This window comes from Excalfactoria chinensis, chromosome 8, assembly GCF_039878825.1.
Source record: "Excalfactoria chinensis isolate bCotChi1 chromosome 8, bCotChi1.hap2, whole genome shotgun sequence".
Taxonomy (NCBI): Eukaryota; Metazoa; Chordata; class Aves; order Galliformes; family Phasianidae; genus Excalfactoria; species Excalfactoria chinensis.
The window spans coordinates 107491-251669 of NC_092832.1; the positions used below are offsets into that span (position 1 = coordinate 107491).

Genomic DNA, 144179 nt, shown 5'->3' on the forward strand with positions numbered 1-144179 from the left:
GTAAGGAGGTTATCATTACCTGCAGTAAAGCCCATCTGTTCTGCAGGAAAGTTGATGTGGAATGACTGCTAATGAAAGTAGAGATTTTCTCTGTCGGGTTCTCAGTCCAGCCCACAAGGCAAAATGAAAATGTGCTAATAGTTCTTGCTGAGTTCTAATTGCAAAGCAAGTGACTGCCTGCTAGTCAGAGCAGGACGGTGCCTGCAGTCTGGGAAACCTCATGCAGAAGCACTGGCGCTTTTGCATCATGTACTCCCACCCTCGTCCCCTGCCTGAGACGGGCCATAGGGCACCCACAGCCTCTGGGCAGCCTGGCCAGGGCCTCACTGCCTCTGGGGGAGGAATTTCCTCTACCCTCTACCTCAGTTTCCACTCCTGGAGGTTAAAGCCATTCCCACTCGTATTATCGCTGTCTGCCAATACCAAGTGACATGCAAGGTCTGGTAATGACACGACAACAGCACACGGACAGCTGTGCTATTACTGTCAATTTATTGGTAGTGCGGAGCCTGGAAAACTCTGGTTGATGACAGCAGTGGTTCTGTGGATGTCAGATGGTGCCCCAAACCAACTCATTGGGGTGCTCCCACCTCCTGATGGATGGTGGAAGGGAGCGAGAGGGCAGAGGTGGTGCTGGGGAGGGCTGGGGGCTGCCGGGCCTGATCTGTTTCCCCCTGGCAGTGGTTTTCCAGATGTCTGATGCCCCTAAGCTGACACGGTGGGTTGGCCGCTCCTACCTCCTGAAGGATGTTGGTGGGGAAGGGGAGGGCCGTGGGGGAGCCTGAGGTGACTGAGGGTGACCAGGCCTGTCATGCTGGGGGGGCTGCTGCCATCCCCTGAATGATGGTGTAGGGAAGTGGTGTTGCTGGGGGGGCTGGGGGCTGCTGGGTCTGGTCTGTTTCCCCCTGGCAGTGGTTCTCCATATGTCTGATGATGCCCCTGAGCTGACACCTCGGGGGGCTGCTCCCACCTCCTAAAGGTAATGGTGGAGAGGAGAGGGAGGGCAGTGGGGGTGCCTGAGGGGGCCACTCCCGTCCCCTGAAGGACCATGGAGGGGAATGCGAGGGGGTGACGGTGCCTGGGGAGGTGGGGAGCTGCTGGGCTGGTTGTGCTTCCCCCAGGCAGTGGTTGTCGGTCTCTTGGACAGTTTCCCCACGTCTGCACTCTGCGTCCCCTGATGGATGGTGGGGGGGAGGAAGAGGGCAGAGGTGGTGCTGGGGGGGGCTGGGGGCTGCCGGGCCTCTCAGGCTTCCCCAAGGCAGCAGTTGTCCGGGTGCTGGGTGATGCTCCGGAGCTGACACCCTGAGGGGGCCACTCCCGCCCCCTGGAGGATGGCGGTGGGGGTGGGGGGTCGGCGTTGCTGCCCGGTGGGGCCGGGGGCTGCTGGGCCTGTCGCTCATCTGCCAGTTAGCCGTTGTTTCAGTGCTGGCTGATGAGCACAAGCCTCCAGCCCGGGTGGGTTCTTTCTGTCCCCCGAAGGATGGTGGTGGGGGACGGGGGGGCGGTGTTGATGCCTGTTGGGATCGGGGGCTGCTGGGCTTGTCAGAGATCCCCCGCTAGGAAGCTTGACCGTGAGCTGTAGGTGCTGGTATTGTCCTGGGCCCATTTTTTAGCTTCAGAGAGCTGCCTGCGAAGAGAGGAATGTGCTGAGGGCACAGGAGAGCCCCTGCTCTGCTTTCTCACAGCGCATGGCAAAGAGCCACCCTCAGCTCCCAGCCTGTCTCTGGCCCAGCAGTAAGAATGGGCTGAAGCCAATGACAGCATCTAACTGTGTCAATCACAGACCATGTGAGCCAACAACCAACTGGTCTCTTTACGCTGCTTTAACTAGAAACGCCTCCTGGCCCACAGCAGCCCTACAGTAAAGAGTTGGGCAGGATGGGGATGGGGGTAAACTACTCACTTTCTCTTCCAGCACCAGCAAATAAGAAGGCAGCACAGAATCGTCATCACCAATAGGGAACCCGAGGCAGCTCCAGCAAGTACCAGGTAGGACTTCCATTCAGCTTTAACTTGCTCGGCGTTTGCACGTCCTGCACCAGCCACACCTGGAGGAACAATGTGGTCATTGCTGTGTCTTGTGCCCTAATGGCAATCTCAAGGAGGTCTGACATTGCTACACAACTCTTTTCCATTTTGTTGGCCTCCTGGAACAAGTGCAAATCCTCAGGCTGCAATGCTTCCCTGATTCCAGGGGAAGCAAAGGGAGCTCCCAAAGGCACCACGCATCGAGGCGCTCTCAAGCCTCTATTTTGCCTCTCAGCTTTGGGTACGCTCTGGCTCTGCCACATTTGCTCCTTCTTCTCCATCATGCTCTAAGATGTCTTCTGCACTGACCTACCCTCGCCTTGTGAGGCTGGGTAGTGCTGCTGCAGGCAGGCACACCATGACTCTTTGGGACACGTCGTTGGACTAAACAAAACTCATTAGAGCAGAAGGAGAGCGTGTGCATCTGTTTAATCAGTTGCTGCTATGAGTGACGTGGACAAGAACCACTGTCGTGTTGTGCAGGGCGTGCTGCCCTGAGCTCTGCCCTCCCACTCAGACCCCACTCCTCGGGGGCAGAGTCAGGGCCCCTCAGCAGGCACCTGAACCTGTTTCTCCCCTTCTCCTTCCCTCCGGCATGGGCACAACTTGCATGCTCCTAGTTTTCAGGATGTTTCTCCTGCTTATGAACTCCTGGCAGATCGTTGCTTACCTGGATTCCTCATAAAATGATAGATCCCGTTGCGGTGGGCTTCCCCGGGCTCTGACAGCGCTGTGAAGAATGAGAGAAAGGCAAAGTCTCAGCACCGTGCAGGCACAGAGGAGGCAGAAGGACGAGGAGGCTCCCTCTATGCCACTGCGCCATCTGTGAGTCAGCGCATCTCTCTGGACCTCAGTTTGCAGGACCTGTCTCTCCCCTTCTCCTTCCCTCCGGCATGGGCACAACTTGCACACTCCTAGTTTCTCCTGCTTATGAACTCCTGGCAGATCGTTGCTTACCTGGATTCCTCATAAAACGATAGATCCCGTTGCGGTGGGCTTCCCCGGGCTCTGACAGCGCTGTGAAGAGTGAGAGAAAGGCAAAGTCTCAGCACCGTGCAGGCACAGAGGAGGCAGAAGGACGAGGAGGCTCCCTCTATGCCACTGCGCCATCTGTGAGTCAGCGCATCTCTCTGGACCTCAGTTTGCAGGACCTGTCTCTCCCCTTCTCCTTCCCTCCGGCATGGGCACAACTTGCACACTCCTAGTTTCTCCAGCTTATGAACTCCTGGCAGATCGTTGCTTACCTGGATTCCTCATAAAACGATAGATCCCGTTGCGGTGGGCTTCCCCGGGCTCTGACAGCGCTGTGAAGAATGAGAGAAAGGCAAAGTCTCAGCACGGTGCAGGCACAGAGGAGGCAGAAGGACGAGGAGGCTCCCTCTATGCCACTGCGCCATCTGTGAGTCAGCGCATCTCTCTGGGCCTCAGTTTGAAGGAGGGACCCCGCTCCGGGCTGCTGGTGTGCCTGGAGCCTCAAGGGAGGCACAGCAAGCTCTGGAATGCAGGGACTGTGTGAGGGAGGTACATTGAAGGCTCCTATTCCCTCTCATCTCTGCTGAATGTGGTTTTGGTGGCCTTGTTCCCAAAAGTACAAAGTTCCTAAGTCCCTGGGAACTGGGTGCAGTGGGAGGGGTGCTAGCAGCCTTTAAGCATGGCCACGGAGCTCTACCGGTGGCCCGTACCTGGAGTGCCAGCTGTGTGCGTGGCCTCTCTTTCTCCCAGAGGGACGGGCAGTGAGCGACGGCTGCCTTGCTGAAATGCATCCCTGTGAGCAGGCTCTCCATCAGTCCCTTTAGAAAGGAGGGCAGAGAGTAAGGCTGTAAGTAACTGCTTCTCATCAGGAAGATGGGATCTTCAGGAAGAAGGTGATGCCGCAAGCCAGCTCAGACACAGCTCTGATCCATCCTTTCCCACTGTGCACGCTGCAGTTGCTCCACGTATACATCTAGAAACTCAGCTTCCCAGGTCTTTCAGTGGAAAGACAGAAAAACACCCACCGTGTGCCGCCTTCTCCTTTGTGATTTTCTTTAGCATATGGGAAAGTCCCTGCGGGTATCTTCCTCTTCCCAACGCCTCTTTCTGTCTCTCAGGACCTGAACAGAAAGTATTGAGATCAATTGCAGACAAACAAGGTATTGAACTGAGTGGTCTTTTCAGCGAAGTCAATGGAGACAGCAGCCACTCCTGGGATGCCTGTGGGGCTCCAGCACAGGAGGCAGCCAAGTGTTTGGCACGGCCTTCCCCGGAGGCAGTTCAGCACCCAAAGAATGGGAACTTTCCAACACACACTGCAACATGCACTACTGCATCACTGAGGAGCAGATGGTGCCAGGGGGTCGTGCGAGGACAGGGCACGCACACACGGGTGTGCGTTCTCACTCACAGCTGCAAACATGCCTGGCTGACATGAGGGCTGTGAGCTGGCATCTCTCAAAGGAAGCAAAAACTCACGGCATACCCTTAGGAGTTGCTGGGGCTTCTGTCCTGGAGCTCAGCAGGGAAGCTGGATCCCATCCAATGCTACCCACACCTGTCAGCAAACACAGACAGAGCAGCTCCTGTCAGATGTGGCCGGATGGTTATTTAACCTGGAATGGCAGCACTGCTGCACAGCACTCTTCTTTCACTGCTGCACTGCAGCATCTGGCTCAGAGTTGCTGGGTGCCTGCAGAGGCACCGTGCCCGTCCAAAAAGGAACCGTGTGTGGAACTGTCTGGAGAAGAAAAGGAGGTGGAAGGAGAAGGGGAAGATCTAAAGGCCCTTTCCTGTGGGATTGCCCTGAGGCTTATGGACCAGATTACTCTGAGGCTTTGGCAAGGCACTGCTTATAGGCAAAGCTGTAATCAAGCAGCGATGAGAAACATTCCCACTGTGTGTTGTGATCTCTCTCTTCCTTAGGGACCTGCAGTGACTGGAAGGGGCTCGGGTGAAGATGTGGCACCCAGACCTGGACTGAAAGTTGCAGAGGGGCCAGGTGGGCAGTTGGCTGGCAGTCGGCTGGCACTCAGCAGCTTTGCAGATACTCTCTCTAGGCCACGTGAAACAATCCTCAGAGACAGCATGGAAGAACATTTGGGTTTTCTTACTAGAGCGATCTCCGATGGGCGGAGAGAAAGCCAACGGGACTGTGGGAGCACACAGCACCCAAGGAACAGTGCCTACCCAAGCGTCTCATGGAGAAGAATCCACCAGGCAGCCAAATCTGAACCCTTCCTGAACTTCCACAACCAAATATGAGCAAAGATGATGAGGTGAAGACTGGTGACTTACCTCTGGCATCCACCCCAGGCTCAGGGACAGGACTCCATTCTGGTAATCCACCAAGAGGGCCTGCAGGCACAAGTGTGATCAGACACAGGTGAGGAGAGCTTCCACTGCACATTGGGGCCTGGTTTTTCTGCGGTGACCTGCAAAGACTGGCAGCAGGTCGGGGAATTATATGGCCCAAACAGCAAAGGCAAAGGTTCTCTCCTCCAAAGGAGGAGGGCTGCCTTCCCACTGCAATGTGACAACTCTCCAAGTAAAGAACTACTCACAGCTGATCTGTGTATGGCCTTTAAGGAACGAAGAGACTTGAAAGACCTTTGGAGGTTCTTAAGTACCTGAACAAACTATTACAGCGCTCATTTTTCTGCCTTCAAGGAAACAGACACAACTTACCTCTGGGTTTCCCCTGAGGCACAAAGTCAGTATCCACCAAAACATCTGGATAAGGAACTCCAACATCATCACCTAAAATCAAGAACAGATGAGAGATGTTCCCACTGCATGTTGCGCCTCCTCCCTTAGTGACTGGGGACTGGTCAGGTAATGGGATGGGAGACTCAGGCCGTGATTGCCAAAGCTACAGAATGACCGTGGTGACCTGGAGCCTGGCACTCAGCAGCCTTTCAGATGCCCTCTCCAGGCCACTTGCAACACACCTCTGGGACCGCACGGAAGGGTATACAGCCCGTCAGGGCTTTCTTACTGGGAGCTTCCTGCTGGATCTCCCACTAAAGCACCAGAGGAAACGATGCCGGTTTCTTCCTCTGGGCTCCAGCTGGGTGTCTGTCACGGGGTTCTCTCTAGAGCTCGCTCCGTGACAGGGGAACAAATCCAGGGGGGCAGGAACAAAAGTACCTCCCTTCCCTAACAGCGCGGTGCGGCGCGGCGCGGCGCGGCCCGGCCACGTGCGCTCCGGGAGAGGGGAAGGGAAGGGAGACCGCGAATGGGTCTGGGAGGAAAAAAAATGAAGAAAGAAAGGATGATCTGAGAACGAACGGCAGTTTAATAAGCCCAGTAACACTAAACAACAACGAGCGAGTTTCAACAAGGAGAAAACCAAATCCCGATCTCACCGACGGGCTGCGGGAGGCAGAAAGTCCCGACCACGCTGTCTCCTGGCAGGGAGCCGGGCCAGAAACCCCGTCCCCTTCCCGACCTCCCCTCCGGTGCCGCTCCCCACATGCCCGTTTAAGGCAGTCCGCAGAAAAAAAAAAACTTGTCCCCTTAACTCCCATTATCCTACATGATGTTTTGATGTGGAATACCAACACCAACCAGATTACAAAACCATAATAGTGTCTCTGTTGGGAACTGGGATTTGCCTGTGGGGAGCACCAGCACTCTCCCATAGGAAATCTCCAGGGTGAAGGCTGGGCTCAGTCAGCCCTGGGGGGAGTGGTGCTTCCACAACCCACATCCTGCTCCTGGGGTGCTGCCTGGCCCCCTTCCCAACAAACCCCCGTGGAAAGGCAGCCCCGGGGCAGCGTGGCACGGGGCCACAGGGACAACAGCCTGGACCTCTGGCCTGTGGTGCCGCTTGGTCCTATCTCTGCCCACCCACCTGCTGCTGGAGCTCGCCACGGTGCAGCACAAGTCTCCTTGGAACCCATGACCATCAGAAGGAGGAGGAGAGCAAGGCAGGCAGGGGACACGGCCCCCCACACTCGTGCCATGCTGCCACCACCACCACTGTAGCCACAGCAAGTGCTGGGGCCAGCACGGAACACCTGGGGTACACACACTGAGCACTGTGACCTCATCGAGCACGGCAGGCGCTGTGACCTCACGTCCCCCCCAGGATGCAGATCTGTTCCGCTGCCAGGGCCAGGTTCCCCCTGGGCTTGTGTGCGCTGTCGTGGTGGGAGGGGATCGGCACTCATCTGGAGCAGCAGGAGGCCACAGCTGAGGTTTCCACATTGACAGCATGGAAACAGAATCGTGGAAAGGCTTGGGTGGGAAGGGATGCTGGAGACCCAGAGATGCTGTCAAAGGAAAAAGAAAATCACTGTAATGTTGCTTTTATTGCTTCATACAGGTCCAGAGATTTACTTTTGACTTTCAAGGGCACCAAAGAAGCTGTTTCTTCAGTGACGCTATATTTGTTATCGCAACCTCTAACCAAAATGGCAAATTGAGCTGTATCTGTAGCACCAACAGTTCCATCGATTGCCAGAGCATTCTGATGGGTTGATTGATAGATTTTCCTATTTCTTCAGTCTTCCTGGCTCTAGTTTGTTGTAACAGAGCAATTTTAGAAAAAGCCATTTGTTTTTTCACGACAAATGATATCTGCCATGCCGATTTTGGTCAAAATATATCATAAACTCAATTTCAGAGTGAGAGTGTGTCACAATTTCTGTTAGAATATGTCAATAACTCTATTTTGGAGTGTGAAAACATCATAGATTGGGCCAAAATAGGGACATAACCCAACTTCTGAGAGTGAGAACTTCACAACTCGTGTCAAAATATGCCATAAATCCGATTTTGGAGTGTGTAAAGGCCACAATTTGGGTCAAAATACTTCAGAAACCGAATTTTGGAGTTTGAGAAGGCCATCATTGGGTCAAGATTTGTCACTGATTCTATTTCAGAGACTGAGAACATCACAGTTTTGCTCAAAATAAGTCATTATCTCAATTTTGGAGCATGAGAATGTCACGATTTGGGTCAAAACGTGTCACAAACCCCATTACTGAGTGTGAGAAGGCCACAATTTGAGTCAAAATATATCATTAATCCTATTTCAGAGAATGAGAACGTCATGGTTACTTTTATTCTCCCAGGGTCTGCAGGCCTTTTTCCACTTGCACACTGCACTCGCTTGTCCAATGCATGACACAAAGCCCAAGTGAAACACCTGCTTGCAAAATAAGTCTTTGCCAAATCAAGATAAACAACCAAGGTTAGCTCTCTCTACAAAGCAAGATCTTTGTGACCACAGCCACAAACAGCAGCTCCATTAAAACTATCAGAATTCTTTCTTCCATTCCAGGATTGTTCTTCAGTCACAGGCCTTCAGGTCCCCGACAAAACTCCCTGAGAATGTCACTCCAACATTACTCCCTGATATCCCCCCCTCAGCAATAACCCAATGCCACCCCCACCCCGTCACTCTCAAACATCACCCCTGTGTCACCCCAGCATCATGCCGGCAACATCACCCCCCCGCAATACTCCCACATCATCCCCCAACATCACTTCCCAGCATCACCCCAACAACGTCACTCCTTGATGATAAACTCCAGCGATACCCCAACAGCGACACTTCCCGATGTGACCCCCCAGTGATACCACAACGTCAGCCAACAGCATCACCCCCAATAGCAGCATCCCTTGATGTGAAACCTGAGTGTGCTCTCAGCTCCACTCCTGTGTCAGGGTATGTTTGGGTCTGACTGACAGAATGTCTCGGGAGCAGACATAATCAAACTGTACTCAGAGCAGTACAGAGGGTTCTGAGTTGCTCAGTTTTCTGGGCTCCACCAGAAAAGGGGTGGCCAGAAGGGACAGGGAGGTGATTGTCCCTCTCTACTCTGCCCTTGGGAGGCTCCATGTGCCCATGGTCTGGAGCCCCCAGTACAAGAAAGACAGTACTGCTGGAGAGGATCCAGAGGAGGGCCAGGCTGAGGGAGCTGGGCTTGTTCAGCCTGGAGAAGAGAAGACTGCAGGGTGACCTCACTGCAGCCTTTCAGTACCTAAAGGGAGCCTATAAACAGGAGGGGAGTCAACTCTTGGAAAGGCAGATAACAGCAGCACAAGGGGAAATGGTTTGAAGGTGAAGGAGGGAAGATTGAGGTTGGATGTCTTTGAGAGTGGTGAGGTGCTGGAACAGCTGTCCAGAGGGGCTGTGGATGCCCCGTCCATCCCTGGAGGTGTTCAAGGCCAGGTTGGATGGGGCCCTGGGCAGCCTGGTGTTAAATGGGGAGGTCGGTGGCCCTGCCTGTGGCAGGGGGTTGGAGCTTCACGATCCTTGAGGTCCCTTCAAACCCGGGCCATTCTGTGTGATCTGTGTGAGTTCAATTCAGCATACACACCCTCACAAACACACACAGGCATCCATTGCAGATAATCCCAGTAAGCAAGAAGCAGAAACTCCCTAAGCAAGTGCACTCTTACTTATCAACTGCTGAGAGATGGCAAACAGCTGAAAAGGAGAGAGAAGGACCATGCTGGCATTGGATGCAATAGACATTGCTAGCAGGGCATCAAATGCTTCAAAGGGCCCTTCTCCTCTCTCCCCCGATGCTTTTCTCAGGGTCTGCAGGCTTTTTAGCACTCAAATGCTGAACACACATGGGCAGCACATGATGCCTGTAAGGACAGAAAGACAAGGTGGTCTTAATTATTACTTGGGATGTCTGAGTTCTCATCTCTACCACCTGCAGTGCAGAATAAGCAGCCAGTAACTGGTTTTCAGTCATACTGTACCTTTTTTTCTGCTCTGTGCCAAACTTAAGACCAGAACCCAATGGGTTCAAACAGAATTTTGGCACTGCCACAGACAGGAGCCAAAACCATCTTGAGTTGTATGCATCTAGTTCAGCTGGAAGGGTGGGATCAAATACACCCTGTACTGGGGCCTGTTGAACAGCTAGTTTTGCTTCCTGGAATGCCTCTTCTTCCATTCTTCCCCAGACCCATTTTTGGTCTGTCTTTGTGAGTGTGCCTCAGCAGCTGAGCTAGATGAGGTATAAAGGAATGTCAGCATCTCAATATACCCAACAATTCCTGCAGCTGCCATGGCACGGCAGGGACTGGGAATGCCTAAACCTTGCCTATTATTTCACTGACCAAATGACACCCAGTGAGAAGAGAGCAGCCCTGCTCTCGCTGCAATCACCTTTCAGATATTGGAAGAGAGCAATCAGGTCTCCCCTCAGCCTTCTTTTCCCCAGACTAAACAGCCCCAGTTCCTTCAGTTGCTCCTTGTAGGCCTCCAAGCCCTTCACAAGCCTCGTTGCCCTTCTCTGGACCTGCTCCAGTACCTCCATGTCCTTTCTGTACTGAGGTGCCCAAAACTGAACAGAGTACTCGAGGGGAGGCCTCACCAGTTCTGAGGGCAGGATGACTTCCCTAGTCCTGCTCACCACACCATTCCTGATACAAGCCAGGATGCCATTGGCCTTCTTGGCCACCTGGGCACACTGCTGGCTCATATTTGGCCGTATGTCCATCAGCACACCAAGGTCCTTTTCCATCAGGCAGCTTTCCAGCCACACCTCCCCAAGCCTGTAGAGTTGCCTGGGGTTGTTGTGACCAAAATGGAGGACCCGACACTCGGCCCTATTGAAACTCGTTCTGTCATTGACAGCCTTACCTTCATCCACTACACGGGTCACCTTGTCACAGAATGAAATCAGGTTTGTCGGACAGGATCTACCTTTCATAAACCCATGCTGACTGGGCCTGATCCCCTGGGTGACTTTTAAGTGGTCCATGATGGCTCCTGAGATTATCCATTCCATAACCTTCCCTGGCAGCGAGGTGAGACTGATAGGTCTGTAGCTGCCAGGATCATCTTTCCAGTCCTTTTTGAAGATGGCCATCACATTTGCCAGTCTCCAGTCCACCGGGACATCCCTGGTTAGCCAGGACTGCAGAAGAATAATGGAGAGTGGCTTGGCAACCACATCTACCAACTCCCTCAGCACTCCAGGGTGCAATCCATCCGGACCCGTGGGCCTGTGAGCATCCAGCTTTCGGAGCAGGTCCAAAACCATGAAACAAGCTTTTGAGAACTCTGGTCTTCTGGGGGAGGATGGGGTTCATCTCTCAGTGAAGGGGAAGACCATCTTCAGCAGCAAGCTTTCCAGTTCAGTCTAGAGAGTTTTAAACAAGAATCACCAGGGGAGGGAACCCATCCCACTCTGAGGCTGATGAGGCCCAGGGTCTGGAGCTGGAACGCAGGCCAGGAAGACAGCACCTCAAGTGCAGGATAAGGGAATTCCTACTGGTCAATCAGCCTCACTGGGAGCCCAACTCAGATGCCTGCACACTAACACGTAGAGCATGGGGAGCAAGCAAGAGAGTTACAGGTGTGCATGTGCCTACCGGGCTATGAGGTAGTGAGAGAGAGGTGGGATGGCTCTCAAGATTGGAATGTAGGAGTAGAGGCATATAAACTCTTAGGAAGGACAGGCATGGCAGAAGGGAATTGACCTCTACATCAACAACCAGCTGGAGTCCATGGAGCTTCACCTGATGATGGATGAGGAAATGACAGAGAGCGTTTGGGTTAGGGCTAAAGGGAAGGCAGGGGAAGGAGACATCACAGTGGGGGCTGGACCAGGAAGACTGAGTGGATGAGGCCTCTATAAACAGATAGGAACAGCTTCACGTTCACAAAATATGGTCCTCAAGGGGGACTTCAACCACCCTGGTATCTGTGGGAAGCAGGGCACCAACAATCAAAGGGGTTCTTGGAATATGTTAATGAGAACTCCCTCTTCCAAGTGGCACAGGAACCCACAAGGAAAGGTGCTATGCTGGATCTTGGCCTTACCAGCCAGGAGGGGCTTCTGGGTAATGTGAAGCTCAAGGGCAGTCTTGACTGCAGTGACCACAAAATGGTGGAGTTCAAAATCTTTAGGGCATCAAAGAGGGTGCAGAGCAGGCTTGCTATGCTGGACCTCAGGAGAGCACACTTTGACCTCTTCAGGGAGCTGCTTAGTAGGGTGACATGGCAGAAAGCATTGGAGGGAAGAGGGTCCTAAGAAAGCTGGTTACTATTCAAGGACCATCTCCTCCAAGCCCAGAAGCAGAGTAACCCAAGAAAGAGGAATGCAGGCAAGAATGCCAGGAGGCCTCTATGGATCAACAGGGAGCTCCTGGACTGACTTGGTCACAAAAATAAAGTCTGTAGGGAGCGGAAACGGGAATGGGTTACCTGGGAGGACTGCAAGGAAGTTGTCTGAGCAGCCAAGGATTGGATTAGGAAAGCTAAAACCCAGACAGAATTAAATGTAGCCAGGGACATAAAGGGGAACATGAAATTCTACAGGTGTATCAGTGATAAAAGGAAGGCCAGGGAAGACGTGGGGCCTCTCTGAAAGGAAACTGGAGACCTGGTCACGAGGCACACAGAGAAAGCTGAGGTGCTCAGCTTTGCCTTTCCAAAAACATAAAAAGTGCTGAGGTCCTCCTTTGCCTCACTCCTCACAGACAAGTGCTCCAGCCATACTGCCCCAGCTGCAGACAGCAACGGTAAGAACTTGGAGAAGGAACATCTGCCCGCTGTGAGTGAAGATTGGGTTCAAGACCCTCCAAAGAACCTGAAGGTGCACAAGTCCATCGTCCTCAAAAGATCCATCCCTGGGTGCCGAGGGAACCAGCGGACGAAGCTGTCAAGTCACTATCCACCATATTTGAAAGGTTGTGGCTGTCTGGTAAAGGTCCCTCTGATTGGAAAAGGGAAAACACATCCCCCATTTTCAAGAAGGGAAGAAAAGAAGATCAAGACCCACTTCCACCCACTTTTCTCCAGTTTGGAACATTTCCATTACTTATTAGGCCACAGTGAACCACTTTTTAAAAGCAGTGTGTGTGGAACCCAACGAAAATGTCCTTGCACACTGCAAGGCAAAAGATAAAGGTATTCTATTGTCACTCCAATACTTTTAGTGAGGCAAAATTGTTGAGGTAGAAGATGAAGTATTCTGTCATGTCCCAGTGCAAAGTTATTGAGGAAAAACAAGGCTGTTCACCCACTGAAACTGAAATGGAAAATTTCAGAACTATCACTTATGGATTCCTTTGGCTAAACCAATATATTGGTACTTAAATGAATGTACTAATCCCCATTGCTAAAGAAACCAGCCTACATCACAAGTGACATTGCTGTTGAGGTCCAGCATGTGGCTGTAGTGGTAGGGGAGGTGTAGATCCAGGGATCCTCCGTTGTTTTTCATGACAAATGATATCTGCCATGCTGATTTTGGTCAAAATATATCATAACCTCAATTTCAGGGTGAGAGTGTGTCACAATTTCTGTTAGAATATGTCAATAACTCTATTTTGGAGTGTAAGAATGTCGCCTCCCGATCCGGCAACAAGTTTAGGCTGCCGTGTGAAAGTACTGTGCCTCAGCGCACGGGGAACAGACGGGACACACACACAGTGCGTAACGCCGAAAGTACCAGTTTAATGCCTCGCAGCAAACCCTATGTAGTGGTACAGGTGACCGCCCCTACCAGATACCCGTGACCTCCCTGACCACCCCAGGTGCACGCAGGCACCACCTACCCAATACCCAACATCTCCCCCCTCTTTATCATCTGCAAGCCCCTGTAAAGGTTCCCCCGCATACTCCCTGTTACCCCAAGGGTGATTCTCACATTTAAGGCTATTCCGCAAACAAATCAAACATTAAACATATGCAAAAAACAATTAAGCTCTCACAATAACATACCAAAGAGATGCAGCTGCAGTGCCCACAAACCTGAAAACACATAACAACAGCTATATGCCTAACAGTTTTTGAAATGCTGTATGGCAACACCTAGTCAACTTGAAAAGAACAATGCATTCAAGTTCAAGATAACAGCACAGTATACATCGGAGTTACAGTTTTTCCAAGTTCAGTGTAACACTATTGTACAGAATCTTCATGACATTCCAGATCAGTCCAGTGTACATTACAGATATCACACTCCATAACCAAATAACAAGACAAAAACATATTGGTTGTGCAGAATCGTTCCGAATGTCCACTGCTGGGGGATTATCCAGGACAAGGTCTCCCCCGCTCACGAACTATCAGTCCGGCATGAAGGCTAGATTCCCAGTTCATACTGACTTGCGGAATCAAGCTCTATAATCCAGAGATTGGTTATAAAGCAGGTATGTTTATTCCAGCGTTGTGCAGTGCCGGGTGCAAGGGGGTAGCTCCTCCAAACTTGCACCCCGACTTGTAAAATTGTGACACAGATAGAGGTACACCTCATACATAGTCAATGATTTCCTGGAATTCTGATACATATTCAATAGTTCTTTAGCATGCAGACCCCCTCTTGTTATCACCCATCTTATCAGGGAGATGCAACTCCTCTTCTGATATTTAAACTTCTAATCCCCTCCTCGCCAGGTGTCTCAGGGAGATCTCCTTATCTGCATCCTTCCTGCTCTCACAGACCTGTTCTCTCCATTCCTTGTTATTCTAACTAACTAGATCATTCCTTTTCTCACCTACAAACTACATTTAACTATCCCCCTTTATTCTTAATTCCAACAAAGCCTCTGCTTCTTGCTTCACTGTTCATTCCCCTCTTTTCTTTAATCTAGCAGGATTTCTCTCCTGCTAGATCATTCCTTTTCTGGTGTGTGGCATCTAGCTATTCTGCTATTCCCTTAATTGCACTTTTGTATAATTTATATGTTGTTAATCCAGTCTATGTTCTTGTTGATTGTCACCCACCAAAACAGTGAATCAAATCCTGCAGCAATTTGATTTCTTGCCTTAAATTTATCAGGGACACCTCTAGGTACCCCGACTGAATCTATATACATTTCTTTTTCAAATGCCAGGGTGAATGGCATAACTAATTGTACAAGAGCACAGGTGCCTCCCCAGTGAGATGGTTAAGTTGGACCATAAAATCTTTCCCCCACAGTACCATCAGAGATTTGCCCTGGAGATTCCCAATCTTGAATAATTTCCTGCTGAATCCTCTGTAACATTCAAGACCTCACTGCATAAGGAAGTTTCTTATAGGCCTGGTAGCCTTCACACCCTGCCGTGAGAGGCAAGCTGTGTGGTTACCTACCGCTGTAGAGATTGCAGGAGGGATCTTGACATCTGTATCAGGCACTGGAGGAAACAAGAGAGAGAGATCTGCAGTCTCTGTTTCCCCAGGCAGTTTTCTCTTGGTACAGGGCAATCATGCATTGCATTCTCTTGGGGTCCTTGGTCCACCCCAGCAGAAAAGGCACCACAGGAGCTATGGGCCATCTCGATGCACAAGCATAGCAATTGCAACGGTTGAGACTCTGGACAGTACACTTAATCCATTCTACCCAGGCATTAATGTCCCCATATCTTGTTTCGATTTCCAATGTTTGCCTAAGATCTTTCATCTCCTGAACTGTCCTAACTGCAGGGTTTTTAGGGAGATTTTCTACCCCTTTTTAAGCTCTTCCCTATCCTGGACGTTCTGGGTATTTTCAAGGAGTGTATGTGTCCAGCCTCAATAGGCAGTTGTCCACCATACATCATTCCATACACTGCAAGAGTCCCTTATTCACATCAAAACTATCAGTTGGTCCCTCCCCTGCATTATTGTCAAATTTTACATTTTCCAGATAATTATCAGGATAACGAATGGGTACAGCAGTAAAAACTTCTTGTTACAACATGGAAAACTTTTTGTGAGCATTAGTTCTATATAGGTTATAATAATTTCCCACTTACATATACAATTTATTTACCTATTCGAGGAGAAGTTAAAGGTTAGTTAAAATAATAATAAAAATATATAAATATGCATATAAAAAAACTTTTCATTATTTCCTTCTAATTCTTATCTTTTAAAGGTTTTTCTGTGGCAACAGTTCCCATGCCTCAGGGCTAGTGGATGCCATTACCAGTGTGTAGTGAGTCCATCCTTTCTTGGCTGTCCTCACTGCTGTTTCAGTCATTGAACATTGAAGTACTTGGAACGGTCCTTCCCAGTCAGGTTGCTGCTTTGTCTCCTTCCCCATCTGGATCAGGATCCAGTCCCCAGCTTGAAATGGGTGATGATGTTTGTGCTAATAGTCCTTGGATCCTGGTCAGTAGCAGTTACTGCATATCCTGCCTTACAGTCTCCTTGTTTGCAGCTGTCAGTAAACCAGGAACTTCTCCATCTTCTAAGGGTTTGGTCCTTCATGTCCGACTGACTGTCTGAAATGTTCAGCTTCAGTTGTTTCAAAGCAGTCATGTAATCCTGGTTCTGCAGGAGTCTCGCTAAGGAAAGATACTGGGTTGACAATATTAGTTACAATTATTTCTAAAACATCCTGCTCTATCAGGATGGGCCTGATATTTCAGGAATCTTTGGGGTGAGAGCCAATGTCCCCCTTTTGCCTCCAATACAGTAAAAACTGTATGAGATATTAAAATTGGGATCCTTTGGCCCAATGTAGATTTACAAGCTTCTTGAGTATTGAGCACCAGTGAAGCCAACGCCCTCAGGCAACCTGGCCATCACTTACTCACTCCCTTGGCAATTTGCGGCTCAGGGATTTGGCAGATGGCTTCTTTCCTGGCATCCCTTAAGGTTCAAAGTCCAGCCGTAATCTCCCAAATATGCCACTTGCTGTTGAGTTATTTGTGCTTTCTGTAAACGAAGAAACTCAGCAAACTCACAGTCCATTACACAGTTCTCTTTTGTTGCTATGGCATCCAGGTGCTGCAGTAAAGTTCCACCCTGGATGGAGTTCCTCCTGGATGGAGGATCCCAGGTCTCAGGCTCACAAGTTGACCAGTTCTTAAAAATCATTAAGCTGTTCTCACAACCCTGGGTAACACTGTCCAGGTTAACTGAGTCTATTCTCCCCATATTGGCCAAACCAGGCAGAAGAGACATGCTTCAAATCCAGAAGGTAAACTCCACCTATTCATTCCTTAACTGGGTTAATAAAGTGCATGGATTTGCCACCACTGAGTGTATCCATTAAGCAATTCTATTACTTGCCCTCAAGTCTTCTACCAAACTACTGTACTTGCTATCAGAAATTTTTGCAAAATTGGAGTCCAAACTCCAAAAAGTTATCTATTATTTCTTCTATCCTTCTACAGTTACATACCCTTATAGGGCACCACTTTACCCTGACTAGGCAATCTCTTGCTTTTAACTTCTATTTAGGGCTCCATGTTTGGCCTTGATGCCCAAACCCCTAAGTGCATCATATTTCAGATTGCTGTGACTCCTGGGGGTACAACATTGTTTTTCCCCATTTGTGTTAGAGCCAGGCTTACAGTTTTTTATCAGTCAATATTATTTGACCCTTAGCTCTAGTTTTATTAAATTTCTTGCCAGAGTAACCTGGCAGGTACAAGAATTTCTGTATTCCTACTTATATTTAATTAATCCAAAAAAACATAAACATTTTCTTGTTGGGCAGTAGCTTCTACTACTGTTACAAAAACATCTATGAGTAGTAAGAAGCACCCATATCCACCAGAAAATAAACCTCTTTATCCAGCTTCCCTAGATGCATTTTCCTATTTCAGTTTGCACACTGCTCTCCTTCCAGTGGGGCAGAGCCCTCCCTGGGCTCTTCAAGCCCCCACACCCCCACCTCTTCCTGAGGGGATCTCTGGGTCCTATGATCCTATTTTAGCACAACACAGTAACAGCTGTTATTATCACCAATTCCCTTACTATCTGATTGTCAAACAATTTTGTTTTGTTTTTCTATCATTCATCTCTTTTCAGTTCTGACATTCCTGTTATACCTTGCCGGTCCTTGCCTACTTAAGCCTGTGTCTGTCCCAAACTTTCTCACTTTTCCAAACTCTCATCATTACATTTCAACTCCTCTCCAGGGGTGTCCAGTGCTAACACTGGAATTTCAGGTTTCCCAGACCTCTGCACATGAAGGCTGTGCTCACTTCCAGTGCCCTGTCTTCTCCACCTCCCCCTTTCCACCTCCCCCTTTTCTGTTTACAGCAGCAGTCTCTGGCTCTCTCTCTCTCTCTCCAAGGGTTCTTGTGGGGGGAGGGTGAACAGTGCAGGGTGTTGCTCTCATACAGGCACAGATAAACGCACTTTCTCTTTAACCCTTTTTTCCCTTGTACACTATTCCACTATTTGTACCTTCAGTTGCACTTCCACACACCCTCAGTTATACTTCTGTATCATTAACAGTTACACTTTCTTATACCGTCAAAGCAGTTTGTCCCATTCCCTTCAAAACCCACAGAACAAACAATACAGTTTTTCAGTTTCCACAAACACCCTTAATACCATAGAACTTTCCTTTAGCAGTCCATAGCGTTCAGTTCCTTGGGCTGTTCCACCCTTATCTTTATGGCCTTATTTCATGTTTTTCTTGATTCCAAATTTCATCTTTATCCACTAGTTTTAATTCAGTATTCTCAAAAAGTGGTACTGTCATCCAGGTTCTCTCTATCCCCATTATCTTTAAGGCCTCATTTGTTAATTTGAGTTCTGACACCTTATGGACCAGCAATGAATGAGCTGCCCCCATATCAACTAAAAACACAACTTCTTCCACCTCAGGTCCCACTTTTATATTTACCAGGGGCTCCTGGTGGGACCAAATTTTGAAAGCCCCAGAAATTGATCTCATTGTTCTGTTACTCTTATAGGATGTTAAAATTTCTAATTTCTCCACTAGTGAGTGGGAGTTTACATAGCATATTTGTCCTTGTCCCAGTGGGACCTCCTGTAAGGGGTACACTGAGGTGCTGGTACAGCTAGCGTCTGGGAAAGGAAAGTTTTCAATATCCCTTTCATGTTGTTTTAATTCTCTCCTGAGCCTGGCATGCCCCCCTTTTCTGTGAAATGACCCCTATGTGCTTTACCATTTTCACTTACTGGGGCAGTGCCTGTCTCCCTTTGTGCTACACTGGGGTTACATGGGGGGGAGATTCTCTAGAGGGTCCCATTGATTAGTTCTTTCTTTCTTTCTTTTTTTTTTTTTTTTTTTTTTTTTTTTTTTTTTTTCTAATTTCTCTCCCTCCTGGTCCCAGCCTTTTTCTTTTTACTAATAACAGACTGATTTCTTGTATCCAACAGGCAGCATATTCTGATTCTTCCTTTGAAAAGGGATTTTGTTCTTATATATATACATATAAATTCAAGATCTGACAAACCCAACCTTCATCAGATCCATATTTTGGCCAAATATTGATTTTCCCTGTAGTGGCTCTCTAGACCATATCTGTACACAGTATTTAAACAACTTTTCCCTGTCCTTTTTCCTGATTTTGGGATCCTTTTCCCCCATCCTCCAACTTATACACTAACCACCAGTGATTACTGTATTTGATGAAGGTGTTCTGGCTTAAGAGTCCCTCCAATATTCCAATATACATCCTAAGGGAGTTTTCTTAGGTATCTCTTTCCCTTGTGTTCCTCCACATTACTCTGTTTTCTATTGATTCGTACACACAACGAGGGGGAGCAATGGTTCAAAACAAATTTCGTAAAGTTAACACATTAAAGCGGAGGTAACACAACTCTATTGTATCTCTAATCTGAATCTTTATCACCCTTCAACCGCGGTATTCTCTACAACAAAAGCAACAGGGTCTCGATACTAATTGTGGTTTGCCTTTTGCGGGCTTTCTTTCCACCACCCTACTCCGTATGCACTTCACTATTATGTGCGTTACAGTTGCCACAATACTAACAACAATTAATAAGACAAAAAACATCGTAACATATAGAACATAGAGGCCTTTCGCGGCCGTTTCCCTCGCCGGAGGGCGGAACCGCGGGTCGGGACTCCGCACTCGCCCCGCAGCTGGGCTGCGTCTCACTCACACCCACACTCACACAGACTGCACAAGACCGGTCTTTACACAGTTCAACATACAACATTTCTCAGAAAATATCAAAGTTGTTGGTTCAACACTTAGTTCAAACGTACAGTAACAAGCGCTAATAAGAGATGTTAATAATGGCCAAATACACAACAATTCCTGCTAACACAGCTAGGAAAACCCAGGTTAACGTTGACAGTATTCACTATACTTTGTCACCAACCAACCCCTTAAGGGGGAGTAAAAATAGCTCTCCTCGTGCACACACGGTAATCCCTGTGGGACTTGAACCCACAGCTGAGACTGCCTTAGTGGGACCCAAACCCACAATTAGAACAGCTCCAATTCTGAAGCATCTTCCCCAAGGGGCTATCTTTGGGCACAGTGTTAGGGACCCTTTTACTCTGTTTTATGGAGCTCCTATTACCCATCCCTCCGGAGTGCTACTGTGAACTACCCAGCTCACAAGTTACCACACTCCAGTTCTCGGATTTTTGGGCCCAATCCCTGCGGAGCACCCGCTCTGACTCTCGGATTAAATAGGGGTGTACTGCTGGCATCTTCGTCAAGTGCGCAGGGTACCGTACACCAACAGCTCCCTCCCTAGACTCTTGCTTTCAGCACCACAGCCGCCTCGTCCGTCTCCGGCCGCGCCCCTCGCAGGACAACGGAACCGCGGATTGGGACTCCGCACTCACTTCGCACTAAAAGTGCGTCTCAGCCACACACATTCAAGAGTCTCAACCCAAGATAAGAATTAAATTCCCTTACCTTGATTCGTGCACGAAGTTTCCGGGTCTGCAAGGGTTAACACCTGTGCCTGCCTAGCCCCTTGGCTTTTACAGAGCCCGTCCTCTATGTAACAATCTCAGATTCCTATCGGCTGTCCTGAGAAGTCACCTCACCACCCAGACAGGACCGCTAAAATCAGCGGAGTGCACTTATCCTGTCCAGTGCAGTGGGGACACCCCAAGAAGCGATAATGATCCCGGACGAGCCCCCAAATTGTTGGAAATATCCTCAATAATTTTTGGTCAGGACGGTATCTCTGATAAAAGTAGTTTTTATTCGCGATTGCAATGGCGGGCGCCCTGATAGCAGAAGCGCACCTACGGACACGATGTTACAGTTTTTATACCTTGTCTCCCATATGTTTTACCCTCCCCTTTCCCCTTTGGTTAGGTATTCCAGGTTACAATTTTACAGAATTAATTACAATTAATTACAATTTTCAGAATACTGAATTAAAACTAGTGGATAAAGATGAAATTTGGAATCAAGAAAAACATGAAATAAGGCCATAAAGATAAGGGTGAAACAGCCCAAGGAACTGAACAATATGGATTGCTAAAGGAAAGTTGTATGGTATTAAGGATGTTTGTGGAAACTGAAAAACTGAACTGTTTGATCTGTGGGTTTTGAAGGGAATGGGACAAACTGCTTTGATGGTATAAGAAAGGGTATTTACTAATGGTATACAGGAGTATAATCGAGGGTGTGTGGAAGTGCAACTGAAGGTACAAATAGTGGAATTGTGTACAAAGGAAAAAGGGTTAAAGAGAAAGTGCGTTTATCTTTGCCTGTATGAGAGCAACCCCCTGCACTGTCTCCCCCCCCCCCCGCCCCCCCCGCAAGAACTCTTGGAGTGAGAGAGAGTCGGGACAGAGACTGCTGCTGTAAACAGAAAAGGGGGAGGTGGAAAGGGGGAGGTGGAGAGGACAGGGCACTGGAAGTGAGCACAGCCTTCATGTGCAGAGGTCTGGGAAACCTGAAATTCCAGTGTTAGCACTGGACACCCCTGGAGAGAAGGAGGTGAAACTGAAATAGGATGTTAGTGGTTTATGTAATGATGAGGGTTTGCAAAGTGAGAAAGTTTGGGACAGACACAGGCTGAAGTAGGCAAGGACTAGTAAGGTATAACAGGGATGTCAGGACTGAAGAGAGGTGAAGGATATGAAAACAAACAAACAAACAACAACAACAACAAAAACTGTTTGACAAACTGATAGAAAGGGAATTGGTAATAATAACAGCTGTTACTGTGTTGTGCTAAAACAGGGTCATAGGACCCAGAGATCCCCTCAGGAAGAGGTGGGGGTGTGGGGGCTTGAAGAGCCCAGGGAGGGCTCTGCCCCACTGGAAGGAGAGCAGTGTGCAAACTGCAACGGGAAATTGCATCTAGGGAAGCTGGATAAAGAGGTTTATTTTCTGGTGGATATGGTATTCTTCTTACCACTCGTAGATGTTTTTGTAACAGTAGTAGAAGCTACTGCCCAACAAGAAAATGTTTCTTTTTTGGATTAATTAAATATAAGCTAGGAAAGTAGGAATGCAGGAATTCTTGTACCTGCCAGGTTACTCTGGCAAGAAATTTAATATAAACTAGAGCTAAGAGTCCAACAATATTGACTGATTAAGAATTGTAAGTCACAAGATTAAGAATTGTAAGTTTTAACACAAACTGGGAAAAACAATGTTGTACCCCCAGGAGTCACAGCAATCTGAAATATGATGCACTTAGGGGTTTGGGCATCAAGGCCAAACATGGAGCCCTAAATAGAAGTTAAAAGCAAGAGATTGCCTAGTCAGGGTAAAGTGGTGCCCTATAAGGGTATGTAACTGTAGAAGGATAGAAGAAATAATAGATAACTTTTTGGAGTTTGGACTCCAATTTTGCAAAAATTTCTGATAGCAAGTACAGTAGTTTGGTAGAAGACTTGAGGGCAAGTAATAGAATTGCTTAATGGATACACTCAGTGGTGGCAAATCCATGCACTTTATTAACCCAGTTAAGGGATGAATAGGTGGAGTTTACCTTCTGGATTTGAAGCATGTCTCTTCTGCCTGGTTTGGCCAAAGGAAGAATAGGTTATTTGCCTTTGAATAAAAAAAATCCCTAATAGAGGGAGAATAGACTCAGTTAACCTGGACAGTGTTACCCAGGGTTGTGAGAACAGCTTAATGATTTTTAAGAACTGGTCAACTTGTGAGCCTGAGACCTGGGATCCTCCATCCCAGGGTGGAACTTTACTGCAGCACCTGGATGCCACAGCAACAAAAGAGAACTGTGTAATGGACTGTGAGTTTGCTGAGTTTCTTCGTTTACAGAAAGCACAACTAACTCAACAGCAAGTGACATACTTGGGAGATTACAGCTGGACTTTGAACCTTAAGGACAGCCAGGAAAGAAGCCATCTGCCAAACCCCTGAGCTGCAAATTGCCAAGGAACTCCATACATTCCCAGGAATGACAGAGTGGTGCTGACTGGATACAGAGCTATGGACTGATCGTAAAGCTCCAAACAGCTTGATGAAGTGAGTAAGGGATGGCCAGGGTGTCTGAGGGCGGTGGCTGCACTGGTGCTCAATATTCAAGAAGCCTGTAAATCTACATTGGGTCACAGCAACAAAAGAGAACTGTGCAATGGTTATACCATTCACCCTGGCATTTGAAAAAGGAATATCCAAAAATTCTGGAAGAACCAAAAGGAGTTTAGGGGTATCATTTGATGATGCAATATATATAGATTCAGTCAGGGTACCTCGAGGCGTCCCTGATGAATTTAAGGCAAGAAATCAAATTGCGGCAGGATTTGAGTCACTGTTTTGGTGGGTGACAACCAACAAGAATGTAGACTGGATTAACTACATCTATTATAATCAACAGTGATTTATAAATGATACAAAAAGTGCAATTAAGGGAATTGCAGAACAGCTAGATGCCACAAGTAGGATGGCCTGGAAAATAGGATTGCTCTAGATATGGTGCTAGCTGAAAAGGGGTGTGTGTGTGTAATGTTGGGAACCCAGTGTTGTACCTTCATCCCCAATAACATAGCTTCAGATGGCACAATAATGAAGGCATTGCAGGGACTTACTACCCTTGCCAATGAATTGGCAGAAAATTCAGGAATAGATACCTCTGTCACTGGATGGTTGGACTTGTGGTTTGGTAAATGGAAAGGGATGATTGTTTCTATATTTACTTCTTTGATTACAGTAGCAGGAGCCCTGGTGGCCATTGGATGCTGTATTATCCCCTGTGTAAGAGGACTGGTACAGAGATTAATTGAGGCAGCATTATTAAAACAAACACCAGTGGAACCACCACCATACTCAGATAAAATGATGATATTAGAGGAGATGGTTAATGAAGGAAGTGATGAATAGGAAGAGGTCTACAAGATAACTCCTTAGAAAAAAAGCAAAACTTGCAGAAATCAACAGTGTATAAAGAAGAAAAGGGGGAATTGTGGGAATCAAATGTTGTCTCCGCATTTAGAATAAGATAAGAATATTTTATTTCAAGGTCTAATTATATAAGTGAAGCAATTTGTAGTTATTAGGTAGAAGTCATAGGTACAAAACTGCTGCTCCTGTCCAGCTGTCTGAAATAGAACTACTGATTTTTGGTGCTGGACAAATAAGACCTGAGTAATAAAGGATCCAAAGAGGAGAAGTTAAAATAATTTACAATATACCTGTATAAACTAGCAACAATGTATGTTTTAATGTTTTGTTGTACGCATTGCAAAAGTATACAAGTCGTGACATACCTAAGGATGTGCCTGAAGAGATATTGGGAAGGACTGGAATCACACCCCCGCCCGGACTATTTGTTTAACAAAGGCCTCTGGGACAGAATGGAAGAAGCTTTGAAGGGAATCAACATATCAATACGATAAGAGTACCGAGACATCTTGGAAACAAAAACAGCAGGATGGCGACCGACTGGCACAAGATAGCATGTGAACTAACAATTTTCAGAATGTAATTAACAAATGCAAACCTCGGGTAAAATTGTAACCTGGAATACCCAACCAAAGGGGAAAGGGGAGGGTAAAACATATGGGAGACAAGGTATAAAAACTGTAACATCGTGTCCGTAGGTGCGCTTCTGCTATCAGGGCGCCCGCCATTGCAATCGCGAATAAAAACTACTTTTATCAGAGATACCGTCCTGATCAAAAATTATTGAGGATATTTCCAACAGGTGGGACTCGAACCCACGACTTACACGGCCTCTGATCGTGATTACACAACCAACCACCCGGGCCCTTTACCAAAGGGGAGAGCATGACAGCTCACATCTCCTGCGTAGGACGTCTCCTCACGACTTACAGATTCCCCTGTACCCATTAAACATACCTTATCCACCGATAGAGGGTCCTTGTCTGCTCCCACAGTGATCGGATGAGGGAAGGGAGTCCTTCCAAGAAATCTCGGGGCGCGCCAAAGGTGTCCCCTCTCTCAGCCAGTACTGCAGCCGAACAGAGCGGGTCCCATCTGGGGTGCCAAAATGACTTGCGGAATCAAGCTCTATAATCCAGAGATTGGTTATAAAGCAGGTATGTTTATTCCAGCGTTGTGCAGTGCCGGGTGCAAGGGGGATAGCTCCTCCAAACTTGCACCCCGACTTGTAAAATTGTGACACAGATAGAGGTACACCTCATACATAGTCAATGATTTCCTGGAATTCTGATACATATTCAATAGTTCTTTAGCATGCAGAGATGCAACTCCTCTTCTGATATTTAAATTTCTAATCCCCTCCTCGCCAGGTGTCTCAGGGAGATCTCCTTATCTGCATCCTTCCTGCTCTCACAGACCTGTTCTCTCCATTCCTTGTTATTCTAACTAACTAGATCATTCCTTTTCCCACCTACAAACTACATTTAACTATCCCCCTTTATTCTAAATTCCAACAAAGCCTCTGCTTCTTGCTTCACTGTTCAGTTCGTCTATTACATTATCTTGATTGCTCAGTTTTTCACTCACTTTTGCAATGGCTGAACCGCAAGCTCATAGAAGGGTTAAATGTAACTTGAAGTCTATTATAGTCAGTTTGTTTGTAAGGGGTCTTCTTCCCCTCTGCCATACATTTCTGCAAATGTACTGACATACCTTTCTGGTGCAGTCTTTGTGAAAATATGCCACATATTTGGTGTACACATGACTCTCTCAGGATCATGCTCTTGGGAACAATAAACAGCAGAGGAAGAGTGAAGATGCGGGTAAAAGAGCAGTGAAAAAAAGCAATAAAAAACGATCATAAATGGTGGGCAGAGGCAGAAGAAACAGAAGTGAGGAAACAAGGATGGAGAAAGAAAAGCAGAAGAGGAGTGTAGGTGCAGAAAAAAGATGAGGGAGGATACAAGGAGGAAAGGACAGCAGAAGAGGACCGCAGCCGAAGGTGAATGAGCAGTGAGAATACAGGGATGAATAATTATGAGTGCAGATGTGTCATGGGTTACCTAGATTTATCTGTGCCTGTGACAGGGGGCAGCCACTCCGTAGGGCCCCCGGCCTGAAAGGGAAGGGAAAAGGGGAATGGGAAAAGAGAACAGCGGTGGCAATCTGAGGAGGAAAACTTATTTTATTAAATATGATATGAAACAAGATAACACAATATAATACAATATAATTGAGGCCAATAAATCAAACAAAACTCTGTTTTGACTGAAAGACTGAGGGCCTGGCAATGTCTTCTGCTGTCCGATGGCGACAATTAATTCTGTTCTCTGCAGCTCATGCTGGAAGCAGATGGTATCCCTGTGTGAATGAAGGTCAGCGTAGCAGCGGCTGCTGATGGAAGGAAGGAAGTCAAGGCTAACGAACTCTGCAGCATCTCCCGGTATGATACCAGAGGAGGCAGGAATGACATTGCAAAAGAGTGAGGAGCTCCCCAGCAGGAAGCCACAGACCCTGCAGAAAGCTGCAGGAGAGTTGGAGCACGTGTGGATGCCCAGGAGGAAATGCAGCCCCAGTGTCTGAGCAGCGCCTGGCCATGGAGCGCTGCGGCCCAAGAACAGAGCTGTTGTGCCTCTGCCAAGCTGATGTGCCAAGAAAGACTTGTCTGTCCTTGTAGAAAGCAGAGGGCTAGTTTGTCCGAATGCTTGCTGGTTGCTTGGGAGCTCAAATCCTTCTGGCCTCCAAGCTGGAGGCAGCCTGGGGGTAATGCCTCCTTGGTCTGACGGTGCAGTAGCCAAGCAAGCACTGGCTGCACAAGAGTCATCTGAATTTCTCTCTTAGTTTACCTCATGGGATGGGAGGTCCAGAGAGAGCAGATGGGGTCTGGAGAGAGCAGAAGGGAGGTCTGGAGACGGCAGACAGGGTCCGGAAAGAGCAGACGGGTCTGAGGATGGGTCCAGTGAGTTCCAGTCTTTACCATGGCGGCAGGATCCGTTAAAGAGAAAGTAAAGATTTTAAAAGTGCTGATGAATGATGATGGGGGCAAATTGTCCTCTAATAGTACGGAGGGGCTCATCAAATGGATGATTCGGGGGGGCTGATTGAGTCAGCTGCACAGGCTATGGACCTGGATAAGGTTCAAGCCGCTAGGTCTGTGGATGGTGTCTGCAGGTGCCGTTTACAGCTTGCTGAAAGCAGCAGAGACAGGGAATTAGAGCTATAATAGCTGGGGGGAGAGTTTCCAGCTGCTTTCTGATGATCCATCTCAGAAATGCAAAGGGGAGATAAAGGGAGAGAAGAAGGGTGAGGATGATGTCGATTCTCCGGAGTCAGCACAGGCCTTTCCAGTTACTAAGGGAAAGGCCTTGGAATCCTTGTTTGCAGAGAAGGGGGTTGATTTGCCTGAGAGGCTGCTAAAAGAACTTCAGTGGCTTTTGGTTAACTCTAGGTCGTTAGCTCAGGCAGTTCAAATTCAGGCTGCACAACAGCAGCGGGAACATGGTTTAGCAATGCCCCTTACAGATCCCATAGACCATTGCTATATGATTGTTAAGAACTGCGCACTTCAAGGAGATCTTATCTTTCAACCATTAGAGGGGGGAGGGCTCCGTGGTACAGGATTCTCAGGGGCAGCCCATTTGGGAGTCTTCTGATTAGTGGCTAGTTAAGGAGTTGATTGGCAATGGCTACTTCCGGCCTTGAAAGCCCTGCCTGCCAAGCCCTATTGGACATGATACAGGCAGTATCAGGCAGAGCTCACCATCCCCCTTTGATTGGCATGGTCTGGACAAGGCGATCTTATCGCCCACCCAAATGGTGCTTTTTGAAAGTAAATGGAGTCGTTAGGAATGGCCCTAGGTGGGTTCTAGTACCATATGTTAGGCCTCATCTCAAGGCAGAAACTAGTATCCAGCTTTCATAGTGACTGGGATTGTGTGCTTCTTGTGGGATTGTGTGCAACAAGGAATAATTTCTTCAAACTGTTCCTGCCTTGATCTGACCTGTGTCTCAGCCGCATCCCCCCTACCCGCACTGCTGTGGCTGTGCAACTCCTGCCCCCTCCTCGCTTGTCATGATGCTGTCTCCCTGCACCGTGTCTTCCTTCTTTTCACTGTAGTTGCTGACAGTTATGTTATGTTACGATTTCGGGTCTGGGCAACACCTCAGGCCCAGGCACAGATGGACAGGCAATGCCTTGATCAAGTTAAGACTTTGGTGTTAACTTGTTATCTGGGAGATACCTGATACTAATTTGTCTAATGCCTTACTTATATCAGTTAAGCAGGAGGCTTCCCAGCCCTACATTAAATTTCTTTGCCGTTTCTCAACTCGATGCAGGAACAACTGAAAGAATGAAATGTTACAATTACAGTGAGCCCAGTCATGTACAAAGGGACTGTAAAAAGCCTAGGCAAGCAAATAGAACTGCTCGTACTATTCCGGATTGCCTCTGTCCCGATGCAGGAGGGTGTTGCACGGGGTGAGAGAATGCCGATCCAAACTCCCTTTTGCCTCACAGCCCTATGATCTGCTGGGAAACAGGAAGAGGAACGCGTGACCATGTGCTATGACAGCAAACATGGCCCTGAATCGGTCGGCCACTGCCTGGCCAGCTCACTCAGACCAGCCACTGCCGGCAATGCAGGAGTGGATCTGGCCACCGCCCAGTCAATGCCGCAGACTGACAGCACCTTGACTCTTATTCCAACAGGTGTCATGGTCTTATTAGAATATTCTTCTGTTACACGGATAGGTGTAACTGACTAATTCTTCCACAGTCTGCTTGGCCCTCTCGGTGGTAGGTGATCCATTTTGTACCTGTGCTCTTGCCATACGTTATACTGAAGTCCCTTGTTTCAATAGGACGGCCTGCACCAATGATGATTTACTGAATCAGACCAGGGGTGGTGAACGATAGAGGCAATCATCTGCCCCTTGTTAGGCACATGTGCGAAGGGATCTGGTATAGCACAGGAATGTCCATCCAAGGAAGTGAGCTCCTGTGGCAAAGACCAATAGCAATGGGGTTACTTTGTTCTCCAGCAGCCCCAAGGCCCTCTCGAGCAGGGAACATTTGATGGCAAGCCCTGGCCACCATGCATCCCAATGCGTCAGCTCACCATGCACACTCAGCTCACCTAATGCAAGGCTGCAAAGCAGCCAGGACTATGATCCACGGGAAGTGAGACCATCCCCGGAAGCAACTCTACAGTCCATGTGACAATCAAGCTGAAGAATGATGCCTCTATACACCTTCCCCTGGGTATGGTCCTGATTTGCGTGGCAGGATATGTCTACGCAATCATACCCATTCGATCTAAGGATGGTCCCTGCAACTTGGGCAGAGTATAGCACCTACCTCGCCATGTGACATCCAAAGATTCCTCAGACGATGGCGGAGTATAGAGGCAATAACACCAGAATGCAATGATTGCGTGCATCTCAACGGGAATGTACACCAGGTCATAGGTACTATCTTTATCTAGACCCGAGTCGTTCATAATACATATGTGACTGCACAGCTTGCTTGTTGAGCAGCAAAAATGTGAATCGCACTTCCCGTGCGCTGACTGATATAGCTGATATGCCGAGTTCCCTTGACACTGGACTGACTCAGACGAAGATGGTAGTGGACTTTCTTCTTGCTCAGACTGGTCTAGGTTGTGCTGAGATGGAACAACACCTAAGCCTGAAGGGATTCTGCTGCCTTGACTTCAGCACAAATGCATCTTCGACCATAGAGAAGTCCAAGCAGAGGAGCAGCATTACTGGACCTCATGCTCACCGATGCAGAGGAGTTCATTAAAGAGGATAAAACTGGAGACAGTCTGAGCTGTATTGATCATGCTTGGCTGATTTGATGTTCTTGAAGAATATGGGCCTAGCAAAGAGAGAAGTTGGGATCATGAACTTCAAGACAGCAAATTTCTGACTGTTAAAGGAGTTATTGGATGAGGTTTCCTGGGAAGCAATCTGTAGAGACAAAGGAATAGAGAAGAGCTGACAACTCTTCAAGGATACCTTTCTGAGAACACAAGACCTCTCATTCTCCCAGCACAAGAAATCAAGCACGGATGGCATGGGAGTGGTATGGTGACATCATAGACAAGCTGAGGGACAGAAAGGAAATGTAGGCAGTGGAAGCACGGACATGTGGCCTGGGAAGAATACAGAAGTGCCATCTCGATGTGCAGAGATGGGATTAGAAAAGCCAAGGCCCAGATAGAACTAAACTTGGTGAGGAATATGAAAGAATTGTGAGATTCTACAGGTATGTTGGTCAGAAGAGACAGACAAAGGAGAGCATACCCCCTCTGAGGTGCACTCTCCTTGACAATGAGAAGGAACAACTGCCTGCAACAGACATGAACAAGGCTGCTCAAAAAGTTCTTTGCCTTGGTCTTCACTGGCAGTCAGGCTTCCCATGTTTCTCACATCCTCAAACACGTCAGTTGGAGCTGAGGGAGCCAAATCCCGCCCACTGAGAACAAGTACAATGCTGTCTCCATGAAAGTGAACATTACAAATCTATGCAGTGAGATGACATATAACCCAGGTCAGGAAGGAGCAGGTTGATGTAGCTGCCAAACAACTCTCCATCGTATTTGAAAACTCATGGCTGTCAAGCAAATTCCCTGGTGATTGGAAAAATGAATCATCGCTGTCATTTTTAAGAAATGGAAAAAGGAAAATCAGGGTAACTACATGCTGATGAGCCTTACCTCTGTGCCTAGGAAGAATGCCGAACAGAACATCCTAGAAACTATGATAAGGCATGTGCTAATCTGAGATAGCCAGTACTGTTCCAACCAAGGACAGTTTGTGCCTAACAAATCCGGTGGCCTTCTGCAATGGAGCAGTGTCACCAGTGGACAAAGGATGAGCAACTGATATCATCTACCTGGACTTCTGCAAGGCCTTAGATATAGTACTATATCACATCCTTATCTTTAAATTGGAGAGAGATTAAGTGTGTACTGTTTGGTTGATAAGGAATTGGTTGGATGGCTGCAGCCAGAGGGTTTTGGTCAACAGCTCTATGTCCGAGTGGAGGCTGGCTACTAGTGGTGTCCTTCAGGACTCCATTTTAGGATCAGCACTCTTTTATCAATGACCTTGAGAGCAAAGTCAAGTACACCCGCAGCAAGTTTACAGATGACAACACACCAAGTGGCTCAGCTGATACAATAAAAGGAAGGGAAATTATGCAAAGAGACCTGGACAAGCATTGAAAAATGGATGCGTAAGAACCTAATGAGTTTCAGCAAGGCAAAGTGCAAGATGCTGCAGCTGGGTCAGGATAATCCCAGACATTTATGCAGAGAGCAGAGAACTTAGGGGTCTTGATGGACAAAAAGCTAGACAGTTTGTGCCTGCAGCCCACAAAGTTGAGTGTGTCCTGGGCTGCATCAAGAAGAGCGGCCACCAGGGAGAAGGAAGTAAACCTTGACCCCACCCTTGTGAGGCCTCATCTGGAACTCAGCATCCAGGCCTGCAACCCCCAGCATAAGATGTAGAGCTGTTGTAGCAAGTCCAGAGACTCACAAAGATGATCAGAGAGCTGGAACACCTTTCCTATGAAGAAAGACTGAGAGATCTAAGGTTGTTCAGCCTGAAGAAGGCTCTGGGGAGATCTCATTGTGACCTTCCAATACTTAAAGGGAGCTTAAGGGAGACTCAACTTCTTATGCAGGCAAATAATGACAGAACAACAGGGAACAGTTCTAACCTGAATCTATTTTAAATATTAAGAGGGGATTCTTTACTCAGTCTGGTAGGTGGCAACCAGACCACTCCAGGATGTTGGAAACAGACAGTCTTTATGGTCCCTTCCAACCCAAGCCATTCTGTGATTCTAAGAATCCAAGCAAAACATATGTAAGATTTTTTTTTGGGGGGGGGGGGGAAAATGGAGGCAAGTTTGTTTGGCTGGAATGTTGCCATGTATTTAAAGAAACCCAAAATGACTACCAACAAATAGCATCTTTGCTCAGTCACTGAAGAGATCTTTCAACAGCAAACTGTATTAACAAATTATTCTGGAACTTCAGATTGTGATGTCTGGTCACAATACCCTTTTTTTAAGTGTACAACCAAATTAAATCTCAGAGCAAACAAACTACCCAGAATCAATAAAGACAAATCACTAAAGCTTAGTTTGGAACTGAAGGTTATGTCACAGCTCTGCAAAGGTTCCTTTCCGTTCTCACTTTTGTTAGGATTTTGCCTGTAGGTAGATCTACAGAAATGAAACCAAAGGCCAAATTACATGAGCAATGTGGAGTTAAAAGTGCACCAAGTTAGCACTTTCCAGCTTGCTTCAGTTCACATCACATTTTGTCCTGCAGTATTTTGTGACCTCCCTTTGAATTCTAACTGGCCAGGTGGTTTTAGGAATGATTGTCTGATTCAAACTAAATTTATGTTCAGAAATACTTAAGACTTTTGGCCCCACTCTTCTGGGTCCTGTTCTAGCAGCTTGAATAAGGCTGCACAAAGACTTGGCGCTAGCTACAATGCTCAGTGTAAAAGTAGATGTGAGTGTGAAAGAACCAACCGTCTAAAAACTTTCCCACAGGAAAAGAATTTTGACCATGCATACTGTTGCATTCAGTGCTAAGTTCTAGAATTCTAAACATCCTTTCTAAAAAAAATTGCAAGGGTTTCAAACTGTCAGCCTCCAGGTCTGCAAGGAATACTGGTGTAGTTGAACAGAGCATAGTTGCAAGTTCTGATCCCAAAAGGATTTGGACTAATCAGCTGCACAGTGAGTAGGACAGTCTTCTGCAAAGACAGTGACAGTGTCTCCGTATTTGTTCTCTTCTAGAAACTCATCACCTTTTGCCTTGCTGTCTGCAGCCACTTGAAGCTGGTCTCCCACCTGGACATCTGTCAGATGGAGAGGGACTTCTGTTTGCCCTCCAGCATATGTGGGAGTGCTGTACTTCATGAGAACAGTCTTAAACTGTGCCAAGGGTGCGTTGGTGCGAACACCCATAGGATCAAAGTGGGTTCTGCTGACTCTGTATCCAGCTTCAGAGAGATAGTTTAAGAATTTATTTAACCTGAAAAAGCCATTTAAGAAGGCATTAGCAGTAGCAAGGCTTGTTCAGTACAAACTATACATTAGTTGTCATAGCACTGTGAGACTGGAAGGTAAATGTAAGCCTTACTTGGGCATGTTCATTCCTTTAATACTGTGTCTGTGGATATTGTAGTAAAATGCAGGGTGCTCAGCACTGCTGTCAATTTTTTGTCGCTTGGTAGCATTTTGCATCACTTCATTATTTTTTCTTTTTCCTGAATCACAAAAAAGGCCAGTGAAACGTATGAATATTCAAAAATAATAATAACAATAATAAAAGCCAGCAAAGCCAAAGACATAACAAACTGAAAACATACACAGCAACCACATCTTTATATATGGATTTATGCTGAGTAATTAGCATTGTGTTTTTATCAGGAAATGTGACTCCAGATGAAGTAAAATAATTATGCAGTGGGAAGATAACACTTACTCAAGTATGATTAAATACAGAGAACTTATAGGTGAAAACTAGTTTGGCTTGGCCATCACTTGAAGCATAAAATCATACTTTGAAGTTGCACAAAAACGATCTACTTACCAGGTACCACATCAGACTCTGCCAGCATATCTGGTGTTTTAATATATACGCCACACTCTTCTAGAATAGAATTAAGGGTCAAAATTAAGTCTACTGTAAAACAGTAGAATGGGAAAAAGCTTTAGTTCAACAGAAAACACCACCACCACCTCCCAGCCTGAAGTACACTGAGAGGCTGGTTAATTTGCTTACCAGCTCAGCAGTTGAATTTAGAGAAAATATTCAAAATATAACTTTGTTTAAGGGTAAAAGAGCATGCACATGCAGAAAGTTGCTCCTTTTGGTGGAATGATTTTCTATTCCAGCAGAAAATGCAGAGCAGGACAATTGTAGTCCTCTTCTCAATGGTGAGGAGCAGAGTACGAAACAGAACTGAGAGACACGTACTATCTCCAGCTCCATGGATTTCATGGTGGTCAGCCTGCTTAATTGCTTCAGGACCTACCATAGTGGTTAAATAGGTATAAATCCAGCACTCTGTCTTTGATAGATCCTACTCCTTTTACAGCACTGCTAAGCCTCATGTTAGATTCAAAACAACAGTTATTTTCTTGACCTTGTTGTATATACTCTGCTGTTAGCATTATGTTATCAAAGAGCAATCTCTCTCTAAAACCACCACCAAGCCAGTCTTTCTGTGAAGAGGTGTCATGGGTTACCTAGATTTACTTGTGCCCATGACAGGGGGCAGTCGCCCCATAGGGCCGCGGCCCAAAAGGGAAGGGAAAAGGGGAATGGGAAAAGAGAACAGCAGTGGCAATCTAAGGAGGAAAACATATTTTACTAAATATGATATCGGAGTACAAGATAACACAATATAATACAATATGATCGAGGCTAAGAAATCGAACAAAACAGAGAGAGAGAGTCCCCAAAAACCGAGAGGCCTACTGTGAACTCTGGGCGACATGGCTGGAATGCTTCCCACTCTCCGAGAGACCGAGAGAGAGAGCTCCAGTCTGGGAGCAAGATTATATATGTCTGTGACTTATCTCTGACTGCGAAGTCCTCTGGGATACGTAGCTTTCTTCTGAGAACTGAGTATTCGGAATGTTGTTATTCCACGGAACTGATGTATGAACCTTTCAATGATCCATACTGCACATGATGTTATGTGGAATACTGACAGCAACATCACAAAACCATGACAAGAGGCAGCTGTTTTTTTTTTCTTACCTTGTTTGTTTTCATCAAAAGGACTATGGGTAGAAAAATTCTTGGAAGTTGTACACTCAGATTCACAAACTATGGTTTTCAAAAGTGGCTGAACTTCATCTAAGCCATACTGGACAGCTTCAAACAGCATTCTTCTGAGGAATCCAGTATTAAAGAGAGCACCTGACCTAGGTAACACAAAAGAAGTGAGAAGACTTTACTAATGAAAGTAAAAAAAGTTTCCTTTAAAAGACCACACACAGTGATTTGCAGTTAAATTACACCAAAGAGCGGCACTGTACTATGTGCTTAACATAGCGGTATAGAATAGCTTTGTTTGCAAGGACAGTAGCAGGACTGTTATTCCTATCACTAACTTACTGTACTATATAAAGTCTTTCAGTCCTACTTGTATCAGGAAGAAAGCTACTGCTTTAATGCCGCTTTGAAACCATTAGAAGACTTAAAGAATTTATTTTTGTTTCTCACAAGAGGCAATTTTATAAGTCATCAAATAGTGTACTTTCATCAGCACATATTAAGATTTATTATGTACACTCTGTAAATCACAGAATCACAGAATTATCAAGGTTGGAAAAGACCTAGAAGATCATCCAGTCCATTACCAATACTTCCCAGCTAATATATCAAGTAATATCAAGTAATAAACAACTTCATGACATTTAGCAACTAGAGGAACACAGAGCCAGGTTCTCCAGTGCAGGACATACTAAAACAGTTGCACTAAATGTGAAGTTGAAAGTCAATTTGTTATTTATTTACTGGTTTGAGTGCTCCGAACAAAACAAAAAACTGAAAACCTTACTAAACTCAGAAAACAGAATCAATTAACTGCTTCCTGAATTACTCCTGACTGCTACACTTTTCTATTATAATAGATAGTGATGGATGATCCAGCAGCCTTGCATTTCTATGATGTGACAGAGCAGCTGTCCTCTAGAGGTCCTCCCAGCCCGTTACTCTCCAGTGCCATGCTGTTCTCTGAACTTACCAGAGAGGACCAAGAACAACTGCTGTCCTCCCAGGCATACTGCCATGACAATCACAAGGTAGTTGCTGATAAGGATTTTCTACAACAGAAAAAGAGGACTTCTGTTAATCTGGAAGAGACATCAATGCTTACTGAGATTATACAGATAGGACTTTACTGAAGTAACTAGAAGGGTAAGCAACAGCAAAAGTGCAACACCTCTCACTTCTGTCAAACACTGCAGCAGTGCTTAAGAAAACTGAGTGAGCGACAATTTTGATCTCTAATAATTCCTAAAATGACACTGGAAAAATAGCCAACTAACTTGCTCCGTTTCTTGGCAAATTTCAAATGATGAGGAAATTACTATTCTTCCTACAATTATATATGCAGCTGTCCAGGCTAACAGTAAACATCAACAACAAAAACTTGAACATCTGTCAGTTACATACACAAAATACAGCTCACCTACAATATTTGTAGGCCATGAGATTGCTTGCAGGCAGAGAGCATCAAATAAACTATTAATTTATTTATTAAGATCTCTACCATAATACTGCACTTGTGAGTTAATAATTTATTTTTCTAAAAACAGGAATCTCTTTAATGAAAAAGTCACTGCACACGTTTGCACCTGACTTTGAGCAAAGCAAGGATACCACCAGCTGAATAGCAAAATATCCCAGAACCTGCAACTCTGAAGCACATAAGGTTATTCCTTTTATATTCATTCCAACGATTACCTTGCTAGTCTACCCCTGCTCTAGATTGATTTTTGTATAGAGACAGCTCACAAGCTCAGCTCAGCTTTTGACAGAAAGGCTGCCTCCATTTATTCCCAAGCACTAGATCAACTGCAGGAACATTGTGAACTTTTCTTATCACACTAAAATTATTTCCATCAGGCATTTACAGATGAGGCCCAATCAGGAAAAACATACCCTCATCTGAGGGAAAGTGATACTGTTTATTTCACCATATTTTCAGGTAACTGAACATGATGGCCTGCAGAAAAGCAATCTGACACTAAATCCATCAAGCCGCCCCTACATGGAGGAAACAGAATGTCCCACTCCTTCACCAGAAGGATGGACTGAACTGCCATCAGGCATCCTTCAGCAGCTACAGTGAGCTGGAGTACGTGATCCCTAGCAACAAATTCAGGACATTTACAGCAAAATCCATTAACATAATGAATCTAAATAATTACCATAGAACAGACAGCTTGTATTAGAAGTAGCTTCTCCACTTCGTATGCTACATGCATCTTTACATTAAATAGAAGTACTACTTTTTAAAGTGATGTAAATATAAACAAGACCTTAACAAGCAAAAGAAAAAAAAAATAAACCCAAACCCACACAGTAATCATATGTTCAGGAAAGTTATGAGAAATACTCACATACCTACTACCATACTGCCTTCTTTCTGAAAAATTCTCTCTTCACACCACTGGCAGTGGATGAGATATCTTATTTTCTTTGCTGAATCATCTGCAGGAGATGGTCCCCTTAAAACTCTGACAACTACAAGAACAAAGTGTTCTAGGGCTACTGCGAGCAAGACTTCAATGCCTTTGTTACAGCGAGCTGCAGCTCTACAAAGGAAAAACACACACTGTACTGTATCTAGTAGAGTAACATTTCCAGAGACACCTTAGGCTACTGAAAGATTCCTGACCTCACTTGCTTTCTAGAAGCTGATACTGAAGGTCTAAGAAAGCAATCTGAAGACAGTAATTTCTTAAATGCTTAGTGTAGTCTACTTTCTATAAGGCAAGAATGTCACACTTCACTTTTTCATTACTCTAAGAAATACTGGTTTGTTCTTTCATTATCCTTCTATCCCAATACTCGCCTACTGCCAGGAGAACGTAACAAAAAATCTAAACAAACTGATAAAAATCTGAGAAAACTGAAATTTACAATGACACACACAGTGGTAAATCATCAAACATTAATTAAATAATGACTGCAGGAAGACAAGGGAGCAGCTTCTGAGTAGGTAGGCACTGAGAAGAAGAAAGTTTTAGGAGAGTTGGAATATGTAAGCCAGAATAGATAAAATTTCACCTGAACAGTTAAAAAAGTTCAATCTCATCCCACTCCCTAAATCTCAGTTCATAATGTTGTTCCAAAGTAGGGTTATGTTTAATTAGATGCAGTGTAACTGTACCTAAGAATGTTCTGCAACCTATTACAAGAAGGGAGATGAAAAGATTAAAGTGTTCCCGTCAGTTTTTTAGCTCTGCCATTCTGAAGACCTCTGCATATATTTTCTCCCCCTTTCCTCCCAAGCAGTTTGTCCAGTCCTCTTACCTTTATCTTTTTCTTCCTCAATTAGAGACTAGATTTTCAGTCTTCGTTTGTTTAATAGGCCTAAGTTATTACAAGGAACTAGAGCAGGCATGACCAACCTATGGTCCACAGGTAGCATGTGGCCTGTCCTGGCCCTGTGCCATCTTGGCAGTGGCTCTTTCCCACCAGGCGGCTCAGCATGGCCCCGGGCATGCACCCACTACTCAGCAACAACCAAACCATCAGCCCAACACAATTCCTCTTCACTCAACATAGCCTAGGCAAAGCACAAAATTTGTGAATGCTGACGATTTAGACATGTGCCTGAGAGTGGGCTGGGTCAAGCAGCAGGAAAGAACAGCTGCAAAGGTGCCAAACGGTAGGTCACCATATGAGCTGTGCTGAGCTGCATGTGCTTGCAGGTTGGGAACGCCTGATTTAGATGCAAAGAATTAATTTCAGAAGTTAATAATTACAAATATCTTTTTTAAACTCAAGCATGAGATTTCAAAGTGAACATCAGTTTCCCTTAACACTAGTTTCCATTAGAAAAACCTGCACTTCCTAGCTAGAAGCCACTCAAGTTTTTTAGTTAATATTTACAAAGCTCTGTACAGTACAACATTAAGAAAAGAATTGAACTTGCATATCTGCAAGTTCAGCCATTAGTTTTCAGGATAACAGCCCCCATCCTAACCAAAACCCACCACCCTTTCAACATCCCAAACCCCTACACTATTTATGTATTTTCATCTTTCCCAAGCCTTTAGCTTAAAATTTACTATGTAAAGTTTACTAATGTAAAGTATGTTACTTCAGTTTACATAGCAGCATAGATAAAATACAAAGCATAGATTTTGTATCAAAAAGTCTGGCTTTCAGAATCCAAGAAGTCTGGAAACTCAGCATGCATAACCTAGCAGCAGTTTGAAATTCTATGTAAAAAATAATTTACTTCCACAATCTGAGCTGATTTGTTTTAACAGTACCTTGCCACAGCAGCAATGACTGTTCTGGCTGCCAGCTCCTTGTAGTACTCCGTTCGGACAATGTTACATCCATAGTGTCGCAGGGCAACATGCTGAGCCTTTGCATACAGAGAACTAATGTCTGTGGATGTTAGAGACACGATGCCAAGATTCCTCACATTTCTGAAGGCAGAATCCAGGTAATTCACAGAAGTTCCAAATGGGTCCAAATGTCTAGAAAGAAAGCAAGTTGCACTCTGCATCTAGAGGCTCAACCATTTATCCTTCTTTTAAAAACAAAATAAAACTCCCTTGAATTACTCCAGAACACTGGAGGATTCAGTGTCAGGCCAGAAAGTATTTTTTCTCATCCTGATTCCTTGGTTAGCTTAACTTATAAGAGTATTGGCTTGATAATTACCTTCATCCTTAAAACAAACTGCTAAAAACATTTTTATATATTTTAAGTACATGCACCAGTTTATGTACTAACTAGCTAACCATGAGCCTAAATACCTGCTACTTAATTAGCTTAGATCTGGAGGCTAAACAGTATAAAAACATCCAAGTGCTTATTTTGATGTCTATAAGGGTTTTCAACGCATGCATCTGTAATGCCAATCTGAAAGGAGCAGCACACTTCCACTGAAAAAGAACACGCTGCAAAACACATTACATTAAATCAAGTCATGCAATAAGAATTCAGGCCTGTCCTGCAATAAGAATTCAGGCATGGAAATGCATGCAGTTAAAATTCATTAGACGGTCTAAGTTAAAAAAAAAAAAAAAAAGAAAAGAAAAAAAAAAAAAAACTGTCAAATTTGAGGAGATTCCTAATCGAGGAATGCATTGGCAGGAGACAGGATAATGGTTTTAAACTAAAAAAAAAAATGTTTTAGATTAGATAAAGGAAGTAAATCTTAGATACAATAAAGAAACTTCTCAAGGAGCATGGTGAAGCCCTGACACAGGCTGACCAGAGAAGATGTGGATTCCTCACCCCTAGGAGCTGCTCAATGCCAAGCTAGATGGGACCCCTGGCAGTCTGATCTGGTGGGAAGTGTCCCTATCCACAGCACAGCGCTGGAACTGGGTGGGCTTTTAGGTCCCTTCAATCGAAACCATCCTACGATTCTATGATAAAGCCTCCCAAAAGACTAACATCATAATTGGAATGGCTTATAAAAAGACTTTACAATGGTTTTAGGAAGGATCTGAGTTCCTAGATCTCTTAATGTGCACAGTGAGAACTAGGTGTCATTCTGTGATACTGTGACATTTTTCTTTATCACATAGGCAATGATATTATACTAAAAACTGTTTGATTTAAAATGTTCATGCACATTAATATTTTATTCTGTATGTCAAAAGGCTTCAATATTTTTCCAGCAATTTCTAAAATATTAAAAATAATTTTTAATTATCTGTTTCCACATGATTTGCGGATGAATACATCAGATGCCTGTTGGTTGCTTCTTTAACTCCAACTTACATACACTGGGGCGTGGAGTAGGATAAGGAGTATCATTATCAAAACAGACAACTTACTAAGAGAAGTATTTAATACTTACATAAAATCAAATGATCTCAAATGCATTATAACATTGGCATCCATTTTTGTCACCTCAATGGTGTCAGCATTTTCTTCTCCACCTCCTATAGCTTCGTAATTGTCTTCTTCCTTAGTGTTCACTTTCACCTTCATTTTGTTTAAATGACAGTTTTCCTGAATCATTGTTACAGAATTTTCATTACAATCATTAATTGTAACTTTGACAGAACTTCTGAGGTGCTTTGCCCACTGCAATCCCATTATACCTATGGAAAGACAGAAACGTAACTCCATGATGGAACAAGGGAGCTGGTTTCTAGTTCACTTAACTCAAAACAATCAAACAAACAAACCCACATTCTTTTAAATTCTTCAAGCTTTGGTGTGTTCCTTCAACAATTATCTTGGTGACCTTCTGCACCAATACAGTCATACTGAAGTTTGTGAGAAGATGGAAAATGGTCTATTTGTTACCTTCTCATACAAGAATTGGAGTTACAGACCGAAAGATCAGTGACAATCTGTAGTGAAGACCCTTGGATGCTCAATGCTCCAATATAGCAAAATGCAACCTGCAAATATTCTTGCTGACTCTCAGCTAACTCCAGGATTATATTGTAGAAATGTAGGACAGGCTGCAGCTCTGAAATTGTTCAGAGCAGTGACAAATTTTAAGCAAAATGTTGAGTGGCTACTGGTCTCACCTATAAAATTAGGTTTGCAATAGCAGATTAATAATAGTGCAGATCAGATTTCTTAAGATTTTTGTTCCAGAATGCTACTAGACTCCAGCAGAACAACTTCACAGTTCAAGTTCAGAGTTTTTGTTATCAATTAGAGAGGATTTGGTAAAGAAACCCTGGATACACCTACCACAGAGTTCAACCAGAGGTTGGTTTCACAGACACTAAGTCTCAAAAAACTCTAGATCTTGATTGCACACGTAAGAAGATGCCATTTTGTAGAAATTAAGACAACTGTTTTTAAGCACACCACTCAACTTCAATTTAGTGTTATTTACAATTTTTTTTCAAAGGACTTAATCTTAGCTCTTGAAGGCTGTTTCTTTTGTATGGAAGCCAATGACCGTCTGCCTAAGAAAGCAAATGGCATATTCAAACACAACAATGACCGTTACTACTGATTTCTGCAGTTTCATACTATCAGATGTTAGCTGAAGAAAAAGTATTTCATTTTACCAGTAGCACCAAATGCATCCAAACATTCTATTGGTTTACGTTCCTCAGCTAAAACAGCTAGTGCACAGAATATCAGTTGCCTGGAAAATAACAATAAAAAGAAAATAATAATTAAAAAGCCATTAGAAGTTGGTAACATTTTTTCTTCCTCTTACCTGTTTCCCTTGAGTACCTTCCCAGAACAACTAAGGCAGACTACATTCTGAATAAAAGGACTGCAAATGAGAAATCTTAACTAACATTGAAAGTTTAATTCCAGTAGTTAGGTTTATTTATAATCTCCTTAATGAATATGATGGTGCTTCACATTCAATTTAGTGACTTGGCACAGCAGAAATTTCATAAGGTAAGATCCTGAGTCACCTTATAGGTATCTCAACTAGAGTTTTTCCTCCTTTCCCAGCATGATCTGAGGTTACCCTGTTAATTGCTCTGTATTTGAAAGGAAATGAGATATTAACCACAAGCTTTGGTGGCTTCCTTCAGAAGCAAGTCTCAGTTTTCATAAATGTATCTGAACTAACTTTAAAGTTACCTGGAAGCTGGAATATTTACAGCACTGAAACAAAGGCTCAGCCCAGGCTGAAGTCTAGCCCCCTGCTTTGGTGTTAATGCATGCACATTCTAGTTGTGAGACAAAAATAAATTATGATTTTCCTAAAAAGGGCTTTCCCTTGATCATCTTTTCTAATGCAAATACAGGAAGAAACCTGTGAAAATTTGACATCCAAGAAGAAAAAGGCCTAAATAAACATGGCCTAGAATACTAGAACTATGAAATATAGGTATGCCGCTTTTCAGTCAGAGTTGAAAGAATAGTTACCAGCCCGTGGTGATTCACAGATCTTACATGTGTACAAGGAGATAAGTTTTCAAGTGTGCTCTTCTTTCAAAATTCCGTTCTTTTGCATATGCTTATTACAAACCCTTAGCCACTTGAGAAATAACAAGATTTCTCAAATAGCATTTCTGTGTTTCAACAGTATTTGTCAAGAGTTTACTTATGGAAAACTTTCCAAAATTAACAAAAATTATCCTAGCAGACAAGTTAAAAGCACATCCAAATGGAATTCTTCAGAAACCTTCTTGTTACTCACAAAAGCTATTTTTCCTCTGAATAAAATACTCACAAGGTATGTTTTTCATAACACATCAATACATTACACTGTAAAGTCACCTACCCTCCTACCTATCTTCCCACTTCCCGTTTTCTCACCTGTTAAGCTTCATTTTTGGATTAAAATAGGAATCTGTTTTTTGAGGTGTGGAATAGTTGGGAAACACATGCACATCTGTGTCTGCCTCTTTCAGCACTTCACAAGATGACTTGGGAACAGGAGCTAAAAACAAAGTAATTGTGGAGCAAGGAAAAAGTGAAAATTTAAATTTAAATTAGGACACATGGCACACATGGACCAACTAGCTGCTACAAGAAGGGAGAAAAGAAGAAGTAACATATCTCACAGTCTGGAAAGCAGAAGACAAGGATCAAGCTGTACCATGATTTTCTCACCATAAAACACAAGATTTGTTTCTTAGTTTAGTTCTTTTATCTATCCATCTACATTTTAGAAAGTAAGCCCAGAGACTGAGGCTTATCACATTTGTTCTGTGTGTTCAAATAATGTTTGCTAGGTAATTAAAACACTTATAATACAGTCACAGATGTAAACCACTTAATTCTTTGACCTAATCACTTTTAAAGAGTTTTCAAAAAGCTTCATGAAATTGATTGACAATTTCAGCATTTAAGCTTTGTATAGTCCATGGCAAACCAAGTTTTCTTGATCTGACAGCTGTAGCACACAGCTGCTCCTCTGAGTAGTTAATCTCCAGTCATACAGTAATAAAATTTACCCAGAAATAACCAGGAAAAAAGTGGAAGCTTTCAGCCAGACACCTTTCAGTGCACAGCCTGCCTATCTCATGGTGCTTTCAAGTATGCAAGCAGTATATTTGAACTGTTCTACCATGAGCTCCACATTCACAGCCCTCAAAATTTGCTGGTGTCTCCCAAGCACCAAACGTCACCCAAGAACTTCTCTATCTACCCAGAAGGGAAACTAACCATATGCACTTTGAATAATAATATGTAATCTTTAATAACTGGTCTGAAGGGAACCACGCAGAGATACAATGCAATAGGCAAGAGAAACCTGAAGTTAAGAGCATGGAAACATGTCCTACTACTACTTCACAGACATACAAACTGACCCCCCCAGGCATTAAACTTCTATTCCTAAATTGCAGACTGACAATAAGATTAAGTGTGATCCTCACTGTCTTATTCTTACTAAAACCAGGTAAAATCTATACATCCACAAACACACAGAAACAAAATAAACACACAAAAAAGAACAAGTTTCAATAGTGAATTGTCTGGGCCATAATAAAAAAAATCTTAGTTTTTACACACTAACAAAACAACAACGTGCTTTTTGCAAATAAAAGAAAATCTGTGAAAATAAAGGAAATTATATTAAAACATCTGATATTCCAATTATCTAGAATGTTTTCAGTCTCATTTTTATGCAAGCTTAGAAACAAAACCTTGAGAAGGATTAGAACTACTAACACCACCATCACAACTCTCCAGTACTTGAAATACAGCCAGCTTTATTTGTGAAGTCCTGCTGATGGCCATTCAGTAAAAAAACAACAGCAACAACCACATATGTATGCTGTAGCGAAGGTTTACTGAAGACTGATTTAATAACAAGCACAGCCAAGGGGAGGCATGAAATTCTCTGTGCAGGTTTTGTTTTAATGGACACCACGTTCTCCATTGTATTGGAAAAAGCAGAAACCTACATTTTCAACACTGACCTGTTTGTGAAGAGTATATTATTTATCTCTACGAATAGAGTATATGGTAAACGCAGAGACAAAAATCACAACATTCCTAAATCTTACAGAAAAAAAACATATTCTGAAAAATTAAGAGCAGGATTCTCATTAGCAAACTTAAATAATTCTGTTTATGAAGTTTTCTCATGTCTGTCATCCAGGTATCCCACATAGCCCATGCTGCAAAAGTATTAAATGTCTTTCAGAAGTGAGAACTTACCTGTAATAAATCTTGATTCAGTTTCTCCTTTATTCACATGGCGATTAATATGTCCTATCATATCAGTTCTTCGTGTGATAGTTGCTGAACAGACAATACAGTGGTAATGTGCTCCCATCTTTGAAAACATCTGAGAAATGAAATGTACTTTCAGAATATATAAATATGGTTCAAGTAGGACTATCGCTAAACACAGGCAGATGAGGAAGTCATCTGTCTTAACTCTTAATACATAAAATATTGTGAATCTGCAGCCCCTGAGACTGCAGCCCCAGAGCCAGTACAGCACACAGTTCTGTCACATGACAGCCAATCCAGCTGCATGACAAAGCACACAGGGACAGAGCTGAGAAGCACCCACTGCTTGGTGCCATGACTCCTTCATCTCTTCCACACAAAGCTGCTGTTTACAAGATCTAGGCAGATGTCCACCAAAATACCAGAGATACAACGTTCAGTTCCCCACAGGGTTACATCAAGACATTACACTGGACTGATGCTCACTTGGTGCACCTTACTGGAAAAAAGTCATACTTTTCAGACTAAGGACAGGCTGTAGAAGTTGCTGAAAATCATCAGTCTCCCCTGTTGCATAGGCTAAGAAACATTTCTATGATTCAGCATTTTTACCTGATCTGCAACGAAGTTTGGCTTTGCTATATGACAAGGTAAGTGGCAGATACACATTCTGTACCCTAGAAAACAAAAGCATGCTACAGTCTGAAAATTGTCTCATTTAATTTAACTTCAATTTTGCCATACTCTGGATGGTTATTTTATTTCCTGCACACTCATACATCTTGTTCATTAAAAAACATACAATACTCACTCTTTGTTTTTAATAATTCCTATAAGAATTTTAATTTATCTTGTAAACAGATCACAGAGTTTGGTTGTGGAAAGATAAGGCTACTAAACACTGATACTGAATCAGTACTTGTAGTAGTTATCTGAACCCAAAGAAACTTTATGACAAGGCAAAAAGGACAGTAGGGTGAGGTGGTAGTGACGGTGGAAATTGCTCTAATACAACCAAAACATTTATTAAAGTAGTTTTCATCAAATATGTATTTTATTATCATGAGACACCAAGCACGATTTTTTTTTAAACAAGGAAATGCACAATTTGAACTATTTTAGCATATAAAAAGAGCGCTACTTTACACTTCTATTTTACATTCCATAGCAAAATTCACTGTCAAAATACAGTTCAGTTTTAGAGCTGATAAGGTTTGTGAAACTCACGCTTAAATCAATAAGAGTTTTAAAAAACAAAAACCAAACCAAAACAAAAAAAAAACACTGAACAATGTCCTCCACATCCACACATCCACTCTCTCTTTTGCTATTTACTGCTGTTGAAAGATGACTTCTTTTACCTTCAAATTCAACAGAAGTTTTCCAGTGCAAATTCTGGAGGTGACGATGGAGTTTATGGCCATAGCAGGCTTTAAATTTCTCTTCAGGACACAAGGGACAAGGCTTCTTTTCAGCTAAAAATACAAACAAGGAGTATAAGGAGAAACATGTTAAATGCAGTTACAATGCACTTTAAAAGAGAAGCATGTTAAAGAAGAAAGAAGGAAAGTCCTACCAACGGAATTGAAGATTAGTTTCTCAGGGTGTGTTCTAGTTTGGGGGTAGACAAACTTGCAATATATGGACTGTCTTTGCTTTCTACTTAATGGAATACAAACAGAAAACATTATTCCTTTCAAGATCATCATCTTTTCATCTTTTACAACCGCCAGTTTCATGTTTTTGACTTTAAAAAAAAAAAAAATAAAAAAAAAATCAGAGCCATTTGATACTAATGTAACTTTTTAAGAGCACTGTAGAATTGAGGGAATTTTACAGAAATACAGAGGCTTGCAATGTTTCAAGAAAGCCTAACCAATGAGAGAACATGTCTTTCACATCCCCGAGCCTCTAACTGCGCTTTTAGGTAAAATAAGCACCTGATATCTTTTTAAGCTGAAAAAACACTGCACTCAGTGCTAAAAATAATCTTCCAGAAATCTAGCATTAAGAACACAAAAGCAAGTGCAAAGCTATCTGGCAGCAAAGGTGTTGAAGCAATCCAAGTCAAATCCTGAGTAAAAAAAAGCTAGCTTCTGGGAAACACAAGCTGTGCACCTGTACATAGGAATTATAGATAAAGGCATGCATGCAGCTGCTTCTGGGTCTTCTACAGCTGAAAATCAAACAACCTCTAATGTAGAATTTAGCAGAAAGGTTTGTAGTACCACAATACAAGATGAATACTGAAACTTGCTACACAGCATGGGCTCTGTTACTGTCGTATGTTACTGAATCTCAAACACAATGCAATGACAATAAACACAAATAAACACAATATAAATACACAAATAAACACAAATAAACACAATAAAAAATAAAAATAAAAGTCAGTTCATTAACACACAGCAGAAAAACGGTAAATTCATGGTAGAAAGAAAAAAATTCTGTTGACAACAGGCAAGGGAATAGAGTTGCTTTTGTTGTTTGTTTTTTAAATCAGTACCATGGATTAATGCAGAATTCAGTTTGATAACAGTTAAAACCCATGAACATTAGACCTAAGAAGTCTCTTCATTACCCATCTCTTCATTAAATACAGAATGACCTAACTTTCTACAGAAACTTTTCTCTTTATATATTTGTTAGTCAAATTAAACAGCTGCAGAAGCAGGTTGATTTCCATCAGTGGATACCCTAGAAGATTATTAAGGTGCAAGAACTGTATGATGTAGATAACACCCTGATTTTTTTCTTGATCTGTGAATAAAAACCTGTTTCCAGTACAAAGACTGACACTATTTAGATTAAATACATACATGTAATCTGAGAAAAACTAGGAGTTCCAAAGAGTTGTCATGAAAATGCTTAACACTCCTAAGCAGTCCTCTACTGTACAGATGGATCAGAAAAGATGCTAAAGTAAATAAGGAAGCAATCAAAACAGAAGGTTCAAACACTGGAAAGACAACAATTCGCTTCCCTGCTATTGTGGCTAAACTGAGACTAAAGAGCCTACACGAGACTGAACTTCTGATGTATGTATAGCTAGAATATTCTGCTAACCAGTGCACATGCCAGTATAAAAGAAATGCAGAGGGAATAAAAATGCTCATGAAGGGCATCAATTTTCTGAAAGAAGTATAGCATTTGATTAAAAAACGGAATAAATATTGTAAAGTTTTTTTTTTTTATGAATCTCATAGTCTTTGAGCACAAAAGAGAACTGAGAACAAAAGATGCAATATCTGAAAAAATAACTATTAAGGAAGAATGTAAATACTTGTAACATGAAGATCTGTGTTCTGGGATACTGCCAATGTAAACTCACCTTCATTCAGGTCAGCTAGTTTCTCTAGATCAGAAAGTTGTCTTTGAATGGAAAGATGTTTCTCTAAAATTGGAGAGATTCAAAAATTAAACACACTCTTTCACAAACACATTTCTAGCTCACTACTATTTTATTACCAATTCATCTTTTCCAGCCTACTACTGGAAAAGCAGTAATGGAATACTTGTTTCTATCCTTTAGTTTCCAAGCATAAATATGATAGAAAGAATAATTTGCAAAATGAATCCCCAAACTGGTTCTTCAATAGGATGCATATACTTCTACTTGCTTTTAAATGCTGACACACACTAGAATTCTCCACTTGAAGTGATCTTTATTTAAAAATCAAACTGAAAAGAGCAAGTCACATACCATTTGCTTCTGACTTTACTACATGGCATTGTTACTGAATCTGAGCCATACTGAAAGTAGTATCATCCTATGAACAGCCTGGCAAAACAAAAATGCCAGCCAGAGGTGGATAGATTTTTAGTAGTATTTATTTAATATAAAATCAGGACACATTCAGTTCTACTGTTTTTATTTATTTATTTTTTTTCTTAGAATGTTTGAGAACATCTATAACTACCCTTCCACTTTTCAAATTATCAATGGAAATAGTGTAGAATTTGCTAAGCCCAATAGAATTAGCTTATCCAGTAAACTCTGCTGATTGCAGTACACAGAACATCTCAGTTTATGAGACCGATTCTGCAGGGCCTTTGAAACTTTTCAGTGTTTGTAGAGCATTAGTCTTCTAGATTTTCTTACACTAAATGAAAAGAGCAATTGATATGACAGTGAGTATTAAAGCTAAGGCTAAAATCAACTCCTGCTTCCCCATTTCTGTGTGGATATTCTCTTACACCACTGTCATGCTTACTAATTTTTGAAGTGGCTTCCAGGAACTGCAGAAATGGGGAAATGGCACCTCACTTGAAAGACATTTTCAACACTGTAGGAAAATATTTTATGTAGACACATGGGAAGAAATATCAATACCCACCAGATGCATAGAAATTCAATTGCATGCATTCCATTTACCTTTCTTCCCCACTATTTCTACTTTTTCCTCCTCCTTTGCTCAAGCACACAACATAAATGTTCTTAAATTTATGAGCAAACCTCTTGGATAATCAGATGAAACATCCAAAATGTTACTATCTGGTTCCTTTACAGATTCATGCTCTGTTCTTTCTTCTTTGGTTTCTACTTCTGATTCACCAACTTTCACAGACAGGCTGTTGCTTTCCACTTTTTTACAGTCAACTTCACCATCTTAAGAAAATCAAATAAAGAAATAAAAGCAAAAATGTCATCAATACATCTGAATTATAATGCTATGTTCATTCACTTTCAGTCATATTTGCTATTGTAAAAGAGAAAAGTTGTAAAATCAGTGTATTTGAGAAGAATATTGGAAAGATTATTGCTCATCCCTGGAAACTACTGTGAGATGATGCCATCCTAGACAGAAGAAACTATTCACAAAACTATCAGATGTTTGAAGATAACAGGAAAATGTTTGCATGTTATTGTCTTGCAAAACGTACTGTGAGCAAGACAAAGCAGGCAAGCAAGAGGTCCAAATACACTTAACTACCATACAGTACTGATAAAAAAAAAGTTTGAAAACAGAAGTTAACTGTGGCTGTGGCAACAATCTGGAAAAAGCAAGCCAAGCAACTGGGGAATTAAACAAAGAGTAGTACAGTGGTGAGCTTCAGGGTAAAAAGTAATCTTGACTTCCCATGTGAACGGAATGAATTGGTGGGCTATGACCTGAGCAAGGCCATTCAAGATTACTATCTTTTACTGCCTCAAGGTTTTTAAAAAAAAAAGTTTTGACTAAAACCTCCTGGAATAAAAAAAACCAAAACCTTAGGAGCTAAAAGGAAAAAATATGTGGAGAGCCTGAGAGCCTGCACATTGAACAGTACTACCCCATGTTCCACCACTAAAAATGTCCGCAGTCCTAGGAAAATTTCAAAGAAGAGTGACAATTAACAAGTTTATGGTATAGCTTCCTAGTCACAGAGAATCAACAGCACAGGTTAGATGGCTTTTCAGCCCATATATGACTCCTGTAAAAAAGGTGTCAGCAGCTCTCTGGCACTCTCCAGAACCCAGGATGGATCAAATCAGCGGGCAAAATCCAAAATCACACCAGAAGATTTTTGCATAATTCAGTGCTATGCTGCAAAACTCCCTACCATCTAATAGCAGTTCCTAAGGTGGTTCCCTTGCTTTTAAAAATTGTAGTTTCATAGCATTATTTCCCACCTCAAAGAACTAGAAAGAAGAAACTGAAGGAACACCTGAAGACACAGGTCAGGTAAGTTGTTTTAGAAAAGCAGAAACACACAGTATAGTTCTAAGTACCTTAAGAAAAAAAAAAAAAAAAAAAGAAAAACAAGAAAAAAAAAAAAAAGATCAGCACTGCTACTCAAAGTATTGCTGTATTTCTCATAGACCTACTTCTAAAGCTGAAAGCTCACCTGAGGCATGCTTTTATTTCCCATCTAGTCATCTATTTAAAAGTCGCAAAGTGCCCAGTGGTGTTTTCTACACAATTTATTAATAAAAAGAGTCAAAATCAAGTTATGTTTTTTGGTACGAGCTCTCTCACAATGCGGATTTGACTGCACGTACACGGAGAAAACCGTTACGATTACCAGAAAGACACGGAGGGAGAGCACAGCGCCGCGTGCCACCCAGTGCAGCCACACTCCTTGCACCTCCCGAGCACGTACGTAGGCTAAGATGGTTAAAAAAGAAAGCACGTGGGTATACATGTGGTTCAGACGTTCACCCGCCTGAGGAGCACGCTCGCACACCAGCCCACTGACAAACGCACACGTGTTATCGAAGCGGAACCCCAGGACCGTAAGTGCTGCTCGCAGGCCCGAACCGCCGGCCCGCAGCCGAAATCGGGCCGTGAAACGGAGAGGAGCGCTGTGCGCGCGGCGCAAGGGCCCACCCGAGGCCGCCGAGCCCCAGCCTCAAGCGCGACCACGCTGCCTCACGCCGCGTCCCCCGCGTCGGAGCGAGTCGCGAGGAGCCGCCGGGCCGCCGGCTCCGCCTCACAGCCGTTGCGGCTTTCACCCAGGGCCCGGCGCCTCAGCAGCCCTTACTGAGTGCTGCAGCCTCGCCGCCGCCAGCGGGGCTTCTCCCGTTCTCCGCCTCCTCCTCGGTCTCCTGCAGCCGCTCCGCGGACAGCCCAGTCTCCGCAGCCTCCTCTGCTGCCATCTTCCGCGGCGGAGCACGAGAGTTCGGGCAGCGGGCCGACCGTCTTACCCACACGCCTCTCCCCGGCCGGGCAGGAGGCGCGGCGCACCGCCTACATTTCCCAGAGCACCGCTGTGGGAGGAGGGGTTTCCCGGGCCGGAACGGCGGGCGCCTAGGTGCGTGTGGAGGCTTTCTCCCGAGCAGCTCGCTTAGGCCCGGCGGTGGGGTGCGTGCGGAACTGCGGCCTGGCCCGGGGCTGCGCTGCAGCGAGGGGGAAAGAAGGGGCAGCGGCGGGGTGAGGCCCAGCGAGACGCGCTCCGAGGGCCCAGTGCTGTGCTTCCCTCAATAAGAACGGGGGGCGTCGTCCTGGAACGGGCTGTGTTCTGGGAGGCAACGTATTGAATTCTCAGGGTCCGAAATAACCGGATGATAAAACTTGCAGTGAGTAGAAAGTTTTTCCAGCCCCGTGTGCTATAAGCGCACGGTTTGAACGGACGCTGACTGCAATCCCTGGCCAGGCCGAAGGGCACCCTGGCGAAGGAAATACCACCTTAGAGAGAAGGGCTGGTCGCCTTGCAGTGCGGGTTTGGTGTTGGTCTCCGTGCATCGTGGCGGCCTGAGCCTCCACAACTACGTCACACTTAGCTTTTCTCCCTGATCTGCTCCTTACTTATCGTTAGCAAAAAATGGACTTATAGTCTTCATCAGCACACCTGGAAATTGCTTTAGTTATCACTAAATTGCTTTGTATCCAAGAAACACTGACACTGGGTTGAGGTGTGGAGGCTGGCAAATAGTTGGTACTGCTGTAAAAGTCAGGGGTCATGTTAAAGGCACAGCAGGGTGTTTGCCTTTTTTAGCCTGGTGTGTCTGCTGGTAGTTGCAAGTCTCAAGCAGGTGGTAAAGCAAGGAACGACCAGACCACCTTTTTCTTCTGGGAAGTTCTTGGAGTGAGATGTAGATCCTCAGTGCTGTTCAAATTTGCTGTGGCTGTGTAATGTGAAGAGGAAACAAAAGAGATTTTTTTCTCAGTGCAGTTAGAATATTTTTTTAAATACCAGCAGGAAATAAAAATGTGAAGTAATAACATGAGCTCTTTTTTTCTTCATAGGTTTGAAAGATGTCCAGAAAGAAACTGAAGAAAATAAAGGAAGACAGTTTAAATGGCCAGGATGACAAAGTAGGATAATCTACGTTATTATATTTTTAATCATATTCCCATGTGAAAGAGAGTGAATTATTTAGCAGTTTTCTGATGGAAGAAGGAATTTATGTTAAAATGAAATGCTCTTCACCGAGAGCAGAAAGAGGGTTGATTATTCAGGTAGCTGCAAGTTCCAGCCAGGTAACTGTATTCCTCCAAAGCCCATGGGTAGGATAGGCATCAGAAATTATAGGACTTTTTAAAAATCATAGTATATCTGTCTGGTGAGGGCTGTTGAGCCTGAAACTGTTACCAAAGCTATTCTTCTCTTTGGTTATTCTTTATCTTAGACCAGTGTATATTGATTTTTTTTTGCAAATTGCACTTTTCAGCACCTTAAAAAGCAACTTTCAAATATTTCCTCTTAGCAAGCGAGATACAAATCAATTACAAAAATTAGATGTAGATTATTAGTACGTGCGTAACACCAGAGGAGATGATAATCTGTACTCTTTGTAAATACCACACCTGTTTGTAAATAACACAATCTGTTTTGTAAGGATTTTTGGTTTTTTGTACCAAAAACTGACAATGCTGAAAAGAAAGCAGCAGAATGTTTGCTCTAGGAGACCAAATTAACTGGAAGTCATGGAATTATTAAGAGATTTTTTGAGAAATGAAGGAGGTTGTGGATGCCCCATCCCGAGGCTAGGCTGGATGTGGCTCTGGGCAGCCTGGTCTGGTGGTTGGTGACCCTGCACATAGCAGAGGGGTGGAAACTGAATGATCTTTGACCTTTTCAACCCAGGCATTCTAAGATTCTATGAAAAGAAAATATTAAATGTACCTGGAATACTCATGGTTGAAAGGGAAGAGGCTTGAAGTGATAAAGAGCAAATGTTAATAAACCAGTAAAGCACTTTAATTTCTATTTGACTATAATAACATGAACCGAGAGCTCTTCGTGCAGCATATTGCATGGTGTAATTCTTCAGGACAGAAGCCTTTAGCAGCCCCTTTATGCTTTCTAACATGCAAGTAAAGTAGCTAATATCTTGGGAGCCTTGCAAAGGCCTACTAGGTAGCGGAGTGCTTGCTACAGTGACCTAAAGGCCTTGTCAAGTCAGCATGGCCCAGTTACTGAGGGAGTAATTATTTGTAAAAGGACGTGCTGTCAAGTGATTCCTTATTGAAAGCAATTTACATTACCATTCTCTGTTGTAACCGGTGGCGCAGCGGTAGAATTCCCGTTTGCAACACCAGGGGGCCCGGGTTCGAATCCCCCCTGTGGAGCAGGGGGTAGAAGTGCCGCTCTGCTACACAGAGGGCTTGAATCCCGGGAGTTGGACTCGATGATCTCTAAGGTCCCTTCCAACTCGCACAATACTATGATACTATGATAACTTACTACATTCTGGTGTAGATTAATGAGACCAAAAGGTGTTTATGCTGCTTGGTAGGGTAGAATTCATGTCAGCAGCCTGTTTTGTGTTCTGCTGTTTCATGTTCTCCACACTGCTGAAATACTGAGCTACTTCTGTTCTCACCCAGCCAAAACTGTGTTCCACTTACTTGTGATGCTGTTGTGATACCGCATGCACTACAGACTGGCGAAGCAGTAGAGTAACTGCCTGCTGCTCAGACTGATGTCTGAGGACGATCCTTACTCTTAGCCAAGCCTATGTAACTGGCTTCAAAATGTTCCCCTGGTAATTCTGATGGGGAACAGTAATACATCTCTTCTGCATAAACCCTCCATAGAAATACCCTGTCTTTGGCATTATGTAGGTGATAGTTGGAAGCAGTTTTCAGGTGACTTTCCTGTTAAGTTTCACAAATGTACAAAAATGTATATTTTACATGCTGACTTCTTTGTATATACACGTGAATCTGAAGTGAGCTTAATTAGTTTTATATTTATGGTTTTTGTGTTTTGTTTTTTTCCTGTTAACTCTGGACTTCTTTTATCCTGTTGTGTGCCTCATAAATATAGGTATCTAAATACTGTGTTATAGAAAATATATCAGGAAACAGGTATATATGTAAAATATAAAAAGTATAGCACCAACTAATAGTAGCAGCAACCAGTGGTAGTAGAAAGATGACTTAAGTCAAGAAAATCCGTAATATAGCAGTTTGAGGATAATTACAAGTTCAACAAACCTAACTATATTATGACAGTGAATAGATTTACTATGAGTGACAAACTTAAGAATGTTTGCTGTTCCATTACTATTACAAATTTTCAGTTAAGGCTATACTTACTACAGTATTTATCAAGAACAAGTTCCACACAACTCTATATGCGTGTGGATTCATAAAATCATTGGTATCAAGCCAGTTGGGGAAGTCAAGGTCATACTGACCTCAGAAGGGTACTTTGAGAGAGGGTGTGACCTCGGAAGAGATTTACAGCTGATGTTGGAGGAGACTGACTGCCCCCAGTAGGGCTCAATAGGGGACAAAGTGATGTCTGTCTGCAACATCGATCCTTGTCATTGTAAATCATTGCTGAGCTCAGGACTGGGTTGCAACACCACATAATTAACCTGGTACTCCACAGAACTTTCTACCTGCTTGAAGAAAGAAAAATAATGTATGAAAAGGAGCATGTGCTGCGCAGGAAGTTTTTCAGAGAGAGAAATTCCATTTTCCTGAGGAAGTGATGTTTCTTGTTTTCCTTCGTTATCTTCAAACAATATTAATTCTCATGTCAATTCCTACTTCATCAGGCAGTAAGCTGTTTACTTTTGTTTTATCTTCATCAATGATATTTTCAGGGTGTCTGCTGTTTGTAGGTCCCCGAGTCCCCAGCCCTAGTTTCCAGGCTGGCAGATGTTTTATTCTATCTGTTTAGCAGCCATTTTATGTCAAATCTTCCTCATCACAGCTAGGTTAGATCCAGAACTGCTTCCATCACTCCATACTTTGACCTGCAACTGGTTATGTCTCAATGATATAAAAAGGATGTAATTCCTACCTGAATCAGAGCTGCTTTCTCTGAAAAACTTACTATGTTGCACAATTTCCCTTTTTCCTTGTTATTTTTCTTTCTCTTAAAGCAGGTTGAAACTTTGCTGGAATGTCAGGTTGACTGCATTATGTATGTACTCACTTGCTGGTAATAACTATGTACAGTTACACAATTATATGGTCAATAGGTAAACAGAGGTTAAACCTGTTTTGTATGAAAAATGGGATAGAAAAATAATCTATATTAAATGGAAAATACTCTCCGATGTTGAAGGTTCTCAGTACTCTCCACAAAGGAGCAATCTCCTGAGAAAGAAATTCTGTCTTAGTGGTAGTCAGCCCTTAAATGAGATCTGGGAGAGGTGGAACCAAGCTCCACCCCTTCCAGTAGCACAGCTGAATTACCTTTGCCTGTGCTCCTGCAGCTGACTCATTGCTTGCCTCAGGTTGTTAATCAGGTTCAGGCTGTGATCAACAGTTTCCCATACAAACTAACAGCTTTTTATCCACGTATAGAGTCACAATATTAATCACAGTATTCTTTCTAGTAGTGATGTGTTGATCTGTAATAAGTAAACAGAGAACATTAGAAGAAAGCCTGTTTGACCATAAGTCCTTCAGACTTCTTTGAGTTCCCTGTTGTGGTCTCCCTACCTGCGAGCTGGGTAGCCCCCTGTTCTGGATGACATTAGTTGGTGTCAGCAAGTTGTGGATGCTTGTCTCTTGACTGTAGGAAAAACAGCAAAAAGGGCTAGGAGGTGAGGAACAGAAAACTCCTAGGATTATGGAATAAGCATGAGAAGAAGTGCTTAACAATGTTGTTCCATCTGCTGTCTATTTCTGACCAGCTGATAATCTGGTTCAGCTGAGATGCTGGAGGAACAGGTGTAGACATCTTGCCCAACAGCTGAGTAATGACTGTATGCAAACCTTCTCACCCCATAAATAGGGGATGGCCCAGAGCTCCTTCAGCTCTTCCACATGGCAGTGGGCTGCATGCCAGGATTTCCCCTTGAGCAGGGACACCTCTCAAAGTTACTCCTGGAGATTTAAAAAAAAAAATAAAAATCCTTACCCATAATAAATACTTGGTGACTAGTGACTGATTGTACTGTGTAGTCTTAGCTAAATGATAAAAAGGATTTATGGTCCATATAATCCTTTAGAGGTAACTGTTGACTAAGTCTGGGACTGAGGTTGGATCCTTGCTTTCTAGACTCCTTCCCAGAGGAGTCTGGGTGCAGATGGAGTTTGACTCTGAATCTTGTGACTCTACAGGAAGGCCTTCCTGATGATTTTTCATCTCACTCAATCCTCTGTGCCATAAATTATTAAGTATACCATGCCACTGAACTGCTAGAGCACTGCCTCATTTACCATTGAGCTCCTTTAAGTCGCTGTCTTCTGTCAATAAAACATATTACTACTTCCTTCTTGTGAGTGAAGGGTATAGAATCATAGAATGGCCTAGATTGGAGGTGTGAGAAACACTCAAAGTCAAAAATTTCAGTTAGGCAAGAATTTTAGTGATAGCAGTAAAGTTTGTTATTGCAGTAACAGGTGCACGCCTCCTATTGGCAAGGGAGAAATTGTGCTCCAGTCAGCGAAATTCATTCCATTATATGCTCTAAACCCGAAGCAGGTAATGCTTTCCTGGCACTCGCTTATTAGTTGAGCATCTCAGGCTCACATTTTGCTTGACATTGTTGCTATGATACATTTCCATATAGAGTCTGTTATCAACCTGTTGGTTTTTGATATATTTTGTGCTTTTCCATGGAGATAGGAGGGCAGTATTTCTAAGAGTGAACACGTGTGTTCTGTCCTGTGCTAGGCTCTCACTCCTTTCTGCATACTTGCCTTGTCTTGTACCTGTCTCAATTCTACCCAAGTCAGAATAGCCCAATTCTTAGCTTTTTACTCTGTTCAGTCACTTTCTTAGTGGAAGAAAAACAAGTTCAGTAACGGCCTATACTACACACAGAAAATACTAGAAGCTTCTACTGCAAAAACACAATCTACCTCTCACAGAGGGATTGTCTAGTTCCAACCCCCTGCTGTGGGCAGAGTTGCTACCTGCTAGATGCAGGTGCCCAGTATCTCATCCAAACCTTCCCTGAACATCTCCAGGGGTGGAATATCCACAGCCTCTCTAGGCAGCTTGTGCCAGTGCATCACTCGTCTGTGATAGCTGCTGACACTGTATATGCAGATGATTCCTCTACAGTGTATTCCAGGGCTGATTGCTAAGGGACCTGAAGGCTTTACGGCCACTGATGACTTTATGATCCTAACTCCCTAGAAGTTTGCAGCTAGGCCAATTACCGAAGTGACACCAAGGTGATGAGCAGTAAAATGGCCATTTATTGAAGCAAACACACACTTATATAAACTATGCCTTTCGTGTACGCCTACTACATTGTACACGTCACCGATCCTTCCAGAAATGGGGAAGGGCCTGCCACGTAACAGCTCGATAAGCCCGCTTATGGTTAAGCTGAAGTGTGGAAAATGAAAAACAGGAGTTTGGGGGAAAAGGATTATGGGAAAAACTACATTTAATAACACTTCTCCCTTTTGGATCTTGACAGGTATGTAACTGCCCTTTTTGAGGTTAGCTTACTCAAAATCACTATGATTCTAATATGAAATAATAGCTTGTGCCATCTTGTGAAGAGCTTTTACAGCAGTTTTCTCTAAAAGCACTTGGACTTTTTTTTCTTTTTCAGAACTCTGAAGTCACAAGGTCTTATAATCAAACTGTGGAAAGAGAGTCAGAATTTCAAAGGTAAATTCTCTGGCATTAGGTATAACTACTATTGGATTGTTTTGGATAATGAATTTAAGATTTGTTTTCCACCTGTTCACTAAATAAAATATGGCATTTTAACTAAAGTGTTGGCATTGCATTTATGAGTAGATTTATGATTGGATTCTGTCTGAACCAGTCAGTTTAAGGTTGTTGAGAAAACAGGATGCAAACAGTTTTAAACTCTATTATATATAGTTGCAATTCAAATAAAGCAGGAATAGTATCCTTCCAACACTACTGTTACAAAAAGCCTTTTTTTTTTCCTGCTTTGAGCACTACCTTGTTGATCTGTACTGCATATTTCATGTTCTGTTAGCAAAAAATAGGCTACTTGAGGCAAAGAAAGCAACCTTTCACCTTAAGTGTAGCAAGTGTAAAAAGTAATTGAAAACTAATGTAGAGTAAGAATGTTCTTAAGAGTCCTGAGATGTTAAAGCTTTGGATTGTTTCTTAATCATGGCAAATTCTTGTATACTTGTCCGGGCATTTGAGTTATGTGTTCTACAGGCATTTCTAAAATGCCTTCTGATAGTACCAGTATAGGGCACGGGAGTAAATGTTGGGTATATTTTAAACCTAGCGTCTGATAAATTTAATGAATATTTTCTCTGCTTTTATAAAAAATAATTTCTTATGCAGTCATCATATTATGATTCCTGTAGAAGATTTATATGCTTCCCTCAGTTGTTCCTTTTCCAGGTTCCTCAGTCTGTTTATCCTGCCCCATTTGAGGACCATTAAGTGCTTGGCAATGTGTGACCAAGCCTAACTGCTGCATACTTGATCTTTAGTGTGATGCACCTTACATATAATTAAAATGCTGTTAAAATTCATCAGTGTGATAAGATGGAAATAAACTGTAATAGGACATTGGTCCAGGTAGTAAAATACTGAAAAAGCTTTTTCTTATTTTGGTGATTTGAAATGGCTCTGCAGCCAAAGATTTACATACTGAAAGCCTTACAGCAAGCTGTCTTATTAGAGGATAGATGTTGCTACATGTTCATGTTTAAATACACATCAAAGTGGTACTCATAAATACTTAGTTGTAACTGCCTAAATTGAAGGCAGTCTTTTTTATTTTTGTTTGTTTGTTTGTTTTGGTTTGGTTTTTTCTTTTGTTGTATTGTGTTAACTGAGATAGATTACATGACTTTTTGTTTGTAAAATTTCTGTAGATTCAAATCAGAGAAAGGCAGACAAGAGAAGAAACAATACCGAAGTGCTAATACTGGTGCTGATGGACAATCCCAAGGAAAATCTCCAAATGGAAGCAAAACCACAGCTAATTCTTTAATCGAATCTGAAAAGCGAAAGAGAATAGTTATACAGTTTAAATCCAAAGAAGTTAAACATGGAAAAAGTACATGCACTGCTGATGTAGTGACAACTAGCAGGGAAAATCATAACATAGGTCCTTTTGATGGTACAGAAAGAAAAAGACTCTGTCATAGCTTTGCGGTTCAGAGAGACAAGGTGGTGAAGAAAAAGAAGGTTGAACTCTGTAAACTAAAGGTAAAAGCTGAACAAACTGTGTTGGGAAAACATAAGTCATCTGTGTATAATTTATATGTACCTCCTAAAAAGGCAGAGAGATCTAAAAAAATGAGTGAAGATGTCAGAATTCAAAAAAAGCCACCTAGCACATCTACAGAGACTGTGCATCGTGATAGACCTGTCACTAAGAAGTCAAATATATTATCTGGGACTTGTGAAGAAAAGTATAAAGGAGATAAGGAATTTTCTAAGAAAAATCACCATGCTTACAAGCATACGTCACACTGCTTAACTGAAACACCACAGCAATGGTGCTGTAGCAAATGGAAAAAACAGGATGCTGATCAAGTTAGCTGTAATTCAGGGACTGAAAAGGGGGACTTTGAAGCCACAGCATTATGTTTTAAGCAGGTAATGAGAACTCAGTTATTTTTATATTATGCAGATGTTTATTCTAGGTTAGTTTCTAAATAGCAGGTAGTTTTTATGTAAGTAGGTTGTCCTGCAAGACTCCTGAGCCAACTAGATGAATTTTTCTGATCACACTGTAAATCATGTTAAAATGCTTATTTGCTCTGCTAAATGCTTAGTCAAACTAGAAAAATAAAGGTCTTGCATGGTAGGACTGAGTCTTTATGTAGGCTTTTGTAGCTTTATCTTTCTTCCCAGGGTATGGAGTACTTCAGTTTAGGGATAAGTCAACAGTTTTTTTGAGCTGATGTGGTTGTGTGTATGAATTGAGAGAATGAATGCTCCTGCCAAACAGGTGCTTATTGCCAGCTAAGTGATTCCAGGAGAACTTGGCTATGATCAGGTTCAGTCTTGAGTTCTGATTTGTATTCATTTTTGCACCTCTATTTACATATCATCTTTATCTTGATTGTCCTTTTTTTTCTTTTTTTTTTTTTTTTTTTGTTTTGTTTTGTTTAACATGCCTAGCATTAATTATTAGAGATTTCTGTTCATTTTATGTTATTGTGATCATTTTGGATGTATGTAATTACATACAGAATCACAGAATTGTTGAGGTTGGAAGGCACCTTGAGATCAGCTTGTCTAATTCCCTGCTAGAGGAGGTTGACCAGAACTGCATCCAGTGGGCATCTCTAAGGAGAGTGGTTCCATAACCCCTCTGGACAACCTGTTCAAGCACCTTAACAGTTGGAAAAAAAAAGAAAAAAAAAAAAAAAAAAAAAGTTAAATAGAATTTTCTTTGTTTGAGTTTGTGCCTTTTGTCCTTTCTCTGGGATCCACTAAGATCTTGGTTCTATCTACTTTAAACTGTCCCATTAGGACATTAGATTTCCCTCAGTCTTCTCTTTCATAGCTGAACAATACCAGCTCTTTCAGCCTCTCTCTTATACAATGTGCCTCAGACTTTTAATTATCTTGATGAACATTTGTTCAATTCACTCTATTAATATTTTGTTTTTGTACCAGTGAGCCCAAATCAAGACACTGAGTTAGTTTGATTGCTAAAATGTTAGTACAGACTCTAAAGGATTTTTCAAAACAAATGAACAAAAGCCATTAAAATAATCAGATACTAAAGTAATACTTTTAAGTGGTTGTCAAAAGAAAACTTATTTCACAGTCACTTAGTTCACAGTCACAAACCCACATAAGTTCAGGAAAAAACCTCACTGTGTTAACTGCTATATTTATTTTAAAAGAAAGCCAGTAAGGCCTTTTGAAATGATGTAGATGCTTTATCATAGCTATTGAGAATGTTTTGTTACCTGTTAATTTCAGTTGTGCCCCCAGTGGCGCAGTGGTATAAGCTGCTGCTTGCGGCACAGGAGGGCCCGGGTTCGAATCCCCCCTGTGGCGCAGGGGTAGAAGTGCCGCTTTGCTACACAGGGGGCTCAAAACCCGGGAGTTGGACTCGATGATCTCTAAGGTCCCTTCCAACTTGCACGATACTATGATACTATGATATGACAGTATTCAGTGTTTTCTAAAAATAGCTTTTTAAAAAAAGACTGTTCAATGTTCTGTTTCTGTTAGTATTTGTTTCTTTTGAGTTCTCACTCACATCTTGCTCCTACCAAGTAAGAGAGAATATAAAATCTACCCAAAAGTTAAGTAAACATATAATATTAAAGAGCTGTATTCTGACCCTTGACAGGAGTAAAAAAAATGCTGAGTCTTTTTCCTCAGTCTTACTTGATATTCTCTAGTGTTGGTATGTTTTTGTTTTTGTTTTTTTTAATTCTTCCTGCAGGGCTCTTCATCCCCTCAAAGCAAGGCAGTCTTTCCATCGCCTGAAGGCTGTGAGTACCTAAAAGGAGACCAAGAGGTTAGTAATGCTTTCATTTAACTCTTCTTAGTTGGAATTAACAATTCATGGCATTGAGGTTGTGTAGTTAGCAATTCCCTGACCTTTCCTAGCATTCTGCATTTCTGGTCTGCAATTGGTATGATCTAGATATATGGAATCTTTATTTCAAATACTAAATAAACTTGCTGAAGTAGTAACCAGAACTTTTTGAGATAAGAAGATTGCCTTCTTTTTACTCTCTGCAACACAAGGGGCCTTCATGCTTGCTTGCATACTCTAGCTACCTCATTTTCCAATCTCTTAAGTTCCAGTAGGAGGAGGGACGTTTTTTTTTTTTTGAGAAATGTCTGGAAGCTTACTTGCAGACTATGCAGCAAAAAATGGAAGAAAAGTTTTGAATGCTAGGCAGAAAGGTTTCTCAAAGCAAAGATTTCTTGGCTGTATTTTGGATGTCTTTTTGTGGACTTCTTATACTGGAGGTTAAGCAAAAGATACTCATAGCTTTACACTTTCTGTACCAATTTAATTTTTTTTTTGTCTTTCAGTTTTAGTCAATTAAACAAGGTAATAAATGCAAAAGTAATTATTTTTTTTTTAAACCATTTGAAACTGATTTCTTATACATAATTGATTTCAGAAGTGCACATGTCTCTTATTGTAGATGCAGATAGTTGAGGATTTGCACGTTGCTCGTATTGAAAAGAGGATGGCCCAATCTGTAGTACAGACCTGTGGAGAACTTACGAGTATGGAAATAGATCTTCCAGAACAGGATTTAAATATTTCTGCTGGTATGTTATGATCTTGTGTTTTTTGGCAGTACAAGCATGTGGTTATTAAAATCAGTTAGTGGCCTGAGAGTACACAACTGATTTTCTCAGATTAATAACTGTGTTAATTCTTTTTGCCCCAGGGATTTCTTCTTCCGATCTGAACATATTAGTGGTGATTGATACAAATATAATGATTAGTCACCTAGAGTTTATCAAGTCCCTAAAATCTGAGGATATACCAGGTACGTGAAAAAATGGTGATCAACAAGAATTTTTGGAAAAAGCAGATGTAAGAATATCAGGCTACATGAAACAAACAACAACTAAAAAAGCCCTCTGAGCTTAAAAGGACAGTAGTTTCACATGAGCCAGGAGACTCCTGCTTACAACGCTGGTTCTGTGAACCCAAATAGGCTTCTTAAGAAAAGTTCAGATATTAAGTAAAACCTACTGTGCTTATACCTATGCACTTAAAATTCTCTGTACGTATGTCTCAAAGAATCATAGAATGACTTGGAAAAAACGTTAAAGCCCATCCAGTTCCACTCCCCCTGCTGTGAGCTGCTTGCTATCTACCAGATCAGGTGCTGAGGGACCCTTCCAACCCAGTCTTGAATGCCTCCAGGGATGGGGTACCCACAGCTTCTCTGTGAAGCCTGTGACAGGCCTCACTGCCCTCTGAATAAAGAATTTCCCCCTAAAATCAAACCTAAATCTCCCCTCTTTTAGTTTAAAATCACTCCCCCTTGTCCTGTCACTGTCTCTGAAAAGTTGGTCTCCCTCCCATAACTCCCCTCATGTACTAGATGGTTACAGTGAAGGGTTCCTGATGTCTCTCTTCTACAGGCTGAACAAGTCCAGCAGCTCTCCTATCCTTCTGTCACAGAAGAGGTACTCTGTCCCTCTGAGCATCTTTGTGGTCTTCTTCTGGTCTCACACCAACAGCTCTGTGTCTTTCCTGAGCTGGGTGCCCTGGACCTGAATGAAGTACCCTGGCTGGACCTCTGAAGGGTAGGGTAGAGGGGGTCAGTTGCTTTCTGTCTCTCTCCTGGCCACCCCTCTTTTGATGCAGCCTGGGATGTAATTCACATGCAAGCTGCATGCCCTGCTCTCATGTCAAACTTTTTGTCTACCAGAGCCTACAAGTCTTCATCAGGGCTGCTCTCAGTGAATTTTTCTCTCTGTCTGTACACGCTTCTCGGATTGCCCTGACTCATGTGTGGTTCCTTGTACTGACTTATAAACCTCATAAGGTTCACATGAGCCCGCTTCTCAAAGTTTGTCTGGGTCTCTTTGAATGGCGTCCTTCTGTCTTATCAGTTGAGCCACTCATCTGTAAAGCTGCTTAGGGTGCATTCAGTCTCACTGTCAAGGTCATCAATAAGGATATTTCAAGAGTATACATTGAAACATTTAGTCCATTACTAGTGGTAATGATGATTTACTGTTAGAAGAATTAGGATTGTGCTTATTAGTTGTTGTTAGACGTATTTGGAAACTATAAGAATAATCGTGGTGGTTTGATTCGTTTAGATAATGAATACAGGTATTCCAGCCATGTGGAAAATAACAATAAGAGCCCAAGTAATTTTCAAGAGTGTGTCATATTGTCTACTTGTCAGTATAGGAATTGTGTTGTGTAAACTGGGAACTGCTACCTCAAATGCATTTTCTTAATTTTGCAGCTCCCAATTTCTGGTGTTGCACCAGATCAATTATGCAAAATGTTCAGAAGATTGCAAATTACCTGTTTACTACAAAGCATATGGATGCTAGTGGATATCTTAAAAATTGCATTTTTACCATGTGAATAGGAAGGCTGATAATTGAAGTATTTTTCTTGGGTGGACCAAGAAAGCAGTTATGAAATCTCTGAGTTACCATGTATTCCATTTATAATATTTATAATGTATTCAGTTTATAATACATTTGTGATAGTTTTGAAGTTCAAACCATACTTAGATACAAATGAAACCACAGTCCAATAGCTATTCTTCCTGTTCCTTGCTTAAGAATGTTAGTTGGTGATTAACACAACCCACTGCTCCTTTCATTTAATGGTTTTTTTTGCACAGTGGCGGCTGTGGTTCCTCCAGTATTTTCAGCCCGTTCTTTTCAGCTGCTTTTACTTTGCTCTGAAGTATTGCAGTGTGTGACAGGACGTTGGTCACTATAAATGTTTTCTAATATTGCTACTCGCTGCTGTCAATATATTTTCTTGATTTAAAAAAAAAAAAAGAAAAAAAGTCTGAGCTTATATAAAGTGTTTGAAATAAAATTTAACTGTGGGATTTCAATTGCCCTTGCAGAATGTCTTTTTTTTTTTTTTTTTTTTTTTTTGGCCTTTTTTTCATTCTAGGGGTTGGCAAACTTGCCTTGATAATTCCCTGGGTTGTTTTACAAGAGTTGGACAACTTGAAGAAGGGGAAAATGTTACTGCATGTTAGACAGAAAGCTATTCCTGCAGTCCAGTTCATCTACAAGTGTCTCAAAAATCAAGATTCCAGACTGTGGGGGCAATCCATGCAACTTGCTTCACAAAAAATGTGTAAGAAATGCAGTCAGTTTGGTTTGTGTTACTTAATCCTTGTATGAACTTTAGCACTAAATCTGTAGTTTAATGTGGTCTTCACTCTGACTTTGCAGTTTGCTAATTAAAACATGCTAATTGTTTACAAGAGTCTTCAGAGCATATCCTGTGGCTATAGTATGCAAATGTTCAATATTGTTTTATTGGTTATTTCTCACTTTAAACTGCATCTATTAAGTTGCTCAATGAATAATTACTTAATGAAAATTTATCTGGTTATTTTTTTCTTTTAATCTACAAGCTAAGGATTTGTTTTATGCTTTTGGTTTTGAGTCCATTGTCATAGAATCTGACATACTCAGAAGTTCGTGCAGGGCTCACTGGAAGTTCTCTGCCAAAATGGTGGTGTTCTTGAGAGGAGTAGTAGGAGTAGTAGAATTCAAAGCTTAGATTTATGCTTTGAATATGCTTCTCTGACCTTGTCTGAGGAATTCTGCATTTAAAAATAGTACTGTGACTGCAGTGAACTATTTCTTATGCTTGCTTAGTTAATTCTGAACACGTCAGCACTATTTTAACTAAATTTGCAGATGGCCTGAGTGATGAAAACAATGATGATCGTGTTTTACAATGTTGTCTGCAGTACCAGAGCCTCTTTCCTCAAGCTGTTGTTATACTGTGCACGTGAGTTCCTGTGTGTTTCTAGATCTCTTATGATATTTTAGGTAGTTTTATGCCAGGTACAGCATTTTGAAATCATATTTTAAAATAAAGTTCTGTTACTGAAATGAGATTTTGAGGAGCAATTACTCCCTTAGAAGCTGTTGTAGAAGAGTACAATAAAACACAAAGATTGTAGCAGTAATTGCCTTCAAGTGCACAAGGCCTGAAGTTTATTCAATTTTAAAACTTGGAAGAATAACTTTTTCAAGTTCTACTCCAATTTGTAACAAATATATTGGAATTATGAGATTAAAAAATGTATTTTTATTAATGACTGAGATACAGATAGCTGCCCAGGTGGGTTTGCCTCTGGTTGGGGAGGATGATAAACAGCACTGCAATTAATCTTAGAAAGAGAAAAGAGGGAGACAGATTGACTTCTGCGCTTGTTCTGTGATGGTAACAGTTTTTTAAAAGACTAATATTCCTAGACCATAAACAGTTTGGTATGTTTCAGGACATAAAGTTGATTACCTAAGTATAGGTTGGTTTGTGTAAGTTGATGTGTTAGACTGGGTTGATGATGAAAACAGTATTTCATAGAATCATGGAATGGTTGGGGTTGGAAGGGACCTTTAAGACCATCTTGTTCCAGCCCCCTGCTATAGGCAAGGATGCCTCCCACCAGACCAGATTGCTCACAGCCCTCTATAGCCTGGCCTTGAATGCCTCCAGGGAGAGGGCATCCACAACCTCCCTAGGCAACATATTCTGGTGTCTCACCACCCCCATAGTAAAGAATTTATTCCTAAAACCTAGTCTAAATCTACTCTCTTCCAGTTTAAAGCCATTTTCCTTCATTTTGTTGATACACACACTTTTAAAAAGTCCCTCCCTAGCTTTCCTGTAGGCCTCTTCAGGTACTGGAAGGCTACTATAAGATCCCCTCAGAGCCTTCTCCAGGCTGAAGAGTGCCAGCTCTCTCAACTTTTAGATTTCTCTGAGTAAAGAACAGAAGGTCTTGTTGGTGACTGCAAAGTGCTTTTCATCTGAAAATGTCTCTATCAGTATGGGCAATGGGAATTTGTGAGAGAGTACTAGAGCCCAAGTTTGTAATGCCTCAGGGTGGTGTCTGTGAACGTAATTCAGCCAGCAGAAAGATATAAATATGGAAAACAAGGCTATGTTATATCAGTCTGATAAGATATGAATGTCTTGAAATCATAGTCTTGTTTGCATTCTAAGATCATAGCAGCTGAGCATTAATACTGCAGTACTTAAGGTCTTGCTTTTCTTAAAGCAGGCTTTTTCAGAGTAGCTAGTTCAGTTAATTTTCTGCTTTATTTTAACTGATTTTAATCTCTTATGAAGGTATACTTTGTTATATACTGAAGCTTACAAAATAAGCTTACAAGATTCAAATCTTTCAGTGTAATGTATTACTTAATATAATAATGTATTATAATACAATATAATAATAATGATATAATAATTATTATTCATAATAGTAATATAATAATGTATTATTACATTAATAATGTATAATGTATTACTTAATATGAGGTACTGTTGGTTTTATGTAAAAAATGAATTCTCTTTTCCTAGAGATGACAAAAATTTATGCAATAAAGCCATTGTGTGTGAGGTCAAGGCACTCTGTAAAGTGGATTTGGTTATAGCTCTACTGAACCTGAGTGTAAACAAGCATCAGAACTGCCTTGAACTGCAGCAGTTGAAATGTGGTAAGTTTGTTTAATGTGTGTGTAAACATAGACTGGCTTTTGAGACTTAGTAATCAGTTTAGGAGAGAGAAAGTAGTTACTGTAGCCTCAATTTTTATAGGGTTTGAATCCTTAGTACTGCTGTTTTGTTTTGGATAGGTTTTCTGTTTTCAAAGGTAAACAGCTCCCTGAAAGTTTGAGACCTTTATTAAAACATCTGTCTCTTACGATGTGAGGAAATTCACATGATACATTTTCATTTTATAGAAAAACAAAACAAAACACAGCATGAATTACCTTTGTTCATAGTCATTTAAACTATGTCCTATGTTACAGGACTGGCAACCAATGTTTCCAGTTGAACCACTTCGGGTCCTATTCTTGCGTAGTTGTAAAACCTTGTATACTGAGGACATACCTTTACATTTTCTATTATTAGCTTAATGTGAATCCCAAACAGTAGGGCTAGATTTTTGGGTTACTTGTTAATGTTTCAAAAGATGCAAATATAGCAAGAAGTGATCTACTCATACTTGCTAATAACCCCACTGCCTGTATATAATTTAAGATATTTAATAAAAAATAAGTGGAGAGTGGTATCACAAATAAACAATACTCTGGGGAAATTAGATTTTCAAAAAATATCCATAGTACAAGTGATTACATGTACCTTATCTGCTTTGTAACATAAAGTGCGTTCTGTCTTTTATTTATGGGAACAAGTGATTTGTGCACTATATTTGCTATAGAAGCTGTTGCAATTAGTATATTTTATTCCCATTGTCTTTACAGATACAGAATTCCAGGAAACGAAAGAAAGTGATGTTCATCTTACTTTCCAGAAAATAGAAAGAGGTGGTGCTCATCTTAATTCTCAATTTCTGAATATAATTCTAGATCTTGAAAGGAACTTAGGAGAAGCTTTATCTTGTATTTTGGAGACTGAAATGAAAATTGCATTTGGAAACCTGTGGATGGAGGTAGTTTCATATGTCACCTTTTTTTATATTTCAAGTATTAACAGGTTTAATCCTTCTGTGATTTCAGTACCTGTGCTAAACTAAACAGCTAAGTCGTGTAATTTATTAACATAACAGTTTGCTTAACATGAATATTTGATTTTAGAATTTCATTTTATAACAAGGTTATTCTATTTGACCAGTAATTCCTGCAGTAGTAGTAATGTGGTAGTAGAAATTCTGGCTATGTGGCTATGCAGTGTGAATTTTCCAAACTCTTTGTATTAATTTCATTACACTTAGACTTTTCTAAGTGTGGTTAAATCACTGCATTATAAAATATATCCTTCAATAAAACATTCAATTACTTTTAATATAATTTATATGATATATAATATTTTATGCAATGTTACACTTGTTGAAAGCATTTGTCTCCTATCAGAGTGTTTTTATATACCATGTGAATGTAGTTATTCACACATTACATTGCAGATACAGAATTATAGGGATGTTAACCTCCAAGCACTCACTTTTTCAAAAATACTGTTAGCATAAAATAAGTACTCAGGTGTGACATATTTTCAAACAATTCTCTCTCTCTCTCTCCATATATATATATATATATATATACACACACACACACACACACATATATATGTATAAAATCTATATGTGTGTGTGTGTGTATATAGATGTGTATATATATATATATACAATTTAATTGTAATATAATAGACACAGCTATGAAAAGTCTGTTTATTCTTTTTAATAGTTGCAGATAATCAATGGCATATTTACTGTTGTTCTGGCTTTTGTACATATGAATGCATTAAGAGATTACTCAAGGGTGATTTGAGTATTTGAGAAAAGGAAAATAAAAAATGATGCAAATGTTGAAAGGTTATTTTTGCACACTGGATACTTCTTCATGGACGTTTTTGCCTATCCAATGATGTTGCTTAATCAAAATTTTTAAATAGTAACTTTGGTTTTTTAAATCTGAGTGTAGCTTTATTTCTGAGGAATCATTGGAATTCTGATTCAGCAAGTACAAATAATGTTATTGAAGAATAGGGCTGGACTCGTTTGTTTGACTTTTGAAACGTGTTATCTTTCAGATACTATATTTGAAGCCACCATGGACATTAGCAAACCTACTACAGTGTTACAAAAAACATTGGGTGGCTGTTTTTGGTTATGTTGTGCCAAGGAGCTTACTTGCAACTGTTGAATTTATCTATAATCACTTTTGTACAGGTGAGAATCTCTAAGAAAGTTAATTTTCAGTTAAAGAATTAGAGTCTTGGCTGGGCACTTACTCTATGTGATTAAACAGTAATGTAGAACCAAAATCAATGGAAAAACATTTTAAAGAATGTTTATAGTAATGGTCACTGAAGTCTTTCGACTATTTTTAAGAAGCAGATAATCTTCCATTCGTTTCCCTCTGTGTTTTATCATAGAATCACCAAGGTTGGAAAAGACCTAAAAGATCATCCAGTCCAACCGTTCACCTATTACCAATAGCTCCCACTAAACCATGTCCCTCAACACAACATCCAGTCATTCTTTGTTGCCAAATGATCTGCATTTGATAAATAATTTGTGGAGGAGTAAAGTGTACTTATTTAGTATAAATGTATTTATTTAGTGTATGTATTTAGAGTTTAAGAACCGGAGTTTAACAGATACAGACCCTCTGGGATATTGCTGTTACACAGTATTATGTTAGGTATACCACTTGAGCCTCTTGCCAGATTGTGGATAGTTGGGAAGACTTAGTTAAGATGCAGAAGTCTTAGCCCTACACCCAGTTGTTTGTATTTCTCTTGAGGCTGCTTTATCTGATGTTTCTGAATCATTTTTCAAGGCCTTATATGCACCTTAGTTAATTCAGGTATTTGAGTATTAAAATTGCCTCCTAAGACTAACAATGCTTAACTTCTAATCATATATTTTTTCAATTTCCATGTTAATATCTAAATGTCAGGTAAGGCGCTAGACACCACAACAACTGTTATCTTGCTTCAGGAAACCAAGAAATTATTGCATGCTTTCAGTTTGAGGTCTGACTATGATGGAGTATTGCCCCGGGCTTTTGAGAAGGTGAATAAGCTATGCCAAATGCTTATAGAGGTAAGAGGTGTTTCAATATTCATTCACCTAATCTGTTCTGGAAGTTACTCTGTGTTTGTATTATAAACTTGGCTTGCATTTTTAAATTATTCACAGAATTTTAAAAAATTATTGCAGAAAACATTGCTAGGTTGTTTTCTAGATTAATAAACATCCAAATTTAACTTCTCTTTTCCGGTAGCAAATATATATCACTACACGTATGCTTGGTAGACTTTTTTATCTAATATAAATGTGTTAGCATTTGGAATGTGACTCAGAAACATTACCCAGTTGCCTCCAGGAAAAACAACTTAGTTTTATATTGCGTTTGTAACTGTTAAAAATGGCCTTAGGGATTAAAGTTAAGGATATACTTTTTATACTGATCCTGTATTTATTATTCCTGGACACATCATTTCATCTTTCTTTGTCTCAATAGCTGTATTCCTGTAGTACTACATATGTAGAAAGGACTTTTTTTTATTCCATGTGCTTTGTGGTAGTTAGTAGAGAGTGTTCTGATACCTTTTGTGCTCTGAAAAGTATGCAGTTCATCTCTGAGTACTGTGGAAGAAATTCCAGTGTCTTGGTTTGTGATGATTGTTAGTTCTAAGTGTAATGGCATAAAAACGGAATAGTGACCCTGGGTGACATGAAATCTTTTTTCACAAGGAAAAAGAGTACAGGTCAGAATACTTGTAAAAAGCTATTTTAACTTTTGGAAAAGGCTGAAAGAGAAAGGAAGATGATCAAGGAGGGGAAGGATGATCCAGTGTCTTGTGCTTGCAAGTCTTGGTTCTCTGCTGCACTCTTAAATTCTGCGTGTGTTGCAGTTAACCACTGTTCTGTGATCAGTGCCATGTTAAGAAGGAAGCTTTCTGTCTGAAAACTTGTTTCCTCCTGGCCTTATCTGACTTCTGACTTCACAAGGGAATGTCATTTTACAGAGTTGTGTCACATCAGTTTAACCTGGATATATTTCCTGTGTTAATTTGCTGCTGATATATGAGTACTTTATGCAATTCCAGAGGAGTGTGCCATCATCCATGGGAGGCAGAGCAGTGTTGTCTTTCCATGTGCAAGTAAGAGAATGTTGTAGTTTATTTTAACTTATCTGTGAAGCCTTCATGTAGGATTTAACCTTTGCTTCAGTTTCGTGGTCTACAGTTATAGAAGATAGCCTTGGTAAATGACTGAGAGGTGTGTTAGATACAGAGACTATAAGGATTGTTAAAATTTGAAAAGATATGCCTTGCTTTTTTGAGCATCACCTTTACAACAAGAACAACAACAAAAGCAACCTAAAGCAGTTAAAAGTTTTCAAGTTTCCTTAAGTAAATTAAATACATTCAGTATTTGCTTGCTAAACTTTTATAAGGTAAAGTCAGACAGTGAGCAGAATTTATCTGAAGACATCACGGTTCTTTCAAAAAGTTCTCCATGCGAAAGGATGGAAGCAACAATGCCAAATCTTCAAAACTGTGAAGAAAAAAGGCTACCTGCAAGCATACACGTTGCTCAAGAAAACAGGCACCAGGAGATCTGGTCAGTCCTTGAAGGTGTATGGAATAAGATGAATTTGTACAGGTATGGTATACTAAAGAAATTTTGAAGTTAAACGTAACTTCACATGATTTCCATTCAAAAATACCATAGGAACTGCTTGGTTTTTCTCATTTTAGAGAAGAAGCTATTAGTAATTAATTGAGATTTATGAGAGCATCACACAGCTTGTCAGTTGTGAAGTGAGGAGAAAAAGAATTGTTATACAGATGCAGTCACTGATCTGTATAGCCTGCTGTTCCTTTTCCTGACAGTGTTTACAGAATCACAGAATGACCCGGGTTGGAAGGGACCTCAAGGATCATGTGGTTCCAACCCCCCTGCCTAGCAGGGCCACCAAACATACGTCTTTACTAGATCAGGTTGCCCAGAGCCCCGTCCAACCTGGTCTTGAACACCTCCAAGGACGGGGCAGTGTTTAGAATGAGTAACTTAAGAGAATAGTGTTGAAGACCTCATAAGATGCACAAATGGGAGACATCCATGAAAATTTAATCTTATCCCATAAAAAGAGGCATTCAAGCTCGATGTTTTCCTTTGGTGATTTCCTTTTCAGGCCCCACGGAAATGTACTAGCCTTTTTTTTTTTTTTTTTTTTTAATTATTTTTTAAACCTTAGTTGATTGGAAATAGTTTTTCTTTTAAGCAAATTTCTTCACCTTAAAGGTGAAGTACACAAATGCAGAGTCCACTTATTAATTTCATTTCTCATGTAAACTCAAAATTGCATGAAAGAAAAGCCCCTCCATATAGAAGTTTTGCCACTGTTTTTGTTATTTTTGAACACTGCTTGAAAAATCATTGAAACACTATGCTTTTTTTTGCATGTTATTTAAAAAAATCTGAATATATGCTGTGGAGTTTATTCTTCTTGAGTGCAATGCAGCTTGTGGGCCCATTGCAACCACTGAAGGAAAAGTGTCGATCCTGTTCTACTAAATATGGAAAACAAAGAAGCTTGAAGAAGTACATAGAAAGCAGTTTATTTTGCTTCTTCAGCCTAAACATCCTCTTCTGGGAGGTTTGCTGAGTTCTGCTCAAGTTACATATGAAGAGATGTTTTCATTGTTAAGTAAAGTTTAATGATAAATCTGTTTAAGTAAAAGTCAGTTAGAGAGTTGCCAAGAAAATTTTAAGCAGAGAAGTAGGGCATAGTTGTCTTAGTATTTATTCTTAGGCAACTTTACCTGACATGGTTATAGTATAGATTGACATTTGGCCTTGTTTTATTAATAATAGTCAAAATGCAGTGCATACAAACGACGGTGAATTTAAAGGATTTTTATTAACTATTTTTCTTTGTTTCATCCTTGTTTTTGTAATATTAGGCTTGAAATTTTCCAGAAGTTAGAGTCCAACACAGTAATTGCAAAGTCTTCATTTCAAGAGGCTTTTTCAGGACTGCAAAAACTGTTAGCAGCTGTGAATTGCATTCTTGAAGGAATTTGTAGGTAAGAATTTCAGCTAGTCATAAGATCTAGTGAGAGTAAGTCATGTAGTTGTAAAAGTCACTTAACTATTGGTGCCAAACTAGAATTTAAATGTGCATGCTTAGTTTCATAATTTTCAGTAACATCTCAGTATTTATCTAGAGCTATTTATTGGTAAGGAAAGAACAATTAACTCTCGATAGACAACCAGATTTCTTGTAGTGGATTTTTTCTTTTATGGCTTGGAACTTGTTTTCCAGTATTTTGATGACAAGCCACTGGCAATTACACCGTATCACAGTATCACAGTATCACAGTATCGTGTGAGTTGGAAGGGACCTTAGAGATCATCAAGTCCAACTCCTGGGTTTCAAGCCTTCTGTGTAGTAGAGCGACTATTCTACCACTTGCACCACAGGGGGGATTCGAACCCGGGCCTCCGGTGTTGCAAGCGGCACACACACAGTTGCTTATAGTGTTACAGCAACTGTGATGTGCTTAAAGTAAATGCTGCATTAGCTCTGGTGGCAAGAACTGAGAGTAATTCAGAACATTCAAATGTGAGGCCTGCTAGAATTGAGTATATTTCTAATGTTGAAATGGGATTTTGAGATTTCATTGTTACTTAATACTAGAGTATTCTTAATGAGCCAAAACTGCTGCTGCTGCTGCTGCAGTGATAATCAGCTGAACTCTGTTTTGGCAGGATAGTTTTCCCTCTCTGTTCCTTCTTCCTCCCTTTTTTTTTGTTTTTTTGTTTTTTTTGGTTTTGTTTTTTTTGTTGTTGTTGTTGTTTGTTTTTTTGGGTGTGTGTGTGCGTGCGCTGAATAATAAATATGGAGCTGCAGGAGGATTAAGGTATTTCTTGTGTAGTCTCCACATAGTCCTCATTTCATAGCAGTTTAGTCACCAGCAGGAACAGCTACAGAAGAATGCTTTAAGTTCTCTTGACTCTGCAGCTCTCTCCGTTTCCTGTGTATATACTGCAAAGGGTGTTTATAGGAACTGATTTGTAATTATGATTGAAGTTACAGATGCTGCTGTGGGCATCCATAAGCTGTGAATCAGAGAGGCTGGAAATAGTTTTCTCAAATCATATGTCTCACGCTTTTCTTTGCATGCTGCCAGTGCACGTAGATCAGATGACTATCAAATTGCATCCAAGCAATTGGTATGTCAACAATCTACCTTTTAAGTAAGCATTGACGTATACTTACCTGTTGTAGGTAACACCTTTACTAGGGATCATCCAAAAAGCATTTTTTTTTTTTTTCCAAGAAGTTTTTTTTTAATCTGCTCTTAAATTAGGGAGTAGCGAACTTCTGAACTTTCATTATCAGTACTTAGCAGTGCTTTTTACAGTGTTCCCTGTAAGATGTTAATTATCACATCATGACTGTCTGGAGTGGAAGTACAGTTATCTCCTTTTTATAGTGTGAAGTCTGAGCTTTTCTGCACTTAGAGAGTCTGTAGCAGAGATGTAAAGCTTTGTCACTTGGGACTTGAGATCTTCTTTCTCAGAAATTGCAAGAGTATTTTTTTGTTTTTTTTTTCCCCTCCAATTAAAATGATGAGAGAATCATGCAGATATTTGCTTTACTTTTCACTGTGTGAAAAGTTTGTTGCCTTTTGTTTTTAATTATGGCCAAAAGAATGTTTCTTTAATTAAAATCTTTCAGTAAAATACACATTCTGCAAGTCTGAAATGAGCATTGAGGTACAAGCATACAAAGAATGAAGTAGTGTATTCACATAGACATGAGGCCTAAGTAGTAGTTCTGACATTGTCTGTACAATACAGCAATATGGAACAAAACTATTCTGAGAAATATTTATATTCCTTGAAAGATAAAGTGTCTACATGTTATGAAAGTGGAAACAGGAAAATACACATAGATGTCTGAATTAGAGAAGCTTGGTGGTAATAAGTTTATTTTCCTTTCTGATGTTTGCAGTAGTACGCACATTTCTGATTAGATGTTAGTAGAGTCAGTGTTTGTTTTTCTCTTAAGAAATTGTCTTAGTAGCACATCTTAGTCCTCAACTTAGTTCTTTTCAGGCCTGTCCTAATGTTCTTGCAAGAAACCCTTTGGTATCAATTTATGTGTGTGGTGGATGAGATTTAATGTGAACATCATGCTTTGAGACCATTATTTTTGTATTACAGATGTGTTTTTAACACTTTGTTGTTTTGGTAGTTTTTGTTGTTTTTTTTTCTCTTACTGGAAGTGACCTATCTTCTATATTTCCCATTGTGGAAGAACTCTTTAAAATAATAAGATCTGTCATTATGTCAGAGAAATCTGTTTTTCAGAAAATGTGCATTTTGATTAGAAAAATACTTGAGGCAAACATGATTTAGATCCTTTAAATTTGTTGAAATGAGGAATCTGTTTTTTATTCCACATGATTACACTGAGACTCAGTAATGTTTATGAAGTAATTTTAAGTAATCTTTTTCTTTTCTACTACTGTACACTTATTAATTCTGTAAATAAAAGTAGTTTTCTTAAAAAATTTTGAAAAGCTTGCTCTGAGTTTGTTCTGTAGAGTTGCAGTAGGTGGCGTCGTGGGGCAAGAAATTCAAAAGCCATACAGTGCATAATCTGTTTTAATCTTTGAGTTTTCTGAGTAGGTTTTCCAGCAAGAGTCAGAAGCTGTGCTTTTAGGTCATGGTAGTTACATACATATTTATAACAGAGTATCAAAACAAAAATTGTGAAGTTTGCGAAAGTGAGAGGGTTCATTTTACCTCAGCCTTTCTAAGACTGCACTTAATGTGTTGTTTTTTTGTTTTTTTTTTTATTTTCATTTTTAAATAGTACCCCACAGTGATTGGTGTGATTACAGAAAATGAAGCAAATGGAGAAAAAGTAGTGAAAAGGTTTTAACTTGCGAATTTGGAGGCAGTACAGGCTTAGTGATAAATCATGGTAGCTTCTATTCCTTGCTATCTAAAACAAATAAGAAAAAAACTTTTGTGAATGTTTGGAATGTTTAAAAATAAGTTGTGTTGAAAGTGCAAATGCATTAGAAGTCCAGGTTTTGTGCTTGTTAAAAACAGAAAAGCACAGTCACTCTTCTTGTGATAAGTAACTATGCAGTTCCTCATCAACAAATATATTCTGCAACACTACTATGTCTATTCAGACCTCCTGACTTGAACATGCTTGTGACAAATACAAATATTATAAAAAAACAAACAAGCAGCTGTTTCTAGGGAATAGCTCTGTGCATCTTACCCTGCCTTTGAGACTTTTGTCGTGCAATACAGATTTTTCTTTGTTTCTTCCTATAATTACATTAACAGCAGAATAGAAATTACATGGCGGTGTGATGCATGTCATAAGTGTTGGACAGTACTTCAGCATTACAATAAAGGCAATAACTAGTATGGCTAGCATCTCTATGTAACGTGTCTCCGTGTAAACAAAACATTACTTCCTAGCTTTCTCTCAAATGTAGCGGATCCTGGAAGCTCTTGTTGTATCAGTAACTTCTTGAGATTTACTACTTAAAAAGTGAGCATAAAATGGCTCCCTTCCACTTCAGGTCTCTATCTCATGTATCTCTAATACATGCTCACATGTATTACATGGATTAACAACAAATATTAAGTCTCCAAAGTTTGTATGTGTACTTGTGAAGCCATGAAATGTTTGTTAGATGTGCAGCAGTATCAAAAATCTATTGCTCTCAGCATTTTTGGAGATTACCTGAGTGTTTCTCTGGATGTTTTAAAGGAAATGTACAAAGTTATTTATAAAATGACAAATGCAGGAAGAGTAGAAAGAAAAATCTGTTGGCATCCTGTTGTGGTTTGGCACAAAGAAAAGCACATGCTTCCCTCACGCTGTTGTGGTTTGCCTCATACTTTGGATACTCTTGTCTCTCTTGTTTTGTTTGATTTGGTTATGTTTAGTAAATTCCCGTTCTTCCTCAGATTGTTTTCTCTCTGTTAAAGCTGTCTGCACGCTCTCTGCCCTTCCCCCTTTCCCAGAGCGTGTGGCCTGGGGCCAGCCTGGTTGCTTGACAAAACTCTTCCTCTTTTTCTTCCCGGGGCCTCTGCTGCCATGTCACTGACTTATATCTAGGGATAACCCTGTGGCACATCCTTCATTTATTCCAAAGCAGTGGCATAGGTCTGTAAGTCATTTTATATAACTAAAATATATAAATCATTTTTAATTGCATTGGGTAGTATTTCTGCATGTTTTCAGTGCTGGTTTATGCTTGGTATTGTGCATTGTGTGGTAATTGTGTTAGGTATTGGAACTAGCTTACAGAGGGGCCTGTTGTGGGTCCTGATCCTGGAAATATTTTCTTAGTTTTCAAGAAATTCTTTGAGGCAACAGAAGAATTTATGCAACTCAGGGTTTCCAAGTTTGTGCCAAGTTTTCAGTCACTTTTAAAAGTTTTCCTGCTGATTCCACTGGAAGGTATTTAGGCCCTTCATGTTTGGAGAGTAGAAAAGTTTAAGTGTTTATCACAGATATCAGTTCTTTGGGAATTTTGTTCTAAGAAATGCAGAATGAGTCACAAGAAAAGGTTGCTGGGGGTGTGCATACTGGAAGATACGTATGTATTGAAGCTGTATCGCTTCCCTCCTCTTTATGCATTGAGGATATGTTTAACTTTTCACACACAAAGTGTGTGCCAGTAGAAGACTGGAAGTGCTTGCAGCTTGTTATGACTAGTCTTCTGAAATATCGTTTTATGTCTTACTGATCTTCCCCTTAACATAATGATTGGAATACTAGAAACAGACAGCTTTCTTAACCTTTTGAAAGCTTTATCAGCAGAGTTTAAGTGTGTCTGAAGGTGTTTATGTAAACCAGCAGTGTCACTTGACTGAGTGTAACTTCTGATTCGAGGGACTGCATGCCCCATTAGGGAATTTTACATGGAACCTTACTGCTTTTGTGGTTTCTGACCAAGTTGCATTTAGATATGAAATGCTTTTCAACATCAGAAGTGTGTTTACTCTTCTGTGAATTTATGTAGATCTTTCTGGTTGGTTGTTGTTCTTTTTATAAGCTCTACGTTAAAAAAAAAAATAGTTTGCTCATGTGCCAACTTCAGAAATGCTCACAAAAAATGGCTTACAGCAAATACTTTTAGATACAGTACTCAGGTGTTTATACGAATACAATGTAAGATATGCAAATATCTGTTACTTACTTCAGTAAGTGGCCTTAATTATGTAGTACCTAAGTGGAATTTCTAATATGTTTACTTGTTTGGAGAGCACTGGTTTATTAATTTCTCATCTGAACCTTTTTAATTTTAAAGTATAGTTTTTTAGAGATCTCTTCAGTAATGCGGTAAAGTGTTACTGTATCTGATCTTATCTCTGAGTTGGATGTTTTGCAGTTAACTAACATAAAAACAGTCCTGTTGATTTGAAAACAGTTCAGCAGATGCAGAGAAACTGTTTCCCTGGCCTTTCTTGGGGAATTGAGGTGTCTTGTTCTTGATCACTACTTAGGAAATTTAGGAAACTGTTTCTTCCCTGAGTCTGCTAAGATATCTAGTTATTTTCGTCAGAATGTCTCTATGTTAACTACTTTCAGTCTTTCCCCTTATGCTGTCTCCTTTTGGAAGTAAAACAGATAGAAAATCCCAGTTAAAAAAATACTGGTCTTACCTAGCACTAGCTGTTTGTTGTTTTTGTTATTATTATTAATTTATGTGAAACCATTCTTGACGACTAACGAAAAGCTGTTAAATTTCTTATTGTCCCTTATGTTAGCAGTGTAATGAGGAATTGCTAAGTTACCAAAATTTTAGGTGGCACAGAAGTTTTGTTTTTCCATTTGTAATTCCTTTTTGTTTTTCCAATCTAATGGCATTGAAGTTAACCAAAGCCTTAATGGGTTAAGCCAGGCATGTCCCATTGGTTGACTGTATGCGGTTTAGCCCAGGCCCTACTGCAGCCACTTCTTGCCTTGCATCATCATGTCAGCAGCTCTTCCCACCAAGCAGCCTGGCCTGGCCCTGGGCAGGCACCCGTTGCTCAGCAGAGACCACACATCAGTGTGCAGTTTCCACTGTCTTAACTGAATCAAGGGCATGGGGAGGATGTAGTCGAGTGCTAACTCAAGTTATGGCAAACAATTTCCTGTATTTTGATACACTAGCTAAAGACGGTCCTGTGAACAGTGAAGAATATGCAGCCTTGCTTTCTGTTTTTGTAAGAATTTGAGATTTCAAGAGTGCCAAAGAAAAATCATTTAAAATATATATTTGTGACTCCATTTTCAGTTGACATAAAAATATTACTTGCCAGTTTTCAAATGCAGTGTATGGAGTAGCAGTCAGATATTCAGATCTGATCATATCTCTCTACTAGACTGTTGTGGTTTAACCTGGACGTAGCTAAGCTCCACGCAGTCATTTGCTCACTCCTCCCATTTCTAGTGGAATGGAGAAGAGAACTGTGGGAAAAATAAAAATAGAACTTGTGGACTGAGATAAAAGTAAAGAGAAAAGGAACAGGGTAATAGTTCTGGATGTGTATAAATAGTGATGCATGTGCAATTGCTCACCACCCACTGACCAATGCCCAGCTAGCCCCCAGCGAGTGAAAGAACTCCCAGCCCCCTCAAAACCCTTTCCACATATGTCATATGATATGGAATATCCCTCTGGCCAGTAGTCAGGCATCCTAATTTGTCCCCTTCCAGCACTCTTGTTAGTATGAGATAAGAAACTGGAACAGTCTTGGCTCTGTGCTGCACTGCTTAGTAGTAACTATAGACATCAGTGTTTTTTTTTTTTTCCTAAAACCAAAACATAGTATCATACCAGGCACTGTGAAGAAAAAAAATTCTGTCCCACTACTGAACCACAACATAGGCTTTTATAAGACCTCTCTTAACAGAGAAAAATATCCCGCAGTTCACTGTCACACGTGATTCATGTCATCATTTTTTGGTAGCATGTGTGTTTGTAAACAATTATTGTCAAAGATGAATTACATAAGGAGTAAAAGTTCATCAAAATTTCAGACAAACACCTCAAGAACTTACTGACAATGGTGACCCCTTCCATTCAACCAGACTGATGCATTAGTTTCACAAAAACAATGTAAAATAGCCCACGTGTTCTGTGGGCTCTCTTTTTATATATTCTTTTATTAAAGCATAAAAGTACATTATGTTATAAACATTTACTGTACTATATATCTTAAATGCTGCCCAAGGCAATTCCTCTTCACTCATTGTAGCCTAGGTAAGACAAAAGGTTGGATATCCATGTTCAAAAGTTTACTTTTCTACAATGAAGTTACTTACCCTCATGGCTGAGCCCTGGAGTTCATCAGGCAGGTTACCACAATCAGACAGCCTCATTAGCTGAACAGCACAGGCCACTGTACAGGTCCCTGAGAGAGGAATGTTTGGAGTGACAAAAGCCAGGCTGCAAAAAATTTGGCTGAATTTTGAAAGCAACTGCCACACATTCTGGTATGGCTTTGTGTCTGTATGCCTTACATATTATTGCCCATGATTTCAGTGTCTGTGAGTGGCTGGCAGGCTGACCTGCTTTCCCTGCCAGGTTACATTTTTCTTATTCTCTCAAAGTAAATTTTCCAATCCTTTCCAAATAGACTTTGCTTTATTCCCAGGCCAAGTCCTGTCGTGAGCTGTTTCCTGTCCGTTCTTAATATCATACTTATGTGTGCATTTGTTCTGCCATCTGCCTGTTGCCAGTAGGGAAGCAGACATCTCAAGTGGGGAGGAAAGCCCTGTTGCTTCTGAGGTACAGACTGTTAAGTCTGGTTCTCGCCTTCCTCTCCTCAGCTCCAAAAGCAATAGTTAGATCCCACTTTGTAGCTGGCACCCATTTGGCATTTAGTATCTTTGTGTAGGATGCTCTTGTACCTCATTTATTCAGAAAGCTGCACAGACCCATACTACAGCTTGATGCCAGGACAAATTGCATTTTAATGGAGTTCCAACCTTGCCAACACTTAATTCAGAACGGAGTGTTTGGAGTAATTAAATGTTGCAGTGTGTGACAGAGGGACATTTGTAGTTTGGTTCTGCACAGATTGGGAAGGCAAAGGGTGTCCGTGGGTTTGCTTCTGAAGTACTTTTGATGTAATGTTGGGAGAGAAGCAGCAGCTGTGGTTAAATAGGTGCAGAGTAAGTGTGTATGAAAACGTCCAGATTTTCAAATGTACATCTCTTATAAAGTTTCTGTTTTCCATACCATGGCAGCTACCAAAGATGGAAAGAATGTGAAGGGATTTAAAACAGCATCTGTAGTGTAAAATCCCTGCCCGTGTGTTCCAAGCCCGGAGTGTGTATTCTAGCTGCTGTTCAGTTGAAAACAGCAATAGGCATATGAATGTTGACCTGTTAAGGATTTGTGGGGGAAGTTTGTGTGTTGGCTTTTCTCTCACCAAATTGTTTTCTGAATTTCATGTACTGTAATGTTTGATCCTTAAAACAATTACCTTTCATTTGAAGATATTGTAGAGCTTTAAGCCAAATGTTAGGCATCTTCTTATGTGTTATAAGCACAGGAGGAACTATTGTTACACTCCAGACTACCTCTATAAAGTCCACTGCAGGATTTAACATTGTTATTTATTTGCTTATTAACACACTTTACTTGGATTTTTTTTCAGAGCACTGGGAACATGGCTGGCTTGTACATCCAGCTGGGGCCTGGGGACATACAGTGAAGGAGCCGATGCTGTGAGCAGCTTGCTTGTATATTTTGGCACCAGTACCAAAATAAGCATGCTCTCGCACCCGGTGTCCTCACATGGGGTTGGCAGGAGTGGTATGGGTTGCCTGTTCAGAGCCTGAAGTATGTATTCTGTGAAACCTGTGTTGGGTCTGAAGCATCCTAATTGATGTCAGAATTCAGGGATTTAAATAGATACATCGTTGGCTTTCTCTGATAATCACTGAATGCTGCCTGCAGAGTTGGGGACCAGGAAAGTAAAGAGTTTCCCAAATAATTTTCTTTAAACTTAAATAATTTTCTTTATTTATTTACTTAGAATCTAACATAAGGCAAAATTTTATCAGGATTTCCTAATAAATGCTAAGTGTTATGCAACATATAGTGTAATATAAGCATTTTGTGGGTTTTTCCCTATGAATACAAAGGCAGTTATGAAGGAAAAGTATTTTTGGGGGAGAAATGCTTCTCTGTTGGATCATTTTTGGATCCTTGTGGAAAAGGCATACATCCTCATGGTGTGGCAGAGGGCAGCTCTCCCTGCAGTGTGCGTGCAAGGACTGGGCTCTGGACAGGACCCTGGTGCTGCCCTGTGCATTCTGTGCCTGCATAAAACATCAGTATTTCATGTGGTACCAGGTTCTTCAGAAAAATACCTCCCCAGCTGTCACATCCTAGTTTCACTTCTCAATATTGGGTGGAACAGGTTATTCTTAGAAGCAGCAAAAATGGGATGTAAAATGTAAAATTGGTATTGTGCATCAAAATACTGGAGAGAATGAGTTACAGCATTAGCTAGAGAAATGGAAAGGGATGAGTGGGAGGAAAAAGTCTTCAAAAATTAGAGTTTATTTTTTGTTTAAAGAAACTTAATTTTTTTCATGAAGCATATCTGATTGCTGTTTTTGAATTATTTAGTGGATTCCTTTGGCACATACTTTAAAAAACCAAAACTTTTTCTTTTTCAGAGTTCTGGCCCCAAACAGTAGTTTCCAAGATATTTGGACACTGTATAACTTCCTCATAAGCAATGAGGTATGAAGTTTTCTTTGCCATTTTGTCAGGTACACTCCTATTGCAGTTCATTTTAATTTAAAGTAGTTATGAGGTTAGGTCTCTGAACAGTTCATTTCCATTAAGCTAGAATTTTGAAGATTAGCTTTTGTTTACAAAATATTAGAACCAAGATGCATGTTTGGAAAAAGCCTAGAAAAAATATTAGAATCTGTACCAGTACTTGAGTTGCCTCTGTGACTTTTGGAGAGCTCATTTGTTATAAATATTTCATAAGAAAAGTATGCAAGCTGAAGTCACCAAAGCACCCTGACCTAATAAGCATTTTTAGAAGATAGAATGTTCTACTGTAGAGAGTGTTGGCAACAAATGGCAGAAGAAAAAGAAAAAAAGAAAAAAAGAAAAAAAAAATCAATAAACAGAAATTACCAGCTTTTCTTGAATTTTTCGGTGCTGAAGGATTTTAGAAGGAAATGAATAAGTGTTTACAGTAGGATAGATGTGCTTTTTCCACTGAACACAAATATATTTCAGATTTTCAGTCCTCTCCCATAGAGGAAGTTACTGTTTTTTCAGGTCTGTATGTGAGAATGATTGTATTCATGGTATTAAAGTCAGAACGTATTTTGGTAGCTATAGAATTATAGAGAGATGGAAGATGTGCGATTTTGCAGGAATTGTTAGACAGTGGATCTGGGGTAGTATTTGTCAGTCACATTGTATGTAGTCATAATAGTGTTAATTGATTTTATGCTACATAATGTGACTTTTTTACTTTTATGTATGGTCTCAGCTGGAGAGCCTGTTACGTAATACAGTAGCAATATCTGTTAAACAAGCTGCATAATTTCATTGGTGTGCAATACTTGGTAAATTACTGTGGTAATTCTTTGTTCTTTGTTTTAGATAAATAACAGTATCAAATTTACTGCTGAGGAGCTGTATGAGTGTGTTTCACAAGAGTTATACCGGTAAGGCAGTTATTGATCACTCTATGCTTCCATAACATACAACAGAATTGCAGGATGGCTGAGGTAGAAGAGGAATCTAGAGATGACCTAGCCTGACCTCCCTGCTCAAGCAGGGCCCCAGAGCACATTACCTGATGTTGCACTGGGGTGGGCTTATATATTGCCTGAGGGGTGGCTCTCCAGCCTCCAGGCAGCTTGTGCCAGGGCTCTGTGCTCAGGTAGAAGTTCTGTGTTTCAGTTGTTGCCCACTGTCTTCTGTCCCATCACGCCCAGCCACACACCTGCCCATGGGCTCCTCCGCAACCAGTGCTGTGCAGAACCGCCCTGGGCAGCGTGCTTCTGCTGCTCCTCAAGGTGTCAAAGTGGCTAGCAGCCCCAGGGAGGCCTGGGAGGCTTATTCCAGCTGCCTATAAGGTCCTCATCTGCTTTCTCCACCAATCAGGCAGGCTCTGGCAAACACCCAACACAGTGGGTTGGTGCATTAGTCTGCCCTGTAGTCTGTATCTGCAAGCTTCTGGACTGCTGATTGCACTCCAGAGGCAACACTCCATATGCTTCATGTGCTTTCCCACATAAGAGGCAACTCCACCACCTCACCCTCTTGGCCTGCTTCCTATATGATCAGGTTTGGATTCATTTTTTGAATCAGAAGTCTAGATAATGAGTAAGCATGGTCAAGAAATTTATTCTGTGTGTAAACGTTTATATGCAAAATATGAAAAATAGTTTGGATTGTGGCCTCCATTGTAAAATCCCATGTTCTGTCAAGAAAGGCAACTGAGCTGACCTTTCAACACTAATTATTTCTTATAAATATATTTGCATATTACAGTAGAAAGTGAAAAGTCAAAAAGCAACTCTTCCACTTTGCTGATTTGCATTTTGGCTGTTTTAAGCTATGTGAGTGAAATCTGTGTTTATATATGCTTTAAGGAAAAAGGTACTGCCACTTCTTACATTTTATGGGCATTATCTTTTTGATTATGCAGATAAAAAAAATAATGGCTGTCAAGCAAATGTGAGAGCAACAGTGCTAATCATTGCACTGTGGGGCTGAAGTCAGGGTTCTCATGTGCCATGAATCAGTCTACAGTGTATCTGTGGATGGACCTGTTTGCCTTGTGGGACAGAAATGTACAGAGCTGACTTGTAGCTCATACGCATCTATGAGTGTTTTGTATTAGCTGAAGACTGAGTTTTGTGTTAAGAAAAATGAAGTCATGTTTCCTGTGTGCCCTCCAGGCTGTTCCTTTTTAAAGATTTCATTTCAGCATACAGCTGAAAGCACATGATCAGCTATCTCTGGAATAAACTTAGTCTTTTGCTTTAAAGATAAAATAACATTCAGATTTCCAGAGATACTAAGTATTCTCTGCTTTTGACAGCATTAGAGTGCAACATTAGAATTCCTTTGAATTTTAAAGCAGCATACTGAAATGTTCCTATCTATAAAATGGGGTCTGCTGTGTCCTTACAACCATCTTTGTGCCTTTTCTTTAGAGGAAGATTAGAAGTGGGCTGTTGCCAGCTGGCTGAGCTGGACCACAGCATCAAGCAGCGTCATGCATCTGCACACATGGAAGCAAAGAACAGGGGGTGGCTGTGACACCAACAAGATCTGGAACCACAGTACTCGCCCCTTGGCTTTGGTGTCCAAATGAAGTCAGGGGAGTGCTGGGAGGGAATATTCAAGCAGCCAAAACTGCCTTCTTTTTTTCTCAATGGTGCTGTTTTATAATTGAGTTGAAGGGGTGAAAAAAAAAAATAATGAACTATGGACTAGTAGCATTTCCTGTTTCAAGTGAAGATATCTCGGCTGATAAAAGTTTTGTGATATACCAAGTTGGAAGTTAGAGCTATTACTAATGATTACATGGTTATATAGAAAAATGAGTAAGTCTGGTTCTTTTTCTGGATTTTTTTAAAAGTGTTGGGAAGAAAAAAGAAAAAAAAAAAAAAGATATTTGAAGGTCAACAGTAGGAACTTGCTAGAAAAGCTCTTTTGGTGAATTCCCCATTCTTCTCGTCCTCTTTTCTTGTAAAGGCACAAGCGTCTCTTTCCCTGTGTTATACACATTATTTGTCTCGTCTCTGCTTTCAGGTGACAACTCTATTTAAATCTATTGTTTGTTGCTCTCCAAAACGGCTTTATGTTAACAGAACTTTCTAAAAGCCATTTTCAATGCTGCTGTGACCTTCAAAGACACCTCTTATGTATTATTTGTACAGAGATGAGATGATGGTAAAGTTCTACAAGTGTTTATTTTAATATTAACTTTTGGATGCAATTGTAAAGTGTTTATTGTAAAAAATTTAATATATTGTTACAATAAATGTCAGTTAATTCTCAATGACAGTGTTACCTTGATCAACTCCATTCTGTTTGCCTAACTCCTGTGAATGCAACAATGCAGTTCTCCTCCTCCCTGACTGAAGTAAAGCTTGTGGTAGAGTGTGACTTTCTAGGAGTTATTTGTCAGGGCAAAATTAATTTCGGGGGATATTTTCATTGAAATTGTTGTCCCACAGCTGTGTAAGTTGCTTGATAGTTTGTACTATACAAGTAGGAAATTAGAGCAACTTAACCTAAGCACATTATATTTGCCTTACTTAACGCACAATCAGAGCTCATAAGTTTGATAAACTTTGGAGGAAGGCTGATCATGACAACTACTTTGGATTTTCTCAGACAATACTTGTTAGAATGCACTGCATTTTAGAACTTGGGATAAGTAATAATTCTCTTCAGTGTTTTCTGCTTCACTATTACAGCCTTAGCATTCTGCTAATGTGCTGTGGGGTGTGGAACAGAACAACTGTAGCTGAAGCCTGGAAGTACTCGTACCTTGTAGAGATGTGAGTCAAAACAGTAAGTTCAGAATGCAGTGCCACCATAGGCATGGCTTTATTTCCCACACCTATTTGAATAACACTTTGGGACATGCCTAAATGTACAAAATTTCTTACAGCAATTCACTCCTGGGGCTGATTTCTCATCTCCTGTTCTGTCACCTTACTTCTATTTGCACAGAACATAAAGAGAAGCAATTTTCTTGAGTTGATTGAGTATCAAGGAGCCAGCTAGCAGCAGGTACATCTCCCCAGGACAAGCACAGTCATTCTCCTTGAGCCAGGTGCTACTGCCTTCAGCGTGGTGGAAAGCACAGGGAATAACAGCCCCTTAGCCTTCTGGTTCTTCTTGGCCCATGGTTTGATTACAGGTGCCACCTTGTCTGCCTAATGCCTCAGAACACCTGAAACTTCTGCTTTTATGCTGTAAACTGTCTCTATAAAGAAAACATCACAAAGACACCAGACAGCAACCCTGTAGTGCAAGGATTTCCCGAAAGGTACCTTTAATGTGTTTGTATCAGCAGCAAGCTGTAAGTGCTGGTTTTGGCACCAGGAGTTAGAAGTGAAGCAACTACACATCAGACAAAGTCATCCAAGCCAACACATTATTCATATGAAAAGAGGAAGTGAACTAAAACACAGTATATGAGCACATAAGAAATCAAGTTATGTGTTCTACCAGAGCTTAAGTTTGTAATATTAGAAAAATAAGACAGTCACTAATCAGGTCAGAAGAATACGTTTTCATTGCCAACTCAAATTAGTTTAAAAACAATGAGAAAAACCCCACACTTAAAGTTTGTTTTACAAATGTTAGGTCAACCATAATAACAAAACTTCTGTACAGAAATCACCCTCTGCATTTTTTTCAAAATGTTTGGAGCCAAAATAATTTTCCCATACTGGAAAGTCAAGTCACAGCTACATCATGTTCAGAAACTCCGTTCACATCTAATCAAAGTTCTGCATGCTAAGTTGCAATACTGTAGCAGAGGCAAAAGCTCAGAAGCTTGTGTACAGTGGTAAATCAGTTGTCCCACTCAGTCTCTGTCAACTCCAAGGCTGTCTCCTTGTTTCAATAACTGTTTATCTGCCATTTTTATTTCAACAGATAAAACACTCTGCTGAGTATATAAAAACTGTTATAAAAAGACAATCATAAAAGATAAGGTAGTGGCAGGCATGTCTTTTTAATAAAAAAATAGCCATTATATCTGTTTAAATAAGGCTTGTTACAGATCATTTCAGTTACTGAAGAAAAACAAGGCCCAATGAGAAAACTATCCCCCACAATCCTTACACTTCCTGCCCCAAGAACATTCTACAAGAAAAGAAAGTTACTTAATGTGCAAAGTGACAAAAACAAATGCTGGAGAAAGCTCCTGAAATGATATGCCCAGTCTAGGTTCTCTTGTAGTATCTTCAAAGTCTTTTAAGAAAAACTAAAGTTCTAAAATACACCAGAAACCCCTTCATCTCAACATTCTTTCCAAAACAAATATGTACAGCACATTAATATCCAATATGCAAAAGCTTTGTGTTGCTGCTGGCAACATCTACACCCTTCCCAGCCCTATTCACATGCGTACCTCTACTAAAACACAATTACATCACTAAGCCTGTTAATTTGAAATGGAAATTTAATTCACTTAAAACTTGTAAATTTTTGTGTAGGGGCTCCATTCATTTGATTCTGGGTTGTAGACTTCAACTGTGTTCAGGAATTCATTGCCATCAAATCCCCCAACTGCATAAATAGTGTTTGCCACAGTTGTAATCCCAGCATTGCTTCTTGGAGTGGTCATATTTCCCATCATCTTCCACTCATTTTTAGCAGGGTCATACATCTCCATGCAGCTCACTGCGTGAGAGCCATCAAATCCTCCTCCAACAAAGAGTTTTCCTATGCAAAGGAGACAAAAATGGGAGTTTTAAGCATCCTTTACGTTTCCGACTACAGCCTCCCTTTTTCAAGGGAAATCACACAAAAATGAAAGAGCTTGAGGTTTCCTGTCAGAAACCATTTTGTTCAAAATCTGAATCATAGAATGAAGTCACAACATGGATCAGATGGGCTCTCCTGATCATTACAGCAGTTTGCTCTGAAATAATTGCCAGCATCTCATTTCAAACAGACGCAGTCTGGAAGGTGTGGTGTGGTACTTTGAAAAGAAGCTGATGCTCCTAAAATAACAGCTGCTTATTTTTCTGGCTATAGCTTTTAATCAATTGAAGGCATAGCCAGGTTCTTCCTATAATGTTTCCTCAAACACAAATTCATGAAGTGAATGAGGTTGCTTAAGCCCACAGGTGCTTACCATTGTGCACAGCCACTCCAGCTCCCCTCCGAGCCACATTCATGGGTGCCATGAGGGTCCAGGTATTGTTCTCAGGATTGTAGCGCTCCACGCTGCTTAGGCAGTTCCATGACTCTGCCCCACCAATGATGTACAGGTGGCCCCCCAGCTCACAGACTGCAGACTGATGTCTCCCTGCAAACAAATGCCACAAGCTACAAGCTCAGCACAGAAGCCCTGCACCAACAGCATGCTACAACAACAACAAAAAAACAAACAACAACCAAACAACTAAATTTCAGCTTCTTTGAATCTACAATCTCCTTCCCCTGCTTCCCCAGGGAGGTGGTTGAGTCACCATCCCTGAATGTGTTTAACAACCATTTGATGTGGTGCTCAGGGACATGATTTAGAGGAGGGTTGCTAGGGTAATTTGGTTAGGCTGTGGTTGGACTTCATCTTTAAGGTCTTTTCTAACGAGCAATTCTGTGATTCTATCATTCTCAGCCACACAGCAAACTTACGGATATTGAGGGGAGCACAGCTTGTCCAGGATTTTGTTATGGGATCAAACACATCACAGTTCTTAAGTCCCTTTTGGCCATAAGGATCTGAACCACCAACAATGTACAGTTTTCCATTCAGGGCACATACTCCTATTGATACAGGAAGTTACAGTAAGTAAGCTATTAAATTAATAAAGAAAAACAAAAGCTGTTGATCAGCTGCAGATCAATTACCTGCATTGCAGCGATTGGTTCTCAGTTCCGGAACAGGAGTCCAGTCATCTATTTCTGGCTCGTACATTTCCCCACAGCTCAAGTCATCTGAGTGACCATTTGACCCACCCACAACATACAGCTGTCCCTAAATGGAAAACATGAATTCCCGTTTCACTTACAAGTAGGCAACGATTCAACTCATTATCACTCTACTAACCTTGTAAGTATAATTAATCAACTTTTGTTACCATTTTATGAAGCTTGCAATATCTGTCCCACCTACATTTACATAATTCCAACATTTCACCTAATCTTCACACACCATTAGAACTGCCATTTGGAACCGAGCTCTGGGTGTTCTCATGGGTGCAATGAAAGTCCAAGTGTCCTTCCATGGATCATAGCATTCCACTGTACGCAAACACTCCTCTCTGTTATAGCCACCTAACAGAAAAGGCAAAATGTTAAATGGTACCAATTCTCCAAAGACCCTTCAGTTTCAGCTTCAGTTGTTTCCTGACTCTCCCACATCAAGAATTTTTTTTTTTAATTATTATTTAAAAGAACTGTTAGTGTTCATTTTACCTGCAGCAATTAGCTTGCCATTAAGCTCAGCTGTGCCCAACCCAGATCGAGCATACTGCATGGGAGACATGGGCTTCTCTATTACATTGTTTGGCTGCAGTTCAAAACTCAGACTCTTCAGCAGGCGTGGCGTGCTCATGGGAGAGCTCTGAGGGCTGTTACGGCCGTGCAGGAAGATCACGCACAGCACACTGTCCAGAACAGCCAGGCACAGGTAGGTGTTGCCTGTAGCAAGAACGGAAAGGAAGACCAGTATAAATGACTACCATTTAGGTTCTTTTGACTATGGTTCTTTCCTTCTAAGTAAAAAGATTCTTTCATACTATTTTTTATGGTTCTTAGTTTCAAGTGTTAGACTAGTTACTGAAAAACATTAGTTTTAGGTAATTAAAACAGTGCTAATAACACATACAACAGCAATTTAAAGCAATGGCAGGAGTCTCCTCCAGTGCATAGCAAACAGCTCTGTTAATTAACAAGACTGCCCATTTCCTCAGGACTTTCTGGGTCAAGCTGTACATGCTACGAGATTTCAAATGTCCTCGTAGATAAATGATCAAAATGCAGGCGATTCCAGTTTGGCCCTCGTTATATAAGAAACAGCCCACAAATTTACTGGGCAGTTTACTCAATTCAAATCATCAAGAAGAAAGAACACTTTCACAGGCGTGAACCCCCTGGAGGATGGGAGGGAGCAGGTTCATTATGCATCTTAGACAATCTCCCCACTTCCTCTGATACTCACTTGAAGTTTTTTCAGAAGCAATGATTTTCCATTCATGTTTAGAACTCTGCACAGTAGCACTCGGAGAAAGACTTCCAGAGGAGCTGCTACTTATCTGTTTGTGATCATTTTCACGTGGTGGCTTCTTCTGCAAAATCAAAAGGCAGCTACAGAAACCTAGACAGAGACTACCTCCTTCTACCTTTCTCAGCGAATACAGAACTATTCAAGAGAACACTCCTACTACCACCTAGGCAGAGCATCATTTACAGCACACCTTAACAGAGTATCTTGCCTACTCAGAAACAGTGGCCAGAACCACACTTCATCTTAGCTGGATACTCATTTCACCCTTTGCTTTCACCTTTGTACTCTCACTACGCAACCAGAAATAGTTGCTAGTTCCTGGATAATATGCATCACTAGCAAGATTTTCAAACCAAAGGAAAAACCCACCTCAGTCTGAAACAAGTGATTTACAAACTAAACACCGCACTCAAAAACTCTGTATCTGGAAGTTAATTGCATAATGCTATTTGGAAGTGAATTAACTATCCTCTTCATTCCCTGGAGACAAATTAATTTCATCTCATTTCTGCTCTGAGGTCAGATTCGCCTTCTTGGTTTTTAATCCCTTGATACTTCCCACTAGTGAGAGATTTCTGCTTCCTTCTTCAATGAATTTATACTGTGATATACCACAAAAAGCCAAAGATTCCCATTTCAGACTACAGTTGGCTTTTTTCTAAATTAAACCAAACACAGAAGTTAAAATTCTTGCCTATTCTATTTAGGAATGAAAATTACAACCTCAATACCAAAGTTTACGGTGCCCATGTAGTTCCTTGCAGTCTGATTTCTATAGAAACTGTCATAAAATTTCCAGAGTACACCAGTCATAATAACCTTTCAGTACAGTTTAATAGTTGTTTTTGGCTCAGCATGAAAATCAGTTTGCTTGGGGATGGCAAGTTTCTTATTTCTGAATCTTCATTCAATTAAAACTTTGTTCTCTTTTCCTTAAACTGCCTAACACCCACAGAAATTGCAAAGTGTTACTCAAATTTTATTAGCAGTTTTTCCAGACTCATTGCCTGCGGACTTTTCACGTTCTCTTGGCTGCCCGCAGTTTCTAAAAAGCTGAATTCAAAAGTTCTTGTTATAAAAAGGATTTTGTAAAAAGAATTTTTCTGAAAAAGCACAAGACTGATTTGTAGACTTGAAGCATCATCTCTCTCTAGACCAGAAACCATTTACTGCTGCTTTTAAAAATTTCTAAGAATTTTCTGAACAAAAGATACAGATGCTGGCAGCTCAAGGATTAGAACTTATGTCTGGAATATTTTTCCATGCTGAGATTTTAACAGATACATCTCATTCTCATGAAAACGGCATGTCATGCTGACTTTTTTCAGTGTCTTAGAGATGATTTCCTAGATTTCCTAGACCATCCCTACTAAGCTGTTACTGATCTGCTACAGCTTCTCTACCTTTCCTTCCTCCTAACAGCCTAAGACGTATTTTGAAGTGAAACCACAAAACCTCAAGTGCTGTTTTGCAAAGGCTCACTTTGAGTCAGTCTGATGGAAACCCAGCAGCAGATTCTAAATATTTGCCTCCAAGCAGTTTTGATGATCAAGATAGACATTCTTGTCCTGTATTTTGCCATTACAGTTACTTCTTCTGTTACAGTACACAAGACTTCAGGCTGCTGTGAACTGCTCCAGTCTATCTGGGGTTACCTCAGTCTGTCTGCAATTTGTACCTGCACAAACTGAATGTGGTCATCATCACTGCCATACACCTCAGCCTGTCCATCTAGCAGATTTCCATCAAGCAGCTTGTGATCAGCTGAGTAGTACAGAGTTTGAACCTGCAAAAACAACAACAGAATACCCATGTGGCTACAGTTTCTGCTGCTACTTGGCTACAGGCAGATTAACAAAAGGCAGTCGCCAGTATACTTCTTGTCATCTCATCTCAATCTAGCAGAATAACAAAACTAAAAGGAAGCAGAAGTCACAGTGGCAATCTTCAAACATTGGATGAAGTTTCCTTACTTTTTCAGCTTGAAAGAAATCTTCTGTTCCCAAGGACTTCTACTGAGTTTTCCAGTACAGAAACATTACACAAGCGAGAAGTACATTAATTTGCAGATTTAAGGTTTACATAGGTTCATAATCTCATGCAAGTATTTGTTATCCCCACAAACAAGTTTTCTGCTTTGAAAAATACACATATTTATCTTGACCAAAAAAAGGTTAAGAAAAGCCAACAATGGACTCTTAAAAGAAAGGTATGGGGGTAAGGGAAGACAATTCAAATTTAAGCAGAGGAGAAAATTGCTATCCACATCTAAACATCAGATGCAACTGTTTGAAACGCATCTGAATTTCAATATGATCAAAGCTTAGAAAGAGTTATTCCAAGAGGAAAAGTACACTGAAAATATGACAGTACCAACATGTACGTTTGCCTAAACAAACGTTCCTCAAGATCTATTGTGCCTGTAGAACAAACTGGGAAAATTTTGATGTTTCATGGATATTTCTAAAGTCAATTTTTTTATTTTTTTTTCCAGCCAATTAGAAATTTAGATTCCCCATTAATTCTTCCATTAACAAGTGCCTGGGCTACATCTTGTATTAGTATTCATGAGCAAAGCCATTTAATAACACAAAACTTTTAAAATAATGTATCCTGTAAAGGAGTAAACACCATTAAATCATCATCATCGTTCTCTGCCCACAGTGGATTTTCTTAGGAGAACTGGGGCAGGACTGCTGCTTCTGTACGTGTCAATACACTTGAGGTTTCTTCTTGATTCTTCAGCCTTGGTATCCTAGTTTTGTTAATAAACCTATGGGGAGATAAATCAATGGGGAGGAACAACCATTAGAAGCTTTTACCTACTTTTTATTTACAAGCAAAACCTGCAAAGGAAAGCATCAAGACCTAAAGCACATTTCAGTACCACCTCCCCAGTTCTAAAGCAAGATACATGCTACTTTTGAGATTACTATACAACACACAGTGAGCAAAAAAAAGAAAGCAGAAGACCAGACTGAACAGTTCATTCAGCTCACCTGAATACCCCCCCAGTTTCTCAGCTTAGGGGTACCTACAGTAAAATTTAAATTCTTCAGGGTCATAGTTTAAAAAAAAAAGAGAGGGAAAAAAAAAAAAAAAAAAAAGAAAGAAAGAAAAAGGGATCATCCTTCACAATAATTGAAAAAAAAAAAAAAAAAAAAAAAAAGTTCAACCCCATTTTCTTAAAGACTAACCTCTTCCATCAGATCTTCCAGGCTATCTCCATTTTCCCAGATGCTGCGCTGTACCCAGTTGATTACCTTTGTGTACAATTTGCCATTGCTGGGTAGGCCAACATTGTCTTCAAGCATTACTTCAAGCTTTAAATAGAAGAGAAAAGCATAACTGGATGATTTGCTCCACATTTGCTCCCGTCTATTTCTAGCACACCGTACTTTACATTGTGGGCGTAACTCTCACTATACTGCAGAGCTACAAGACAGCAGGAGCTCTCAGACTGAAACTGAGGTACATTTAAGTACAGCCGCAGTTATGTCTTACATTAAATAAGGATGACAGTATGTGTTCTCTGTAGTTAAGCTGCACAGTAAAAATGAATATTAATACACGCAGAATGTTCATGTTGTTGGTAAAACTCAACATGCTATGGCCTCCTAATTAGAAATAGTAACTCCTCAGATTACTGTTTGGAAAGCTGATTTGAAAATTCCTTCACATGGAATCCCAAAACAGAACTATGTCTACAAACTTCAGCTAACCTTTAACCGTGGAAGCTTGAGGAATTCTTCCTGTTCTGAAATCTGCAAAAGATGTTCCTGAACGTAGCCATCAATCTTGTTCAATAAGCGTGAGTCACCCATACAGCTTACAAAGTTTCGGTAAGAGATGCAGCTCTGAACATCCATCTTGGAGAGCAAGTAGTCACCACAGACCTTTTCAGAAACAAGGCTACATCTTAGTTTATGAAGTTTTGGTATGTATAAATTATCTACTCCAACATACAGCAACAACTTGCTTCTCATTGCAGAATAGTGACTACTGCTATGCCCCCACACTAGCTACTGTCAATGAAATGTCACCTTCCATTAAAGCATGTATTTATTAAAAAAACAAACAAACAAAAAAAAACCCCCACACACAAAAGTTACTGACATAATATACCAATCCCACCTTTTTCTACTATTCAAAAATTTTCTACCTATTCAAAATTGCATATCTGCAATTAAGTGAAGATGCAAAACTCAATTCCCTTGTCAAAATCCCCATCTGCAGCAAGAGTGAGCATTTCTAAAGTCAAGTGCTAGCAAGCCTAACATTCAGCAGGACCTGCACTATTCCCTTTTTGCATACCAGAGCTACAGATTTGCAGGTCTAATTATGCCCCCCATAACAACTTCACTGCCTCCCACAAACCTGAAGGTAGCCAGCTACAACTCATACAGCATTTTACTTATACATGTACACAAATAAAAACAGCTTCAGAGAGCCCTTCAGCACAAAGATAACACCCATGAAAGCAAGAAATGCTGATGTCACCCAAGCCAATACAAACAGAAGCTTGCACCCCAAGCACTTTCTCCACAGTCCATTTTTTATCCCATTACCACCAAAAAGCCTAGCACCAAAAAGCATAAGGGCCAGGTGGAAGAGCTGGGAACTGTACCTTTTTTACTCTTTCCATCTTCAGCTTCTTTGCTGCAGAATAAACATCTTTCACCAGTTCTTTATCAGCTTTCAACCTATTGAAAGAAATAGAACTTTGCTACTTTAGTTTTTCAAAACTAAAGTCTGTCCTCTCTAAATTCTCAGAACAATACTTACTGAGCAGTATAGGCATAATTCAACAGAACTTCAACAGCATCTGGATTGAGATCATCAAATTTAACATGAGAAATTCCATGAGAATCACTATCACTATTGAAGATTTCGAACAGGTAGGGACTGCAGCAAGCTAGCACAGCTCTGTGCGCAAGCATCTCATGCCCACATACCTTCATTTAAAACATAAATAAGAACCGTAAGAATTTTTAATACATTTATATTATAACAGCACAAAGGCTTACCCAAGTGAACAGCACAGTTCAATTATTTTTTATTTTATGTTATAGTTTTCAGTTTACATCACCTGAGAAAAACACATTTGTGTGGCACATTGCTTCTCCCAAAGTAGTACCTGAACTTTACATTTTTAACATGGATTTCTGAGGTAAAAGTATTGTTGTGGTTTAACTCTCCAGGCCACTCAGCACCGCACAGCAATTCACTCACCATTCCCCACCAGTGGGATGAGGAGAGAATCAGAAAAGAAAGGAAGAACCCATGGGTTAAGATATAAGCTACTTACCAAGAGAGAAATAACAGTAATAGCATATATACGCTTACAGAAGAAGTGATGCACAAGCAATTGCTCATCAACAGCCAAGCATGCCCAGCAGTCCTCACTCCTCCCATTCACCTCCCCCTCACTTGTACAGTTTTTCACACAATGCCACGTGGTACAGAATATCCCCCTGGCCAGCTTAGGGCAGCTGTCCTGATTCCATCCCCTTCACCGGCAGCGCAGGACAAGCTGAAAAGTCCTTGGCTCTGCACAGCCCTGCTCAGCAACAGCTCAGCTGTCAGTGTGTTACCAACACTGTTTTTCTCCAAAAGCCATAACACAGCATCGTACCAGACACTACATCCCAGGACAAACATATGGCTTTACATGCTATGAAGAATAAAGAAACACAACTAACTCAAACACCATCCTGAAGAGAAAATAGTTACCTGGAGCCGGACATCACAGAACTGACCACTTTTACGTAAGGCATTTAGTTTGGCAACAGATGACTCAATGAAATTTTCATCTTCAAACATCAAATATCCATTAGGAATCATTTTGGTGTTGGTCTGGCTGAAAATGGAATGTGTGTCATTTACAGATGAAACATTTTGCTTCATTATAGAAATACAGACTGTTTTTGCACAGTGGCAGTAACTTTTTCAAAACAGACACTACCTCAAAACACAAAAAAACTCCAAGATCTCTATTGCAGGGTGTGCTGACAACAATTATCCAGACTGAGCAGATCAATGATTTTTCAGAGTGAGATAAGCCACAACTTTTTAAAATAAAGACAAATAACCAAAACGTAGTCCCTATCCCTTCAGCAGGTAACAGCTCCAAAACTAGATGCTGTGCTAGACCTTTGGGCCAGAAAAACAGATTTATGGCCTTCTATAAGGACCAAATCTGCTAACTTCATTACCACTGCCTGCTTCACATTTGCACAGACCTGAAGAGCAGCTACAATGAAAACTAAGAATTGGGAATTTAAATTAACGAGGGAAGCATAACAGCTACAGAAAAAAATACATCTCAATTTTTGTTTAAATTATGAGAGCAACAACAAGTATTTCAGAGTAGCTGAAAATTATGGAAGAACATCAGCATCAGTAAAGCTGCCATAAATGTAAGTCACTGCAGAGCCAAAATAACTTCCCCAGAGCATCTCACCCATATATAAGGATGCCACTGCAAACAAACTGAGTCAAAACTGGAAAAAATAACCTCAGAAAACAGACTTTTCAATTTGAAAGCTACTTCATTACCATTTAATTATTTATTTATTTTTAAGTCAAGTACTTCAGGAAAAGTCCACTTTGCAAATAGGAACCTAATTAAGAATACTAAAACATAGCCCTGAGATCACATACCGGATTTGTCTCTCTTGAATCTGTAGATCTGAGATGCAAAAGAAGATTTCCTCAACAGTTTTAGAAGAAAGAGTATATGGGATGCTGCTAACATTATCAGCAATAATCTACATTTCCATCTGAAGTTTAAGAGAAGTCAACTCTGACAAACTTTAAGTACTAAAAATAGCAAAGCACACACAAGTAATTGCAGCTTGAATCTACTTGAATCTAATTTCACCTCACTTGTTCAACTCTAAGCTGACAGCAGTCCTAGAAGTGTTTCAATTTGCGTACATTTTCAACAGTGCTTTCTTGAACACAAATGAAATAAAACTTATAGCAAGTTTTTAGGGTCACAGAATTTCAGCAGAACTCTGAGTGATCACAAACACAGCTTACAGTATTAACTTACCTAGCAAATATATGACAGTAAATTTGTAACTGGGAAATCTTACAGTATTTCAGTGGTATGCCTGTGGTTAAACAGAGCACTTCGGTATCTTCTAAGAGGGAAGATGCTTATTTAAATGCAAAAGCAAACTTGTCTTTGCAGATGCAAAATGGATTCCAAAACTATCAGGCTTGAAGATGATGTAATCAAGTCCTTGAAAGCTATAGACACGAATTTCTTCCGTGATAATCGTGCATCATAATCTGCAATAAAGGAGAAGTTATCACCTCAGGACAAATTACAGCTTATCTGTGTACTCCAGGTCAAACTTCAGGTCACCCGAAGCAGAATTTCCATGGCCTCACTAAACCCAGATTTCAAAGGCAAGACAACCTGAAAGAATCCATACCCACAGTGCAGCCACCTGCCTAACAGGAGGTGAATCGTATCCTTTTGTGTACCCATAGAGACAAGCCTAACTTCCAGTGCTTTCTGTACCTAGGCATTACTGCTTGCTTACAGAAGTAGACAACCCCTATGCAACAGAACAAGAACTGTTACATTTTAAAAAAAGAGCCACTCCATATGCCTCCTACCTTTTGCTTTTCCTGTAACTCATCTACTTCTAAATGCCTAAAATGGGCTGAAGACGGACTACAGGCATGTCTGAAATGATGGGGAATGTCTCCCGTCCTAAGTACTTCCAAATAAAACATGGAAAAGGTCAGAGATGGATGCTTTTTCTGACAACTGCTTGGCTAACAAGTCTCTTCACTGCCCAAACAGAACTAGCAGATCTCCCCGGCTCTGCATCCTGGGGCAGGCTGCTAAAACTGCATGTGGCTGCATGTGGATGAGCCATTTATGCAGGGCTTTTTGGGGAGGAGAGAAGGAGAGGAGGAGCAGCAGCGGGGAGGGAGCAGACAACAAATACCCACCACTCTGGAACTTTCCACGACCTTGCTGCTGCCTTAGGAAAATACCAATCTCTTCAACCACTTGAATTCCAAAACCATCTTTGCAGCAACAGATTAAATGTTGTGTTTGGAATCATGTTCCTAAAAATAGGCACAGCTCTTTTCATCTCAGCAGAAATGTGGAGTCCCCTACACTGCTGGCAGCAGAGCAGCTGTCACTGCCAGTTCCCAGGGGGCAGCCAGGAGCTGCACCCCACTCAACCTCTGCACAACTCAGCAGCGGCTCAAGCAGCCAGCCCCAGTGCCGCAGGGTCACCGGCAGCCCTACAGACAGCCTGCTTCAGCAGGGAGGCAGAATTTATGGAAGTTATATCTAGCCACTGGAAAAGGCAGGAGCACACAAAGGAGAGCTGCTCTGGTGCAGCAGTGGTACACGCTGAAAAAGCGCACTAGTATGGGGCCAGGGGCTTCAGCCCTCTGCCTGCACAGCAGCATGCTTTGCAAGGGTAAACATCTCCACAAGCTCTATTTACCAAATATTACTCAACTCCAAGTGTTTGGAAGTCACCACTTCCCCCTTCTTGGCAAAACAGGTACAACTCAGTTCCTAAAGCAAACAAGATGTTTTATTTCCTAAAAACAAAGCCAAAAGTCTGGTGTACATACTTCCCCTTGTATTCTTTGTAAAAGAATTTTGTAAACCTTCTTTGTAACCTACTATTGCTAAAAAAAATGCACATAGGACACAAGCATTACAATGAATTAGTTTAAAAACCTACAAGGAGCTCTTAGAAACTGTGCTTGGTGCGGACTTCCAGCCTCACACAACAGTTAGAGCAGAGATCCCTGACCTCCCAGCTCAACACTGTGTGGCTGCAGGAGCCCAGCAAGACAGCAGCCCAGAAGGGTGGTACCCAGCTGTGCCCAGCCCCGACCCTTCACAGCTGCCGGGACTCTCAGAGGAGCTCAACTGCTCACCAACCTGAGGTCTCCAGTCACCAAAGCAAAAGACACACATTGCTGCCACGTCCAGACAATTGTTCCCCCAATTGTTCCCCCGCTCCACATTCATTGGAATTGCTGTTAATTACCAGCACCAAGCCTTTGGGAAGACTGCAATCTGCAACTATACGAATAACTTCAATGTTATGCAATGGCTGCACCACTCCTGTTCCATGCAGCACTGTCTCAAGCCTCAGGACAGCCCTCTGTGAGCAGCCCTGCAGCTCCAGATCCCAACATCAGTAACAAGGAATCCCAACACCCCATCTACTTCAGTACTACAGAACTTCAAGACTGTAGTGTGTGAACCATGGCTAACATGATTATTCAAAATTCACAGTAACAAATATGGTTATCATATAGTCATAGAATGGCTTGGGTTGGAAGGGACCTCAAGGATCAAGTTCCACCCCCCTGCCACATGCTTACGTTATTTACTTGTGTTGTCTCAGCATACTACTGCTTGAACAGTGATTTCAATCAGAAAGAATTCAGCAAAGAGACAGCATTTCCTGCCCTAAAGGCTGTAAGTAGGTAACGTAAATAAACTTCTTTCAAAAGTTATTTTAAAAACCTACGTAACTGTCACTCCCAACTTTTCCGATTACTGTTTACATTCCCTTTCAGGACTGCCACCAGAACTACCAGCAGCTTTGGACTTTTTTCTTTTTTTTTTTTTTTTTTTAAATCAAGTGTAACAATCAGAGATCACCATAAACTACGCACACATGAAGCCCGATGCCTCTGAAATGATTACTTTTCAAGCTCAAAAAAAAAATAAATAAAATAAAATAAAATTAAATTAAAAAAAAAATTTAAAGCTACAGGATCGGCATTCCAGAATGGAACTTCTATTTCAGAACAGGCCTGCTCTTCAGTAAACATCTCTTGCATTTACTTTTAAACCAAAGCAAAGAGGAGCAATGCAAACTCTGGGTTGCTTCCCACTGTATTCCAGCACCACAGCAGAGCCTGGCACCCGCAAACCTGCACTTCACTCAGCAGAGCTTCCTTGCATCCCAATATTTGCTTCCCAAACACTCCACCTGTGCACAGACTGAGGCTTTTGTGTCTGGGGGTGCACCTTGTGTAGGACTCACAGTTCATTGATAAATTCTCCATGATAAATACACTGCACTAAACTGACTTCAAGATGTGAAGTTTTCCCCTTTTAAACTCATCTTTATTTCAAATTTCATTTATTAAAGCAGGTTGCACAGGAAAGTGTCTGGGAAGGCCCTGAATGTCTCCAAAGAAGGAGACTCCACTGGGGCAGCCTGTTCCAGTGCTCTGACACCCTCACAGGAAATTAGTTCTTTTTATCCTTCACTGACCATGCTATCCCTCTTACATGTATCCTGCAATGCAAATATACTGAAATATGATTAGTTCAGATAGCTATAAGAGCAAACAGAAGTCAAAATTAACACACTTTACATTCTTAACTGCCTTGAAAACGTAGGATCCTCTCACCCAAGTTGTGTTTATTTGTTGTTTTGTTTTTAAACAGTACACCACTGCAGAAAACATTTCAACATTAACATAAAACCCCAACCCACAAACCTGCTGCACTGTGACTGCTGCTGAATTTCTGTGAGACCTTCCAAGCCCAGGACTCTCCACCACACAGCCCCTGTGGAAACAGAGTGGTGGAAGCACAGCCCCCAGCATGGCAGGAGCCCCCACATCCACCGCTTGATCATGGCAGTACATGCCTTTTTCCCCCACCTGAACACTGTGGTCTTTGCTACAACCCAGTGGGACATTCACACGTAGTACTTCAGGTGGGGGAAGAAAAAGAAAAAATTAAAAAAAAAATTAAAAAAAAATCAAACAAAGCTATTGGTTTTTAACATTTGCCAATTAACATACTACCTCTCCAACCTGGCACTAAACCATTATTTTTTCAATTGCTTCCTGTTGATGGAACGATCAACAACTATTGATATAGTGGAAGTAGAATGGAATTCAGCACTGTGGCTGGTGTTCCTGAAGGCTTCTTGTTCACCATGGCCCCTCCCTTTGGCTTTTCACAGCTTAGTTCAGAAGAAACACGGGTCAGAGCCACAGTACCTGTAGCTCATTACCTGTGTCAGAATGTATATTCATGTCTGAGTCTGCATGGGTAAAATATTACACACTAAGACTGAAGAAACTCAAGTTCTTTACATCAGAGATGTAATACAAGTTAACGCTAGATGATGATGTACCATTTTTCCTTTGCATGTTCACTTTCTAGTTGTTTTCCATTTCAGATTTGTCTTGTTGGTAACTACAAGCTGTAAATGGATATACATTTTGCTGCAAGTCGACCTAAGCAGTGTCCCCCACCATGGTCCACCAATGGAGAGAGGCACACAGCAACAATGGCAGCAGTTACGGACTGAAAGAGAAGATACTATGGCCATTCTCCAAAGCAGGTATGTGTTTTATGTGTAGTACAAGAAAATTCAATATTTGGACTGCCCTTACCAGTGAGCAGGCCTAAGGAGCTCTATATACGTAACTGTGTTTGAAAGACTTCCAAGCAGCAGTTCCTGCTGCAGTGCCGCGCTGCTCCCACGGCCGCATAACGCGGCACTTTGCACTCCACGCTGCTCCCCCGCTTTCGGCGTACTTCCGTACGTCGTGCCGGTGCTGCACTTCCTCTTCTCCTTTCTCACCACGCTAACGCCGACAACCAGTTTAAGCTACACCTCTCTTCCTACTTCGTGCCCCACCCGCAGTCTCTTGAAACCCGAACTCTTTGTTCCCCCTCACCCCTCCCTTCACGCGGATTTCTTTCTGCTCCCGGCTCACGCTTCCCACAGTTCTTCAATCGCTCACGCACCACCAGAAATCACAGAATCACAGAATTGTAGGGGTTGGAAGGGACCTCTAGAGATCATTGAGTCCAACCCCCCTGCCAAAGCAGGCTCCCTACACCACGTCGCACAGGTAGGCGTCCAGGCGGGTCTTGAATATCTCCAGAGAAGGAGACTCCACCACCTCCCTGGGCAGCCTGTTCAGTGCTCCGTCACCCTCACTGTAAAGAAGTTCTTGCGCACGTTCGTGCGGAACTTCCTATGCTGAAGTTTCAGCCGCGCTGTCCCGAGCGCAGGGGAAGAGCAACTGGCCGGGCGATGCGCCCCGCTTCACCTCGGCGCGACCCTCAACTCCGGAACACGAAAAATGCACGGAGAACGGCCCCCAGAGAGCACCGAGCAGGCGGCGGGCCCGCGCTCCCTCTGCGACGGGAGGGGAGGCCTCGCCGCCGCCGGGCCGCGCTCCCGGACTCCGCCTGCGCCTGGCCACGGGTGCTGCCCGCCTGGGCCCCGCCGCTCGCAGCCCGCAGCCCCTACCATCTGTCTCTCAGCGCGAACGATGCAGCTCATACTGGCAGCCTCCAGGCTGCGGGAGAAGCCGACGCGGAGAAGCAACCTCAGTCCGACGGGAACAGGGTGCGAGGAGACAGCGGGGCTGAGCGGAGGCAAGCAGACAGCCGACACGACCGCCTCGGCGCGGGCGCGGCTCAGCCCCGTAGCCCTCCGCCTGCGGCGCGCAGGCGGGAGGCGGAGCTCCGCTGAGAAACAAGGCCGAGCAGCGCGGGGTAGGCGGACTAGCTGCCGGCCGGGCGGAATGCGGGAGGCCTCCCTCCAAGAAGCCTTCCCCGGAACTGGGCCGTAGTCCGTGGTGGCCTGTGGTCCTTACTGTCCTTTGGGTAAGGAACTGGCTAGAGGCCGTGTCCAGTGGGTAGTGGTTAATGGACTTAAGTCCAGCTGGCGGCCTGTTACAAGTGGTGTCCCTCAGGGGTCAGTACTGGGACCCATCTGGATTAATATCTTTTTGATAACCTAGATGAGGGGATTTGAGCGTACCCTCGGCTGGGAGGTGATGTCGATCTGCCTGAGGGTAGGGATCCCTTCAGAGGGATCTAGATAAGCTGTATCAATGGGCTGAGGTGAATGGAATGAGGTTCAACGAGGCCAAGTGCCAGGTCCTGCACTTTGGCACAATAACCCCATGCAGCACTGTAGGCTTGGGGATGAGTGGCTGGATGACTGTGAAGAGGAAAGGGGCCTGGGGGTGTTGGTTGATGCTCACCGGAACGTGAGCCAACAGTGTGCCCAGGTGGCGAAGAGGGCCAGTGGCATCCTGGCCTACATTAGAAATAGAGTGGCTAACAGGAGCAGGGAGGTAATCAACCCCCTGTACGCAACACTGGTGAAGCAGCACCTCGAGTATTGTGTTCAATGTTGGACCCCTCACTACAAGAAAGACATTAAGGCCCTGGAGCATGTCCAGAGAAGGGCAGCAAAACTGATCTGGAGCACAGGTCTTATGAGGAGTGACTGAAGGCACTGGGATTGTTTAGTCTCGAGGAGGCACAGGAGAGACCTCATTGCACTCTACAACTTCATGAAGGTTGGTTGTGATAAGGAGGGGTTTGGCTTCTCCTAGGCAATAAACAGGACCTGAGGAAATAGCCGCAAGTTGTACCAGAGGAGATTTAGGTTAGACATAAGAATAAACTTTTCTTTCAGAGAGTGGTCAGGCACTGGAATGGCTGCCCAGGGAGGTGGTGGAGTTGCCATCCCTGGTAGTGTTCAAGAGGCGTCTAGATGAGGAGCTACGAGATCTGATTTAGTGGCTTGTGGTAGCAATGGTAATGGGAGAATGGTTGGACTAGATGATCTTGTAGGTCCCTCCCAACCTTGTGATTCTATGGTTCTGTGAAGGGCTGCTCTCTTTGGCAGCAGGTCCCGCCCTAGCCCTCCACTGGCTTTGGCTTCTAGTTGTTCTGGTGGAGATAAGTGCCCCCGTTCCTCATGACAAATCCAGGTCTTCCTAGAAAAAGTAGTTTTAAAACATCACCACTGATAAATAAGGGTTGTTTGAAGCCTTGTCTGCTTATTGTGTTTGCATGTGAGATGGCATGATGGGTTTCTGATTCATGGCTGGATCCCTGAGTGCTCCTGTAGTATCATTGTAACTAAAACACGCAATTGGATCTGGGCTAAGGCTCCTTGCTTGTTCCCTGATTAAAAGTGTCATGGTCATCTGGAAGACAGGTGCATGTCCCCTGTGCAACTTCCTCTTGTCTTTTCTCATGGTTCCAAGGCTGTTTGTGTTGGTCAGAATCTAGGAGATCTATAGGGGATTGTTAGATGCAGTGCCAGTGTCTTAACTGTCAGATGTGTAAGACATATATGATAGCGCTCCTTTCTCTAGCATTCTTTGGGAGTCTCATTATTTTAAAGCAGGGGAGTTGGACAGCCATGAGGTCACAAGAGTAAAGCACTTCCTTATGCTGAAAGTAGTTGTCTAATGTGAAGTGAGCAGTGGCATTAAGCCACCCATATGTTCCTCAGGTATGTGAATCCCACTGCTCTCTGGAGATACATGTGTAATGCAGTACTCATGCTGTGGCTGGGCCCTCTCTTAAGAGCCTTCCATTGCCTGTAGCAAACATGAATGTTTTGGCTTCTCATGTATATCCCCGATGTATTTCCACTCCCTGCTCCTTTCAGTTTTTAAATTACCAACCACAACTCAGTGCCTGCCTTCCTGCTCTTTGCTTTCTTTTTCAATGAAGCATCTTATTAAGAATGTGCTAATCAAAGTCACTTGTGGTAAAGCTGGGAGAGAAAGGGAGGTGAAGACAAGACATAAGTTCTATGATCAAATAAAGTTGTCTTGTTCCTTAGAATCTCAGTATTAGTAAAAATGCCATTACAATATTCTCAAGAAAGAATTTGTCTTTATAATAACCATTAATTTTCATTATCAACTATTGCTAGTGATGTCATAAAGCAAGTATGGCATCTTCTTTGCAGCACAGGGTTGACAGATGGCTGTCTCCCCCTGGTTTCACAGAGATCATTGTGACAAGGGATATGTTTGGGCTTTTGCAAACCGTGGCTAAACTCTGAGCTCAGGCAGTGTCTTCTCGAGTCCAATTAAATTTTGGTCACCAAAACTCACTGCCCAAAAGATTGCTTTCTAATTAACATGAAATTACTTTTCCTCATTAAAACACTATTGTTGCAGCCAAGATGTGGCTATGTGTCCTGTGAAGACTTTTGAAACATGCAAATAAGTTTATATCAGTGTGTTTCCTTCTGCATGTAACCTGTGCTAAATGTTAAACATAATTCTCATTCTTCCTCCAAAAGAGAGCAGTGGAGTGAGAAACAAGCTCTCCTCATCAGTCACTTTTGTTCGAGAAGATAAAATCCTTATTTAAGAAAGACAAGGTATTACTCTTCTGGTTTTCTAAATTGTTTGTTCTTTCATATAAAACTATCCAGTGGTAGAATTAACATTGCACATGCAAATACATCTGCTTCAGCTTTATCTGGGATCCCAAGTAGCTTAGCCAAAAGTGTATCTAGAAATCATCAGCAGTTTTATGTGAATATCATAATTATTTAAATGACCAATCCAAGGTGGCAGCTGCCCCATTCTTCTTTGTTACTGAACACATTAAAAACTGGTTAATACACATTAAAAACTGGTAGTTAAAACTTGACTGCTGGCAAGTACTGAAGTGCATGAGATCACTCTATCTAGATGAGGTGCCTGGTTGAGAAAATTTAGATACAATATGAGAGAGCAGTGTTAGTAGCTGTGTCCATAAATTTTAAAAGCCAGTTTTCTGTCAAGTCTCTGTTCATTCTTCTTAAGTGATGTAAACAACTTTCCTTCTAAATTTCGTGAGACACCACAGTGACCTTCTTTGAGATCAGATAGTATTGTGTTGGATGGAAAGCCAGACCCCTACACCAAGACTATAAATTATATCTCATCTAACCTCCATGAAATAAACAGAAGTCATTTTAATTAATTAAATTGGATTAGATCCATAGGAAACATACACAGGATTCTGTCAGAGCCACTAGTTAAAGTCTTTTTTAAAAAAATACATTTTTCTAACTACCTGTCCTTGAAGGATCTAATCCCAAGAGTACAACCTTTAGGATGAAGTATTGAGGGAGTTCCAGTCTGAAAATGTACTTCAAATAGAGAAAGTAACTACAATTTTTGAAAAATCACAGCTCTTGCAACTCTTTCAAGATGATCTGCACCGTGTGACTGCCAGCACATGCATTCAGTACATAAAGATACTGCTTTAATTTATGTTACAAGTTACCTTTATTTGCTTGTGACAGGTTTAGCAGTGTTTAAACAGCGTGTAACACCAATCTGAAAGAATGGATGTGTGGATGTAAACTGTGTAATTGCACAGAGCAATATCTGCCATGCTGCTGTGGATGTAAACTGTGTGCACAGAGCAGTATCTGCCATGCTGCTGCTCTCTGGGGAAACAAATCAAAACTGGATATGTGAATCTGATTCCCTACCAATGGTGATAAGACATATAAAGAGGAGGCTTGCTTTAAGTCTGGTTCTTTGAACTATGTGTGTTCAGAAAACTGGCCAGGAACCATCCTTCAAAAAATCTCTGGTTTATGGCTTTCCTGTAGAACCTGGAATTTTGTTATTGGTTAAAATGAAATGAACTCTTTCCTACTTTCATGTTGTATTAAATTATGGTGGCTAGGTGGTGAAATTTGCAAATATATATATAATAGTACTTGTCCATTTTAAAAATTATGACTCGTTTTATATATCTGCATTGTACATCTTTCTTGGCTACATAAAGAAAGTATTCTCTTTGGCAGAAACATCCTGTTCAGAGTGTTGCACTGGAAGGCTGTAAAACTGTTTGCTTTTAAATTCTTTGTCTTCATGACCTTGCCAGCTTCTGGCTGTGAAGGCAAGTAAGATCTTTGTACTATTTATCCTTAATGTTGCTTTTACAAAATGTTTGTTGACTTTACTGCAACGTGGTAGCTACCAGTTAAGTTTTTCCTTTTCCCTTTCCTTTTCCTTTTCCCCTTCTTTGTCCTTTTTATCCCTTTTCAGAAACTGATTTGTACTAGTAGGCCCAAAGATCATATTTTGGTGTTGTTTTTTTTTTGTTGTTTTGTTTTGTTTTGCTTTTTCCAAGCAAAGCCCTTTTTTTAGTGTTTCTGCATACTTGCAGAAAAACATATTGCCCTTAATTTTTAAAGTGATGCTGGCTTCTAAAAATAATATTGATAACATTTATTTAAAATCTGAACACTGCATGTATAATCTCTTTTGAAGGAGAATGCCAGCATTATTTGTGATTCATTATTTAACTCTGCTAATGTGCTTTAGCCACAATAATGCTATGAGATACTTAATTTCAAAATAGCAGAAGAAATACACAGAATGTCCTTTATGTCCCATGAAAGGAAAGCTGTTCCCTTTGTAGATCATCCTGATAGGAAGGCAGAAGGTTAATGAGAGAGACTCCTTTCAGGCTATTTTTTCACAAGTGGACAGGAACAAACAAAAGATGAGTGATGTTGTTTCTTGGTCAATAACAATGAATTAATCTTAAAAACTCATATAATTTGTTCCCTGCATGGGATACAAAAGATACTTAGTAAGTTTTTTATTTGTTTTTGTTTGTTTTTTTTGTGTTTTTTTTTTTTTCACAGATGAGTGGGCTGCTTGAAGAGAACTCTAATTTGTATTGGGTCTGTGCAAGAACAAGCAATGCTGACAAAAAGTGACTTGCTGAACTCCTGAATCAGAAATTTTGTGTGACATCAGCAAGTACAGCATAGGGCTTATGTTGGATGCATAGTACTCCCATTCTAGGGTGATACAAAATCCTTACCTCCTCTGATCTATGGAGGTAGTAACTACCTGTGTCTTTAGCAGTTCTGTTCTCTCCCTGTAGCCTGGAAGAGGCCAAAACTTGTGTTAGAGGATAAGAGAGATGGGGATGTGTAAGGAATGCTATAAATCTTGGTGATATAGGGATTTCATTACGTTCTTTATTGCAATAGGAATCTCTTCAGTGGTTGGGCTAAAAGAATAACTGAGGCAACTGAGATCCTTCTGCTTGCATACTTCCTTTGAAAGCTGTACAAGTGACTATTTCCAGTTTTTATTGTTTTAATATTAGTCTGGTAGCTTCCAATTGCATTAATATGAGCAAATCTCTCCCAGTTTTAATAATGCACGTATTTAATGTCTGCAGTGTGACCTGTTTATACATAAGGAGATTGTCAACATGAATATTAAAAGACACGAGTAGCTCCACTTTTCTCCTTATGTAGAATTTAAACACAAGTAAACTGGAAAAAAAGCAGTCTGACTATTAAGATGAAATATTTTGGCCTTCATGTTAAGTTGTTATTGTACCTAAGATGGAGAGTTTGCAACATGCTGGTAAAAAAATGTTTCTGGTGCTAAGGTAATTATTGATGTATTACAGATGTACAGGTCTTGTTCCAGCTGCAAAGTTCATCAGCCATCCCTACCAGACAACATCAAGTTCCTACTCCTACTGTAGATGAAAGCATGTTTACTTTTCAACTCTGGGAACAAGAACAAGAATTGGGTAATTGCATGAAATAATAGATTTCACACATCTGGTCAGTCCTATGTGTTGTTGTTACTATGTTACTCTAGTAATTGCAGCATGATTTATTTATGGTTATATCCTTGCAATAATCTTACAAGTTTATAATATTAGAAAGATATATAGGAAAAAGAGAGAAAGTTGTTAGTGTTTTTCTATCAGTGTTCTTCAGTTAATGTATGCAGACAAATAAAACATACAGCCTCTCCTTTTATAACACACAGACTCCCCAGGGCATGGCCCTAAGCTGCCAGAGCTCAGTGATCATTTGGACACCTTTTCTTGGACATAGGGGCTGCAGTTGAGTGGTGCTGTGTGAAATCAGGAGTTGGACTCAGTGATCCCTGTGGGTCCCTTCTAACTTGAGATATTCTGCAATTCTATGAAAAGATGCAGTGTGTAATCAGCTTATATGAATTCTGATGGTTACTAGAGGAAACAAGGCAGATGCTCATTTTATATCAGTTTACAGAAATATTTTTACTTTGTATATCTGGGGCGTGAATTCCAAAAAGAAACTGATAATGTTTTCTTGCTTTTCTTGAAGGAAGTTAACAGATCATCTATCTTCATCTATATTTTGTCTTCTGTTTATTTCTCTTGTTTTGTCTTGTTCATTTATGGTCTGTCTTTTGAATGTTTTTCAGTGATTTTCATTCTTTATGTCACTTGGCAAAAACCAAAGAAATAAATTACAGACTCTGTTGCAGAGAACAATCACCAGTGGCTTTACTGCTGTGGTACTTTAATGGGATGTCTTGTCATTTCATTTATGAATGACTGCAAGCATGAGATTTGAAAATGAGATGGGAAAAGGGAAGCATCATAGCTATTTGTAAAGTTGTAGTTGCAAAGTATAGAAGGAAACGCAATTAAAAGCTTTAAATGAAAGCTCAGTCTCTTCCAGTTCTGCAGTCATTCTGTTTTTATGAGCTGATCAGGATTATGATCTGTCATTATTTGGAGTTCTAGTATAATTTAAGTTTTTCCCACTGTAGTTTCTGATCCCATTGCCAAAATTAATGACTGTCATCTTACAAGAGTGCAGAGGGATTTATAGACTCATTTTACAGTTTAAGCAACTGAGGCTCAAAAAGGCTAAGCTATGGGTTCTAGTAGCAAAGGAGGTATGTAGCAAAATCATTAGTAAGATTCAGATTACCCAGTTCCTCTATCAACACTTTCAACATACAAATATTGTTCTGATGTGATACAAAGAATAAGAGGAATGACTCATTCACATATGCTTCGTTTTATCTTCTACGTAACTATTTAGAAGAGTACCACCTTAAGGATACAGCATGACATTGAGCAAGAAGTATCCACACACAAGTTTGGCTAAAATTTAAAAATTGGAGATTTTTTAAAATTCATCAGTGAAGGCTGCTGACCAAATAATCTGTTACCTGCAGGTATCAGTATGCTATCTTCTTATACTCTCTAGCCACCATTTTGGAAATGAAATATTGAGACTGGGAAACTGTATATTTAGGGGAAGAATGGGTAACAGCAGGGTCACAGCAAAAAGTCTGAGGAAGGAAATAAAAAAAGGAAACACTCTGAACCTTACCAGGATTTCTCAAATTCCAAATAGAAAATGAGCAGACAAAGAAACAAACCGGGATGGAAGAGATACTATTTGTAATTTTGTGATGTCCTCCTTTTTTTCATGTGTAGCCTGTACAGCATTTCCCTTTACCATTTTCAACCTACAGACTCAATGCATCTTCATCCTAGAATTCTCTCAATGAAACCTCTCTTAATGAATTTGACTTCACCTGCCCTGACTCCTCCTTGACTTAGGACTTGCTTATCTTGTCCCTATCCAAAGTCATTTTATCCATTCTCTCTTCACATTTCCAGGCACACCTGTAGGTTTGCCGCCTGAAAACCTTTCATTTATTAGCAAACCTTTTATCAACTCTCAGCTCTGAACTCTCTCTCTGCTTGCTCCCAAGCTCACCGCACTCTCCCTTACTCAGAATTTAGGTCAGAGAAACAGTTGGTGAAGTGAGATGTTATTCTTCCACAAACCCACTGGCAGATACTTGCTATCCTATCTCAAATCACCTGTATGCTATGCATGCAGCTGCTGCCATACCTAGAGGAATGTATTAAGCAGCCAAAAAACTATCCCTTGCAGATATGGAAAAGGTGTCCATAGTTCATACAGAGCAAGAAAGTCAGCTCCGCAGAACAATCCTTAGCCTTCTGCCTCCTCTCAGTGCTGCAGTGCTGGCAGTGCTGCATGAGAAGCAGAGGCACTGTAGATTTCAAGGGCTATAGCAACTCCAGGATGCCTCTGGCAGCAGTTTGCAGGTACAAGGTGAGAACAGGAAACAGAACTGCACCCCACTTGTCTCCACGTGTAATTTTAAGCACAGCACTGCCATGTGCTTTTTGGTAGATACTTCGCTGTCAGGGTTATAGTTTTGGCAGTGGATGTATGATTCAAATGGGTGATATACAGCAAATGAGCTACAGAGGAAGAGAGACAAGATGCAGCTGTATTCTGTTCAGGAGAATGTTAAAGGATGAGAGTATCTGTTGTCACAAGAAGGGATCTATTTCTTGCAGTGTAGCCCCCTGAATTACATGGAATGGCTTTTTATTCTCCAGAAGCAGATCCAAAAACTGCAGCAAATAAACAGTTCTGAGAGATACAATAGGACAAACATGTCAGGATGTACATGCGTTTGATACAGGGTTATGAAGTTCTGAAAATTAGGGTTAAAAAGGGATAAAACCAAACATTCTACAATTCTCTGCGATTATATTCATAATGAGGAAAAGAAGTTATTTATGCAGATCTAGACTTGCTTCTAACAGAAAACAGGAATACAATAAACATGTGTACCCTTATTAAGTGTTACCAATGTTGCTGTAGTTCTACAACTGCAGCTGAAGAAATGAATGGTTGGGAAGAGCAACCCCACTGTTTTTTCATCCCTCTGTCGCATGAAGGCAATTATTTTCTAGGAAGTGCTGTAACAGAGGACAAGTAAATTACACAGTCCGAGGTACAACTTCTAGGGAGTTTTTTCTGTTTTTCCATCTGAGTGAGTTCTTTCAGAGACTGAGTTTGCAGGGAATGAACAGCTGGCTGGCACTTTTATCACTACAGCTGTTGCACAAGGGTATACGGTGTCTGGACAGCTGTACAGCATGCAGTGAAGCCCAACTTGATATTTGAGAAGATCAGTAGAAGGCAAGGCAGTGACATAGCATAAAGTGGCTAGTTGTATTTCTTTTGTTAATAGTATTGCAGAATAAGTACAAAATAATAGAGACAGAGGATGAATGCAGAAGTGCTATTCACTAAATTATTCAATAGAAAGGTCCAGGACTTGGAACTGGTAAGAAGCAGAGTTAAAACTCCAACTAAAGAAAGTACTTTTCTAGAAGGTGTGAACTGAGTATCTGACATTTGTATCCTCTGTGGTGTCCCCCAGCAACTGAATCTACTGCAAACACATCACTTCTTTTCCTTGGAAATTACAGAAAGTAAGATCTCTGCAAAGACACAGAGCTCTCTTTTAAAGAAATAAGATGGGACAGCTTATGTTATTTCTAAAATTTTGGGTCAAATTCCTTTCTGGCTCAGTGTATTTGCTACATATTGATTGTGCTAGTTATGTAAGGCATAAAAACAGCCCTTTGTCACCAAAAACAGTGCAACTATTTCCAGAACCATGAGTCATATGCATGACTTCTCTTTTTAATTTCCCAGTGGCTTTTTAAAAATCAGTTTTGCTTTTCAACTATGAAGCAAAGCAGCAGTAAGTTCTCACAAAAGCAGAATTGGCCAAAACATTAAATTTTCATGGGAAGGTTGTTCTGTGAAACTGTTTTAAACTCTGACAGTGACCAGTGACACAATGCTATAGAATGTGGGGGAAGTATGTACAATTGCATACATGTAAAATTCAGACTGGAGGCACTAAAATTGTTTTCTGTAAGCAATGATGAAACACAGAAACTGCGTGCCTGCTGAAGTTGTTTTAGATCAAGAGGCAGTCAAGATCTTCTCTGACCAAGCTAGCATCAGAGTGGTTAAAGTGTTTGCTGCTGGAAAAGCAAAATAATGTTAGCAGCAGTGGAGGGGGGGGGGGGGGGGGGGGGGGAGGAGGTGGAAAAGGAGGGGGAAAGAAAAAAAAAGGCTACAGTCTGTAAGAAATTATTCTTTAATACCATTCCCTCAAAGGTTGCTGAAGGATGCAGATGAACAAGTCCAAGCAAGTCCTGGTCAAGGATTCACAGAATCATAGAATTACCAAGGTTGGAAAAGACCCACAAGATCATCCAGTCCAACCATACACCCATCACCAACAATTCTCACTAAACCATGTTCCTCAACGCAACGTCCAAACATTCCTTGAGCACCTCCAGGGTTGGTGACTCCACCACCTCCCTGGGCAGCCCATTCCACTGCCTGAACACTCTTTCAAAGTAGTATTTCCTAACATCCAGCCTGAACCTCTCCTGGTGCAGCTTGAAGCCATTCCCTCTGGTCCTACCACCAGTTGAGAGAAGAGGCTGAACCCCCAGCTCACTACAACTTCCCTTCAGGTAACTATAGAGAGCAATAAAGTCTCACCTGGGCCTTCTTCCCAATTTCCTTATTTCCTTGCTATTTCTGTTTCTCAACCAATTTTTCCAGATCCCTCACCTCTCTTCTCGGTAAGGACATCCTTGTTACACCTTGCTCAACTTTGCCTACCTCTGCCTGTGTGTTTCCCAAACCCTCTTCACTTTCCAAATTTTCACAACTACAGGAATTACTAACATTATATTTCAGTTTCACCCCCCATCCCCCCCAGACTTCCAGTGCTAACTCTGGGATATCGGGTGTGGTTAGATCTCTGTAGATGAGGGCTATTCGCACTTTCAGTGTCCCGTCCCACTCCCATTCACAAGTGATACACCCTCTATAGTTACAGGGGAAGTATCTGCCCCCAGCTCTTTCTCTCGCTCCGAGTTGTTCTTACAAACCCCCGGAGGGGGATGGGGGGGAGGGGTGAGGAGGCATGTGTTCTCGTACCAGCACAAACATCCCAAACTCACTGTTTTCCTTTACCCTCTTGCCATTTGTTTCTTTGTTTGTTTTCTTCCCCACAATTCCTCAATTTGTACCCTCAATTATGCTTTCATATATCACTAACAATTGCACTTCCACATACCATCGAAACAGTTTCTCCCACTCCCTTCAAAATCCACAAATAAAACAAAACAGTTCCTTACCTTCCACAAACACCCATCACTTGTCTCATGATTAGGGTACTAAATTATAAAACTGGTCCCATTACTCCAGTTAGGTTCCTGGTTTCTTATTCAATATTATCCCTGGCTCACTAGCAATGTTTCTCCAGTGAGCCAAAATACAACCCAGGGGGTCTCCTCAGTATCTCTTTAGACAACCCTTGTTGTAGCAGCCTCTTTCTTAGGTAACACTTTCACAACACGAAAGTTCAACAGTCACAAAGGCAGTGACAATAACCAGTACAATTTATCCTTAGGATCCTTCGTCTCTCCACCTCCCTCCAGAGCCCAAACTTCCTCCTGTTTTCCTTTCCCATACTTGCTCAGCTGCCTACCTAATCACGCCCCTTTCTTCTCCAGATAATAACATGCCCATGATAAACATAAAAAATTATGCCCTAGAAATTGATCTAATTGTTCTGCTACTCTTATAGGATCCTCAATTAAGGAATTAATTTCCTTCTTGAGATTCCTAACCTTTCTGCTAGTAAAAACGGCAGGCATTAACATACCGTATTTCCCTTTGACCTAAGGAGACTGACTTCCCTAAGAGGAAAGGAAAACTCCAGATCCCGTTTACATTTTTGCGATTCCCTCAGTAATCCAGAGCTCATACTCCCTCTCGAACCCTACACAACATCAGCAGCTCGGCCTCTCCCCTGCTCTGGAGAGGTCACTGCCGCTTGCACTGCGGAGGAATGTTATCTAAGGGATTTCCCCCACCCCCTTTTCTCCTTTTCTAATGCTAAAACCATCGGGTCCTGGGGCGGCCCCATGCCAAAGTCCCGCTGCCATTCAACGGAGGGTAAAGAACACATCAGTAGGTGGCTTCCTCCCATTTGCCCTCCCTCACAAGAACAACGTTAACTGCAGAAGGATATGGTAATTCACAGTGCCATTTACAGGCACCTTTTTCACTGCTTTCCAACTTGTATAACAACCACCACTGATTACAATACTTGATTAAAGTTTTCTTGCTCAGAGTGCCCCCAGGCAATATCTCGCCAATGAGTCAAGATGTATCAAGTGGGGGTTGCCTGAGAACCTCCTTTCTCTGCACTCCCCCCATATTAAATCTTATTAATTCTTTATTGTTCCCAAAGGTCCACACTTTATAGCCAGTATGCCAGTTGGACCTGATACATGTTCCTCTTTAAACACAACCCAAACAGAAATGCCAGTCTCCTGTGTTTACTGTAATTCCTGGGCAGCATTACAGGTTAAGCATCTAACAACAAATACAGGGTTGCAATTATTTTCAGAGTGTAATAAGCATCCAGTTACTCTCAGATCATACAATATTCCACTCACACCTTGGATCCAGTATTAAACATTCACACCATATAGCAGCTGCTTGGAATAATAATGGGCAGGGATACAAGGCAAGCTCATTGAAGTATATTGTATAATCATGTCTGCATTAAGGAGACTACCCCTGATGGTTAACCCCAGGTTTTCCTTGTCCTCTTTCTGTAGTATTTCAGAGGTATTACAGCCTGGCCCAAGTACCACAAGAACACGAGAGTGTTCGCTTTTCAGCCCTGTTTTGTTTTCCTCCAGCTTTTGCACCAGGAGGTAACTGCTACTGGCATGTACCTCCAAATTCATTGTGCTCTTCTGAAGTAATGCCATCCTGTGGGAATCAAATGTTTCTGCATTTAGAACAAGATAAAAATATTTCATTTCAGGGTCTCAGTATATAAGTGAAGCAATTTGTAGTTATTAAAAATTAAGTAAATGTAATAGGTACAAAGACTGCAGCTCCTGTCTGTCCAGCTGTCTGAAATAAAACTACTGATTTTTCGTGCTGGACAAACAAGACCTGGGTAATAAAGGATCCAAAGAGAAGTTAAAATAATTATCAATATACCTGTATGAACTAGCAACAATGTATGTTTAGATATATATATGTATGTACATGTAATGTTTTGTTGTACACATTGTAAAATATACAAGTCGTGACATACCTAAGGATGTGCCTGAAGAGATCAGGAAGGACTGGAATCACTGCCCCTCCCCCCCGGGGCTCTTTGTTTAACAAAGTGTCCCTCGGACAGAATGGAAGAAGCTTTGAAGGAAATCAACATATCAATACGATAAGAGTAACGAAACATCTTGGAAACAGAAACAGCAGGATGGCGACTGACTGGCACAAGATAGCACACGAATTAACAAGTGTCAGAATGTAATTAACAAATGCAAACCTCGGGTAAAATTGTAACCCGGAATACCCAACCAAAGGGGAAGCAGGGGAGGGGAAACGCATGGGAGACAAGATATGAAAACTGTAATATCGTGTCCTTAGGTGCACTTCTGCTATCAGGGTGCCCGCCATTGCAATCGTGAATAAAAACTGCTTTTATCAGAGATACCGTCCTGACCAAAATTACTGAGGTATTTCCAGCAATCCCATTCCTCTTCTGTGTCCACAGGATCATGTGGGGCTCATTTTGACAGAACTCTGTCCCTAGCCTTCGATGCTCAACCACCTTCCAATTCTCTGTATTCTCTTGTACTAATAAAAGTAGCAGGGAAAGAGTGTGAGACCAAAACTTGCTCAAAGAAAATAACCTCATTCATTGTCATTGTATCTGCAGTTTAAAACGTTCAAATCCCTGTCATTTAATACTAGTGACTGCATGATTTGCCACAAAAAATGTAGATGTTGCTGGAGGAAAGAGAGTACAGTGATCTGAAGCCAGAGTTATGTGTGCATGCATGTAGTCCTGTACTGACCCAGAGCTGTCTGGCCTGTGTGTGCAGCCCAGCTTGCTATCACACTCTCCCTCCATAGACCATAAAGCTGAGCCAGAGCAGTGCCTTACAGATGCAAAGAAAACAAGACATGTAGTTCACACTAAGTCAGCTGGAAGCCTTTGCCAGATCTGAGACATAAGTTAGTTGCAGATCTGCCTGTGGAAATCAAATGTTGTTTCTGCATTTAGAATAAGATAAGAATATTTTATTTCAAGGTCTAATTATATAAGTGAAGCAATTTGTAGTTATTAGGTAGAAGTCATAGGTACAAAACTGCTGCTCCTGTCCAGCTGTCTGAAATAGAACTACTGATTTTTGGTGCTGGACAAATAAGACCTGAGTAATAAAGGATCCAAAGAGGAGAAGTTAAAATAATTTACAATATACCTGTATAAACTAGCAACAATGTATGTTTTAATGTTTTGTTGTACGCATTGCAAAAGTATGCAAGTCGTGACATACCTAAGGATGTGCCTGAAGAGATATTGGGAAGGACTGGAATCACACCCCCGCCCGGACTATTTGTTTAACAAAGGCCTCTGGGACAGAATGGAAGAAGCTTTGAAGGGAATCAACATATCAATACGATAAGAGTACCGAGACATCTTGGAAACAAAAACAGCAGGATGGCGACCGACTGGCACAAGATAGCATGTGAACTAACAATTTTCAGAATGTAATTAATAAATACAAACCTCAGGTAAAATTGTAACCTGGAATACCCAACCAAAGGGGAAAGGGGAGGGTAAAACATATGGGAGACAAGGTATAAAAACTGTAACATCGTGTCCATAGGTGCGCTTCTGCTATCAGGGCGCCCGCCATTGCAATCGCGAATAAAAACTACTTTTATCAGAGATACCGTCCTGATCAAAAATTATTGAGGATATTTCCAACACTGCCCATTTACCACAAGGTTCCTAAGTAAGGAATTTATGACACTTTTGCTCAATCCAACACCGTTTTAAAAAGTCACTGTGGTCTTCAGATTTCCCAGGTTCCACACAAGCGCTCAGATACTCAGCTTCTCGATAGCACTGCTGAGAATTAGGTTAAGTATGCAAGGCAGCAAGGTTGTCAGTACTATAAGGGAGCAGTGGCTTTCCAGCAGTTTAGACTGCATTTGCTACATGACTTGCGCATCTAAAATTAGCCCATATGTTTGCACACATCAACTCTAAGGCTTTTGATCTATTTTATGTGCTAAAAACACAGCATGAACCTTCCTGGCTGCCATATTCAAGATAAAAAATCCAGTGAAGAATTAATGAGTGAAATGTGCAGGTGCTGTTAGAGTCATGCATCTTGCACATTTGCATAAGCTTCAACTGAACAGGGAAGCAGAAAACAGATGCTCTGCTGGAATTCAGAATAAAGGGGGGCTAGAAGGGGGATAGTTAAAGGTAGTTTACAGAAAATGATTTAGTTAGTTAGAATAACAAGGAATGGAGACAGTGGGTCTGGGAGAGCAGACAAGGAGTGAGAACTCCCTGAGACATCTGGCGAGGAGGGGATTAGGGGTTGTAAATATCAAAAGAGGAGTTGCATCTCCCTGACAAGATGGGCGATAACAAGAGGGGGTCTGCATGATAAAGAATATGTATCAGAATTACGGGAAATCATTGACTATGCATGAGGTGTACCTATATCTGTATCACGGTTTTACAAGTTGGTGTGCAAGTTTGGAGGAGCTATCCCCCTTGCACCCAGCGCTGGAATAAACATACCTGCTTTATAACCCATCTCTGGATTATAGAGTTTGATTCCGCAAGTCACAACAAATACATAACTTTTAATAAGTATGAACGGCAGTGATGTGATAATGCAAGAATGGCCGAAGCATTGCTGGATAGTTGTCATACATGTTGCAAACATTTGCAGTATTCTTCAAAGTTTTTCAGTTTTGTTTGAAGTCTGGCAAGAAGCCTGCAAAAACAAAACAAAACAAAACAAAACTGAACAAAACAAAACCCCCGCTCATGCAAAGCTTCTGTGGTGGATAGTTTGAAGGTAGAAATCTGTGGATCTGCTTCATTCCACAACAACTGCAGGCAATCCATTTCATAGAACATATACTAGATTTTAGGTCAAATTATCTTACATATAAGACTAACAGCATTTCTGTTTCTCACTCTGGGCACATAAATATTCCTGTGTACACACCTATGTGAGTTTTACTGAGAGATATATTAGTGTGTAGGTGGGAGGTATGCGTAAGCTGACTTCTTCCCATTCCTTGGCACTGTGCTGGGAATAACCACACATTCAAGCTGGTGCAGGATCAGGCCCTGGGTCAGCATTTCATAAAGAAATGTTGTTGCTTAGCAACCATTTTCTGCCTGGATGAAAGCAGAAACCTTGCAAATCATAAACAAATACACAGGTCTATGCAAAGGCCAAGTAAAATGAAGTAGTATCCCTTTGCCTAACTCAGCCTGTTTCTTTTTTTTCTTTTTTTTTTTCATGGTAAAAATTTCTATCAAGAAAAAGGCAGGGTAGGGCTTGGAACTCTTGACAAAGGGTTTCAAAAGAAAGAAAAGAAAGAAACATGATACGCTGGAAGTTTTCAGCCACTATAGAATATAAAAAATTTGGAGATTCGTATTCAAAATCTAAAATGGATTTAAAATGTGGGGTTTAACCTACTTTAACTCTAGGCAAAACGGCTGGAATGCTTCCACACACTCCCCCCTAGCTGGCAGAATTCAAGAGAGCAAGTCCAGCCCTGAAGTAAGATTATATAGTGCCCTTGTCACGTGACTTATCCTTGACTGTGATGTTCTCTGGGACACGCAGTCTTCTTCTGTGAGCAGCACATTCGGTAAAATTATCCATGCTTTACATGGTGTTATGATGTGGAATACTGATAGCAAAATTACAAATTTGCAAAACCATGACAGATAGCGAGGTGCTCACCGGCAAATCGTTAATAGTCAGATTTACAAAAATCTTTGTATCCCCAGAAATGCAGCTGTCACCTAGACATCACATTTTCAAACAGAAATCTTTCAGCTCAAACTGGAGAGAGCTGTGTGAAAGACAGAACTGGATTTCTTTTATTGTCTCAAAGCCTGCTTCATGAGGCCTTTCTGATGATAAGACTCTGACTGGCGACTGCTAACTATCTAGGAGGGTGAATGGTGGTTGTTATTGTGCCATCCCTGCTTATGACTGCAAAGATAAGCAGAAGCAGGACAAGCAGTCTTTTTCAGGGGTGCTGCTTGAAGGAGCAGACCACTGCAGAAGGCGATAAAGCTTGTGTCTGGCAACAGAGACCACCAACCCCTACTGGCTTATCTGTGGGCCAGGAATGTCAGAGAAGCTGGTTTTAAATCATTTTACAAAGAGTGTTTACCTGCTTGTTTAGAAGTTCAGTGTTTGTTCGCGATACATTCCCAAAAATGCTGAGCATTTTTGTAATCCTAAAACTTCAAAGAAGAAGAAAGAACAACCCCACAGAAATGGGGAATAAAAGGCCCTCACTAAACTGGGGACTTGGGAGACAAACTCCCAAAGACACCTTTGACGGAGAATTCCCTGAGGGGAAAACTTCTTCGGAAGGACCCCCAAGGCTGGCTTGCTGCAGAGCTTCCCAACTTTCTCCCATCCCCCGCGGTGATCAGACGAGTTCCTGAGATCAATGGACCTACGGTGTACCTCGCTGGACCCACGGTGGTGTCATGGTTTTGCAATTTTGTAATTTTGCTATCAGTATTCCACATCATAACATCATGATAAAGCATGGATAATTTTGACGAATGTGCTGCTCACAGAAGAAGACTGAATGTCCCAGAGAACATCACGGTCAGTCATATGACAAGGACTCTATATAATCTCACTTCGGTGCTGAACTCACTCTCTTGTACCTTGCCAGCCAGGGGGGAGCCGTGTAGGAGCGTTCCAGCCGTTTCGCCTAGAGTTACAGTAGGCCTCTCGGTTTCCGGACTCATTCTCTCTTATTTTACTTGATTCATTAGCCTTAATTCCAATTATGTTGTATTATATTGTGTTATATTGTGTTATTCTTATTCCAATATAGTATTTAGTAAATAAGTGTGCCTCCTTAGATTGTTGCCACTGTATTTATTTTCCTTTTCCTTTTTTCCCTTTTTCTTTCTGGGCCAGCAGCCTGTGGGCTGACTGCCACCCTGTCATGGGTGCAGGTAGATTTTAGGTTAACCCACGACAGGTGGTGACTATATCTCTTTTGCTCTCTACAGACTCCTTGCTTATATTTCCTACTTTTCCTATCGCCCACCTTCCCTTCCCCATCTCCCTAAAACAGCTAGGACTTTAATAAACTGGTTGGACCAACATTTGAACCGTTGCTTCTTAATCTCATGCCGGGTATACACATATCAAAGAACCTTGCCTCCCTTCTACAAATTGGAGCGAGACAAGCTGCAAGATAGGTAACCAGGTGATTTCTTCACATGATTTACAAGTAATGTGAGTCCTTGATCATGACTGGCTACAGGAAAGTGGCCAAGCCCCTTGGTTTGTGATCTGGAAATAGCAAGACAGAGAGCCTGCAGGGAACAGATCTCAAGCATCCTTTCTCAGTGTGATGCCTGCAAACCCTGTGCATTTTGGCCCTGTAGGCTGCTTCTGTACAAAGTCATTTTGACACTGTCACTAATCCTTGGAGGGCTTTGAGCAAGAAAATAACATGAAAGCTCCAGGCATTACTGAAGAAAGCATTCCGTGTACTTTATACCATCATTAATAAAGTTAAGAATTACAAAAGTACATTTATGAATATTTAGTAGGATTGTAGATTACAATTGGCATCTTTCAAGTCTGTCTACCAAGGAACAGAAAAAGAAGTCATATGATGGGAAATAAAATTTACAGCCCATGTGAGCTAATTTCAGCAAGATAACAAAATTCAATCTCTGTCAGCCTTTCTGTGTGTTACTATACTCTCAGCAATTAAGAAATCTGTGTGCATGAAGTCTCATAGCAATTAGCTTGTTTTTCTTAAGCTTGAAACCAGGATTGTAACTTGGATATAAAAGTTAAACTGGGAAAGGATCATGAATCAAAAACAATCTAAGAATAAACAGACACACCTCTTTCACATTAACTGAATACTTCCTGGGATTCAGTATGATAATGAAAAAATCTCTATAGCCATAAAAACATCACACTAGCAGGGCCTTCACATTTACAGCTGTGATATCAAGGACTGTTATCCAAACAGCTAATCTCAGGAAACTGCCTCATACATATTGTTCACTATGCAGTGTAAAAGCTAAAATTCATGGAGCTACTTAATCTGGTATCAGTTTTCCTTCTACAAAAGTGCATCTTGAAGTGCTCAACTACTCACCTCACCATAGGGTCTGAGTGGGTTGCTAAAGCCCAACAGCCTCAGCTTCAAAATGCAAAACATGAGTCTTATGCTGGTCAGTGGTTCAGGAGGATAATGTACAATAAGGACCAAAACTTCAGTTTCTCTTTTACTTATTTTTTTTTTTCTTGCAACACAGGGCTAGGAAACATTAGGACTGTATAGTTTAAGAAAGGCATCTTTTTATTGAAAAGCTGTGGTAAATACCTATCCTGTGAAATTCCTCTAGTGGTTGGTTAAAAACAGTGAAGCAAAACAAAATCAATTAAAAAATGTGTTTAAAACAAAAATGTACTGAATTATAACTGGATGAAGAAGTTGAAAATTTATATTCTAGCATTTAGTGTTAACAATTAGCCACCCAGTGACAAAGTTTTTAGAATATTTTTACTCTGTGTATAATGCATCTGTAATGTAAATACTTTCCTTGTATTTTGTAAATAGCAGATCATATTGTGAAGTGCACAGTGTCCTTCTATTTACCCCGTTTCATTAGTAGGTGTCAAGTGTTTCTTTGTGCAAAAAAACAATGACATAGCACTAAGTAATTGAACGTGTAATGTCCAGTAGTGACATTGGTTTGAAGGTTAGGCTTTTATTACTTCTGCCTATAAATTTATCACACCAAGGCTAGCATGGGCAAAAAATTGTACAGTCTGTGCTGGCCAGATAGAAATGTGACATTTGTTCTAATTCAGAGGGACAAGTATTCCTATTACCAGAAACTCAGTAAAAAGGACAAGGATTGAAGAGATGTGAAGGCTGAACTTTCATTCCATGGCTACTCAGTCACTTTTTTTTCATCCATTTTGTGGCTGGCAGGCCTCCCTAGTGTAGGTAATGCTCAGTTCCAGTCGACCTGACTCTCTTCTGGGGTCAGAGAAATGACAATGTGAATGGTTCCTAATGGTACCTAATCTGATGCATGTGAAAAAATACAACTGCATTGGAGACAGTGGGTGGAAAAAGAATTAGTCTGGTGTGTGAGGTTATTTGAGAAAACAAAGCATAAAATGTAGCATGTACTTGCATGATAAAGGAGAAATCAACACAAACACTCCTTCATGGATAAAAAAAGAAAGAAGGTGAAAGCAATAGGAACATCTGTCTGAATGGTGAGAAACTTGGATATACAAATGAAAAAGGCTACTTGGGAGCAATGAAATGAGCAGAATTATTTTCTCTTGCCATCTCCAATGAGCAGGCAGCGCAAATAGCAGTGGAAAATATGAACTGTGCTGCAAGATCTGTTCTTGATTTTTATTCTATGTGACGTTTTTAGAGAAGGGAACATCCTGTACCTTCCTGGCTGACTCAGTTTCACTTTCTGCAACAGTTTTTAAATTGCCCTTCCCAAAAACCAATGACACCTCATTAAAGATACAATAGTGAGCAAGATACAGTAGTATTAAAAGCAAAATATCAGAGTTGAGCAGTAGTATGATTATTTGATGTAAAAGTTATTTTTTAGTAGTCAGTGCATTAGTAATAAAGGAGAATTCAAGCATCATATCCAAACAGACACACAAATGCCCACCCCTTCTCCTGAAGATGTGTTTCAGACATCTGACTAGCCATGGCTATTCTGTGCAAATTTACATGTGGTGCTAACATGTAGAAGCAACAACCAGATCGGTCATCTACAAATACACTATTTTAATGTTTTTTTCTGTATTTAGAGAAAATAAAATCCTTAAAAAAATCCAAAACCTCCATCCAAAACCTCCACTGTAGCATTAAAAAAAAAAAAAAAAAAAAAAAAAAAAAAAAAAAAGCCACATAAAGAAATTGTTAAGATAGAAGACTAGACATAGTACACCTCTACTTTAACTTTATCCAAGGCTTCTTTTGCCCTTGTTCTGCTCTAGCTCTGGCATATCTAGGCTGGCACTTACTAATTACCAGGAAATTGAACATGGTAGCTGAACACAGTAGATTCTCACATTTGAAGCCTATGTTGTTTTCACATGCAACTTAAAAAAAGGAAAAAAAGAAAAAGAAAAAGAAAAAGAAAGAAAGAAAGAAAGAAAGAAAGAAAGAAAGAAAGAAAGAAAGAAAGAAAGAAAGAAAGAAAGAAAGAAAGAAAGAAAGAAAGAAAGAAAGAAAGAAAGAAAGAAAGAAAGAAAGAAAGAAAGAAAGAAAGAAAGAAAGAAAGAAAGAAAGAAAGAAAGAAAGAAAGAAAGAAAGAAAGAAAGAAAGAAAGAAAGAAAGAAAGAAAGAAAGAAAGAAAGAAAGAAAGAAAGAAAGAAAGAAAGAAAGAAAGAAAGAAAGAAAGAAAGAGAAAGAAAGCTTACCATAGAGACCTTGAAGAAGGCAAAAAATTAATGCATTACTAGATAATTATGGCTAAGTGCACTATGCAATAGCACTTTGAGATCCAGTTACCTTGTACCTATCTACCTATCCCTCCAAGTAGCACAGGCTCTAATTGTTACCACACCTTAGAAACTTTCCAGTAAAAGGTGTGGTCTATTGTCATAATTACATCAGACCTCAGACTTGCACACACACAGTGAGGAAGCATCTAGAACCTGCTATTAGCATAGGCATAAAGAAAGACAGAAAGACAGACAGTGAGACAGAAAGAAGTCATTTGGAAGAAGAATCTGGAAGGAATAGAGCTGAAACCTTATAATAAGTGACCTTTTTTTTTCCCTTCTTCCTCTCCACATCTTACTGAAAACTTACTTGAGTAAAAATTTATTTGAAGAACTGAAATGTGGTGAGGAGAATGGTGCTGACAAACCAAACAACTGCCTATCAACAGGATGTAGATTAGGTGACAAAACTATAAAGGAGATAAAAGTCTATGGGAGCTGGCACAGCTCCGGTGACTGGCAGTGGTGTGCAGACTTCTGAAAACTAGCCACTAGTTTAAATCCCAGCCAGAAGTCGCTGATGTCAACAAAATTGGCTATTGCTTTAGGCAAGATAGTATTAGCTATACATTTATGCCTATGTAGAATGCTAACTTCACTTCTGCAGCTGCTGGATTCGGCTCAAATGTATGAATTAGCATTCTTGAATTTGTCTGTTTTTGGAAATCTTTGTTAAATTGGGAAATGTTGGAGTGCACTGAAAGTACATTGTTTTCCTAAAGAAACTCTTAAAAAAATTAAGAATAAGAGTTACTCCAAGTATATTTGAATTTTACATAGGGGAAAAAAGTCACTAAATAGTCTGTGGAAGCTATTGTAATGCTAGTTTTATCAGTAGATTTGAAGATTTCTGCATCTTTTATGTAGAAAAAGATCCATATTAGTATTCAGTAAGAAAAAGTCTATTTTAGTCTGTTCATGAGCTAAGTAGATAAAGCAGACTGTTATGTCAGCTTTGACAGCAACTTTGAGTTTTTATGGATATGTCTAAGGGAAGGGTTTAATAGCTCACCATATGGAGGTATGACATATGATACAACCTAAAGCTATTTCCTTTGAAAGCAAAGCTCTAGAGCTTATTTTCATATTGTCAAAGTAGGCTCACCACTTCATCCACCTTTGGTTATTTTTCCAGGCTGCTGGCATACTGTGGTAGTACATTCTGTACAACTCTCCACCACGACATCAAATCTGCGCATACCTTGTCATTTAGATCGAGGGAGTTGATGTTATTGTTCAAGTTAATACTATACATCATTTCTACCATAGCTAGTTCTCTCAAGTACTGGATACCTTTCTCCTGACTAGCTAGTCCCCTGAGCAGAGGAAGAGAGACAAATGAATCCCCACCTCCCTTCAAAACTCCTTTATCATGATGTCATATGGTACAGAATATCCCTTTGGCCAATTGCAGTCAGCTGTCCTAATTATGTTCCCTCTCAGCTCCTTGGGCCCTTTGCTGCATGTGCAATCAACATTGTTTTTCTACTGGAACCAAAATATAGCATTATACCTGACACTCTGAAGAAGACAATTCCATCCCAGCTGAAACTAAGACACAAAGCTGCTTGGCCCTTAGGTCTGGCTGCAGCATTATGCTCTCCCTGCTAATCTGCCTTTGTGGCATCCATATTGCACTCAACCCCAGCCTCTCTCCATCTTGTGGATGGACTTGTGGCACAATTTTGTCAGAAGGCTGACATCTCCTGTATGCTTGTCACCAGCCAATGCAGGTGCAAACACTTCCTTCAGAGAAGGAGGAAGCAGAGAGATGGCTGCATGCCAAAGCAGACAAGAAAAAGCAGTTTTGGGGAAAAACTGCTGTTTGGTTGACCCTGAACCTGAACAGAATGCAAAAACAGGCAATGAGGCCAGAGGTGGGTTTAACTGCTCTGTGGGGGCTGCAGTGCAAAGGAGTGTCACTGAACTAGGATTTCTGGTAGTCTTCCCACCCAAGAACAGACTCTTGCCAAACTTAGGGCATCATCATTGTGCTTTTATTATGTTTAAACTTGAGCCAAACTACAAGTATTCAGGTGTGTGAGAAGAAACAGTTCTGCAGCTGCCATTTATGTCTCCATTGGTGGGGAGAGGTGTTTAAAAAATTGAAGAGCATAAAGAAACCCCTAGGTTGCTTTCAATTTTTAGTTGTACGCTTTCAATTTTTAGAGGAAAGGGATTGGAAATATAAAGGTAAGCACAGTGCATGTGATTCATGAGTTTGCATCTCTGGCTGACACCAGAGACTTACCATAACTGTGTTAATAATCATTTTGCCTTAGTGAGACCTACATCAGAAACCAGTTCTACAGCTAAGCTTTGCTGAACTGAGACCCTTGGAAACACTGTATGCTCACAAACAAAAGGCTCTTGAAAGAAAAAGTGAGGTGGCAGAGCCAGTTCCTGACTACAAACAAACTTTCTACTTGTGAGAGAGAAAGAATTTTGGACCTAAAAATTTTCTGCCTTACCATTATCAGCCTCATAAAGAGTTATTTAGAACAAAGCAGCAGGAGGAGGAAATGTCAATCTAGACTAAAAGTACACAGCATACTTCTTTGTGATGGAAAAATGGATAACAGAGGCTGTTATAGCATACCAACCCCACTTGTAATTGCATTACCTTTTTATCTTCTAGTATCAATGTTCGAGAGCATACTTAAAATTAATTCTATATACACTCAGGAAGCATAACACACAGAATTTGATTTAAAAGTTGTGTTTGTTTCTTTTCTCATTGGTAAAACCAGTAAGAGGAGAAAGCTAAGGCATTCCAGAAGGAAGGGAAAGCAAGTCTGCTGTAATACAGCATAAAATGAACAGGGAATGTGTAATACATACAAACACGCAGAGTGATAGGAGAGGCCTCTGGAAATCACATGCATCTAGAAATATAAATGTAAGCTAAACCTTAATACTGGAACTTGGTCATACCAGCTGCGGGCTTGCAGTTTCTATTATAGTTTCTATTATAGCATGTTTTCATGTGTTTCATTTCTGGGCAACAGCCCTGCATGACTTGTTGCCTCTTAAAGATCAGTGTTTCTGGAAAAACTGAAGGAAAATATCTTTGCTACTTTTTTTAACCATTTCAGAAAAAAATAGAATAAATGTATACTTGTATTGTAAAAACATCTTGACCATTGTCCTTAAAGCACTGATGGAAATAAAGAAAGAAAGAAATGATAACCAACATTAAAAAAATGGGTGGAAAAGATAACATTGGAAATGTGAATGACTGTACAGGATCCCAGCCATAACAACAGAATGCTTACATTTTCTTTTGGAATTATTCATTCAATATCTGGAAATGTTTATTTTAGAACTTCATCCAGCAGACATTTATAGGTATTAAATTCACACTTGTGAATGATTTTTGGAGGCAAAGTTTATCACAGAGGAGCTGCATCAGTAGCAAAGATGCTTGTTTTGGTGACTTCCTTTTTACCTCTTAAGTTTCTGTTGACAAAGAAACAAAAAACATTGCCATCTCCTAAATTACTAGGGTTAGTATTTATTGGAAGCACCTGCTAGCCCTGTTTTCCTGAAGGGACAGTGGAAGCTGAAAAAGTGCCTGTCGGTTATTTAGCTGGATTCTGTTCTGTGGTGAATCAGTCAGTGTGGAACTTGACGTAACCACCAATTAACCCAACTTATCCTGGGACCTCAACTGTCCGGGGGAGAGACACAGACATGGATGCCATGATGTCTTCTCTCAATTTATTGCTGCGTCACACTCCTTATATACCATCCTAAATCCCACGCAGACGCATACACCCGCTGCGCAAAACCCGATGCACGCAAGAGAACCTGTACACACACCTACCTAAACCCCCCACCCACTAACTCTTAAGCTACAGGCCTAACTTAGCTATTCTAGAACACTCCATCTACTCAGAACTACTGTATGCACTCATAAATCCTTACAAAGACAACTTAGTACCCCAACAGAACTGAATGTGTTTTTCATAATTAGTTTCCAGAGATGACCCAGATTCCAGGAGTTGTTCTTAATGCACACAGAGGGCATGCAGGTGTATCATCCCAGCAGTGCGGTGGGGCATACAGTCTCTAGTAGGAAAGGAACCACTGAGATTACTTAGAGAAGATTATACTTTTTAAAGTTGAAAAGGGAATATAGAATCATAGAACCACCAAGGTTGGAAAAGACCCACAAGATCACCCAGTCCAACCATACACCCATCACCAACAATTCTCACTAAACCATGTCCCTCAACGCAACGTCCAAACATTCCTTGAGCACCTCCAGGGTTGGTGACTCCACCACCTCCCTGGGCAGCCCATTCCACTGCCTCACCACTCTTTCAGAGCAGCAGTATTTCCTAACATCCAGCCTGAATCTCTCCTGGTGCAGCTTGAAGCCATTCCTTCTGGTCCTACCATCAGTTACATGAGAGAAGAGGCTGACCCCCAGATCACTACAACCTCTCTTCAGGTAGCCATAGAGAGCATTAAGGTCTCCCCTGAGCCTCCTCCTCTCCAGACTGATCAATCCCAGCTCCTTCAGCTCCTCCTCACAAGGCCTGTGCTCCAGACCCCTCACCAGCTTTGTTGCCCTTCTTTTAACACGCTTCAGGGCCTCGATGTTTTTCTTGCAGCAGGTGGCCCAAAACTGGACACAATACTTGAAGTGTGACCTCACCAGTGCTGAGTACAGGGGGACAATCACTGTCCTGTTCCTGCTGGCAGCACTGTTTCTGATGCAAGCCAGGATGCTATTGGCCTTCTTGGCCACCTGGGCATACTGCTGGCTCATATTCAGCCAAGCATCAATCAGTACCCTCAGGTCCATTTCCTCTACACAGTCTTCCAGCCACTCTGCCCCTTCAGCCACTCAGCCTATAGCACTGCCTTGTTTGTTGTGGCCAAAGTGCAGGACCCAGCATTTGGTCTTGTTGAACCTCATCCCATTGGCTTCAGCCCAGCTCTCCAGCCTGTCCAGATCTCTCCGTAGGGCCTCACTACTCCCAGGCAGATCCACACTCCCAGCCAATTTGGTGTCATCTGCAAAGTTATTGAGGGTGCACTTAGTGCCCCCATCCAGTTCATCAATAAAGATATTGAAGAGGACAGGCCCCAGCACCGACCCCTGGGGAACACCACTCATGACTGGTCACCAGTTGGATTTAACTCCATTCACCACCACTGTCTGGGCCCTGCCCTCCAGCCAGTTCCTTACCCATCCAAGAGTGTACCCATCCAAGCCACAGGCTACTGGCTTCTGCAGGAGAGTACTGTGAGAAACAGTGTCAAAGGCTTTACTGAAGTCTAGGTCTACTACAACAACATCATTTCCCTCACCCACCAGACAGGTCAGTAGATCATAGAAGGACCGGCCTTTCATGAACCCATGCTGGCTAGGCCTGATTCCCTGGTTGTCCCACACATGCCACATGATCTCCCTCAAGACAGTCTGCTCCATAATCTTCCCTGGAACCGAGGTCAGGCCAACAGGCCTGTAGTTCTCTGAGTCCTCCTTACAACCCTTCTTGTAGATGGCAGTCACACTGGCAAGACTCCAGTCTTCTGGGACCTCACCAGTCAAAAAGGAGAGCTGATAGATGAAGGAAAGCAGCTCGGCTGTCACCTCTGCAGGTTCCCTCAGCACTCTCGGGTGGATCTCATCCGGCCCCATGGACTTGTGGCAGTCCAGTTGGAGTAGTAGGTCTCTGACTGTTTCCTCCTGAACCATGGGGGGCTTAGTCTGCTCCCCAGCTGAGACTACCAGGTCAGAGAGGTACCCTGAGGATAACTGGTCTGGCTTTTAAAGACAGACGTAAAGAAGGCATTCAAAATCTCTGCTGCTTCCTTATCCGCAGTGGTCACATTCCCAGCCATCCAGTAAAGAATAGAGATTCTCCTTTGACCTCCTCTTACTGTTGATACATATCTGTAAGAGTTCCTTCTTCATTCTTACCCCAGAGGTCATGTTGAGTTCCAGCTGGGCTTTTGCCTTTCTGAATTTCTCTCTGCACATCTTAACAGCTTATTTACATTCTTTCTGAGTTGCCTGTCCCTTCTTCCTCAGGAGGTAGATTCTCTTTTTCTCCTGGAGCCTCAAGAATAGCTCCCTATTAATCCATGCGGGTCTTCTTCCCCACTGGCCCATTTTGTGGTACGGGGGCAGCCTGCTCCTGTGCCTTTAAGACTTCCTTCATGAAGAGCAATCAGCTGTCTTTGACCCCTTTACTCTCTAAGATTAAATCCCAGGGGACTCCCCCTACTAGTCTTCTGAACAATTCAGAGTCTGCTCTCCAGAAGTCCAAAGTAGTACTTTTGCTGTTCCCCTTCCTGGCTCCACTGAGAATCAAGAACTCTACCATTTCATGGTCACTCTGTCCAAGACAGGCCCTGACCTCCACATCTCCCACCAGACCTTCTCTGTTTGTGAACAGCAGGTCTAACTGGGCAGCTCGTCTCGTAGGCTCTCTCACCAGCTGCATCGGGAAGTTATCCTCCATATACTCCAGAAACCCCCGAGACTGCTTCTTCTGTGCTATGTTGTATTCCCAGCATATGTCAGGGAAGTCGAAGTCCCCCATGAGGACAAGGGCTCAGGGAAATAAAATTTTTAAAAACTAAGACAGCAGATGACACAAAATAGCCTGAGTACATTAAGAAGTAACAAACCAAATTTTTACATATGTATTGGCTTCTGCTTCTCATATAAGCAGTTTAACTGTCGAGTTTTCCTATGACAGGAAAAACCTCTTCCCAGCCATTGGCATCTACCATCTGGCTGTACCTGGTGACATTACCACCAAGGCCTGGTAGGTACCAGTAACCTTGTTGAAATGGAGCACAGCATTCCTTTGTTTGCTCAGCTTCACACCATGGATTTCTCCACCCTCTTTTTCCAAAAGGCACATTGGGCCAGGAGGGACAGAAATCCTACCAGATTAGATCAGTGTCAGTGCATTAGCACTTAGCTGATGACAACTGTAAGTATTAATTCAAGCTGGTTGAATCCTTCTTAGCTAGAAAAGGAACTAGCAAGCCATCTGGTGGGAAGCACAATGACAGGGCTAAGAGGAAATACTAAATAGGCAAAGGAAAAATATACCTCTCCACATACTTCTGGGAACTGCTGTATCTCCAAAGTGCGTAGCTACAGCAAGGAACAGATTTGATTGCTGCAATTTAAATAAATATTGTGTTTCCAGCTCATAAATAAATAAATAAATAATCACCAGCTGTTATACTTTTAAATTTACTGTAATAATCAACAACTCTTGTATAGAGAGGCTTGAACAATCATACGTCCTATGAAAAAAAATATATATCCCACAATCTATTTTGCTGTTAATTTTTCTGTGGCCAGACTATATTATTATATCCCTTCGTTACTGAAGGCATTTTCAAATGATTTAAAACTCTTCTCTCCTGTGTTGTTCTCAGCAGCCATTTCCTACTTTCTTCCTTGGAGAGAAGGTGCTTTTCCATGAAACATATAAATGAGGTGTGTGTAATCACAGAGACAGAATACAAGTGACCCAAATTTACAGGTGAGTGTAGGATCACCTGGGGCTAGTAAAGACGGCTTGGCCTATAAAGACAGACTTGTAAACTGCTTTTAGGTTACCTCCCCTGGAATTAAGTCTTGTCTCTGGAGAAGATCAGACAATGTAAATTGGATCTATGGTCTCCCCTCTGTGATGTCACTTAATTGATGTTTATACTAGGAATAAGGTCTGTTTCTGATGGGTTTAAGCTTGCTTCACTTGTCTCACTCATCTATTTGTAAATGAAGGAAACCAATGGAACCTTGTAAGAACTAAATTTACATCCTCTGCTTTATTAGGCGTGAGCTGTTACAGCAGAATTGTATGTAACAGAAATTGGCTTACAGTGAAATATTGGTAGTGACTCAGCATGCAGTCACATGGAAGCTTCCAAAGTGCATTCAGGAAATATACTTTTCATTCCTTTTTATCTGTTTATTTTTCCCTTTTTAATTCTAGAAATTCTATTGTTCTTTAACACAGTCTTGAAATGCAAAAATACTTATGCAGTTTATGATTTTCCATGGAAAAGTTTTACTGTCTTGGTTATTCATAGCTTGTCTGTCCTTGGAAAAAATCTTCTTCATAGTGCTCCCCAAATACAGCAGAATGGCATGTACGCTAATTTAGTGAATGACTTTGCAAATAAAACTGAGCAAAAGAGTTTGATATCCACTTAAAACAAACAAACAAACAAACCAAACGAAAAACAACAAACCAAACAAAAAAACTTGAATATTACTCCACTTTTCTTTTGAATATGGGAATTCTCAGTATATAAATGGCAGAGTAAATCAGAATAGTGGAGCTCTAGGATCTGTGACGCTGGCTTGCATCTGCAATGAACTTGTTCTGTGCAGGGCTAGAGGAAATAAATATGTTTTGAACCTATGTTGCTACAACAGGGAACCACATTTTCTATAAAAATGCCAGCACAGACAGTAGCAATGCTGGTTTTGAGCCCAGCCTTGCCCTTTGAATACTGTTGCTAGGTTTCAAAACTTACATGCAGAATACACTGTGTCACCACTGTTCAGAAGTTTCAAGGACTTTAAAAGATTGTATTTGCTCACTAGAGTAGCCTAAAATGAAGATAAATTAGGAGTTCTGTGGTACAGATTTGAAATAAGAGGATCAAGGGAATCAGAGTAACAGCACAGATAAGAGTTGTGTGTTAGTGTCAGGCAAATGCTGATACTGGATGTAATGGGCTTTTTCTATCCATGGCAGTGTCTAGCAGGAAGCAATTGTTTGTGCTTGTCAGCTATTTTGCAAATCAAAATTAATGCACTTCTGGTCTTTGCATTATCAAAAATAGGGAATAACATATTTCTTAACAACTTCCATGTGTGATACCTCAAAATCTGGAGTAATTTGGTTTGTATCTTCTAGATCAACTTATGGGCTGTTTGTAAAGTAACATAATAACAGAAACAGAAGCAAAATACAAAAATCCTGTTTGATGGGCAAGTATTTTGATGCAACTGTGGAAATGATGAGTTCTTTACTGATTGGAGGTTGTAATTCTGGCCTTTTGACTCACTGCGAAAGCAAGAAAAGGACACTGGACATTTTGAAAGACACCAGAACAACAGTAGATACTACCAGTAGGGAAGCCTTCAGAATTTGAAGGTGGTCCCTAAGAGGGGGTCAATGAGCAGTAGCTGAAGCCTATGGAGGAGGTATAATTGTGGAACATATGAGACCAAGTAGATGATACTGTAAGGGAAAACTGTTAAAATTGGGAGGTTAGCAGTTGTAGATAATGCAAGGGAAATTGCTAGGTGGAGGAATCACCCTTCTATTGGAGACTTCAGCAGTGATGGGAGCAGGGACGGATCCATGTCACATCCTGAAAGGTGTAGCAGCACAGAAGGAGTTGTAGTGCCAGGTTAGTGGACTAGGCACAGTCCTAGGATTCAGTTTTCAGGCTGATGGCCTTTTTACTCTGTTGATAACAAGGTGTTTAACAAGCAAACTATCTAGTGCTGCCAGTTGGTTGAATTTGCATGCAAAGAGCTTGCTCCTCTCAGCATGGAATTAACTGACTTGGTCTGGCAGAGAGTTGTTTAGAAAACTGGTTACACTGTGGGCAGGAAGTTCTTCTAATCTTTTAATGTATTTTAGAATCTCTTCTGTTTCTAAATTTGCCTTGTTTTGAAAATTATTAAGTGGTCACAGATACCAAATGCTATATTTCCTCCTCCCTTCTCTCTCTTTTTTTTTTTTTTTTTTTTTTTCTTTTTCCTTTCTATGCAAAAGTCAAAAGCAGAGACCTGGTGGCACTAATTGGATAGTTTAGTGACCTGAGAATAGAACCAGAAACTAGACTTTTGGTCAGTTTTGATCCTACTGGCAATCTAAACTTCTATTACATCATCAGCTGATGCCAAATTTAAAATGGTTTGTAGAGCACCAGACTGAAGCATGGCTTATTTCTGATGCTTCAGCATAGGTAAGCATTAGTTCTTAGTTCTATACATGTTTTGCACATCTGTAACATGTGATCAGTAATGCTTCATACTCCCTACAGGGTTACTGAGTATACTGTTTATTGGGTATGTTGCACACTTCGGAGTCAAAACGTTGCCTACCTGTTGCATAGAAGTGATATTCTGATAGCTGGTCAAGATACTGGTTTAAACTCCTGATTCCAATCTTGTGCTTTGTCTAAGATACTTACAGTTCTGTAGTCAGTAACATTAAAATACTGTAGTGTGGTACCATAATCAGGCTCCAGGATTGCTTTCTATATAGTGTGATTCTTCATTTGATCTCCAAATTACCATTACTGTCATTTCCTTAAAGTGCAAATGCTGCAAAGAAATCAGATAAAGTTTTATGCTTAGAATACTTCAGTAAGATGACTACAGAAATAAAATTTGCCAACTTCAGTTTAAGGCAAAGCTTCCAACAGTGGCTGCAGATGTAGCTGCTACAAAGAAATGCAAGATGGCATGTTTAGCACACCTTAGAGCAGTAGAAGAAAAAAACAGCACTTCCAGCCTGAAGAAAATGAACTGGAATAAAAAACTGAATTGCAGCATGAAGACAACTTCATTTTTCCACTCTAAGGTACTGTTTATTTTTACCAAGTCAAGCAGCAGAGATTGTTTCTACAGTTATTTCCTTCTAAGACCTCATTACAGTGAGGTTAAAGAGAAGTTCAGTACACTGTTTATTTTCCATAGTTAAAGTCTGTCTTGCAGTGTTTAAAATCCTGTAAACAGTGTAGTGTTTAAAACTGTAAACATCAGTAGTGTTCCTTGCAAGTCTGGAAAACTACAGCAGTAATGCCCTTTAAAACCCGTAGTGGAAATGGTTCATTCCTTGCTGCATCTTCATGACTGATTGCTGTAGTTCACAACCAATCAGTCCTACCATAAGCTACTGCTGTGAGACTCAGTGATGGGTAAATCAGATGGGACATCAGTAGAAATGCACTTCTGCACTTCTGCCAGAAAGGTTGAAACTTTGGGCAATAGGAATGTCATGAGAAGGCTTAAAAGAAAAAAGAAAAACAATCAAACAAACAAAAAAAAAACATAAAACAAGCAAACAAACAAAAAAACAACACACACACAAACAAACAAACAAAACAAAAAATGGCGATTTTCAGCCTCTTCGAAGAACTCCTCAACAGTGCTGTATCTGGGTCCAGATGCAGGACAACAATGTACTTTCATTTGAGACTTTTTGTATCTTTAACAAATGAAGGCAGCATATACATGTCTGCAAAATTTAATGGTAATTTATACATCATGTTCAGTGAATCAGTTGCATTTTGAATTTCTGCTTAGGTTGAAACCTCTGTTACTCTCTACAAGAGCAAAGCCCAGCCTCTGCTTCTCACTCTCTGCTGGTGCTGCCTGGCTAGTGTTTCTTCCATGCTCACGATAGGTGTAAATTAGTTTCCTCTCATGATCATATGAGTGTTATAATGATACTTCAGCATGCTTTTTTTGATCAATAAGCATTCTCTTCGTAGACAAAATGAATTTGCATTCTCTGTGTATTCGTAATACAATCTGATTCTGTAGAGAACTGGTTTAGTATATTAATTCGTGTTTAGATCTCCTACTGTGCCTTTTTAAAATTGTGTTCTCCTTGTCTTAAAGGAGTATTCATTGGTAAACTCAGTGTTTACTTAGAGCTTTTTTGCTAGTCTCTTGTTGAGGAAATACCTCTTATGACATACTGCTTAGAAACGTCATTTTATTGTGAACAGAATCAGTGAAGCATTCTTGCTTTGGTAAGCTCATTAAGGGATGACAAGGAAAAAATAGGCTTTGAATGTGAAAGTATGCTGGAAGCTGGTAAAAGCTCTTCTCAGTGTGCTTTGGTAATTATTTTTCCCCAGAAGTTTTTTTTTATCCCTGTTCCCAGACTATTAATTGGTTGCTCTCTAGACTTGGTTTGTTTTCTTAGTGTGTTAAGGCTGACCCTGTGCTATGCAGTACATGTAGCTAGGGTGTAATTTTCTTGGCACCTCTGTTGTTTGGAATTTTGGAAAATTAACAAAGAAAAAAAAAAAAAGCAGCTAAGACTTTACTGCGGTGCTGCTATTTGGTCAGTTTATGCAACAGGGTCAATAAGAGCTAATTAAGATAGACTTTTTGTTGCCCCACTTCTCTTTTTTTTTTTTTTTTTTTTTTTTTTTCACATGTCTATACTGACATGTGTAATGTAGGTTACATTCATCTCTACTTGTCAATGCTAGTTTGTCACAGCTGTCTACAAATCAATGAAAATGCACTAGTATTTTTGTCTGTTTCCTGGGACACTGTAGGTCTTGCTGATTTTTATGATGTGTGCAACAAAACATTACATATATATACATATATATATCTAAACATACATTGTTGCTAGTTTATACAGGTATATTGATAATTATTTTAACTTCTCTTTGGATCCTTTATTACCCAGGTCTTTGTATGTCCAGCACCAAAAATCAGTAGTTTTATTTCAGACAGCTGGACAGACAGGAGCTGCAGTCTTCATACCTATTACATTTACTCATTTTTTTAATTATTATTATTATTATTATTTAATAACTATAGATTGCTTCACTTATATACTGAGACCCTGAAATAAAATACTCTTTGTAAAAATATACAAGTCGTGACATACCTAAGGATGTGCCTGAAGAGATCAGGAAGGACTGGAATCACTGCCCCTCCCCCCCGGGGCTCTTTGTTTAACAAAGTGTCCCTCGGACAGAATGGAAGAAGCTTTGAAGGAAATCAACATATCAATACGATAAGAGTAACGAAACATCTTGGAAACAGAAACAGCAGGATGGCGACTGACTGGCACAAGATAGCACACGAATTAACAAGTGTCAGAATGTAATTAACAAATGCAAACCTCGGGTAAAATTGTAACCCGGAATACCCAACCAAAGGGGAAGCAGGGGAGGGGAAACGCATGGGAGACAAGATATGAAAACTGTAATATCGTGTCCTTAGGTGCACTTCTGCTATCAGGGTGCCCGCCATTGCAATAGTGAATAAAAACTGCTTTTATCAGAGATACCGTCCTGACCAAAATTACTGAGGAAATTTCCAACACTCCCGTGCTTAGAAAGTAGGTTCATAATGTTCAAGGAGAAAACTGCTCTAGCAAAATCAAGAGATACCAGTTGCCTATTATAAAACCAGGTGAATTTACCTATGTAGAGAAAAGTAAGCATAGTGAAACTCAGCACTTGCTCATGTGGGTGTTATTCTGAATCAAGCCAGATAATTTACCACGTCTCCGCTCCTAATCATGTGTTTGCTTTTAGTACAGAGGAAAGTGTTATGTATTTAATATGAACAAGGACTGTGTCCTCATGAAAATTCAGGTGAACTTGACAACATATAAAAATTGTTGTTTATGTTCTTAAAAAATTAATATGTCTAAAAAACATTTATTCATCTTTTTACAGGTTCACAGTATTTTAAAATATAAGTGAAAAAGACAATTTCAAAAAATCTTCCTGTTGTAGCTTACTGTTCATCTGAGAAGTAAGGATCTTGCTTAATTACTTATTTATTTTGTATATATATATATATAAATATTCACAAATTCTAGTTAGCAGATTGGCTTTCATAATGCATAGGAGTGTGTTTAGGGAAAGCCATACTGTTGCTAACATCAGCTCACTTACTTTGTTGGTGGAAATACCACAAGCTGGAATTGCTATGACTTTTGCAGCAGTGCTGCCAGCAGCAGATCACCACTTAAAATCCCACTGGTAAGGTCTTGCTGATCTGATTTTTAATGCAAGATCATGGTTTTAGGATTTTTGTTGTTTTGTTGCTGTTGTTCATTTGTTTTTGACCTTCCTAGGTTTGTTATTTTTGTTGTTGTGTGTTTCTAGCCCAAGATAAACTTCTAATCTTTATTCTTTTTCAAAGGTCTTTATCATAAAATAAGGGTATGTAGGATCCAGTACCTAAAGTTTTAAGTAGAAGTGAAAAATTTGAAAAGGGGTTTGCTATAAAACTTAAGTTGTTTTTTGTTTCTACGCTACTCTCCTTGTTCTCCAGAAGTTTTCTTCAACAGATATGATCTGAGACAATGTCCCTAACTTTCTTCAAGTTTTTTATTGCTGTGAACTATTTTTATTACTTGATTTCTTATAATAGAAGAGTAAGGATAGCTTATAGTGGTTCTACTTGCTTCCTATTGATTTAAGATTGTACAGTGAATCAATAGCAGTGATGCATGATTTGGAAGCTCAAAAGGAAAAAAGAGGGAATTTTTCTTGTCTGATTAAGATGTACAAATAGAACAGCTATGTAGTCTTTTCCTGAGCAGTGTGGCTTTTGATTTCTGGTCCCTGAAAAATCGGTTTTCTTTTGCTGAAGTATGAATGGAGAATTCCTAGTGGCAAAAAATATTTAAATACAAGTCTGAATATTTTTCAGTTTTTACTCAATGCAATGTTTAGTGTATTTTGAAAAGCCTATAAGCCTGCTTTCTATTGGAAAGCTGAAGAACCTTCAGAAGCTCTTTCTGTTATTTATACTTCTTTTCTTTTTCTCTGCTTTTGCAACTGGATAAAACTCAAAGTCATAGCATCACAGAATGTTTTGGGCTGGAAGGAAACTTAAATCCACCCCATTCCAAACCCTTGCCATGGACAGGCACATCCTCCACCAGAGCAGTTTGCTTGAAGCTACATCCAGCCTGATCTGGAGCATCTCCATGGATGGGTTGCCCAACAGTTTCTTGGGGAATAAGGATGACTTTCCTTCTACTAAGTAGACACTTAGAGATATCAGGTCACTGGAGCTCAACAGTGGCTTATCAGAAAGCTGGCCTTAACCAGCCTTCTATCTCCTGTTCTATAAGCACTCAACTTTGTCCTCTTGATAACAAATCATTAGTCTCCTCAAGGTGACAGCACCTGAACTGCACTTTTACCTTTAAAAGGTTGTACCATCACAACAAGGTAATGTGGAAATGCTAATGGTCATTCACAACACATTTCTGTATATAAAGATCAGAATCCTGTGCATATGATCACATTTCAAACACATCTGTAATAACAGAAATAGATTTTGAGCAGGAAAAGAAAAGTGAAAGCCTGACTTGTGGTATTCTGTATGATTGAGTAGAAATCCCAACTTTAATGGGATTGTAGTATTTGCTAAGAATGCCTATAGGCTTTTAAAGCATTGGCTTATTGATATCACTGAAAATGGGATTCTAACTGTCTATGGCTAGTAGAACATATGTCAGAATGTTTCATATTTCATAAAGATTCATTAATCTTTAGTGTACTGGTCTTATAATTTGTGGCTGGTAAGAAATATGGCAGAGATGGAAGGAGGGACATGTAGGCATCAAAGGAGAGACCAGCTGTAAAAAGGTCTTACTGAAAGATTAGAGGGGAGAGGTTACTGACTGCAGTGAGATGACACATTCATCAAAGCAAGTTCCTTAGTAGGCAGAGTGACATTTATTCAAAACAGGTCAGGATTAGTCTGGTTTATGCAGAGGCTTAAATGAAATGTCATTCACACAGTAGATTTTATGAGTGTATGGAGTACAGTCTTCTCTTTGGCAAACTAACCCCACATTGCAATGAGCTCCCTCGTGTAAAACAGCGAGCTCTTCCCACTTCCTTGTACCCAAAAAGTATTAGTATTTGTCCTTCTACTAAACTGTCCCAACTGTCTCACCAGCCAAGTTTATTACCACAAGTAGGCTTCTGACTTTAGAGCCCTTAACTTCTAGTCTCACCATGCATACTGAGGAGGATGTTCTACAGAAATTGAGGTCAGCAGAAGGAATTATAAATCAGATAATAATTCAGCAGTGATCAGATCACTATTCAGCACTGCTCTACTCTTATGAAGAAGGTAAATATTGTATGAGAGTGTGAAATGAGTTTTATTTCAATAGGTGTATTAAGGTATCTGCACTGCTCAGCAATAGAGAACTGAGTCCAGCAGCAGAAGCTATGTTTCAGGAAAGGTGTGGTCTGGTCAGGGAGCACCAGGAGGAGAGCAGTGTGATGGGGGTTACAAAGAATATCATTTTTAGGGGAAGACTGAAACAACCCCATTTCCTCCGTGAAGGAGCGTGGGGGCATAACTGTAGGAAGGAGCAAGTGGCAAAAATCTGAAAGTTCTTGAAAGGCAGCTAATGAAAGAAAGGAAAACAGCAAGTTCTCTGTGTCTGCAGTAGACAAAACAAAAGCAAAGAAATGCTCCAATTAAATTAGGGAAGAGTTGGGTTGGTTTCTGGAAAGGTCTGCTAGCAATAAGTGTGGTAAAAATAAATATGGAACATGTGGAATCTTTCTCTAGTAGAGGAATTTAAGAATAAGTTTGACCAAAAAAAATTGAAGAAGTTGAATTGGCAAATCTCATTCTGTGGGTCAGGGAGTAGATAAGGTCATCCCTTTATGGGTCCTGTCTCCTTTCTTTTTGATGTACTTTTCTACTTGCCATGCCAACTTTGAGTTCCTATCCCATCTTCCAGTTCATCTGCAATTGCTTTGTAAGTGTTGTAATCAAACTTTCTCTATTCTCATCCATGTTACCACCTGTATGGGAACTGTTGATCGCAGCCTGAACCTCTGATTAACCACCTGAGACAAGCAGTGAGTCAGCTGTGGGAGCACAGACAAAGGTAATTTAGCTGTGCTCACAGATCTCATTTAACGGCTGACTACCACTAAGGCAGGATCTCTTTCTCTGGAGATTGTTCCTTTGTAGAGTTTATTGAAAACTTTCAACATCAGAGAGCATTTTCCATTTATCATAGATTGTCCTTCTATCACGATAATCTTTCATACAAAGCATCTGTTTAACCTCTGTTTACCTATTGACTATATAATTATATAACTGTACACCATCTTAATATATCAATTCTAGACCCACCCTAAACCTGAAATGGTCCCACTTGCGATTCCTTAGCCAAGATCTGATAAAAATCTCCCATTGATGGCTACATGTGGAGAGGAATTTTTTCAGCATGTTGCACATCCATGGTTCCATAGGCACATGCTGAGTGATGGCTTACCCTGAGAATGTCCTTTGGGAATGACCCTTTCTAACTCGGGAAGAAACTGCTTGCCTCTGGACCACTTGCCTCATCCAAGAAGGATGTTGCCTTCATGTAACGAGTTGCCTTGTTTTAATCAGCCTGTATTCTTGTTTCACGTTTTTTTGTGCATGACTTCGCAAGGAATTAAAAGTTGGCTGACTGAGTTGCTCAGATTCTCCTTTCACCTCTAAGACAGTGGCATATTTACTCAATATGTAGCAGGGCAAATCCTGTTTTAGCAGGCTTAGATAAATAGCCTATATCTCTGCAAGGGCACAACATGTACTGTGTTTTATTGGAGAGGCCAAATCTAGTGACCTGTGTAAGCCAATCTTTGTAGAAAGCACTGCACAGATCAGTGTCCTAGTTGGGTGAGTCCATGGCTGAATGCATTTTGTAGCTGTACAGTAGTCATATACCTGTGTGGGGAAAAGTGACCAAGACTTGTGCTGCTTTCTGTTCTGCTGCAAATATTCAAAAGAGGATGTGAGTCATTAAAAATTTTGGGAGTGGGTCTGACACTTTCAAGATTCATAAGTGAAATTAACACACGTGGAGGGGCTGTTCTTTCAGCTCTCTACCTGACTGGGAGAAAGAACCCTGAGGTCTCTGCCTGCCTTGCCCGTTTCCCCCAGGAAGGTAGCCCATCTGATAGCAGGCTTTCAAATATGTGTGGCAGAAATGTGTCTGCTCAACTTTGTGTGAGCATTACTCAGCCATTACTCCCTGGAAGCTGACCAACACAACCCTAAGCCAGGAAAAACAGAAATGCCTACCTTTGAATTTGTGTCTTCTGTTTCCCAGTAGTTTTATGATTGTAACTATTTCTGTGGCCGGGTTGACATCAGGATATGGGTCATTAAAACAAATATATTTCAGTTGATTAAAAGAATCAACACAGTGTTAGTACAAGGAGTAGGTTAAGTATGAAGCCAAGGGAACACTGTGCAGCCTTGAGAAGGGAAATGAAGGTAAACTAACTATTCCCATAGTTAGTGCACAAAACTGTGCTGTTTATTTATTGCATACGAAACAAGTGGTAAGTAGTTTCCATCCATCTTGCTAGTAAGCTGTAGAAATTAGCCTTGTATAACCTTCAATAAACCAAAAAAACCTGTAGTGCATTGGAAAGTTATCTCC

At 41.2% G+C, this 144179-nt stretch overlaps 3 protein-coding genes, 1 long non-coding RNA gene and 1 pseudogene across 11 annotated transcripts; 3 read left to right on the forward strand and 2 right to left on the reverse strand.

The window, feature by feature from the left end:
- The window catches only part of LOC140255269 (olfactory receptor 14J1-like), a 5298-nt pseudogene extending 4513 nt beyond the window's left edge, over positions 1-785 (forward strand).
- Positions 786-31871: 31086 nt separating this feature from the next.
- TRMT1L (tRNA methyltransferase 1L) lies at positions 31872-51581 on the reverse strand. Its single transcript, XM_072342668.1, has 16 exons — positions 51316-51581; positions 49307-49459; positions 48182-48244; positions 46212-46325; positions 45463-45527; positions 44833-44962; positions 42982-43105; positions 41766-41845; positions 40586-40832; positions 39036-39248; positions 37156-37346; positions 35771-35849; positions 34780-34946; positions 33604-33663; positions 33151-33277; positions 31872-33042 (listed from the first exon to the last, which is right to left on the reverse strand). Exons 1-16 carry the CDS (start codon positions 51428-51430, stop codon positions 32730-32732), a joined length of 2241 nt encoding a protein of 746 aa, XP_072198769.1. The 5' UTR covers positions 51431-51581; the 3' UTR covers positions 31872-32729.
- On the forward strand, positions 50976-86910 carry SWT1 (SWT1 RNA endoribonuclease homolog). Of its 7 annotated transcripts, none has more exons than XM_072342665.1 (18): positions 50976-51067; positions 52521-52589; positions 58256-58314; positions 59517-60246; positions 62060-62134; positions 62778-62907; positions 63030-63131; positions 65249-65437; positions 66010-66103; positions 67688-67824; positions 68596-68783; positions 69881-70019; positions 70753-70898; positions 72259-72467; positions 73772-73894; positions 83539-83605; positions 84491-84555; positions 86056-86910. In XM_072342665.1, the coding sequence occupies exons 2-18, from the start codon at positions 52530-52532 to the stop codon at positions 86159-86161; spliced, it is 2619 nt and encodes an 872-aa protein (XP_072198766.1). In that variant the 5' UTR covers positions 50976-51067; positions 52521-52529; the 3' UTR covers positions 86162-86910. The 7 variants fall into 7 exon arrangements, with proteins under 7 accessions (XP_072198766.1, XP_072198762.1, XP_072198768.1 ...); XM_072342661.1 differs by lacking the exon at positions 50976-51067 and adding an exon at positions 51448-51585; XM_072342667.1 differs by lacking the exon at positions 50976-51067 and adding an exon at positions 51448-51585 and having other exon boundaries at positions 59517-59853.
- A 1669-nt stretch (positions 86911-88579) lies between these two features.
- On the reverse strand, positions 88580-104311 carry IVNS1ABP (influenza virus NS1A binding protein). Of its 2 annotated transcripts, none has more exons than XM_072343785.1 (15): positions 104120-104311; positions 98881-99122; positions 97557-97683; positions 96609-96778; positions 96451-96526; positions 95546-95719; positions 95021-95146; positions 93502-93609; positions 91758-91884; positions 91013-91237; positions 90750-90871; positions 90446-90572; positions 90230-90361; positions 89727-89900; positions 88580-89311 (listed from the first exon to the last, which is right to left on the reverse strand). In XM_072343785.1, exons 3-15 carry the CDS (start codon positions 97665-97667, stop codon positions 89058-89060), a joined length of 1926 nt encoding a protein of 641 aa, XP_072199886.1. In that variant the 5' UTR covers positions 97668-97683; positions 98881-99122; positions 104120-104311; the 3' UTR covers positions 88580-89057. The 2 variants fall into 2 exon arrangements, with proteins under 2 accessions (XP_072199886.1, XP_072199888.1); XM_072343787.1 differs by lacking the exon at positions 104120-104311 and adding an exon at positions 102342-102473.
- A 40-nt stretch (positions 104312-104351) lies between these two features.
- Positions 104352-117850, forward strand: LOC140255852 (uncharacterized). The gene is made up of 4 exons (XR_011904570.1): positions 104352-104478; positions 108443-108537; positions 110077-110202; positions 114428-117850. It is a non-coding gene; the product is annotated as an uncharacterized lncRNA (long non-coding RNA).
- The last annotated feature ends 26329 nt before the right edge of the window (positions 117851-144179 follow it).

What these genes read in the sequence shown, in the direction of transcription:
- SWT1 (XM_072342665.1), top strand. Translation starts at nt 52,530, where the DNA reads ATGTCCAGAAAGAAACTGAAGAAAATAAAGGAAGACAGTTTAAATGGC. An exon ending in ACTGCAGCAGTTGAAATGTG is followed by an intron (nt 67,825 to 68,595) that starts GTAAGTTTGTTT and finishes TTGTCTTTACAG; the next exon opens with ATACAGAATTCCAGGAAACG. An exon ending in CTATAATCACTTTTGTACAG is followed by an intron (nt 70,020 to 70,752) that starts GTGAGAATCTCT and finishes TCTAAATGTCAG; the next exon opens with GTAAGGCGCTAGACACCACA.
- IVNS1ABP (XM_072343785.1), bottom strand. Translation starts at nt 97,667, where the DNA reads ATGATTCCTAATGGATATTTGATGTTTGAAGATGAAAATTTCATTGAG. An exon ending in TCTGTGATGTCCGGCTCCAG is followed by an intron (nt 96,779 to 97,556) that starts GTAACTATTTTC and finishes TTTTAAATGAAG; the next exon opens with GTATGTGGGCATGAGATGCT. An exon ending in AATTATGCCTATACTGCTCA is followed by an intron (nt 96,527 to 96,608) that starts GTAAGTATTGTT and finishes TTCTTTCAATAG; the next exon opens with GTTGAAAGCTGATAAAGAAC.
- TRMT1L (XM_072342668.1), bottom strand. Translation starts at nt 51,430, where the DNA reads ATGGCAGCAGAGGAGGCTGCGGAGACTGGGCTGTCCGCGGAGCGGCTG. An exon ending in AACTTCTGTTGAATTTGAAG is followed by an intron (nt 45,528 to 46,211) that starts GTAAAAGAAGTC and finishes TTTGTTTTCTAG; the next exon opens with GGTACAGAATGTGTATCTGC. An exon ending in AAAGGAATGAACATGCCCAA is followed by an intron (nt 33,043 to 33,150) that starts GTAAGGCTTACA and finishes TGGCTTTTTCAG; the next exon opens with GTTAAATAAATTCTTAAACT.